Here is a 142,504-nt window from a genome sequence, read left to right as displayed (position 1 = left end):
CTGTTCCAGTATCTAGTGGATACTGGTGCTAGAAGCCTGTATTTTTCTTTTTTTTGCCGCTTCTATACATTGCAGCATGATTTAGTCCTCTCTGCTAATGCTGTTTTTTTTCACTTCTCACATTTAACACAGTTAATAGTCTCAGTGACTCTGGGACTTTTGCTCCAATAAGACAACTTAAGATGCCAGGACAAAAAGTGGGAGGTGCCTGAATTACCCATGGTAGATCAAGTGCACTGTCTTATTTTGCACCCTTAAGAAATCAATTATCGTTATAATAGCTGAGTAGAACAAATGCTTTCTGCCACTTTTAAAATCCCTATGGGTTTCTCTGGCTCATTATTGAAAGGATCCAGCCAGTTAGAAGATAAAGGAAGGCTTAGGCCTGCACATGGAGAAGGCAATGGCAAGCCACTCCAGTACTCTTGCCTAGAAAATCCCATGGACGGAAGAGCCTGGTAGGCTGCAGTCCGTGGGGTCGCTAAGGGTCAGACACGACTGAGCGACTTCACTTTCACTTTTCACTTTCACACATTGGAGAAGGAAATGGCAACCCACTCCAGTGTTCTTGCCTGGAGAATCCCAGGGACGGGGGAACCTGGTGGGCTGCAGTCTATGGGGTCACACAGAGTCGGCCACGACTGAAGTGACTTAGCAGCAGCAGAAGGCCTGCACAAGCATGGTAATAACACCCAGAGCCAGGATCCTGGGAAAAGATTCAACATCGGTTGGTCTGATCAACAGTTGTTAATCAGAATACCAGATTGTTGATCCTGAGCGAACACTGAGTTTCAATCAAAGTGTGGCAGGTATTCTCTATCTGCTTTGGCTTTTCATGGGGTTGTTTAAAAGATTGAACAGTTGCTGCTGCTGCTGCTAAGTCACTTCAGTCGTGTCCGACTCTGTGCGACCCCATAGACGGAAGCCCACCAGGCTCCCCCGTCCCTGGGATTCTCCAGGCAAGAACACTGGAGTGGGTTGCCATTTCCTTCTCCAATGTGTGAAAGTGAAAAGTGAAAGTGAAGTCGCTCAGTCGTGTCCGACCCTTAGCGACCCCACAGACTACAGCCAACCAGGCTCCTCCATCCATGGGATTTTCTAGGCAATAGTACTGGAGTGGTGAACAGTTGCTACTTTGCCTCTAAGAAAAATTTCCAGTCCCTCTGTAATATGTTTTGGTTTCATACCATTTACAGGAATTAATAATTTCCTTGCATTTATTGCCTTCAGGGAAAAAAAGCGGGGGGGCCTTAGATAGAAATTTTCTTTTCTGCTTCCTGTCAAATCCATGGAAACTGCCACCCTCTGTGAGTATACCTGGAGGGTACTAGTCTGCCCCTAAACATCCCCACAGTGAACAAGGCAGTTGCTCTAATTGCACTGAACACCCTGACACTGATTAAACATCAGCACGGTGCCTGGAGAATGTTCTCCCTCCTTCCTTGATTTCCATCCTTAGGAAACAAAGAAACCTACATTCCTTAATATAGCAGATGCTAAGTCACTTCAGTTGTGTCTGACTCTGTGTAACCCCATAGACGGCAGCCCACCAGGCTCTCCCGTCCCCGGCATCCTCCAGGCAAGAACACTGGAATGGGTTGCCATTTCCTTCTCCAATGCATGAAAGTGAAAAGTGAAAGTGAAGTCAGTCAGTTGTATCTGACTGACTGAGTGACCCCATGGATTGCAGCTTACCAGGCTCCTCCATCCATGGGATTTTCAAGAGTATTGGAGTGGGTTGCCACTGCCTTCTCCGAATATAGCAGATCAGTTCAGTTCAGTCGCTCAGTCGTGTCCGACTCTCCGCGACCCCGTGAATCACAGCACTCCAGGCCTCCCTGTCCTATCATTTTGCCCTTTGATACTGTTCATGGGGTTCTCAAGGAAGTATACTGAAGTGGTTTGCCATTCCCTTCTCCAGTGGACCACATTCGGCTGTGGTCCATGTGATCAGATCAACTAGTTTCCTGTGATTATGATTTCAGTGTGTCTGCCCTCTGATGCCCCCTCGCAATACCTACCATCTTATTTGGGTTTCTCTTAGATAGATATTGTCAAAATCAGATTCCAGCCTATGTTTCCAGCTCAGCTTCCCCTCTCAGTCAGCTACTTTTTCATTCTACCCCTTCTTCTACTAGGAGTTTCCTTCCTTCTCTTTTCAAACAAGTAAGTTCTACTCATCTTAGAAGATCCGGCACAAATGTGACTTCCTCCAGGAAGCCTTCCCTGACTTTCTAAGCCAGTCTTTCTCCTCCCAACCCCATGCTACCCACAGTCCCTCACCATATAGATCAGTGCTTCTAAAAACTTTGGGGTTCCTGATAAAATGCAGATGCTGATTCTGAAGCCTGGACTATGCATTTCTAACAAAATCCCAGATAATACTGATGCTGCTGCTCTATGGCAACACTCCAAGTGGTAAGAATACAGAGCTCATAGCACAGGCTTTGGTTCTTTAGTTATCTTTGGCTGTGCTGGGTCTTCATCACTGTGAAGGCTTTTCTCCAGTTGTGGAGAGCAGGGGCTAGTCTCTAGTTGTGGTGTGCAGGCTTCTCACTGCAGCGGTTTCTCCCGATGTGGAGCACAGGCTCTAGGGTACATGGATCAGTACTCCCAAGCTCTAGACTACTGGGTCAAAAGTTGTGGCACATGGGCTTAGTTGTTCCACAGCATGTAGGATGTTCCCACAACAGGGATCAAACCTGTGTCTTCTGCATTGGCAGGTGGATTCTTTACCCCTGAGCCACCAGGAAAAGCCAAGGGTTTGGTTCTTGTTTGTGTATCTCTGGCTCCTCCTGCTTCATCAGGACAGCGACCGCGTGCCCAGCAGTGAGCGAGCGCAGTGCTGACTGTGAAACTCTGAACATTTGCAGAATGAGGATTCCTCCCAGTCACCCTCACTGACATCAGATTCCCCACCTCCGTTTATACAGACACTTCATAGATCTTCATGCTGCTGTCTTTTTCTTTTTGGCATATCTTTCATTGTTGGTATTCTCTTTATTTTTAAGACAGACGCAGGCTGTGGGTTGCTTTTTAACTCAAGAAACAAAACAGATACTTAGAGAAAAAATGCACACACCACCCACCCCCACAGGGTCTGGCCGACTTTATTAAGCTGATGAGGCTGGCAGCTTCTTGACTTTATTAAACTGATGAGGCTGGCAGCTTCTTTCGCTGAAAGCCTTCAAGATCACACTACCACAGTGCCTTGTTTACACACTCAATTCTCACTCCCTATGCTTTGTGTCTTGTGTCGTTGCTTAGTTAGTATGATTCAGATCAAATGGAAGTAGGACTTGCATGTCATCCTCGTCAGATTCCAGTTAACTAATGTACGTCCTTGTTTTAGACGAGGATGATGGAAGAAGTATAAAGTTTGTGAAGTATGAGGGGCCCTCATTCATCCCATCCCAGGACAGTATTGGGTAGTCTTGGCATGATAAGCCTTCAAGAGTGTGAAATGAGATATTTCCTTCTATATCTGGAAACAAGAATATCACAGCCATCAGGGATTCCAGCCTTTCAAATATAAATTTCTGAACCCAATACAATACCAGCCACCTCCCCAATAAGCAGGTGGGGGGAACGAAGAAAGCTTGAGAGGCAGCTATCTGCCACCCTACAGGTAAAGGAGGAATTAAGGGTACACTAGGAATTAGGAATGTGAACATGATTGTTCAAGCAGGATTTGGCCCCAGGCAGCTGAGATGCATATGAAAGGAATGTATTCCGTGAGCCCAGATGCTTGCATCTTCCCATACAAAGAAGAGCACTAGAAGGCCGTGGCAACCCACTCCAGTACTCTTGCCTGGAAAATCCCATGGAAGGAGGAGCCTGGTAGGCTGCAGTCCATGGGGTCACTAAGAGTCGGACACGACTGAGCGACTACACTTTCACTTTTCACTTTCATGCATTGGAGAAGGAAATGGCAACCCACTCCAGTGTTCTTGCCTGGAGAATCCCAGGGACGGGGGAGCCTGGTGGGCTGCCGTCTGTCTATGGGGTTGCACAGAGTCGGACACGACTGAAGCGACTTAACAGCAGCAGCAGCAAACTCCTCAGATACCTGGTTTTCCTTAATTAATTGACTGCCTGCCTGCACCCCTCCTTGTTAGAAACTTCCATATATCCTGACTCCTTTCCCCACCTCCTTGGAGCAATCTCTCTGGGTCACATGAGATGCTGTCTCCCCGGCCTGAAGTCCTCCTGAATTCCCAAAGAATACATCTAACTCTCAACCTCCAGGTTGTGACTATTATTTTAGTCAACAAGAGTTAAAAAGAGTGTCAAACAGAGCCATTCTCTTTTTCTCTTTGGCTTGCCTTATGCACAATGGGTAACAAACAAAACTGAATTACATCACAAAGTGATACAACAACATACAAAGGGAGATGACTTGCAGTGAACATTTGAGGTGATGTAGTTCAGCACCTCTCAAATATCAAGCAGCCATAGATGTCCCACCCTGAAAGATGCTTGCAGAGGTCATCTGTTCTAAACCTAGTTTCAGATAGGGAAACCCGAGTTTCTGAGAAAATAGGCAGATAGCATTCAAGCCAAGACCGGAAACCAGGACTCCTACTCACTCCTCTCTTGCATCTGGAAGCCCTTGCTCCTGACCTGGTAGTAAGGGCCAGTCCCCTGCAAAACATTTCAGGTGTCCAGAGGAGTCTGAGGCCCTTTTTGGCCACTATGAGATAATTTTTCTTTTTTCTTTTTAGGATCCAGGTACTTCACTATTTACTCTAGATTTCCATTGTTCTTCTTCCACTTGACTCACCTTATGGCAGCTCTAACTCCAACGTTAACTTCTGTCTTCTCAGGCCCTGGGCCCAGCACTTACCACTAGACATGCCTTATAAGATGCTCGATCGTAATTTGTTGTTTGCTTCTGCATCTCCACTGTACAGACTGTGAGCCTTTTGAGGTCAGAGATCATGTCATGTTCACTGTCCTTAGCACACTGTCTGGCACACAGCAGAGTCTCAGTGAAGTGAGTGTCTACCCATCAGGAAAACGAGAACATTAGAGCACTCAGAGGGCATTCACATTTTGCATGCAGGTCTCTGACAGTCACTGACTAATGTCTGGCTGCAGGCTTGGCTCTACCCTTTGGATAAGGATGCTGAGAGGAGCTCTTCCATGATGACTCATGTATCTTATAAATTGGTATTAGTGTTCAGACACAGCTAAGCCACAACATTCTGAGAAACAGAAAACCATAATTCATCAAAGCAAAAACCATCATACATCCACCACACATTCATAGCAGAAGTGATCAGATCTTAAAGACTAAAAGTAGTATTTTGTAAGACTACTGCACACCTTTATCCTACTCCCTAGGCAAAACAAATACTTCACACTTGGTTGTTTCATCCACAGTTTATATTCTAGACATTGTGACTAGACCAGGTTGACTCAGTGACAGTTCTGGGACTTAGATTAAGTCCTCAGTCACCTCCTTTATCACAGTTTTTCTCCTGTGATGAATCTGTAAGGCACTGAGGAATTGTGGTAAAGGACCAGGCTCCCAAAAGTTTGGAGGTGATGAGTTTAGTTTACCTTTAACTACCAAGGAACTAAGAGCACAGCTCCTCAGCCTCCCCAGATATTTGTTTCTTTAACCATGCCTTGAACCAGGGAACTATCTACCTCCAATCACAGCTTGGCCCCACTCTCTGAGTTAGGGTCTGGTTCATATTATCATCTTGAAAGGATGAAAAGCCAAAGAAAAGAAACAGAGCCAGCTGTAAATGCTTAACAATAATTAAAATTTTAAAAAATATTTATACTAAAAATATGTAAACTTTCCTAAGGAGACATGGCTGACCTATGAATCACACTCAAGCTAAGCCCTCATTTTATATTCCTGCAGAATTCCAGAAAAGTCATAGTAGAGAACACTCCCCAGCAGCACTTGGGAGAAAAATAACTGCCTTTTGGAAAGAAAAAAAGGAAGATATTCCCAAAGATTGGGATTACTGAACATATAGTCACAATGAAGTTTTTCATCTGTTTAATAATCAAATGTTAAGCCACAGATTCCTGGACAAGATGGCGGAGTAGAATGACCTTGAGCTCACCTCCTCTCATGAATATACTGAAGTCTCAACTAACTGCTGAACAACCAGTGATTAAAAAGACTGCAATCTAAAAAAAAAAAAAAAGATAGTCAACATCCAAAGACATAAAGAAGAAACCACAGCGAGATGGTAGCAGGTGTGTGCTCACAATACAATCACATCCTAGACCCCCCAGGGAGGTGACCACAAACTGGAGAATAATATATTGCAGAAGTTCTCCTACAGGAGTCAGAATTCAGAGCCCCAAGTCAGGCTCCACAGCCTGGGGGATCTGGCAACAAAAGGAAGAGCCCCAGAGCATTTGCCTTTGAAAGCCAGCAGGGCTTGATTGCAAGCACTCCACAGAACTGGGAAAACGGAGACTCCGTACTCGGAGGGCACACTCAGGTCATGTGCACCAGGATCCAGGAAAAAAGCAGTGACTTCATGGGAGCATGGGCCAGACATACCTGCTGGTCTTGTAGGGTCTCTGGAGGGAAGCACAACAGATGGTTGACTCACTCTGAGGACAAGGACCTGTGGGTGGAGATATCAAGTAGTATTCATTAGGATGAGCTCTCTTGGAGGCCACATTTTGACAGCAAGACCTGGCGCCACTCAACAGAATGGTGAAAACGGAGACTCCGTACTCGGAGGGCACACTCAGGTCATGTGCACCAGGCCATGGTGGCTGTGGCTCCAGTGCTGGGATGCATCAGGCCAAACAGCCAGCAGGGAGGGAACACAGTCCGACTCATCAGCAGACAGGCTGCTTAAAGACTTCCTGAGCCCACAGTCGACTCTAGATATAGCACTTGACACAGCCACATGTTCATCTCAATATAAGCAGAAAAAGCTTTTGATAAAATTCAACATCAATTAATGATAAAAACTCTCCAGCAGACATAGAGGGAACATACCTGAACATAATAAAGGCCATGTATGACAAACTCACTGCTAACATCATACTCTGGTAAAAAGCTGAAAGCATTTCCTCAAGATCAGGAACAAGAAAAGGATGTCCACTCTTGCCATTTTTATTCAACATAGTTTGGAAGTTTAGTCATAGCAAGCAGAGAAGAAAAAAATAAAAGGAATCCAAATTGGAAAGGAAGAAGTAAAACTGTCACTGTTGGCCAATGATCTGACACTAAACATAGAAAATCCTAAAGATGTCACCAGAAACCACTAGGTCTCACTGATGAATTCAGGAAAGAGGCGGGATATGAAATTAACACACACAGATCTGTTGCATTTCCGTACACTAACAACAAAAGATAAGAAAGAGAAATTAAGGAACTAATCCCGTTGATCAGTGCATCAAAAGGAATAAAATACCTAGGAATAAACCTACCTAAAGAGGCAAAAACCGGTACTCTGAGAACTGTCTAGTCAAGGCTATGGTTTTTCCTGTAGTCCTGTATGGATGTGAGAGTTGGACTGTGAAGAAAGCTGATCGCCGAAGAATCGATGCTTTTGAACTGTGGTGCTGGAGAAGACTCTTGAGAGTCCCTTGGACTGCAAGGAGATCCAACCAGTCCATTCTAGAGGAGATCAATCCTGGATGTTCATTGGAAGGACTGATGCTTAAGCTGAAACTGCAATACTTTGGCCACCTCAGGCAACAAGTTGACTCACTGGAAAAGACTCTGATGCTGGGAGGGATTGGGGGCAGGAGGAGAAGGGGACGACAGAGAATGAGATGGCTGGATGGCATCACCAAGTCTGTGGACATGAGTTTGAGTGAACTCCGGGAGTTGGTGATGGACAGGAAGGCCTGGCGTGCTGTGATTCATGGGGTCGCGGAGAGTCGGACACGACTGAGCAACTGAACTGAACTGAACTGAGAACTATAAGACATTAATGAAAAAATTTTAAGTGACATAATATGGAAAGATATACTATGTTCTTATACTGGAAGAATTAATTTTGTGAAAATAACTATACTACCCAAGGCAATCCACAGATTCAATGCAATCCCTATAAAATTATCAATAGTATTTTTCACAGAAGTAGAACGTAAAACACTAAGATTTATATGGAAACACAAAAGACCCTGAATACCCAAAGCAATCTTGAAAGAGAGAAATGGGGCTGGAGAAATAAGGCTTCCTGACTTCAGAATATACTACAAAGCTACAGTTATCAAAATACCCTGTACTGGCACAAAAACAGATATATAAATCAATGAAACAGAAAAGCCCAGAATAAATCTATGCATCTGTGGTCAATTAACCCACAACTAATAAGGCAAAAATATACAATGGAGAAAAGACAGTCTCTTCAATAAGTGGTGCTGGTAAAACTGGGCAACTACATAAAAAAGAATGAGATTAGAGCATTCTCTAATACCATACACAAAAATGAACTCAAAATGGATTAAAAACCTAAATGCAAGATTGGATACTATAAAATTCCCAGAGGATAACACAGGCAGAACACTCTTTGACATAAACAGCAACATTTTTCTGGATCCATCTCTTACAGTGATGGAAATAAAACCAAAAATAAGTAAATGGCACTTAATTGAACATAAAAACTTGTGTACATCAAAGGAAACCATAAACAAGATGGAAAAAGACATATGGAATGGGAGAAAATAGCCGCAAAGGGTGCAACCAACAAAGAATTAATTTCCAAAATATACAAACAGTTCTTAAAGCTCAATATCAAAAAAAACAAAGAACCCAATCAAAAAATGGGCAGAAGATCTAAATAGACATTTCTCCAGAGAAGATGTACAGATGGCCAGAAGACACATGAAAAGATGTTCAACATCACTAATTATTAGAGAAATGCAAACCAAAACCACAGTAAAGTATCACCTCACAGCAATCAGAAAGGCCATCATTAAAAAGTCTAAAAATAATAAAGGCTGCAGAGTGTGGAAAAAAGGGAACCCTCTTATGCTGTTGGTGGTAATGTAAGTTGGTGCAGTCACTGTGGAGAACAGTACGGAGGTTCCTTAAAAGACTAAAAACAGATCTACCATATGATCCTGCAATTCTACTCCTGGGCATATATCCATAGAAAACCATAATTTGAAAAGATACATGCACTCTAATGTTCACTGCAGCACTGTTTACAATAGCCAAGACATGGGAGCAACCTAAATGTCCATTAACAGATGAAGGGATAAAGAATATCTGGTATATATATACACAGTGGAATATTAGCCATTGAAGAGAATGAAATAATGCCATCTGCAGCAACATGGATGGACCTAGAGATCATCATACTAAGTGAAGTAAGCTAGACAGAGAAAGACAAATATCATATGACATCACTTATATGTGGACTCTAAAAAAATTATACAAATAAACTTATAAACAAAACAGAAATAGACCCACAGACATAGAAAACACACCCACAGTTACCAAGGGGGAATGGGGCGGTGGGGGAGGGGATTGGGGCGTGATAAATTAGGAGTATGGGATTAATAGACACACACTGCTGCTGCTGCTACTGCTAAGTCGCTTCAGTCATGTCCAACTCTGTGCAACCCCATAGACGGCAGCCCACCAGGCTCTGCCATCCCTGGGATTCTCCAGGCAAGAACACTGGAGTGGGTTGCCATTTCCTTCTCCAATGCATGAAAGCGAAAAGTGAAAGTGAAGTTGCTCAGTCATGTCCAACTCTTAGGGACCCCATGGACTGCAGCCCACCAGGCTCCTCCTTCCATGGGATTTTCCAGGCAAGAGTACTGGAGTGGGGTGCCATTGCCTTCTTCAGTGACAGAAAGCAGTGCTTCTCAAATTGAATATGTGTATCATCTGGGGATTCTTTAAATACGAATTCTGATTAAGTAGATCTGGGTAGGGCCTGCTAACAAGCTCCCAGGTGAAGCCAATGCTTCTGGTTTGTAGACCCCACCCTGAAGAACATGGACAATGACGGAGCCCAATTCCTAGAAGATGTTGAACACTTGTGCTCCTGGGTCTCTGAGCTTAAAACATAAGGCCTGTTCCTAAGGTTTCCTTAAAGGTCAGCGGAGCCCCTCTTTCTAGTTGTGAATAATGACAGATACCTCCTTCCCTCTCCTCGGTCAACCACTGAGAATATGCTGCAAACTTTTTTTTTCCCAGTGGAGTTTAAATAATAAAGTCTGTATCCAACTATGTGTCTATTCATTGGAAGAACTGATGCTGAAGCTCCAATACTTTGGCCACCTAATGCAAAGAGCTAACATTTGAAAAGACCCTGATGCTGGGAAAGATTGAAGGCAAAAGAAGAAGAGGACCACAGAGGATGAGTTGGTTAGATAGCATCACTCAATGGACATGAGTTTGAGCAAACTCCAGGAGATAGTGAAGTACAGGAAAGCCTGGCATGCTGCAGTTCACGGGGTCACAAAGAGACACGACTTAATGACTGAACAACAACAACCGTGTATCATCAGCTCAGTTTCTTATGAAATCAATTTGAATGCAACCAAGAATGGCATCGATTATTCCCTAGGGCCATCATCTCTAAGGCCACACGGTTCATATCGTACAAGGACATTATCCCAATTTTATTAACTAACCTCAGCCCACATTTCATCCTTGCTTTCGCTAGAAGTTAATTATACTGCTGCAGTTTCTAAGTCACGTCACTTAGGGTTGCCTAAATCTTTTTCCAGGAAAAAAAGATTAATGAGAGTTTGGAAGCTAGGTTTCTAAACTTCTGTTATAATGCAAAAGGCAAGTAAACCAAGTGGCACTGCATTCATAATTTGTAGATACACTGGAGTTTAGGGGTCATGGATTAAACTGAATCTGCCAGGCCAAAATTGGGGTGACCTGCTCAACACGGCAACATTTAAGGTGAACTGGGAGAGTCTGTTACATCATGGGAAATGCCTATATTCTTAAGAAGTGACTCTGCAAGTTGTGAAGACAATCTAGCCACGACTGTATTAGAAGTTTGAAAACTACATAAGGAAGATAGAAATACTCTAAATGATAAACTCAACTAAGTGGTTAAGTTTGAGTAAAAGGATAGGATATGAATATTTTTCTTATAATTTTCTGTGCTTTCAAACTTTTCTGTAGAGTATTTATTAACACTGCAATTGAAAAAAAAAACTTCAGTCTAAAAATCAACTCAGTTAAGAGTGCCTGTCTTGTGTCTGATTCGCTAAACACTTCAGTGTTATTTCTTTTTGTCCTGTTCCTTTGGTTTCTGTTTTGCCTTTCCTGCATATACAGGGTTGAGGACTCTATGAGCCTGCTGAGGGCCACCTATGTATTCTGAAACCACCATGAAAGCAGGGACTGCTTGGGTCTCTCCCTCCACTAAGCTCATGTTAGTTTTCCAAGGGTAATGAGGCCTCAAAGAATAGTGTGGCCCCGCCCTGCATGAGGCAGGGCTTCCTAAGAGGCAGTAACCATCTCACAGAGAGACATGAGGGGTCTTGGGGACCCTCCAGGATCCTGGGATGCACACCTGACTCCTTCCTCGGGACTCAATGCCCCAGCCCAGCTGATCCTTCTTGCATAATACTCCATCACGGGTGGCTCTTCCCCAGACCTCACAGATACAACTGCAGTTCACACAGGTTTTTACTCTTCTTTCCTTGACTGGGGTTCTTCCTCCTTGCCTCAGCCTAGTTTCCTCCACCACCTTCCAGAACGACATATTTTTCTAAAACAAAATATGACCATGTCCCCTACTTAAACAAAGCTTTGAGGATGCAAATGTCAGCGTTTTCCTTGGGCCTGTCTGATATCTCCATTCTGACTTCTGCTCTGGAGCGCTAGATGCCCCGCAAGGGAGAACCACCCTCCAACCATCTCCCCAGACCTGCCCGACCCGTGCTTGCACCCCAAGCCTTTGCTCCTTCACTCCACCAGTCTTTCCTCCTTTTCCAGGAAGCCCTCCCTGATACATCTGTACTCATCCCGATTCCCTGAGAGGGCAAGCTTGACGGGCTGTTTGTCTCCGCTGGTGTGAGACCCCCCCATATCTAAGTGCTCACCTGTTGTGTGGGATTTCAAGCTGATTGCCTCCGTTTTACAGGAGACAGGCCCCTCTTGAGAGAGTCACGGCTTTCTCACAGAGTTGGCCGAGTCTCCCCACACCAGAGGTCTGGACTGGATTTCCCGGGATACTCCTTAACAAAGTTCATCAGGAGTGGGTGCAGGCCTGTCTCCCAGGTACCCGTCTCAAAAAAAGGACTGGCTCCTTCCTGTCCCCTTCTCCAAACAGCTTGATGACCTGAGCGTGGAGCGGGGCCGGCTCTAGCAGGAGAGACTTGAGACTGATTAGCCGAGAGTTCGTTGCAACGCCAGGTCCGGGTTCAGAGCCTCCTTAGCGGGGTGTTACCGGCTGAGCGCGTTTGGTTGGGGCAGAGTAAGGGCCGGGAAGAGGCAGACGCGGAAATGAGGAAGGGGTCTTTTTCAGCCCAGACGTCCGGTCTTCTCTGGAGCGCACTGCGAGGCGTCACCCCCAGGGGGAGCCCGAGGCCCGCCCCAAACAGTGCCCCAGCGATCTTGCGGGGCTGTCTCAGATCCTCGCTGCTGGGTTCTTGTGCAGCTTTTTCCTAGGGTCGTGTCTCTCCACACTCGTGGGGGAAGGGATGTCTGGCCCTAACCTGCCATTGCAGCCTCCCCTCCCTTCTCTACAGTCTCCAAAACCCGCGCTCCAGGAAGCAACCCTAAGCAGTCAGGCAAGGTCTCAGCCCAAGCTCTTTCCCTCTTGCTGCTTTCGCTTGCTCGCCAAGTCATCTGTTAAATTCCACCTTCTGTAAAACTCTTCCTCATAGTTCAGGACTCCAGCCCAAAGGCTTTCTTACCTCCCTCCCCACCCCATCCCGAGAGGGACTCCCCGAGCTCCCGGTCCCACCGACTAATATCAACTGGCCCACTCGAGGCCAGCACGCAAGCGGCGCCCATGAACTCATCTGGGAAGACAGTGGTTCACCCGCCGGATACCTACCATCCTGCTGGCGCGGTGGTGGCGATTAATGAGTGGGCTGGGAGATCAGCTGCAAGCACAGGCTGGCCACGCCCTCTGGACCCCTACAATGAATACAGTATACCCATTAAGAAATAGGAGGTGATCCTACGAACTGAAATTAAAGATCTTCAAGACCAGTAGGAAAAGGAAGCAAATGGATGTATCTTATGTTTTTATAAGTGTGTATCCGTACAAGTAGACTTGGATAAATGCATAGACAGTTTTGTAATGATGTTTACCCAGTTGAGGCCATTAATTATCTCCAGAGGGGGACAAAGGTGAAGCTAAGGCAGGTGGAAGGGAGATTTTCACATTTTGCTCTGAATCCTTCTGTATCATTTAAATTCTATAACCAGAATAAATAGAAAACCAGAAAAAATACAACCAGAATATATACCAGAATAAATACAAACTTGCACACAAGTTCTATCAGAAGGGGGAGGGGGAGGTTTCTGTTTCTGAAGATCTTTGCAGAGCCCATAGCCAGGCCTGGGGCCTTCTCAGTCTTCTGAGAATGGCAACCATCCTCCCCGGAGCCTTAATTGCCCCAAATGTTTTCTTTAATCAGTGTAATTAGCAGAGCATCAATTAGGCTGAAAGGCTCCTGCAGCAGCTGCTTCCATCTTTCGGTGACCCTCACAGCCCTTTCAGTGACTCAACTCCCCTCCATGGCTCTGTATTTCCTCTCATGACTCTGAAGATAACTGTGGGTAAATGGGAGCTCTAGAGCCTACTGATTTGCTAGGGTTTGGTTCTTGCCTGCTGTTTCATCTTTTTTTGAAACTTTTTATTTTGTATTGGGGTATGGCCAATCAACAATGTTGTGATGGTTTCAGGTGAACAGAGAAGGGCCTCAGCCATGCATATACACAATACACATACATGTTTCCATTCTCCCCCCAACTCCCCTCCCATCCAGCCTGCCACATAACATTAAGCAGAGTGCCATGTGTGTGCTTGTTAGTTATCCATTTTAAATCTTTTCATCTTTCTTAAGTGGCTCATTGGAGGCTCCAACTTGTATACTGCTCTTTCTCCTGAATCTGTATCTCCTAGTTTGCAGTTCATTGACAGATTCTACTGTCCACCCAGTCACTAAAGCCAGAAAATCTATTGGTTATCTTTGCCCCCAACACTCACACCCAATCAACCATTAAACCCTTTAGAACTGACTCCTAAATGTCTCTCAAATCTATCCCTCTTTCTCTAACTCTACTGCCAGCCAGTGCATTATTGCATCTTACCTGGATTTTTGCTCTCACCTTTTTCTACTCCATTCGCCCTCCAAATGCCACAGAAATCTTTCTAAAAAACAAATCTGACCATGTCCCTCATAGCTTAAAATATTACGGTATCCAGTACCCTACTGAATAGAGTCCAAGCCCCTTAACATGGTAGACAAAATCCAGTGTCACCTGGCCTAGGCCACGAGTTCTCTGCATACATCCAGGCAGTTACCATTCCCCTAGTGCTTCATAACTCTGCTTTTGCATACTGAACTTTCCTGCTGGAAGTCTTCTGTGCACACGTGTTGATTTTTTTTCTTTCCCTGTATCCACTGCTGTTTCTTGTGCTACCTGCAACCCATGAACCATCTGCATGGCTTCTCAATCCAGGTGTATTTCATATGGCTGACTCCAAGTCCCCTCTTCCTCACTTAAGGCAAAGCCAGATCATTTAATATCTCTCTTCTTGGAATATGAATTTTAAACATCATAAGATCCTTGAAGAGTTAGTCCATTTCTGGCTCAGTCCTGCTTCCTGAGACTAATTCTCCAGTTTTCCTGTGATTCTAGTTGTCTTTTAGACAAGTTTCCCATTGGTTCCTTTTTCCTAAGCTAGCCAGATAATTTTCTGGTGCTTTTAATCAAAGAACTCCCAATGAACCCAGCCCTTCTGCGTCAGAGAAACTCTTACTTATCCTTAAGAATCCAAACTCAATATCCATTTATTCACTCAACAAGTATTTACTGAAAATATGCTATGAAGTGGGCACTATGCTAACTGCTGGAGATATAATATTAAACAGATATGGTCCTTGGCCATATGGACCTTATAATATCTCCAACTAAACAACTTTTTTGGAAAAGGAAATTTAGGTGCAGGATAGAGTTAATTATATGACTCCATTCTGGCACCTTACCAGTACTGGTATGGGCAATCGCTTAATTACCTCATATCTGCATCCCTCAATCAGGGAAACTCTACTATGTTGAGATTAAACTCTACTGTGTTGAGATTAAAATTCAGAGGTGCAAGTGTGGAAGCAAGGAGACCAGTTTGGGGGCTGTTGCAAAATCCAGGGGGAAGTTGATGGTGGTTTGAACCACAGATGAATATGTTCCTCTACCAGGAGCTCTTATGTATAAACAAGATCAAAGCCCAAGAGAAGTACAGCAGAAGCTCCCAAAACAAACAAGTCATTGATAATGGGATACAAGTCATTGATAATCAGAGAAAAGTGGATTAAAACAATTATATGACAATATATCTGTTTTTCTGGCAAAAATTATGGCCAGACACTGCCAAGTTTTGGCTGGGATATGCAGCTTTAAAAATTCTCTTGCACTGTTTATGGGAACATAGAATCAAGAAGCAACATAACACTGCCGAATCAAGTTAAGTATAGACATAACCTGGACTTCCCAGGGGGTAGTAGTGCTAAAGAACCCACCTGCCAATGCAGAAGACACAGGAGATGTGGGTTTGATCCCTGTGTTGGGAAGATACCCTGGAGAAGGAAATGGCAACGCACTCCAGTATTGTTGCCTGGTAAATTCCATGAAGAGAGGAGCTTGGTTGGCTACAGTCCATGGGGTCGCAAAGAGTCGGACACGACTGAGCATAGCACAGCTATACACATACTCATGACCCAGCAGTTCAGCACCCTGTTAAATATTCCAGAAAAATTTCCACACAGGTTCTTAAGGGAATGGATAGGAAAGTGTTCACTGAGGCAGCAAGGAGATGAAAGCAGAGTAGGTCTCCATAATTTGGATAGTGGATGGGTAAAATCTATATCAGGTTTTGTGATAAGCACTTAATATGCCTTATCTCATCTTTTCTTCAAAATAACCCTAAGACTGGGACTTTTAACAGTATCCTGTTTTACAAACGATAAAAACGGAAACTATCCTTCCATACGCAAACCGTCGTTTATTTTCTGGTTCACTCTCCTTAGTGTTCGAACGAAGACACTGGGGTTCAGGGGCTCCGCAGAGTGCCAGGTTTCCCAGACAGATGGGATCCTCTCTTCCTGGCCCGGGAGCCTTCCTGCCTGGGCCTTCAGCACCGCGGACAGCGCCAGCGGGGCAGGGCTGGGCGGGGCGTCCTCAAATACGTCAAGACGCGCGGAGTCTCCCAGGCGCTCAGCCCACGTCGCCGCGTCTTGTGACCCAGGTAATTGGTACCTTGAGCTACGCATCATCTGCTCGCAGCCCCCTGACCCGCAGCCTCTGGACCGCGCTGCCGCGCCGACCCCCACCGGCCGGGTGAGCGCGGCGGCCCCTCCCCTCCAGGTCCCTGCGCCTCCTCCCCTCTTGCTGTCTCTCGGGCCTCCCCTCTGCTCCTCTCTCCCGGCTCCTGGGGCGCGCAGCCGGGAGCCGGGGCCCCGTGAGGCGGGAGAAGTGAGCGTGACCTTGGCTCCATCTTTGGCTGGCTGCGGCCTCCCCAAGGACAGCCCCCAGCCCTTCGCTTTCATCCGACCCTGCGAGTGCAGTTCTTGTGAAACGTTTTGCTTAAAGGAGCGAAGCTCTACCGGTGGGGCTTCAGACATCAGCGTGGGGTCTCTAGCCCAAGACTGCAGACTGTCCACGCCTTTCGTGGCCTGGGGAGGGGCTTACTGCCCTTCCCATCCTCAAGGAACCTGGGCTGTGGAGAACAGCGCTGGGGATGGGGATGGTATAGTGTTATGTGCTTGGTGGGACAGGCAGGCAGCTTCGAAGTCTCAGGATCTCGTGGGGGTGGGAGGCGGGAGGTGGGCAGGGCCCTTAAATACGGCTTTAATCACAGTTTCTGGTCACAGATGGGGAAACTGAGGCCCTGAGAGAGGCACGACTGGCCTGAGGTGGCAACCAGCCTGAGAAGTACTTCTCCATCTCTCAGGGAAATGTGGGGGATGAGATGAGGTCCTAGCAGGGTACCATGATGCCCATCCCTGCATCCCCTCCCCACGTATCCTGTAGCATATTAGGACAGGCTCCCTTTACCTTTGTCCTTTCCCCACCTCTGGGCTTTCGCTCAGGCTCTCCATCTTTGCCAAGGAAATAAGCACACCCCCTTTCTACCCTGCTTCCTACTACAGGGTCTGCCTCCTTGACCTTCTCTTGGGTTCAGTAAACTAAGGTTGGGACTTGTTCCTGAGAAAAGCCCACCCAGCTCCCAGAACATGGCACCATAGTAGGCTGACAGGAGCGTGAGTCTAGGCTCTGCTGCTGCCCATCTTCAAGGTCTGGGGAAGGATCTGTTAACTGATCTCTGCTGCTGCTGCTGCTGCTGCTGCTAAGTCACTTCAGTCGTGTCCGACTCTGTGTGACCCCATAGAGGGAAGCCCACCAGGCTCCCCTGTCCCTGGGATTCTCCAGGCAAGAACACTGGAGTGGGTTGCCATTTCCTTCTACAATGGGCATATTGCAGAGCAGTCCTCAGCAGGGCAGCCCAGATAGGGGCTTATGTGAGAGGGGCTTGGTGACCAGGGATTCTACAGTTGTTATGCTCTGGGGTGGGGTGGGGGGATGGGGATGGTACTGACTTTGTCCTTAGGGAGGAGACCACCAAGACCTGCCCAGAGCAACCTGCCTGTTAGTCCACTGGAGGCTAAGCTGGGCTCTTCCCTTTCACCTGAGTAGGCAGGGTAGGCTGGGACTTTGACTGCAGATATTGAGGTTGACTCTGTGCCCAGAACCTCCAGGGCTCCTGCATCCCCAAACCCTGCTGGGATTGGGGCAGGGGTGGTTGGCTGGCTGCCCTCTTATCAAGTTGGGTGAAGGCCACAGCAATGTGCAGTGGCTTCCCCGATTACTCAGTATTTGTAAAATACAATGTTCCTGTGCTGGGCCAGGCAGGACACAGGCAGGCTTATCACTGCCCCCACCCACCCACCCCCCTGCCCCAAGTCATCCCATTTACCAGTGGGAGTGGTTGCCGGCAGGGAGCAGCTCTGTGTTTACATAATGACTGGGCAGTGAGGAGGGCACGGGCTCCAGAACCACAGGGCCCCATCACTCACCAGCTTAGCCTCTCTGTGCCTCTGTTTCTGTACTTGTAAAATGGGACTGATATGAGTGCCCACCTCTTGAGATTGTTGAAAGGGATAGAGGAGCACAGTGCCTGCCCCCAAGTCAGTGGTCACTAACTGTGCTCTTATTTTCATTCCCACAGTGGCTATCTTGGTGTTAGGTTTTCTTGCCTTAGGACAGGGATGTTAGAGTTTCACCATTGGGTTGTTTAGAGTCTTCTGATGTTCCAGGCCAGTAGCACCTAGGCCCTACGGCCGTCTGGGCAAGGGCAGCAACCCTGTATTTGCCCAGGTCTCAGGGGCTATTAGAGATTGAGAAGGGGTTGGCACCCCGACCCTCTGACCACAGATCTCAGACCTTGAGGCCCCACCCAACACCTGGAGGGTGCCACTCCAGGAAGAGCCAGCCCCTGGCAACCCTCACTAAAGCCTAGTGTCACTGGGCTGGTGGGGCTGGACAGGCAGCTGAGTGTGTGGAAAGGAAGCTTCTGGCACTTGGGACTCAGGTTCCAGCTGAACCCATCTCCTTCCTCCCTGCAGTGCAATGCATTTTTGCTTTTTAATTTTCCTTTGTTTGGACTTGCTGCTGGTTGCCCTGAGGAGCCCACTGTCCCTCGCTCAAGGAGACCACCCTCCCCTTCCCTCCGCCTCCTGTAAGTTTGGAGGGAAAAGGGGAGGAGATGGGCTAGGAGGGCTGTGCCCTGCCCTGCCTTGGAACATGACTCCTTGTAAAATAGAAGGTCCAGCCAGTTGTTTCTGGAGACTTGATTGAACTGGTGGGGAGGGGAGTGCCCTGTGGGCTGGGCACAGCTGGCCTCAGGGGTATTGACTTCCAGCCAAGCCTAGGCAGGGAGGTACACTTTCTGGGATTGAGTTATGCAAGGGGAAGCCAGCCCTCTTGCCTGCATGGCCCCTGGTAGGGTGGCTTTGGTGCTACACCCCACTCACAGGCTGGGATTCTCTGGTCAGAAGGGCATTAGCAAGTATTCAGAGGGAGCTGTTCTGTGTTCGGGCAGTGCTGGGGAAGAGAAGGGAGCTCTGCTTACAATTGTTTTGGGGAGTATTATGAAGGAACAGAGGTTCTAAGAGGAGGCTCTTCTCTTAGAATCTCTGTCTTCTGGTGGGGGAAAGGAAGCCCCCCCCTCAAACACATAGATTCCTGAAAGCCCATTGTTCATACGTTTTTCTTGGGGAAGAGCTGATGGCTTAGTGGGGGTAAGATGAGCTCCAGATTCTTGTTCTTTTTCAGACTGAGCTTCCAGCCTATATGTACACCCTGAACTCTTAGCTGTCCCAAGTGATGCTGGTCCTGAGTGTAAGCTCTGGGCAGGGTATGGGAGCCAGAGGCCAGTTACTGCCAGGAGCTCATCTGAACATGGTGCCTGCCTCTGATCTGTCCTCCACTGTCGCCCAGTGTCCTTCTCTGAGCCTCAGTCCTCCCTGGTGTGAAGTAAGGCCATTGAGACCTGTGTCATTGGCCTTCCGGTCTGGGAGAGCATGCTGGGCCGATACTGTGGTCAAGGGAAGTCACTTGTCACTTTTGGTCACAATGACCAGAGATCCAGCAGTGCCATGGGCCTTGAGATAGTACAGCTCTGCCAGACCCCTTTCTTCTGGCATTTTCCTGACCAGGCATGGTGCACCCAGTCCTTGAAGGACTTCCCTGCCTGAGTTCCAGGGTAGCTAGGGGGCCTGGCTGATTGTCTCTCTCACCAGGGACTTGTCTTGTACCACGTAGCCCAGGGTCCCACTAAATGCAATGTGAATGGACAAGTGGCTGCCGGAGCCTCCTTCCATCCTGGTCCTGTGGTTTATGTTTCTCTCTTATTGCCTGTGTCCAGGATGAGTCAGCTGAGGCTGCTGCCATCCCGGCTTGGGACACAGGCCTCAAGGCTCCTGGCCCCACATGGAGTCCAGAGGTTCAGCTGGTGCAGCAGGTCGTCTGGGCCACCAGCTTCCTTCACAAGCAGCAGAGTTAGAGGTGGTTCCAGTTATATGGAGGAGATGTACTTCGCCTGGTTGGAAAACCCTCAGAGTGTCCACAAGGTTGGCACCCCTCTATGTGGGGGAGAAGGTCCTGAGGCTGGGCTGTGGAGGGGGCAGTGGGGAGAAGCAGTTTGCCTGCTGAGTGACCCTGGGTAAGTTTCTTTGCTTCTCAGGTCCACCATTGTCTTTGTTTGTGAAAGAGTTGGTCCTCATATTAGGTGAGGAAGGCTCATTGCTCTGCTGTTGCTGAACCAGCCAATGGTTGGTGATCTGGCTTGAGACGTCCCGATGATGCCCTGCTCAGACACACTGTTTCTGAGACCTGCCCCTCTGTCATGCTGTACTGTGTCCAGGTGGCCCCTTGTTATGTGGTTAGGAGCATGAATGTTTATATATGTATATTGAGCTGGTGAAATAAGTACACACTGATGGTAAAAAATAATAATAATGAAAAAGTAAAATCAGTTGCCAGGGCAAAAGTAAAAAGTGAAGCTGCTCTCTCTCCACTCACAGTCCTCAGAGGAAAGTAATACATACGTTCACATGATTCAAAACAAAAAGTATTAAGTTCTACAGTGAAAAGCCTTCCTCCCATTCCATCTGCTCAACTCCTACCTGTCTGGTCCCCAGTCTATTCTTAATTTCTTCTGTATCTATTCAGATTTTCTTTAGATAAACTTATTGCAAACATAATTCTGGATTTCTCCCACCTTTACACAAAATATAGCATGTAATGTCCACTGTTTTGCTGCAGGCTTTTTTCATTCAGCATGCATCTCTAAGATTTTCAACGTCAGCACCTTAAGAGCCTCGTTTTTTTCCCCCAGCTGTGTAGTATTCCAGTTTAGATGGATGTGCCACATCCATCCCCAAGGACAGGCATCTGGCTCATTTCCAGGCTGTCATGCCTGGTGCTGTACTGCATCATCCTGCACATTCGTCACCTCGAGTGTGTGCAGCTCACTATGAGATAAATTCCACAAAGTGGAGTTGTTGGGTCAGAGGGCATCTGTATGCATAATTTTGATGGATCTTGCCAAATTGCTTTCCACAGGATGTGTACCATCTTATTCTCCCACCAGTACTGTACTGAGAGGATGCCAAGGAAAGCTCTTCTATTGTGTGTTCTGCTGGAACACAGAGGTGGTGGTGCATTCGTCCATCTGCTTTTTGTTTCTGCACAAATAGTAGCAAACCATACATCCTCTTCTGTTTGGTTCCTTTACAACATATCTTGGCAATATTCCACATCCATAATAGTAGATGCATCTTTTTTTAAAACACTACCCAATTTTCCAGAATCTAAATTTGCCATTTGTTTAACTGGTTTCCTATTGATCACCACTTAGATAGTTTTTATGCTGCCATAAATTGTCCTGCGGGGAACATCCTTGTACCTGTAGGCACACCTGTCCAAGTACATCTGTAGAATAAATTGCTGGCAGAGGAATTTCTGGTTCAAAAGATACATGCATTGAAAGTGTTAAGGACCTGCCTGCCAGATTGCCCCTCTACAGAGGCTGCCTCTAACTCCAGTGTGTGAGGGCATGTTTCCCCCAGAGATAGAAGTCTATTTCATACCTAAAGCCCCTTGATCACAACTTATAACTCCCCTGCCAACCCGCTACCAAGCTGGGTCCTGGAGAGATCTGAACTCTGGATGGGAGCCTGGGCTGCTTGAGAGGGATCTCTGTTCAGGGTCTTAGGAAGGTCCCGAGAGCTGTAGTGATGAGGGCAGAAATTCAGAAGAGAGAAGTGAAAGTCACTCAGCTGTGTCCAGGCCAGAATACTGGAGTGGTAGCCTTTCCCTTCTCCAGGGGATCTTCTCAACCCAGGGATCAAACCCAGGTCTTGCACATTGCAGGCAGATACTTTACCAGCTGAGCCACAAGGGAAGCCCTATAGTGATGAAGGAAGACCAGTGTCCCCTGGGGTCCCAGTCTGGGCCACACCCAACTACTCTCAGTCGCTAACTTGGCTGTTTTCTTGTTTCTGCCCCTGTCCAGTCCTGGGACAGCTTCTTCCGGAAAGCCAGTGAGGAAGCCTCTTATAGCCTGGCTCAGCCCCAGCCCCTTTCTGTCATCTCTGAAAGCAGGCCGGCAGTATCCAGCCGGACCAAGACCAGTAAACTGGTGGAAGACCACCTGGCTGTGCAGTCCCTGATCCGGGCCTACCAGGTGAGTGACTGGGAGGGCACAGGCTCCTGGGTGTGGCAGGTGCTAATGACAAGAAGACTGGCTCAGCTCCAGTGTCACCTCAGAGAGCCCTTCTCCGAGCCCTCTGTCGGTGGCTCTGACTCCTCCTGCTCTTTGTCACATTGCCATTCACATCACTTGCCATCTCCCTTCATTTTTGTGCGGACTGGTTGGTTTGTTTGTGGTCTTTCTCACTGTGCCCCAATACCTGGAGGGGTACTTAGTGAGTGATCAGTTTCAGTGAGTGTTGAATGAAAGATGAATACATTGATGCTTGTTAATGTCCATTTTCTCCTCTTGACTGGGCATTCCAAGAGGACAGGGCTGATGTTCAGCAGGTGCTTAACTAGAGTTTGTGGAACGAATGAATAAATGGATAGTTCATTAAGCAGCTCTCCCACCCATCAGTTGCTCTGTCCTGGAGACGTAGGCTCCCTGTGGCTGGGTTCCCGGGCTCGGCCTCCACTGTGTCAGAGTCCTGAAGATATTCCCTATTCTTGGTCTTGACCCAACAGTACTAATTGGAGGGCTGTTCTGGGTGTTCACTCCATAAAAATGTAATCATTTAGGATCTCTCTGGGAATCAGTGGCAGAAGGTATTTCATAAGACAAACTTGTCTTGAAGACATGCAGAAGGAAGGGTAAGGGCATCCTGGCAGAGACTCAGTGGGAGGGTGCCGCACAAGCCGCTGCAGGAACTCGGGGGGAGAGAGAGGCCTTAGCAAATGGAAAGGGCGCCTTGCCTCTGAATGAGGCACTCCGTGTGGGTTGGCAGCTGCCCACCCAGGGCGTGCCAGCTGTGCTGGGGCAGAAGAGGGAAGGTGCACAGGATTGGGTTCCCTTATTGGCCTCAGGACCCATGGATCGTGGGCCACTTGGGAGCAAACAAGTGGTTGTAATGATGTTTGTCTTGGCTGGCTTTAAGAGGCAGGAAGTGATCTAACTGTTGACTTTGAAAAAGAACAAGGAACATAAAACTTTATATGAAATATAAGGTAGCATTCAGAGTGCAGCCTGAGGGCCTTATCTTCCAAGCATAGTCTGAGTTCTGCAGTGGGTCTTTGGTCTTTCGTTGTCCGAGATCACAGCACCAGGGTCCTTTCAACAGATTGGTCTCTGGATTCAGGAAAGTTACTTTGTACTGGCTTGAGAAAAATCTGTCTGATGGTGTACTTACGGGGTGGGCTGCAGCCCCTCACAGGCCAACTCGGGGCTGAGCTCTGGTGTGACTCACCTGCATACAGTACTGAAAAAAACCCCAAGCTGCTGCTTATTTGCAAACATATAGAATGGAGAAGAATTGTGTCTCACACCCTGAAGCCCATCATTAGAGTGCTGCTCTTGATTCATCTTAACCCACTTCCGGCTCCACCCACAGGCCACTGATTATTTTGAAGCAAATCCCAGATGTCATTTCATTTCATTCATTGAACGTTTCAGCATGTATTTCCAGAGATAAAGTCTCCTTTAAAAATTTATAAATATACATAATAACATTATCACTGTTAAAAATAGTAATAATCTTTAATGTCATCAAATACCCAATTGGTATTCATTTGTGCCTGTTTGTCATAGGATTTCTTTTTTCTGCTTATTTGAATCGACTTTCAAATAAAGCCACAGGTTGTGATGTTGACGTGGCTCTTGAGCTCTTGTACTCTACTCTGCAGGTCCTTCTCCATTTCTTTTTGGTGGTCCTTGTTTGTCCTGTAGAGTTTTCTTGAGTCTGGATGTTGCTGATTGCATCCGCATGGTATCACTTTATCTGACCCTTTGTCCCATGTAAATTCTGTAAAGTGGTGGTTATATCTAGGTGCTTGACCCAACATAGATTTGATTTCTTTGCTGCAAAATCAGCTTCCTGGTGGTGATGGCACTTCATTAGTTAGTAGCTAAGTGATTCATGGGGTCGCAAAGAGTCAGACACAACTGAGCGACTGAGCTGAACTGAACTGAAGGATAATTATTTCCTGGATGCATCAAGTCATTAGGAGTGGCAAAAGTGGTGATAGTCTAATTCTGTCTTTGTTTGGTACGTGAAATATTTCTATGGGGAGAAACTTTCCTTTGTTAGCTCCGTTTATCCTCAGGTACAAATTGTATAAGGAAGGTAGGATCAGCGCTTGATTTTTTTCCTTTTATTGATGGATTTTCAAAATTATGATTTGATTCCCTAGCATCTTCCAAATATGGCAAATAAGGATTTTTCTCCTTTTTCTTAGTATGATATGAATGCTTGGATTTAAACACATTTGATGAGTTCAGCCTGCTACAGATATTCTCCTTGTTGTTGCTCACAATGGGTCCTTATTCCCGGCCTCAGTGGTGTTGGTAGGAAAAGATGATCTGAGCTCACCTTGTACATTTCTAATAAGCCAGTTCTCCAGGGAGTGAGGGAGTATTTGCTGTTATTGGTTTGGACATGACTTCTGAGTTCTTTTGATGGTTAGAGACAGGAAATATGTATTTCTTTTAAAGATACCATACTTAATAGGTTTGTACTGATGCTTCTATACGTGTCAAATATAGGACTTAGGGTTTGTCTTTGACCTCATCAATCTTCTATCACCATCTATCTCCTTTTAAAAATATAAAAAATAGAGGTTCTCAAAGACACAAGGCAATGACTTATTTGATTTTTCTCATAATCCATACATGACAAGCTAAGAATACAATTCTAGTACTACCACTGCTGGTTAGTAGTATAAATGAATTTATGATCTTTTTTATTTCTGCAGTCCTGTTTGCCTTTGGGGAGCATTCTGTTAGTTGGAATAGTTCCTCTCTATATAGTTATGCCACAAAATGGATGCATTAATTAATTTATCTTACTTTCAATATTTAAAACTTAATTTTGTTTTCTTTTAATTAATTAATTTTTTAATTGAAGGATAATTGCTTTCCAGAATTCCTAATTTTGTTTTATAGTGATATAAAATATTTGTAAGATTCCAAAGGCAAGATATAATCTTAAAAGTCCAGCTTCTAGCCCTGCCACTCTGCCCTATTTTGTCCTTTCCCTGTAGGTAATAATTTTTCTTATTTTTTGGTTTTATTATTTTACCACATATTCTTCTAATGCGTACATTTATTTGTAGACATTCAAATAGATACAAATATATGCAAATGCATATATTTACTTTTGTCTTTCCTTTCTTAGATAATAGGTAGTTTATCACAAACATTTTTGTATAATTTGCCTTTTTGCTTAAGAATATTTTGTGGAGACAATCTCATAGTAGCAGTTGGGAATTTTCCTCGTTCCTTTGAGCAACTCTGTGCCTGCATGAATTTCCCGTATCCATTTGTCAGTCTCCTGCTGATAGACATTTGGGAAGTTTTTAGAATTTTGCACCTACTAATAGTACCATAGTAATTATTTTTGTGTATGCATTCTTTCCTGTTTCTGAAAGCTGTATGATGTACTTTTAAACAGAGTTGAGCTCCTGCTACCTCAGTTGCTGTGCTGGGGCTTCACAGGTCTGCTAGGGCCTGGGTGCTGGACATGTGGAAACTTGAAATTCTAAAGCTGGAAGTGAGGGACCCAGGCCTGGAATCTCAATCTTGGTGGGGGTCTGCCCAGCTGTGTTCCAACTCTACCTTGACCTTTTCTCCTTCTCCAGATCCGGGGCCACCATGTGGCCCAGCTGGACCCCCTGGGCATTCTGGATGCTGACCTGGACTCCTTTGTGCCCTCAGACTTAATCACCACCATTGATAAACTGGGTGAGAATCAATACCCTTTCCTGTTGCCTTGGCAACGCTAGAGCCAGCGGATGCCTGTGCCTAGTGAAGGGCACTGAACCTGCAGTACCTCTGGGTCTCGGGTTTCAGCCATTAGCCTGAGAGGCTTTCTTCTGACCCTTGCCCATCTATGTGTCAGGTCCCTGCAAGGGAGGGCTCTCCATCCTCCCTAGCTGGTGCACCCACTCAGCAAGTTTGAGACACCTGTCCAGGCCCATCCTTGTGATGGCAACCTCGGTTCTGACTCTCATGCCCTGTGCCCTGTGGACAGAGGACCCTTGACCTTTAGGCTAGACATGGTGGGAGGGTGCTGGGGGCACTATTAGGAGGTCTAGGGATGCAGCTAGGCTCACCTGGGCCATCCCTCCCTCTCTCCTGTCTGCTGCCCGGACTCTGCCCCATGGGCCTCCCAGCCTTCTACGACCTGCGAGAGGCTGACCTGGATAAGGAGTTCCAGCTGCCCACAACCACTTTTATTGGAGGCTCCGAAAATACCCTTTCTCTCCGGGAGATCATAAGGCGCCTGGAGGTGAGCATAGGCAGGTGCGTCGGGCACACCTGGTGAAGCTCTCCAGCATGCGTTCGAGGGAGGGCGGGCACTGCCTTTCCTGTTCCAGACCCCGAGGCTGTCCATCCTCTTCCTGGCTCCTCGTGGAGTGCTCCCCTGTCCCCACAGAGCACTTACTGCCAGCACATTGGTCTGGAGTTCATGTTCATCAACGACGTGGAGCAGTGCCAGTGGATCCGGCAGAAGTTCGAGACCCCGGGCGTGATGCAGTTCTCCAGCGAGGAGAAGCGGACCCTGCTGGCCCGGCTGGTGCGCTCCATGAGGTCAGGCCCCCAGCACCTCCCTGGGAAGCCCGAGTGGCTGGGGGGCCTGCTCCAGGGCTATCTGAGACATCCCAAGCCCTAGCCGATGAGAAGGTACCTGGCGAGTGAAGGCAGGGCTGGGTGGGGCTCCAGGAGATCATGACACCAAACGAGGATGGAAGTGACATAAAGATGTCCGTGCGTGGAGTGAGTGTAGCAGAGACTTCCTGCAGGTAGGGCAGAGCTGAACTTCTGTGAAGCTGGATCTACCCAGGACCATGGGGCTCTGGAGGAGCCCCTGACCCAGCTGCTGGGAATAAAGTGGCTTCCTAAGCAGTGACATGTGGGCTGGAATTTGAATTGAGCCGTGAGGAGGTCTTTGGAACATGATGAGAGAGCTCCAGGGCACATGTGTGCTGGAGGGCAGCAAGCCGAGAACAGTGGAATGGCTAGTTGCAGCAGTTTGACTGGAAGGGGAAGAGAGGGTGGTCACTGGGAACGGATGCAGCCAGAGGCCTCTGGTTAAGCTGGGAGGAGCCTCAGCCTTCCCCAGACCTGTGCTCCTTGCTGGTGGGGCATGGTGTCATCATGGTGTCTGTGCTGGGCCCTGGACCGTGCAGAGAGACGTGACTTCATAGCTTCCTCTGTCCTGGCATCCTACTCCAAGTCCTCAGGAACAGCCCCCATGAGCCCCTGCCTCTCCACCCTTTTCCTCCCCTCCCCAAGCAGGTTTGAAGACTTTCTGGCCAGGAAGTGGTCTTCAGAGAAGCGGTTTGGCCTGGAGGGCTGTGAGGTCATGATTCCGGCCCTGAAGACCATCATCGACAAATCCAGTGAGATGGGGATCGAGAACGTCATCCTGGGGATGCCGCACAGGTGGGCCCTCCCTGCCTCAGCCTCGTGCTTCTCCCCCAGGCCCGGCTAGCTGAGATGGATGTGAGGCTTTGAAAGTCAGAGTAGGGGTGTTGTTGGGATCTGGGGGTTAGAGGCAAAGGGGTCTGGAAAATTCTGAGTCCCTGGGTCCTGGCTTGCTTATCACAGAAAGAGCCAAGCACGTGGCCAAAGCCACTGGAACCAGGTTCTCTTGGACTCAGTTTCTCTCTCACCACGTTGCCACCATCCCCAGCAATACTGAGATGACAGAAGGGGCTGTGTCATACTGCTTGAGATTCCTGTGGAGTAGCACATCCCAGAAAAGTGAGGGCAGAGCCTGGACATGTGGGCCTGGGTTGGCCTCACCTGGTGGGAGGTCTCTGGAGGTCAGTTGAGTGTCTCTTTCCCTGGCTGCTAGCTGACCACTCATTTCCCTGGGACCTTGAGGAAGACTTGGAAGGTTGGCCTGGCCACTGGGCAGTTACCTATGAGCTGGAGCCTGTGGGATAATGAGGAATATAGCCAAGGCGGCCAGGGGTCCTGCTGAATGGGCAGGGATGGGACATGCTCTCTGTCTGAGGGGCAAAGCCTCGGTATTTCCCGTGCCTATTTCCAGCCACTCACAGGGGGGCCAGTCCCCTACTTTTTCAACACTGGGGCGTCAGGATGAAGTGTGAGCAGGGTCAACATCCGTGGGCTGGCCTGCCAGGAGTCCAGGCTCTGTGCCCTGGAGGGAGCAGAGAGAACCCCGTGGTTTCAGGACGGCATGGCTTCAGTAGAACCATGGGAGGGCGGGGAGAGAATGGTGCTGGGCCGTCAGGCGGCTCTGGGACTGTGTGATGGTGCTGCTCAGGCTCCTGGCCTGAGGAAGCTTCTCAGAGCCAAGGACTGCCCTCGGCCAGGCCTCCATAGTTGAGAAGGGGCCTCTGAGGCTTGAGGGCTTTCCCCAAAGGAGCTTAGGGGCTTCATCTGGTTCCTGTGTCCACACAGCCCTCCTTCCACAGAACAAGAGAGAAGCCCACTGGAAGAGGGCTGCCCTTCTGTCACAGGGCCATGTGGGGCTGGAGGGGACTCCAGAGTATGTGCAGGCCTAGAGCTGGTGTCTGCTGCTGGGCTATGGGAAGCGAGTTCTGAGTCACACCTTGTGCCTGCCTCAGGCTGGTGTCCACCCCTGCATATATTGCCCCATGATGGGAAGTTCAGGCTGGACTGGAGAATCCCTGGACCTAGCTGCTTCCCCTCAAAACCCCCAAACCCCCCCATCCCCACCCACCAGACCTAAACTCATCTGGACAGGTCCTCTGGTGACTCCTAAGGGCATAAATGTCACCTCTTCTGAATCCTGCTCCAAGATGCTACTAGGTTGGGCTGGGGAGCCGTGTGGGAACAGTTGCATTGCATTAGCAGGTTGGGATCAAGATTCTGGGTTGGGCTCAGCTTTTGGGTCAGAGAGGGGGTGAGTGGACACTCGGCCATGAGGCTGGGTGGCTCCCTGCTCATGAAGGCCTCCTGAGTCTAAGGGGTGTGGGTGTCTGCTGGCCAGGGAGAGCTGGCCAGCTGGAACTGCTCACATGCCTTGCAGATTAAGACAGGATCAGAGGGCTGGGCTCCCAGTGCCCACACTGTTCCTGCTGGGTCCTAGGTGGGCAGGGAGCATGGTTATGCTGGAGTGTGTTGAGGGAGGTGGCTTTGTGCCAGGTGAGAGCCATGTCCCCTCTGGCCCCAGGGGCAGGCTGAATGTGCTGGCCAACGTTATTCGGAAGGACCTGGAGCAGATCTTCTGCCAGTTTGATCCCAAGCTGGAGGCAGCGGACGAGGTGGGTGCCAAGTGTGGGCACTAGAGCCCCTGGAGAGCTGGGTATTTGGGAGATGGACAGACATGCAGAAGAGTGGGAGAAAGGCAGTGGGTGCTTATGTGAGTCTCCTGAGGTGCTTTGGAGCAAAGTGCTCTGATCTCGGATAACTAGGAGAATCCTTAGATAATCTGGGCTAACCTGCTATCTCCAGCCAGGGAAACTGAGGCCCAGAGAGGTGCAGGGGAGTGCCTGAAGTTACTCAGTTCAACCCATGTGGCTGTATCTTGTGCCCAGAGTCCTGCCTGCCTGCCCGTAAGGACTGCTCACTCGCTTGTTTGCCCAGCACAGTGTTGGGAGGTCAGGACAGTTTCCTGTGCCCACTGATGAGCAGAGGGTACAGTTTTCTACCCTCACCCACTTCTGGGTATGTTTACGTGTCATGTAGGCCTCGTGTCCCGTGCCTTTGTGTGCGCTGGGCCCTCAGCCTGCGTTGCCATCTTCCCTTCCTCTCTGTCTTTTTCACAGTCCCACCCATCACCGCATTTGATGGCTTTCCTGGTCCTCCAGGCAGGAGCTGCCTGTGCTTCCTTTGCCTGAAGAACTGTGTCTAGTCTGGCCTTTTCCATTCTGTGTGTATGTATGTGTCTATCTGTCTGTTTTCCCATCCAGGCTGGTAGCAAAGTGAGGGCAGGGACCTTACCCCCGAAGCCTCAGCACCCAGTACTGGAGGATGGTTTGTTAGAATGAATCACATTAAATGACTGCTCTAGAACCATCCAGCACATTAGACCAGAGCAGGATAGAATCCACATCTGCTGGCTCCCAACTCATTATCTTTCCGTCATCATGTTTATTTTGCTCAAGCACCTTCATTCTCTGAGTCTCAGTTTGCTTTCCTGTAAAATGGGGATAAAAATTCCTGGTCCCAGAATAGGTTGTGAGCAATTACAGATGAAATGAATACACAATAAAACCTGGCCAAAGAGCTCTTTAAACAAATTTACTTTTTTCTTAATTGAAAGAGCAATGTGAGCATCATTTGAAGAAAAGATTTCATAATGAGAGTAAGTTTCCCTTCTGAGACTGCTTTCCTGCTCCCCGGAGGCTCTGCTGTGGTCAGTTTTCATGTCAAGGTGTGTACTTCCAGAAATGTTCCACGCAGTGCAAACACATGTAGGCATCCAGTACAGCTTTACTTATAAGAGGCCAGGGGAGCAGCTCGAGATGCCGCTGGACACCTTGCTGTTTTCACTTAATGAACTGTCACTATTTTAGAGCTGCACACTAAGCTCCCTGGGCTTCTAATGCCCCTCTGGTTTCCACTGTCTCTTGTTGATGAGCAATAGGTGGTGGGATGAGTGGTTTTGCACACATGTGTGTGCATTTTTAGATAGTGTCTGAGAAATGCAGTGTCTGGAGCTGAGGAGGCGGGACTGAATTGCCCTCCAAACAGTTTGCAGACAGCAGCGAGTCTGCCTGCTGTGTGCGAGAGTCCCAGGCCACCCCCGCCTTCCCTTACTCCATCTACCCTTTTCATCTTTGCCAATGTGAGAGGTCCAGAAGTGACTGTGTTTGAACATATTTCTCTGCTATGAATTTGAGTGTCTTCTCACATGTTTTTAAACCATGTATGCCTTTTCCTGTAAATTCTTTTTCCTGGCTTTTGCTTATTTTTCCTTGGGGTCTTGGTAAAAAGTGCTTTATGTAGTGAAGGAGTTAGCCCTTTGCTTGCATTTGTGTGATAAATATTTTCCCAGCTTGATTTTTTTGCCCCCTAATACTGTGCATGGATCTTCTTCCCCCTTGACAAATATATTAGATTTTGGCTGTCTTATCTTTTGTGACTTCTGAGGTTTGTATATTGCTTAGAAAGACTCCTTGCTCTAAGATCATAAGGTGTGTCTTGTTTTCCCCTGGTACTGTGTTTTTGTCTGTTGTGTGCACATTTTTGCTTACTTTGGTATAAAGAATTTAGTAGGGGTTTCCAGTGTTTTCCCAGAGGCCTGGCCCATGGTCTTAACTCCAGTTAAGATCTGTCCTTCATTTCTTGGCCTGCACTGTTGCTGGTTGGACCCTTCCTAAGGGTGCCTTAGGCGTTCCCAACTCTGCCATCATTAACGTGGAGAGTATAGTTGCTGATAATGTGCAGGGGCTCTGAGAAGGGATCACGACCCAGGGAACCCGCCAGCCTTTCTTAGACCAGCTGGAGGACAAGGAGGGCGTGTGCCAGGGTTGGGGGAGGAATGCAGGGCTGAGTCAGGGACAGCACGACTTTCCCAGGGAGCAGACTCCAGGGGATGTGCCAGCCCCACTGTGGACTTGCATGTCTGGGATGGTGGGGACTTCATCACAGGCCACCTCAACCTTCAGGGTTCCGGAGATGTCAAATATCACCTCGGCATGTACCACGAGCGGATCAATCGAGTCACGAACAGGAACATCACTCTGTCGCTCGTGGCCAACCCCTCCCACCTGGAAGCTGTGGATCCCGTGGTGCAGGGGAAGACGAAGGCAGAGCAGTTCTACCGTGGGGACGCCCAGGGAAAGAAGGTGAGCTGTCCTGGGCCCTGCGGACCTGGGTTCCGTGGGCTGGGCTCCTGAGGGGTGAGCTCCAAGGGGTAGGCTCCAAGGTTCATGGCCGGGGCTGGGCTGCCCTGGCTGGAGCATGGGGGCCCCTCCTGACTGATACCCTGTCCTACAGGTCATGTCAATCCTGGTCCATGGGGATGCTGCCTTTGCTGGCCAGGGTGTGGTCTATGAGACCTTCCACCTGAGCGATCTGCCCTCTTACACCACCAACGGTACCGTGCACGTTGTCGTCAACAACCAGGTGAGGGCCAGGACTGCGTGCTGGGTGCTTGTCGGTGTTATCTGTTCCCGGATCCAGGCAGCACTCTGAGGAGAGGGGTGGGGCAGTCCTATTCTGACCCCACTGCTCTGCCGTTCAGCAGAGCGTGGCTTCAGCGAGACGCCTGTTCTCTCAGACTTGGTTTCTCTGGTCTGTGGAGTTGGGAGGAGTACACATCTGTGTGTCTGCCTTTGTGTCTCTGTGTATATCCATCTCTCTGTTCTTCTCTCCCCCATCCCCATGTATGTGTATACACACACACACACACACACACACATATATATATATATGATAAAGCTGTAGGGACAGAGGAAGATGGGTGTAACCAGCACCTATCCCAGAGGCTGCACGTATAAAATTAGATGCTGCCTTTAGCTGCATGTAACCTAGTCCTAGAACACAGCGCTCACAGCTTTTGCTTTTAAGGCAACTGTGGTTAATGACAGCTCTTCTTCTGGGCCTGTAAAGCCCTGGGTTAACGACTTTATTTGCATAGTCATTTAAGTCATTTAATCTTCACAGTATAACCCTGTGAGGTAGGAATTTAATGAGCCCTTTTAATCAATCAGGAAACCGAGGCTTTGGGAATTTAAGTGCCTGGCCCAAGGTTGTATAGTTAGTAATTGGTAAGACTGGGTTTTATCCCAACTTGGGCTCCCTACTCCCACTGTATAAAAATGATTGCAGGAGAAAGAGCAGGTGTGAGTCGCCCGGTGTTGCTGCTGTCCCCATGATTTCAAGGTCATCCACTGCTACCTGGTCATGTCCCCATTACCTCCTGACCACACTTGATAGACCTCAAGGCAAAGACACCCCTTCCCCAGCCCCCAGGCCCCCGATCTCCCAGGAAGCCACAGCTGTCTAGCTCTCAGTGCCTCCTGCTTCTGCAGATTGGCTTCACCACAGACCCCCGGATGGCCCGCTCCTCCCCATACCCCACTGATGTGGCCCGTGTGGTCAATGCACCCATCTTCCACGTGAACGCAGACGACCCAGAGGCTGTGATATACGTGTGCAGCGTGGCAGCCGAGTGGAGAAACACCTTCAATAAAGACGTCGTGGTAGACCTGGTGGGTGTGGGGGGCCCAGGCTAGGTGGGCTTAGCTGTCCCTGCTGTGCCAAGCTCACCAGGTCTGCAGCATCTTCAGCAGTCAGAGCTGGACAGCAAGTTTAGTGCCACTGAGCGCAGTCTCTGCAGAGGCCTGGGGTGGGGCATTTGGTGATGGGTGATCATGAGGGCTGGTGAGGTTGTGAAGTGTGTGGCCTGCCGGGTGTGCCCCAGCGGGCAGTGACTGTGCCAGCCACACTGCCTGGGCATGGGGACCCACCCCTGTCCCTGCAGGTCTGTTACCGCCGGCGTGGTCACAACGAGATGGACGAACCCATGTTCACGCAGCCTCTCATGTATAAGCAGATCCACAGACAGGTGCCTGTGCTGAAGAAGTATGCAGACAAGCTCATCGCCGAGGGCACAGTCACCCTGCAGGAGTTTGAGGTGGGCTCTGTCAGCACCTTGCTGGAGCTGAGACTCTGAGGGGGTTGCTGATGTTCCCAGCACAGGGCTGGGTGCTGGTGATTTAAAGAAGCAGCCGGTATCATCCTTGTCCCCAGCAGCCCCAGTGATTAAGGGGGACAGAGGACTAAAGACACTTACAGCCTGGTGGGATGCAGTAAATGCAGTGATGCATGGAAGCCCATCCTCAGGCAGGAGTCCAGGAAGGCTTCCTGTAGGAGGTGGCCCTGAGCCGGGTTTATCCCCAGTGTTGTCTGTGGATATGCTGGTCCTACTTCTTTCGGGTAGCTCTGAGAGCAAAGACCATGAGTCTTTCTTGGGTTCCCACAAGTCCCTTGCTGAGTGGGATCCTGTGGACTCTTTCCAGGATCCCCTGAACTCTGGGACTTTAAACTCTGGCCATAAGGTCCCTGTGGGTTAGGGGAAGACCATTCCTCTAGAGCATGGTCAGAAGGACCAGTCACTCAGCCTGTGACTGCCCAGGGCATCATTGCCTCAATCCAGGCCTTCACCCTTATCTCAGGAAGAAATCGCCAAATATGATCGGATCTGTGAGGAGGCGTATGGCAGGTCTAAGGATAAAAAAATCCTGCATATAAAGCACTGGCTGGACTCTCCCTGGCCTGGTGAGTGAGTGGCGTGTGGCTGAGAGACCCCTGTGGGAGAGGCAGGCCTCTGAGTCCTAGACAGATGGACTGGTCAGGGGAACTGAGGCCCCACCACCTCCCAAAAGTCACAGAGTCTCTGCCCTCTCAGGCTTCTTCAACGTGGATGGGGAGCCCAAGAGCATGACGTGCCCAGCCACAGGTGTTCCCGAGGACATGCTGACCCACATTGGTGAAGTGGCCAGCTCTGTGCCCCTGGAGGACTTTAAGATCCACGTGGGTGAGGTTGCTGTCTGGCATGGGCCACTGTCCCAGACTTCAGGCCCCAAGGAAGGTGGTGTCAGGAGTCAGGGAGGCCCAGCCTCATTCCTGCTTGGCTGTGGGTAGACCAGCTGAGCTCTCAGTGCCTCTTTCATGCCCGTGAGGGATCTGTGATAACTCTTCAGGTGAACAGATGTGGATGCCATGGTCCCCAGTGAGTGCCGCTGACAGGCTTCCATGGACATCTGGGTTTCCCCAGTGCCTTTATTAAGGGTACCCCTGGATCAGACAGGAGGAGAGCAGGGGAAAAAAGGCTTCTCATAGAGGGGGCAGTTGGGTCTAGAATGTTGGGGGGCAAGTGTGCCAAACTGGACAGGTGATAGAGGGTGACCCTGGTCTAGTAGGTGGCCACTGGCTGTGCTTCTTGGCTGTAACTGTTGTGGCCTCCACTCAGGCAGCCTGAAGAGCCCCCGTGGTTGTAGTGGGGACCCCGTGCACCCTCTGAGCAGGCTGTGGGTGTTCCAAGAGGATTCCACCACTTCTGGGGGAAGCCCAGGAGTCTTGGGGCACCGGCTCTGTGTACTGTCACAACAGGTCTGTGTGGGTGTGGGACCAACGGCAGCCCAGCCTGGGCCAGGTGCCTGGGCTCAGATCCAAGCACCTTCTTCTGTATGAGGGTGAGTGAATGATTTCGCTCTTCTGAGCCTGTCTTCTCATCTGAAAGGCAGTGAAAGTTGGTACCTACATTTCACTGGAGAAATGTCCCCTACTCAGTGTATGTGGCCTGTGCAGGTGGCCGGTGCTCACCTAGTGTCACCGCCTCCGTCCTGCAGGGAGAGAGGCGGTGGGAACACACGCTCAGGCCAGCCTAGTATATTGGCTGGAGTGGTGGGGCTGGAGGAGGGGTCTCCTGTGCCCTGCCAGGCCCCTGGCCTGTGGGGAGGGTGCACAGTGAATATACACACACCTGGCGCAGGGTCCGGGGACCATAGCTGTCCCAGACGAGGTGGCCAAGCTCCTGCACCCCTCAGGCTGGCCCTTCCTGCCCACAGGCCTCTCTCGAATCCTGCGAGGCCGTGCAGACATGATCAGGAAGAGGATGGTGGACTGGGCGCTGGCAGAGTACATTGCCTTCGGTTCCCTGCTCAAGGAGGGCATCCATGTGCGGCTCAGTGGGCAGGACGTGGAGAGGGGCACGTTCAGGTGAGGGTAGGGGGTATAGGAGCCCAGGCCCTGTGGGCATTAGCCTTGCCCCTTGGGAGAGCTGAGAGCTCAGCTGTGCTGGGGTTTTGTCAGTTGGCCCAGAGACTCGGGATGATCATTTCAATGAGGATTAAGAGGAAAGCTTCTTAGAACTGATTTTTTTTTTTTCAATCCCTGGCTGAGTGTTGTGGTCTGGAGGAAAAGCAGCAACCACCGACCAGCATGCAGAAAAGGTCCACGTTTGCTTTCCCAATACCCACTGGCAGGACAGCTGCCTCCACGCGGCTCCACTAACTTGTGGCAAATCAAGGACAGGTTCAGGGCCACTGGAAGTTGGTACACATTGATCTATACATACTCCTGAATGCTGAATTCGCTGGTGTCCTAATCACTGTTTCCTCATCAGCCTCCCAGGCTTAAAGGCTGGATACATTTCAGGAATGACAGGTTAATAACTTGGCAGTTCGAGTGATTGTTAACCCCAGTGTCCACAGATTGATTTGTTCATTGTGTGTTTTGCTGAACTTCCTCAAAGGATTTTCCTTGTCAGACCAGGTGCCACAATGAGCTGCATCCGTGCCTCACTGAGGAGATGCACGTGGTATTTCTAGGCTCTACCCCCACGCTCCACCATTCAAAACTGAGGAAGGAAAATCACAGAGTCAGAAGGGGTTAAAACAATTGATTGGCTGTTTGAGCCCTTCGAATAGATCTGGAACACCTATGATTCAGCAAATAGAGAATAGCTCAAAGAAATATTTATTCAGATAGCCAGGCCATCTGAAAGCTCCCGGGCCTCCTCTCCACCCCCATGGGGCCAGCATGCAGAGCTGACTGCTCTGCATAAGCTCTTGGTTGATGTAAAGTCTTGTGGTCATCAATGGTCCTCAAGATCCTTTGTTTCCCTTTGAACTACTGTCAAGCCAGCTCCCCACCGCCATCTTTCTTGTTTGCAGTTTAGAGTTCAGATGAGGACTTTACACTTGTTGGCTATCCCCATCACATTTCCTCTGTTTGGGACTCCAGATGTTTGGGGCCCCAGATCTCAATTCAGTCTCTGCCATGTTAGTGAGTCCTGGATATGTGGCTTCCAGAATTCAATAGGCTATCTATCCCTCCCTTGTCCCAGTCCCTCATCACTGCTGGCCCTGTTCCAGCCAGGGATCAGGGGGCCACTCCACTGCACCCTGCGTTGCATGTCAGTCCTCATGAGGTTTGGTGTTCAGCCAGGGGTCCCTCCTTATGTGTTGCGGTTCCTGTCTCCTGTGATCCTGGGCAGGGCAGGCAAGTGGTAAGGGGGCTAGCAGGATGGGCAGGGGGACAGTGCCCCTGGGGTATGGCTTCCTAGGGTCTCAGGTTCCACCCAGGACCTGGGAGGTTGGCATGGCAGGTCTCATGGGACCCCTCCTGATGTAAGAAGCTGAGACTCTCATGTCTGTGCTCCAGGACCCTCAGGGGGTGTGAGGCAGGTACCGCTGGGAGGGGAGGCTGCCCAGAGGAGGGACCAGATGGCTCTGGCTTTCCACGGCCGTCACCAGCCTGTGGGACTCTGCGAGGTGTCTTGCTCCGTCCGCCCGCCTTCCATCCTCTCCTGGTCTGTCTCTCTCCAGTCACCGGCACCATGTTCTCCATGATCAGGAAGTTGACCGGAGGACGTGTGTCCCGATGAACCACCTGTGGCCTGATCAGGCCCCCTACACCGTGTGCAACAGCTCCCTCTCGGAGTACGGAGTCCTGGGTGGGTCAGAACTCTGCCTGCAGGTCAGGCAGGCCCTGAGAGGCCTGGGGGCCAGAGAGGGTCTTGTACCTCTGGGCATCTTGTCTTCATTGTTTTGACCATGGTCTGGAACTGGGAGGGGCTAGTGGAGCTCGGAGGCCCCTGAGTGGACCTGGGTCATGGGACAGCCCCGAGGGACAGTGGTTGGGCTGCCTCCACCTGAGGCCACATCAGAGATGTGGTCCTGTCCCATCTGGCCCTCAGAGAGCCAGTCGAGGATCAGTCTTGCCTGGATGGGGGCTCTGGATACCAGAGCCTGTCCCTGGGTGGCATCAGTGGGCCCAGACAAAAGCCCCATTGAACCCACTAGGGGCCACTGCTACTGGCTGGCCCTGAGCCTCCTGGCCTGGCCACCTCCACATTCCCCACCTGCCTCATCTGTGCTGCTGCACCCAGAAGCCCTGTCCTCAGGCTAGGCCCTTCCTAGGCTCTGCTTCCCCAGACTACACCCTGAACTCTCCCTTGGCTCAACCTTTAGCTGTCCTGCTTCCTCTGAACCTGCCTCCTCCCAGAAGCAGGAACCCCCGATACTGGCCACCCCTTCTGGGGAGCAGCCTCTGGGGCTGTTCCTGCACCCCTGCTCATTTTGGGGGGACTCCTTGGCAGGTGGCCCCTGGTGCCTCTGCAGGGTATCTTTGGACTTGGCTCCTGGTCTAGATAAGGCTGAAGCTAGCTGTATGTGAGGTCAGGGCTGAGGTTGGCATCTCTGGGCCTGTTGTCAGCTACCAGAAAGGGAGATCCTGGCTTTTGGGTGCCATGGAGTCCCCGGGCTCTTCTGGCCTCCAGGGAAGGGTGGGCAGAGCAGGGAAAGTGTGTGAGGACGGGCTGGGTCTGACCAGAGCCACCCCCTCTTGGTGCAAGTGTGTGGCAGGCTCTATTTCTCGGTGTCTTCTGTTCAGGTTTTGAGCTGGGCTACGCCATGGCCAGCCCCAATGCCTTGGTGCTCTGGGAGGCTCAGTTTGGTGACTTCCACAACACGGCCCAGTGCATCATCGACCAGTTCATCAGCACTGGCCAGGCCAAGTGGGTTCGACACAATGGCATCGTGCTGCTGCTGCCCCATGGCATGGAGGGCATGGTGAGGGCCACCAAAGGAGGGATGTGGCTGGCCTGGAAGAGGGTGGCTGGACCCTTGGCCACTTGCAGAGTTGAGGGGGTTGTGTGCCTTCCAGCCCCTTGGAACCGCATAGGATGCAGGGTGGGGCCTGCATGGGTCTGTTAGCACTGCTGAAGATGATGACACTACTGTTCTGGGTCACAGATGGAACAGACGTGTCTGAGTGCCTGCTGTGTGCCAGGCTCTGTTTCAGACCTTCTCTGTGTATTAAATCCTCCAATCCTTACAACAACTGAAAGAGGCAGATCCTGTTCCCACTTGCCAGATAAGGAAGCTGAGACACGGAGAGGTAGAATAGCCTGCCTAAGGTCACACAGCTAACCACAGATTTGAACCTCTGTTGTTGGAGGAACCACATGTGGGGGAGAAGGAGGATATGCAGGTCATCAGGGGAGGGGAGGGAGGAGCATCATGAGGTCCCACCCTGGTGGCAGTGTAGACTGACCAGGTAGAGCATGGGCGGGGCTTGGTCACTGCCTGGCTGTAGTGGATGTCCTGCTCAGCTTGGACCGGTCATATGTTCAGGGGTTGATCAGTACTGCTCAGAGCCAGGTCTTGTGGCCCTGGGCATTTCCCATGCCACGCATTATCCTGTGGCATCCTCACCAGAAGATCGGTTCTGTTCCCATTTCACATGCGAGGAGAGAAGTCCTGTGACTGCCCAAAGTCCCCCAGTTGTAGAAATAGCTGGCTTCTCACCTTGAGACAGGCTGGATGAGGAGCTGAGCTGGCCGGACTGGTACCTGTGGCTGTGGGTCCATGGGGCTTTGCCCCTAAGGGAAGGGCAGGCCACCCCTGTCCCATGGGGAGCCAGCTTGGAGGACAGTGTGGGGTGTCCTGCTGCTCTTATGGAGCAGAGCAGCCATGTGGGTGAGGGGAGGAGGCGGAGTCAGATCTGCAGCTGCCCCTTTCTAAGTGAGTAAACTTGAGGTTGCTTCTTAATGTCTTCACCCTTCACCTTCATCTACACACAGAGCTGCTTTCAAGAATAATGTGTGTGAGGTCTGTAGAATGATGTCTGGCACACAGGAAGCACTCAGCAAATGGTCACTGTTGCAGGGTAGAACGTTCTAGAAAAAGAGCATCTTAACTTGGCTTTTTCACGTTTTCCTTCTGCCCTATGTGTTCACATGTGGTGGCTCTGGCTGGACCCTCCTTCCTGCTCTTGTCCCACATTCCTTGCTTTTTCCAGTGGTTCAGATTCTGGAGTGAGGGCTTCTCCTCGAGAACGCTCTATACCCTGCCCTGAGCCCCAGGTCCCTGTCTCGTGTGACAGACCCCCAATCCCCCTGAACTCTGGCCAGCCTGGCCATCTGGCATTTGTTCCAGGGCCCAGAGCACTCTTCAGCCAGGCCTGAGAGGTTCCTGCAGATGAGCAATGATGACTCAGATGCCTACCCTGTAAGTACGGCCCGCTCCCCGCGCTAGCCCCCTCCCCGCTGCCCTGCCAGGACAGGGCCATAGGCTGCTAGGCAAGGCCAGGATATGGGTACCACAGGCAGGTTACCTCCCAGCTGCACCCTGTCCCTCCAGGCATTCACCCAGGACTTTGAGGTGAGACAGCTCTATGATTGCAACTGGATCGTGGTTAACTGCTCCACGCCGGCCAGTTACTTCCACGTGCTGCGCCGGCAGATCCTGCTGCCCTTCCGCAAGCCGGTGAGCCACCCACACTGGTCATCACTGGGATAATGCAGGGGTTGAGTGCAGGGTGCCCTGGCTGAGTGGAGGCAGGCTGGCAGCCAGCCACCATGTTTCCCTTCCAGCTGATCATCTTCACACCCAAATCTCTGCTGAGGCACCCAGAGGCCAAGTCCAGCTTTGACCAAATGGTATCTGGTATGTGCCTGGGCATGTTGGGGAGGTGACTGATGGGGGTCCATGGGGCAGCCTCTGTTTCTGTGGCTCTGTTGGCCCTGCAGCTTCTGACACAGTCCCTGCCAGCAGCTGGATTGGGAGGTTGGTGCAGCAGCCAGATGTCTGGGGCTACCTGGGTCACTTGGGCTGAGAACCAGGGTCAGGAGGGTGCACTATCACCCTGCAGCTGCTCAGGAGGGCTGGCCTGGCTGCACCGGAAGAGCTTAGAGGCTGGAGGCCTGCTGCAGGTCTGCCTAGTTCATGGGAGGCTGAGTGTCAGTCGTTCATCCATTGTTTTCACTCATGAGCCCAACAGGCATCACTGGCTCTGGGAACCTGGCACCCCCTCCAAGAGCTCTCAGCCCTGGTGTTGGAACTGAGATGTGACCCAGTAGAGGGTGAAGGGGGGCACGTTTAGGGCCTGGAAGCTGGGCACAGCAGAGCTGTCTGGGAACTCGGTCCTGGGTTGTAGGGGAAGGGGCAGGAGCTGGTCAGGGGACCCCAGTGGCATGGACAGGTGCTTGTTTTCACTTGCGTGTGTGTAGGCATCTCCTCAGCTGTGGCCAGTGACTGAGCCAGCAGTGCAGAGCTCTGGCATTGGGTTGGACTGCCCGGGCTGAACACTTAGCGCTGGTGGGGCTTGGCAGCCAGTGAACCCTCTGCCTCAGTGTCCTCACCTGGGATGCAATGACCCTACAGTAGCTTCCTCAGAGGCTTTTGTAGTGTGTTTAGTCTGGCACCTGGCATGAGATCAGGAAGGAAAAATGGATGGAACTCAGCTGGGAGCTGGGCTCTGGAGTTGAGGGAGGAAGAACTGTGCCAGGGTTTACTTTCCAGTTTGATGATTGGGGGAATTGAGTGTGCCCGGGAGGTGGGCAAGACTGGATGGAGAGCAGGTTTGGGACAGACAACAGTTCGGTAGATGGGAATGTGATATCACCTTCTCTGTCCCCTCCAGGGGCTCTCCCCATCACCCCCGCATCACTTTAAACTTGGTGTTCCCAGAGCTTTGCCCTTGGCTGCAGCTGTTGTCTCCACTCCTGTACTTGGGACATCTCAGGGTGGCCACTATCTCCTGTTCTGTTGTTTGGCTCAGGAGGTTCATATTGCAGATCTAAATCTGGGGCTTGACTCAGTGGCCAAGGAGAGCCTGGAGGAGCCAGGAGTGTGGACTTGACTCCCAGGCTGCTCTGGCCCCGCTGGGAGCCGATGACCCTTCCATGTCCTGTTGGTCCCCAGGAACCAGTTTCCAGCGGGTGATTCCTGAGGATGGGGCTGCGGCGCGGGCTCCTGGGCAGGTACGGCGGCTCATCTTCTGCACGGGCAAGGTGTACTATGACCTGGTGAAGGAGCGGAGCAGCCAGGGCCTGGACGAGCATGTGGCCATCACACGCCTGGAGCAGGTGCGCCCGAGCCCCTCACCTGCTCAGAGTGGTGGGCAAGTTCAAATCGCCAGCTCCCTGGCTCTGGGCAGTATGCCAGGGCTGGAGCCAGTGAGGGGGGGTGGTGGCTACTCTCTGGGGGGCCTGTCTGTGGGCACGCCCCCCTTTCTCTGGCTGTGCCCTTCATTCTTCCTGCCCTGCCCCAGATCTCTCCATTTCCTTTCGACCTGATCAAGCGAGAGGCAGAGAAGTACCCAGGCGTGGAGCTGGTATGGTGTCAGGAGGAGCACAAGAACATGGGCTACTATGACTACATCAGCCCGCGCTTCCTGACCGTCCTGGGCCGGGCGCGGCCCATATGGTACAAGGCTGGGTGCCGGGGCCGCCCGCCACCCACCCCTCGTGTCTGCTAGGGCTGAGGCTCTGCGGGCTTGAGGCCCCATCCTGGCCTTACCTGCCCCATTTGCTGTGTGACCCGGCACTGGCCACTGCCCTTCTCTGGGCTGTATTGAAAACTGAGGAGTTGGGCCCCCTAGTACCTGCTGGCTCTGTGACTGTCAGGGACAGAGCATCTTCCCCATTAGGGATCCTCTTCATTATGACCTTATGAAGAGCAAACCTTTGTGTTTGTTCTGAGTCCAGAACTGAACTAGAGAACCTCCTGCATGTCTCAGATCTCCTTACTTTTGATCTTAGGCCACTGACTTAGCCCCTTGGAGCCTCAGGCTCTTCATTCCTGCAGCTGGGCAATGATAAGCATAGACCCCATGCAGTCCTATGGTAGCTGCGAAGCCAGCCCAGCCCTTCCCATGAGCTTGTCTTTCCTCCTCCAGGTATGTTGGCCGAGACCCAGCGGCTGCACCAGCCACAGGGAACAGGAACACTCACCTGGTGTCTCTGAAGAAGTTTCTGGATACTGCCTTCAATCTCCAGGCCTTTGAGGGCAAAACATTTTAGAGCCTGTCTGAGTCTTGCTGTGGGGTTGCCTGGGGACATGGGGGATGTTAGGGGTTGGGTGGCTGTGCTGCCCAGGAGAGAGACTGTCAGGAGCCCCAAGATAAAACCTACCTATATGGTGACTGGCTGAAATGTAGGTATCACCAGCTTTGGTATTAAGCCATTTTGGGCCTTTGTGTTTATTTCAGAATCTCTTAGGGCTGAGAAAGCCAGAGGTGTCTGATAGATGGGCTGTAGCTGTGGAGTGTTTCTCCAGCTGCCCTGGTCTCCAGGGTTTTGTGTGACTTCTCTGTCTGTGTCATTCACGTCTCTGCAGACAGACAGCCAGCTACCGAGGAGCCCATGCTTTTGGTCTCTTTCCAGCCCGGCAGACTTGGCTGTTGCTCACCCTGTCCGTGTTCATCTGTAGATTCAAGCACTGTTCTCTGTTGTGCTCTTAGAAATAGAGATTTTAGCAATGACAGCCAGGTGAAGGAAAACCATGCCAGGTGATTTATATGGGCTCTGTTTTATGGGGCGTGTCATAATGAGGTATGTCAGCTTCTGTGTGAAATATGATCGTATTTACCATGTACCAAAGTAGAAAACCAAATAACAGAAAAATTAAACATTGCTTGAGAGACTTCCTGTTGTCACTTCTTGTTGTAAAGTTGGGGTAGGGGCAGATGAATTAGGGAGGGTAGGGAATGGGGAGAAAGAAAAACTAAACACGAAGGGGCAGGTTTACCCCTCCTGTGGGCAGATTTTCCTTTGAGCATCAGGCAATGTTTACAAATCTGTTGGCATCTCCACTCTTTAGCCTTTTGTTGGTTTTGCATCCCTGCTAAGATGCCAAGGAAGAGGCAGTACGGGAAGGATGTTTTGCTTTCTACAAATCATTTATTCCCTTCTCAGAGCACTTCTGTCTAGGCGCTGGGATCCAGGGTGAAACAAACATGTGTCTTGGAGCACAGCAGGAAAGATGTTATAAACAGTTCATAGTTGACTCTCCATACCCATGGGTTCCACAGGCATCCAAGTATGGATCACAAATACTTGGGGGAAAAAATTCCAGAAAGTTCCTAAAAGCAAAATTGGAATTTGTCATGCGCCAGCTACTATGTTGCAGTGCATTTACATTGTATTTACAATGATTTCTTGGCATTTACACCTTATTAGGTATTGTAAGTAATCTAGAGATGATTTAAAGTATATGGGAGGATGTGTGTAAGTTGCATGCAAATACTACACCATTTCGTATGAAGGACTTGAGCATGTGTGAAGTTTGGTACCTTCAGGGAGGTCCTGGAACCAATCCCTCATGAATACTGATGGACAACTGTAATTCATGGACATCTGCTCGAATACAGCTTCTTGGAGTACATACTGAATCACACTGCAGGAGCATTCTAAGTGACACAAAATAAAAATAATTAGAGCTGCCATTGATCACATGTGTGTCCTGGGCCCTCTGCTGGGGGTTCTACATATTTACTAGATATTCTTTAACCTTTACCATGGCTTTGCCTGCTGGGAATGTGCCCATTTTACAGATTAGGAATATTCACGAACCTTGAAGTTGAAGGTCATTCGCCAAGTCTACTTGGCCTCTGTCTGTAAGGCTACACTACTTCCCTTGGAAAATAGCCTCTTTTTCCTGGCCCTATGGAGATCTAGTGGTCTGAGGTCTTTCCCTGCTGTTGGGTTGTGGCAGTGGTTGGGATGTATCCCATGAGGTGCCTGGTCTGGGACAGGAACCCTCATGCTCTGGAGCTGGATCGTTGGCATGTCCTGCCTGGTACAAACTGCTGCTCCTCACTCTCGGTATAGGGAGGCTGCACACAGGCTGGTGGGGACCAATGGCTGAGGTTGCTAAACTGAAGAAATCCAAACACATGAAACGAGGCTCCAGACTTTACAAAGATAATAACTAATGCTAGAAAGTAAAATGGAGCTTATAGAACAAAGGCTTTATAACTTCAGAGAGCAAGGATGATCTTGCTCCTATGAAGCCATAACAGACTATTAAAGAAATAATCAGATGTTTAGAAAAACACAAAACATCAATAGATGGGCTGAGTGATTTCTTTCATTGTAAGCGATGTCAATTTTGTCAATACCCTTCAGAGTTCAATTCCAGGAAAGAATATCTAGTTGGCATTTCTCGGGTCATCTATATCTTTCTTGGAGTAATTTGATTGACAACCTGTCCAAGACTCTGCTCAATAAATGGAAGAGGAGCTAGAAAATAAAATTGGGGTGTGGTTTCTAGAAGAGGGGAATATGGATGTTGAACCAAACAAATGATAGACGTACATCTACTCTCTCTGCCATGAGGTAGATGTGAGAACAATAACAGTTAATATTTATCAAGTACTTTCTCTGCGCCAGTCACTGTTCTCAATCTCTCCCACCTGATATCACCTCTAAATTCTCACTGTGCCCCTTGAGATGTATATTGCTTTCATGCTACCTGTTAAGATGTTGAGGATCAAAGAGGTTGAGTAACTTTCCTTAGGTCACATAGTTGGAGCTCACATCCAGTTGGTTGGGGTCTAGTGTCCTTATCCTGCGCCATTGAGCCACACGGCTGTCCGGACTCAGGGGCTTCTTCATAAGGTTGATTGAGAATTAAATGAGGCAGTATGGGCAAGCACCTGACACAGTGATTCATCCATGATGGTTGGTCAGTGTCTAACCAGGTTGGTCAGAGTGGGTCTAGTTGAGCTTGTTGGGTTTTCTTCCTATGTGGGAAGTAATAGGAAGTTATGTGAGTTATTGTTTCTTTGAATACTCAAGGAAACTTTCATACTAAGATAGAATTCTCAAGACTTGGAGGACAGAGTTGAGTTGTGTGACAAATTATCTGTCTCCCATGCTGTTTATCACCTCTCTTTTCCAGCTGAAGTGCAAAGTGAAAAATACTCATTTCCTTCTCAGAACTGTTGGACCCAAAAGAAAGGCCAAAGAAACAGATGCTCTGCTTTTCTGCAGAGGAACTTAAAAATCAAACTTCATCTTTTTCCTGATGGGAAAAGTAATGTATGTCCTTTGAGTAACAATGAGACACCCCAGATAATAATAAAGCATGATAAGCCTGAACATACATTTCCAGACAGATTCATGATGTGCCAGGATCTGGGCTCCGCTCCTTATTTTCTTTCATTTTGATCCTCATAATAGCAACATGAGGAAGCTGTTATTACCACCCCCATTTTGTAGGTGGAAAAACTGAGAATTGTGGGATTGAGTAATTTCTCAGCCACACGAATCCTAAGGAGGGAGTTAGTGTCCATACCCAGCTCTGGATTTCCACCCTGAACTATGCTTATTGTGTTGGTTACAAAGAAAACAGCCTTTTTTTTTTTTTCTTCTCTGTGTCCCCATTCCATTAAGTGACACATACGTTTCTATCTGGCCAAACTTCAAAGCATTTTCTCAAACATACATGTGCCCAAGTTCATTGTGTTCAGTAAAGGAATTTGGGGGCATTTTTTTGTTGAGATCTTACAGCCTGTAAGAATGTGCTTTGACCATCAAAGACACATTCCAGGCTGCATCTCTGGACACCAGGGTGGGCATCCTTCACTTTACTAGCAAACCAAGCTCCCTGGGAAACAGCACCAATCACTGTGACAAATTGAACAAGTTGGGAGGTGGAGGGATTTCCCCAAACATATCACCATTACAATCGTTTTTCTCAGGCAAAACTCCACAACACATATTCCTGTTTCTTTGCCGAGAGCCCTAATGTGTTCTGACAGCTTTTCTGCGTCTGATGAAGTGAGTCCTGGTGTTCCTGGTCACCTCGGCTGCACAGGTCCCCACCAGTACACGGCTTGGCCATGCTGTTCTCTGAGCTTCTTCTGGGTCACTAAGGCAGACTGGGCTTGAGTCCTGACTGCCCAGCAGCCTTGTGGCCACAGGCAAGTTGCTTTACTCTCTGCAACAGTGTTTTATTTTTTTCAGTGGCTTAGTATAAGATGTTTAACTTAATCTCTCCAGAATCTGTTTTTATTTTAAAATTTATTTTAATTGGAGGATAATCACTTTACAATATTGTGATGGTTTTTGCCATATATCAGTATGAATTGACCATAGGCATACAAATGTCCCTTCCATCCTGAACCCCTCTCCTGCCTCCCTCCCTGCCCTATCCCTCCAGGTGGTCAAAGAGCACCGAGTTTGAGGTCAACAGTGTTTTTAAGTGGAGAAGGCAATGGCAACCCACTCTAGTACTCTTGCCTGGAAAATCCCATAGATGGAGGAGCCTGGTAAGCTGCAGTCCATGGGGTTGCTGAGTCGGACACAACTGAGTGACTTCACTTTCACTTTTCACTTTCACGCATTGGAGAAAGAAATGGCAACCCACTCCAGTGTTCTTGCCTGGAGAATCCCAGGGACGGGCGAGCCTAGTGGGCTGCCGTCTGTGGGGTTTCACAGAGTCGGGCATGACTGAAGTGACTTAGCAGCAGCAGCAGCAGTGTTTTTAAGGCTCCAGCTAGCAGGCTTGGTCTCTAGCAGGTTGTTGAGAACTCATTAACATACATGAAGAGCTAGACAGTTTCCTAGCCGAGAACAGCTAACCCAGGGAAGCCCGGCAGCCTGTAGCCCATTTTTGGCCTGGAATTGAGACAAGGAGGAGGAGTTTGCTGTCTGAGGATAAAACAGGAAAGTGCTTCTGCCAGAAGGGTGGAGGCAGAGACCCTGAGGGGACAGAGAGGTGGTGGGAGGAGGCGGGTTGTTGTTGAGGGCTGTGTAGACAGACATGAAGAAGACTGAAAACCCGAAAACCCTTGCTGGCAGTTACAGAGGCCCTTTCCTCTCTCCCTAAGGAAACTTCCATAAATTTGACTTTGTGCACGGCTCCCTCGAGGCACGTGGTTTATTTGGGGGTGGCTAAGAGGAAGATGGAGAATTCAATGGATAGAAGAGCCTGGTGGACTACAGTTCATGGGGTTGCAAAGAGTCGAACATGACTGAGCAACTCACACACACACACACAAGAGGATGATGAGCTGAATGTCAACAGTCAGCCCCTGTGGGGGTAGGGAGCTGATTCAGGTCTGAGACTGGGGTGGGGGTGCCTAGAGTTTCAGGGAGCTGCTCCAGTTCCCACAGGCCCTCCAGCTGCTCTGAATCACGGCTAGTTTCATCTTGCCCAGCACCGTGTTGTGTTTGGTGGCTGACATTTTGGTTCCAGGTGATAGGAAACCTAACTCACACTGACCTAAGAAAAGCCCATCACTCTCGCCTGAGGGTGTCGTGCTCTGATTAGCTGATATGAGTTTCAGCTGCAACAGAGCAGAGCTTGGGATCCCAGTCAAACCAAGAGGAGGGGAGAGGGAAGCCCTAACAACAGGGCTGTTCCTGGAAGAAGGTGGAGGGGAGGCAGCAGAAGTGGACAGCCACTGCCCACCACAGTGGCCAAAGGGGAGAGCCAGGTCTCCTCGTCTCCATGGCCCCGGAGGTTTTCCAGCTACCGAGAACCCAGGGAGATACTTTTCTCTAGCAGGTCAACTGATTCCCCAAAGGGAGATGCTAAGAAATTGTCAGCAACAGTTTGTACTAAGCACATTTCTCCGAGGCATTTAAATACTTTCCCAACATGCTTTATTAAGCGAGAATGCCACACTGCCCCTTCAGCAAGGGTTGACCGCTGATAGCTGAGCTGTCTGTTGTCAACCAATGTGTTATTGGGAGCTGGCTTCCTGGGTGACACTCACTGTGCCAGGCTTTGGGGCAGGAGGTACAGAGATGTGAAAGATGACAGGGCTGCCGCTTTGAGGAGCTCTATGACCTTCTTAGCGCTAGTAGTAAAGAACCCATCTGTCAGTGCAGGAGACATAAGAGATGCAGGTTTGATCCCTGGGTCTGAAAGATCCCTGGAGTAGAAAGTGGCAACACACTCCAGTATTCTTGCCTGGAGAATCCCATAGAGAGAGGAGCCTGGCAGGCTACAGTCAGTGGAGTCGCGAAGAGTCGGACATGACTGAAGCGACTGAGCATTCACACATACATGACCCTCTCAGGAGTCGGACACACACAGATACAAGGTGCTGGGCATTCGTTCAGAGGCTATGGAGAATGAAGGCTGCAGGAGACCTCAGGAGGGAGTCCACCAGGCTGCTGGGGAGATGCAGTGTGGAAAGATGATGATAAGAGGAGCTGTTTGAGTTGGCAGCATTTACCAGATGAAGTAGGGCACAACAGGTGGGCAAAGGCCTATGGACCTGAAGGGCTGGGTCTGGTCACTGAGCGCTGTGGAGTGGACAGCAGCCAAATGGAGAGGGGAGTGAGACCCACATCATAAAGGACTCTGATGCCCGGCTGAAGAGTTTAGGCTTTATCTTAAAGCCATGCAGGGGTATGTTCCCTCAGTCCTGGTTCCCAGCTGTGAGCCACAGAGCTGACTCTGGCTGAGACAGAGTCAAAAGGAAATGTGGGAGGGGAAGCCAGGGAGCTCACAGAATTGCCAGAAAGGCTGAGAAAGCTGGCTGACTTAAAACAAAAAAAGGAACAAGACTCCAAGTCAGAGGAAGAGCTCAAGTCACACAAAAAAAAACAGACCTGGAAGGACTCTGTGACCATGGCTACTGAAATGGTGGCCTGTACCACTAGCCTCATTGATTGCTGGATCCTGTGGTTGGCATGACTGCCCTGTTGCCAGTGGAAACTGGATGTAACTGCCACAGCTGGGGCCACAGAACACTGTATCCATACTCTCTTTATCCTGATGCCAAGAGGTCTAGAGTCAAGGCATCCAATTGCCCAGGTGTGGGTTCCCTGACCATCAATTCTCAGCTTCCACCAGGGCCCAGAGGTGGAGATCTCCAAGCACAGCCTGATGCTGGGCAGCCCAAACACACCAAAAATGCACAGGGAAGAAACAGGCTCCGATTTATACTTTAGAAAGGTTATTTCGGCAGCAGTGTAGAGAGTAATTTTCAGGAGGAGATAATGGAGATAGAATTACAGAAGAATCTGGTGAAATAGTCTAGGCAAGAGATGTTGAAATTCCAAACTAGGACAGAAGCACTGTTGAGTAAAGGGAAGATCAACAGTGTTTCAGAAGCAGAAACAGAGAAGATGGTGAAAGAGTAATTGGCTGTCCCCACATTTCGAAACTGAGTAAGTAGGTTGTTGATCATAACTTTAATTAAGTGGGGAATCCAGTTGGAGACATAGAGTCAGGGAGCAGTTGTGCTGGGTTTGCCACAGGCGGTCTATGAGTTGCTGGAGATGTTCATGAGATGTGGGACAACTGATGGGATTTTGTTTTGGTTTTCGCTACTCAGCCTCTATGTATTCTGGAAACAGGTCCTCTCTTTTCCTTTTGGGAAACTAACCTCTTTCGCACACACAGTCCCTTGGGTTTTAATAGGCTTGGGTCCCCCTCTTCTCAATTTCAGAAATTTGCATGTCTTCCAGGCCTAATCAATCCAAGTCACTGTGATTAATTCAGAAATGGACACATGACCCAACCTGATCCAATGAGAGGCCCTCAGACTTTCACTGGAACGTTTGGGAAGGTAAAATTTTCTTCTACTAGGGCTGTTATGCTACTGAAAGGTCAGCCTGAAGGAGCTGGTCATCCGGTCACTACTATGGGTCAGCTTACATGAGAATGAAGCCAACATAGAAGAAACCAATTACAAGAGATGCAGACAGGGCCTTCTGTCACTGATTGAGCACTTGTATCCAGCCAGGCTTGAAGCTGCACATGTAGTTTTCAGTTAGATGAACCAATACATTCCTATTTTCTTAAGCCAATTGTACTTGGCTTAAGACATTTGAAGATGAAAATTTCCTGATTAGACCACTGGGATTTGACATCTAGCACTTAGCAAAGAAAAGACTGGGAAAGATATTGGAAAGTTATAGCAGCCACTGTGAATGTGACCTTAGAGAGTGGAGGGAGAGAGGACCACGGACAGAATAATTTTACTGCTGTTGTTCAGTCACTAAGTTGTGTCTGACTCTTTGCAACCCCATGGACTGCAGCATCAGGCTCCCCTGTCCTTCACTATCCCCTGGAATTTGGTCAAATTCATGTCTGTTGAGTCTGTGATGCTATCTAACCATCTCATCCCCTCTGCTCCCTTCTCCTGCCCTCATTCTTTGCCAGCATCAGGGTCTTTTCCAATGAAATGAGTCAACTCTTTTCGTCAGGTAGCCAAAGTATTGGAACTTCAGCTTCAGCATCAGTCCTTCCAATGAATGTTTAGGGTGGACTTCCTTTGGGATTGACTGGTTTGAACTCCTTGCTGTCCAAGGGACTCTTGAGTCAAGAGTCTTCTCCAGCACCACAGTTCAAAAGCGTCAATTCTTTGGGTCCAGCTAGAATAATGGGGTGAGCCAATATGAGGAATGTTGTTGTTGTTCAGTTGTCAAGTTGTGTCTGACCTTTGTGACCCCATGGACTGCAGCACGCCAGGCTTGCCTATCCTTCACCAAACTCCCGGAGTTTGCCCAAGTTCATGTCCATTGAAATGTGGGTACTGGTATAGAAATACATTTAGAAACCCTTCTAAATCCCTTCATAGTTATACACAAACAAATAAGTAATCTTTCTTATAAAGTGCTAATGCTTGTAGCAGATTGAGAAACATTTTATATAACATAGTTAAAAACACCAGACTAGTTTTATTTTGTATTTCTACAGAAAACCACTGAGACACTATTGGATGTTTTGGAAGCATTTTTCAAAACCAGAGGAAATAGATGTCTCTCTGAAGACAGTTTCCAGGAAGACACACACTATTCAAATGCCATTGGGCGCATGGCATTAGTGCCATCCCCCTGCTCACTTCAGACAGTACAGTAATCAACAAGTAGCCCTGGATATTTTTTTCACTGTGAATCATGGTCTTTAGTACATTTAACTCATTTAACCCATTTCCCCAGTGGTTCTGAATTCCTAATGAATATTTAACTGACTGGAACATTTTAAAGACAAGAATCTGTCAAGCCTTGGAGCCTGATCACCAGCTGCTATGAGCTTTCTTTGATGTTATTTAGGCTGTTACTTGATTTTGGTGAACTTTGAAATTTGTTGCCCAAGCCTGATTTATTTTATATGCACACTTTAACAGGATTATTTTTGTCCTCTATTATTGTTGAAGTAGACTCTTAAGAGGTCGGTCTGGGGAAAATTACAAAAATAGCTTGAGTCCTATTCCAGCAATGGGAGGGGGTGAAGCTGGAATGCTTGGGCTGAGGACAGGGGCTCAGCTTCCAGACGTAGCCACCTCTCACCTGTGTGAGAGAGCCTGATTGAGTCCCTTACCTCCTCTGAGACTCAGTCTTCCTACCCAATAGGAGAAAATACTATGTAGGGCTATATAAGGGTCTTTTAAGGGTGGAACCAGAGATCAAATTGCCAACATCCGCTGGATCATGGAAAAAGCAAGAGAGTCCCAGAAAAACATCTATTTCTGCTTCATTGACTATGCCAAAGCCTTTGACTGTATGGATCACAACAAATTGTGGAAAATTCTGAAAGAGATGGGAATACCAGACAACCTGACCTGCCTCTTGAGAAACCTGTATGCAGGTCAGGAAGAAACAGTTAGTATTGGACATGGAACAACGGAGTGGTTCCAAATAGGAAAAGGAGCACGTCAAGTTTGTATATTGTCACCCTGCTTATTTAACTTATATGCAGAGTACATCATGAAGAACGCTGGGCTGAAAGAAACACAAGCTGGAATCAAGATTGCTGGGAGAAATATCAATAACCTCAGATATGCAGATGACACCACCCTTATGGCAGAAAGTGAAGAGGAACTAAAAAGCCTCTTAATGAAACTGAAAGAGGAGAGTGAAAAGTTGGCTTGAAGCTCAACATTCAGAAAACGAAGATCATGGCATCTGGTCCCATCACTTCATGGGAAATAGATGGGGAAACAGTGGAAACAGTGTCAGACTTTATATTTTGGGGCTCCAAAATCACTGCGGATGCTGATTGCAGCCATGAAATTAAAAGATGCTTACTCCCTGGATGGAAAATTATGACCAACCTAGATAGCATATTAAAAAGCAGAGACATTACTTTGCCAACCAAGGTCCGTCTAGTCAAGGCTATGGTTTTTCCCGTGGTCATGTATGGATGTGAGAGTTGGACTGTGAAGAAAGCTGATCGCCGAAGAATCGATGTTTTTGAACTGTGGTGTTGGAGAAGACTCTTGAGAGTCCCTTGGACTGCAAGGAGATCCAACCAGTCCATTCTAAAGGAGATCAATCCTGAGTGTTCATTGGAAGGACTGATGCTAAAGCTGAACTCCAATACTTTGGCCACCTCATGTGAAGAGTTGACTCACTGGAAAAGACTCTGATGCTGGGGGGGATTGGGGGCAGAAGAAGATGGGGACGACAGAGAATGAGATGGCTAGATGGCATCACCGACTCGGTGGAGGTGAGTTTGAGTGCAGTCCGGGAGTTGGTGATGGACAGGGAGGCCTGGCGTGCTGTGATTCATGGGGTCACAAAGAGTCGGACACGACTGAGCGACTGAACTGAACTGAACTTAAGGGTGAGATGAGATCAGGTACAACAGGAGGTTAGATCAGTTGACGGTACTTGGCAAAGGGTCAATAATTGACAGATGTCAGTAAAGAAGCTCAAATTTTGCCTTTTCCTATTTTTTATTTTATACTAATAAAATAGAAGATACTGATTTTTTAAAAAATCAAGCAACATAGAAGTATATAAAGTAAAAATAAAAATTTCCCTCCTATTTATTTGCCTTGATTGCTAGTGACCCTGGGCAAGATTCCTGACATATATTTACTTGTGCAAATCTGTGTACACACACTATATACACACCATGCAATTGGTCACATATATGTGGTACGGACATCTTTACAAAAGCAGCACCTATAGATAGATAGAGATAGTATCTTCTTTTTAAAGTTGTTCAAATGGTTTGGAGCGAGGAGGTAACTGACTGTTTTATGGTAGTGGTTTTATAAACCACAATAGATGTATAATCACATGTCATACAATTAACCCGTTTTAATGTATACGATTCAGGGGTTTTTAGTATATTCATGGACTTGTACAGTCATCACCACGATCAATTATAGGATATTTTCTTCATGTCAAAAAGAAACCTCATAGTTTGTCACCTCCTCAATTCTCTACACCCTCCCTGTCCCTCCAGGGTCTGATGCAGCCACTAATCTGCTTTCTGTCACTATTTGCCTATTTGGATATTTCATACAAATCAAATCATATGTTGTGTGGTATTTTATAACTGGCTTACTTCACTTAACATAAATATTTTCAAGGTCCTTCCGTGTTGTAGCATGTACCAGTATTTTGTTCCTTTTTATGACCAAACAATCTTCCATTGTATGGATATACCACAGTTTGTTTATCTACTTATCAGTTGATGGACATTTGGATTGTTTCCAACCTTTGGCTACTATGAATAAATGCTATGAATAATCATAGGCAATTTTTTGTCAACATGTTTTCGTTTCTCTTGGGAGAGGAATTGCTGAGTACTTCTATGCTTTACTTTTTAAGGCACTATCAGTCTGTTTTTCCAAAGTAGCTGCACCACTTTACTTTTCACCAATAGGGTACGAGGCTTCTGTCTTCTTTATGTCCTCACCACATGTGTTGATGTTTTGATAACTGCTGTCCTGATGTATGTAAATGACATTTCATTGTAGTTTTGATTTTCTGTTTCCCATGATGGCTAATGATGCTGAGCTTTTTTTCATATGCTTGTGTCAGCTGTTTGTTTATCTTCTTTGAAGAAATGTCTATGCAGATCCTTTTTCCATTTTAAAATTGGTTGTTTGGTTTTTTATTATTGAATTGTGAGAATTCTGTATGTATTCTAGTTACGAGTCTTTTAACCGATGTATCATTAAATTTTTTTCCTCCTATTTCTGTAGGTTATCTTTTCACTTTCTTGATGCCATCCTTTGAAGGACAAGTTTCAAGTTTTGATGAAGTGTAGTTTCTTTTTTTTTTTTTCTTCATTGCTTGTGCTTTTGGTGTCATATCTAAGAAACCATTGCCTTATCCAAGAGCCATGAGGATTTACCCTTGTGTTTTCTCCTGAGGGTTTTATAGTTTTGGTTCTTACATATGAGTCTTTCATCCATTTTGAGTTAATTTTTTATGCAGTGTGATGTCAGGATCAAACTTCATTTTGCATGTGTTGTTTACATGTCCTGGCATCATTTCTTGAGGTGATTGATTTTTGGATTTGCCTCCACATACTGAATTCTCTCTTTAGTTCAGAGAGTCTTTTAGCTGATTCTTGTTTGTTGTGTTGTTAACAACCCTCTGCTCTGTTGGGGTCTGGTTTCTCTGTCAATCTAAACCCAGAAGTGTTATTTTTTTTAAAAAATGTTATTTAAGGAAACCAGAATTGAAAGAGACACATGTACTCCAATGTTCATTGCAGCACTGTTTATAATATCCAGGACGTGGAAGCAACCTAGATGTCCATCTGCAGACGAATGGATAAGAAAGCTTTGGTACATGTACACAATGGAGTATTACTCAGCCATTAAAAAGAATGCATTTGAATCAGTTCTAATGAGGTGGATGAAACTAGAACCTATTATACAGAGTGAAGTAAGCCAGAAAGAAAAACACCAATACAATATACTAACGCATATATATGGAATTTAGAAAGATGCAAATGATAACGCTGTATATGAGACAGCAAAAGAGACACAGATGTATAGAACAGTCTTTGGGACTCTGTGGGAGAGGTTGAGGGTGGGATGGTTTGGGAGAATGGCATTGAAACATGTATATTATCATATGTGAAATGAATCGCCAGTTCAGGGTCAATGAATGTTACAGGATGCTCGGGGCTGGTATGTGGGGATGACCCAGAGGGAGGATAAGGGGAGGAGGGGGGTGGGAGGGGGGTTCGGGAGGGGGAACTCATGTACACCCGGGACAGATTCATGTCAATGTATGGCAAAACCAACCAATATAATATTGTAAAATAATTAGCCTCCAATAAAAATAAAAATTAAATAAATAAATAAATAAAATAAGAAAAAAAATAAAAAATGTTATTTATGTTATTTTTACTTAATATTATTACATACAAATTTAAATACAAAAATAAAAAGTAAAAATCATGCCTAGTGAGGCAGTCTTCCTCTCGCTGCTCTCCCTCGGCAACCCCAAGCCTGTTTCTTGGTATTTCATGCAGATTCAGTGTATCTACATATGTTCTTTCTCCTTTTTTCACAAACTGTAACAGTATGTATACTCTTATGAGCCTTGTTTTTCATGTGATTTTTGCCTTAAATAATATGTCTTGGAGATTGTTCCATAACAATGCTCCAAAGATCTCTCTTGGTCTTTTTTGCAGGATGAACAGGCTTCCATTGCTTGAATGAACTGTGGTTTATTTAACTGATCCCTTGTTAGTGGATATGGGGCAGCTGCCAATCTTTTCTTATTACAAGTCATGCCGAAAGGATTTTTTGTACATGTAAAAATTTGTATGTGTATAACTGAAAAAGACACATGTACACCAATGTTCATTGCAGCACTATTTGTAATAGCCAAGACATGGAAGCAACCTAGATGTCTCTCAACAGATGAATGGATAAAGAAAGTGTGGTACATATTAATATATACAATGGAATATTACTCAGCCATAAAAAGGAACACATTTGAGTCAGTTCTAGTGAGGTGGATGAACCAAGAGCCTATTATACAGAGTGAAATAAGTCATAAAGAGAAAAACAAATACCTTATATTAGCACATATATATGGAATCTAGGAAAATGGTACTGATCAACCTATTTTCAGGGCAGGAATAGACACTCAGACATAGCAAACAGTCTTATAGCCACAGCACGGACAGGAGAGGGTGGGACGAATTGAGAGAGTAGCATTGAAATATATATATTACCATATGTAAAACAAATAGCTAGCGGGAAGTTGCTGTATAATGCAGGGAGCTCAACCTGGTGCTCTGTGACAATCTAGAGATGTGGGATGGGGGGGAGGTGGGAGGAATTTCAAGAGGGAGGGAACATATGTATGATTCATGTTGATATATGGCAGAAACCAGCACAACACTGTGAAGCAATTATCCTCCAATTAAAAATAAATAAATTTCTAAAAATAAAAAAATTGTATATGCACATGTATATCTTTAAGATAAGATGAATCTATTGAATCACAAGATGCTTTAAAATTTTTCACGAATATTGCCAGATACCTCTGCAGACATTTTATTGATTTATACTGCTGTGGGACTTCCATTGCTGTCCAGTGTTTAAGACTTCAGGCTTCTAATGTAGTGGGCATTGTTTTGATTCCGGTCAGGAAATAAGGATCCTGCATGCCACACAGCATGGTCAAAAATAAAAAATGTTTATACTGCCGCCAGCAACATACACATGCCTATTTCCTACATCCTTTTCAAAAGGCTATATCATTTTTGATGTACTATCTCAGTTTTGATTTGCATTGATCTTATTGGGAGTGAGGTTAAACATCTTTTCCTATGTTAAGGACCATCTATAATTCCTTTTCTGGGAATTGTCTCTTCATGTCCTTTGCCTTTTTTTCTGTTGGGTTGTTAATCTTTTTCTTATTGATTTGTGGGAGCTCTGTATAGATTAAAGGTATCAATCGAAAATGCTTTTCCCTATCTGTACTTTAACTTTTGATGTTAATTGCATTTTTAAAAATACAAAAAAATTTTATTCTTATCGAGTTAATTATCCATTTGTTTGTCTATGTCTTTGGGTTTTGAGTCATACTTAAAAAGGAATTCTTCACACCAAGTTTATAAAAAATTTCAATTTTGTGATTTTATGTACTATATGTAAATATTTGCTCCATCAGGAATTTATTCTGGGATAAAGTTGAGAGGAATCTAGCGTTCTAAAACATTTTTAGAAGTGCACTTTTTTTTTTTTTTTACTAATTTGAAAAGCCCTTTATCATACCTACATTCCTCTATCAATTTCAACTTTCTATTCTATTTTTGACTACAGTTGCTTGTACATATTTCAATGTAAACTTTATAATCAGTTTTCCTTATTTCCAAAAAATCCTACTGGCAAACATTACATTTCTAGATTAACTTAAGGAGAATTCATTTTTTCTTTCTTGACTGCGATATGCTGCTTGCAAGACCTTAGTTCCTTGACCGGGGATCAAACTTGGGGCTCCAGCAATGAAACTGCCGAGTCCTAACCACTGGACCACCAGGGAATCCCTGAAAATTATTCTGTGATGAGTCTGCTTGGATATCTAGGAGGAGGAAGGAGTTATAAGGATAGGGGCTTTTGAACACAGCATGGGCATTCCAGGAGGTGGAAGGCAGCAAAAAGAGAGATGTGGTTTGTGTTGAGGAATTGTGAGAAGTATGGGGTTTTCCAATCTGGGGTATCCTATACCAGATTGCTCTGTGTGTATGATGAATTCTAGGTCAGTGATAGGACTTAACCATTATATCTACTACTGTGGGCAGGAATCCCTTAGAAGAAATGGAGTAGCCATCATGGTCAACAAAAGAGTCCGAAATGCAGTACTTGGATGCAGTCTTAAAAATGACAGGATGATTTCTGTTCGTTTCCAAGACAAACCATTCAATATTACAGTAATCCAGGCCTATGCCCCAACGAGTAGTGCTGAAGAAGCCGAAGTTAATCGGTTCTATGAAGACCTACAAGACCTTTTAGAACTAACACCCAAAAAAGATGTCCTTTTCATTATAGGGGACTGGAATGCAAAAGTAGGAAGTCAAGAAACACCTGGAGTAACTGGCAAATTTGGCCTTGGAGCACGGAATGAAGCAGGGCAAAGGCTAATAGAGTTTTGTCAAGAGAATGCACTGGTCATAGCAAACACCCTCTTCCAACAACACAAGAGAAGACTCTACACATGGACATCACCAGATGGTCAACACCAAAATCAGATTGATTATATTCTTTGCAACCAAAGATGGAGAAGCTGTATACAGTTAGCGAAAACAAGACCAGGAGCTGACTGTGGCTCAGATCACGAACTCCTTATTGCGAAGTTCAGACTTAAATTGAAGAAAGTAGGGAAAACCACTAGACCATTCAGATATGACCTCAATCAAATCCCTTATGATTATACAGTGGAAGTGAGAAATAGATTTAAGGGACTAGATCTGATTGATAGAGTGCCTGATGAACTCTGGACGGAGGTTCGTGACATTGTACAGGAGACAGGGACCAAGACCATCCCCATGGAAAAGAAATGCAAAAGAGCGAAATGGCTGTCTGAGGAGGCCTTACAAATAGCTGTGAAAAGAAGAGAGGCGAAAAGCAAAGGAGAAAAGGAAAGATACAAGCATCTAAATGCAGAGTTCCAAAGAATAGCAAGGAGAGATAAGAAAGCCTTCCTCAGTGATCAATGCAAAGAAATAGAGGAAAACAACAGAATGGGAAAAACAAGAGACCTCTTCAAGAAAATTAGAGATTCCAAGGGAACATTTCATGCAAAGATGGGCTCAATAAAGGACAGAAATGGTATGGACCTAACAGAAGCAGAAGATATTAAAAAGAGGTGGCAGGAATACACAGAAGAACTGTACAAAAAAGATCTTCACGACCAAGATAGTCACGATAACGTGATCACTGACCTAGAGCCAGACATCTTGGAATGTGAAGTCAAGTGGGCCTTAGAAAGCATCACTACGAACAAAGCTAGTGGAGGTGATGGAATTCCAGTTGAGCTATTTCAAGTCTTGAAAGATGATGCTGTGAAAGTGCTGCACTCAATATGCCAGCAGATTTGGAAAACTCAGCAGTGGCCACAGGACTGGAAGAGGTCAGTCTTCATCCCAATCCCAAAGAAAGGCAATGCCAAAGAATGCTCAAACTACCGCACAATTGCACTCATCTCACACGCTAGTAAAGTCATGCTCAAAATTCTCCAAGCCAGGCTTCAGCAGTATATAAACCGTGAACTCCCAGATGTTCAAGCAGGTTTTAGAAAAGGCAGAGGCACCAGAGATCAAATTGCCAACATCCGCTGGATCATGGAGAAAGCAAGAGAGTTTCAGAAAAACATCTATTTCTGCTTTATTGACTATGCCAAAGCCTTTGACTGTGTCAATCACAATAAACTGTGGAACATTCTGAAAGAGATGGGAATCCCAGACCACCTGACCTGCCTCTTGAGAAACCTGTATGCAGGTCAGGAAGCAACTGTTAGAACTGGCCATGGAACAACAGACTGGTTCCAAATAGGAAAAGGTGTACGTCAAGGTTGTATATTGTCACCTTGCTTATTTAACTTCTATGCAGAGTACATCATGAGGAACGCTGGGCTGGAAGAAGCACAAGCTGGAATCAAGATTGCTGGGAGAAATATCAATAACCTCAGATATGCAGATGACACTACCCTTATGGCAGAAAGTGAAGAGGAACTCAAAAGCCTCTTGATGAAAGTGAAAGAGGAGAGTGAAAAGGTTGGCTTGAAGCTCAACATTCAGAAAACGAAGATCATGGCATCTGGTCCCATCACTTCATGGGAAATAGATGGAAAAACAGTGGAAACAGTGTCAGACTTTGTTTTTTTGGGCTCCAAAATCACTGCAGATGCTGATTGCAGCCATGAAATTAAAAGACGCTTGCTCCTTGGAAGGAAAGTTATGACCAACCTTGATAGTATATTAAAAAGCAGAGACATTACTTTGCCAACCAAGGTCCGTCTAGTCAAGGCAATGGTTTTTCCCGTGGTCATGTATGGATGTGAGAGTTGGACTGTGAAGAAGGCTGACCGCCGAAGAATCGATGCTTTTGAACTGTGGTGTTGGAGAAGACTCTTGAGAGTCCCTTATACTGCAAGGAGATCCAACCAGTCCATTCTAGAGGAGATCAATCCTGGATGTTCATTGGAGGGACTGATGCTGAAGCTGAAACTGCAATACTTTGGCCACCTCATGCGATGAGTTGACTCACTGGAAAAGACTCTGATGCTGGGAAAGGTTGGGGGCGGGAGGAGAAGGGGACGACGGAGAATGAGATGGCTGGATGGCATCACCGACTCTGTGGACATGAGTTTGAGTGAACTCCGGGAGTTGGTGATGGACAGGGAGGCCTGGCGTGCTGTGATTCATGGGGTCGCGGAGAGTCGGACACGACTGAGCGACTGAACTGAACTGAACTGAACTGATAGGACTTAAAAGGCATGAATAAGTATAATGAATTCAGGGGATAACTTGTAGCCCAACAGTTACAGTAGTTCAGAAATGTGCCTCTAAGTTTAAAAGTTAAAAAAGAAACACTTTATAAAAAATCATAGGTGTGGTTCTTAAGCTAGGTTCCCCTGTTCAAAAACACTCATATTAGTGATATTGGTTCAGCTTGCTAGGGCTTGCTCTCCTGGAGAGGGCCAAGTGTGTGTTCCTCTCTGAGTGGCTATACAGAGAGGTCCAGAGCTGAGACCCAGAAGAATGCTAAGTGCCAACACCCTCTTCATGCAAGAGTAACAGATTGGGGAAAGCTTGGCCTGGACTGCGTTTCTGATGCCCTCAATATATGATATTTAAGACCAAAGACCTCTGACTCCAGGAATGCACTGATATTGTGGTCTCTTGCCCGCAGTTTCTGGACTCCACTCCTAAGCTTTGGTTTAATTTGGCAGTAATGGAACCCAGGGATACACATTTTAATATGTGCTTAGGCAAATCCCATCCAGTTAAACCCTCTACACTCTGAGAAGAGGGGCCTTAGGCTTCTATAGCAGAATCCACAGTTTGAACAAGACTGAGATCTGACACGTCCTCTATAAGGTCTGGCTGCCCTCTCCATTCCCCTTCCCTGCCCTCCGCCCTGCCCACTCCTCCCCCCACCCCCCATCTAGAATCAGCTACCTACACAGTCAAGTGAGGATACTTGTACTGGCTTTTACCCAAAGTTTAAAAGACCTAATCATGTGAAAGTAAAGTTGCTCAGTCGTGTCCGACTCTTTGCGACCCTATGGTATGTAGCCTGCCAGGCTCCTCCATCCACGGGATTTTCCAGGCAAGGATACTGGAGTGGGTTACCATTTCCTTCTCCAGGGGAACTTCCTGACCCAGGGATCGAACCTGGGTCTCCTGCACTGCAGGCAGACTCTTTACCATCTGAGCCACCAGAATGAACCAAAGTGAAAGTGAAAGTTGCTCGGTCATGTCTGACTCTCTGCGACACCATGGACTATACAGTCCATGGAATTCTCCAGGCCAGAATACTGGAGTGGGTAGCCTTTCCCTTCTCCAGGGGATCTTCCCAACCCAGGGATCGAACCCAGATCTCCCACATTGCAGGTGGATTCTTTAGGAGCTGAGTCACAAAGGAAGCCCAAAGAAAGGCAATGCTAAAGAATGCTCAGACTACCACACAATTGCACTCATCTCACACTCTAGCAAAGTAATGCTCAAAATTCTCCAAGCCAGGCTTCAACAGCTCATGAACCGTGAACTTCCAGTTGTTCAATCTGGATTTAGAAAAGGCAGAGGAACCAGAGATCAAATTGCCAACATCCTCTGGATCATGGAAAAAGCGAGACAGTTTCAGAAAAACATCTACTTCTGCTTTATTGACTATGCCAAAGCCTTTGACTGTGTGGATCACAACAAACTGTGGAAAATTCTGAAAGAGATGGGAATACCAGACCACCTTACTTGCCTCCTGAGAAATCTGTATGCAGGTCAAGAAGCAACAGTTAGAACTGGACATGGAACAACAGACTGGTTCCAAATCAGGAAAGGAGTATGTCAAGGCTGCATATTGTCACCCTGCTTATTTAATTTGTATGCAGAGTACATCATGAAAAATGATGGGCTGGAGGAAGCACAAGCTGGAATCATGTAAGTGTGAGTTTTTATTCAATGGATATGTGTGGTGTGTGCTAAGTTGCTTCAGTCATGTCCCACTCTTTGTGTGCCTATGGGCCATAGCCCCCCAGGTTCCTCTGTCCACAGGATTCCCCAGATAAGGATCATTTCTTACTCCAGGGGATCTACCCACCCAGGGATCAAACCCATGTCTCATATCTCCTGCACTGGCAGGTAGGTTCGTTATCACTAGTGCCATCTGGGAAGCCCTAAGCCTATACAGGCAAATAATTTTTGTATGTCTAACCCAAGGAATGGAGCCCAGAAACTGCTGACAGGAGACCACAATATCAGAGCATCCTTGGAGTTAGAGTCTTTGGTCTTAAATATTATGCATTGAAGGCATCAATAATGCAGGCTGGACTGAGCTTCCCCTCAACTTGTTACTCCTGCATTAAGAGGAGTTGACACGATTCTTTTGGATCTCAGCTCTTGACCTCTTCTGAACAACTGCTCAAACAGGAACAAGCACTTTCAAAAAGATCCATAGCTATGCAGGCAAAGGTAGTCCAATACCTCACTTAGAGAAGGAACATTTCCTATCAGGAAACGACATGCTCTGCAGTGTCCTGCCCCTCTGCCCCACGGAGGGGAAGCCATGGCAAAGGGTAGTCATTGAGCTCTTTGCCCTGCTATTTCCTTTTACCAGCTTAGTGCCACTCAGCCTGGCCTGCTCTGACTCTGGCCTCTCACAGGGTGACCTCTGGCCCCCACAGAGGAGAACATGGGTTTCCACTCCAGACTCAGAACTTCACATCCAGGACTGACGCCCTCGATCACACTACCATACTGTTGCTGCTGCGTCACTTCAGTTGTGTCTGACTGTGCAGCCCACCAGGCTCCCCCGTCCCTGGGATTCTCCAGACAAGAACACTGGAGTGGGTTGCCATTTCCTTCTCCAATGCATGAAAGTGAAAAGTGAAAGTGAAGTCGCTCAGTCGTGTCTGACTCTTAGTGACCCCATGGGCTGCAGCCCACCAGGCTCCTCCATCCTTGGGATTTTCCAGGCAAGAGTACTGGAGTGGGGTGCCATTGCCATCCCTAATACTACCATACAAGTAACTACAAATAGACACTTTCCCATGACGAGGACATGGAAGCCCGGCGTGCTGCAGTCCATGGGCTCACAAAAAGTTGGACATGACCAAGTGACTGCACAACAACAACATGAACTGTTTAAGAGATTTGGGGAGAAAATTTCTTCATGCCTTATTGCCAGTGACCTGGGCTAGCATTTTCTTATCGTCTTTTGCCTGGATTTGGCCAACTATGTGTTTCTTCTGGAAACCTCGCACCCACAGGGTGTACACACATTGTCATTTGAATTATTCTCCTCCGTGGTGCCGCAAAGCCCACAAGCTGGGGATGAATGTTTGGTGTGGGGAGATTTGAGCATCAAATCCCAGAATATTACCTTGCTTCCAAAGGTGTTCGGGATACTTTGGAGTCTTTCGGAGTCCTTCTCATCTTTTACTGCTAACAGCCCAGCAGCTTACCTTGGAAACTGATCTGTGACACAGTTCTCTTGACAAATTTTGCTTGTCAAGGTTTTAAAGGGTGAACTTACCAAGAGAGCAAGTACAGCCAGGCAGAAGCAGCCCTGGGTGGCTCCTAAAAAATCTCCATTCTTTTAAAGGCTAGATGAAAAAAGCTTAGCAATTCTAAATTTCATTACAAAACTAATAAGATAGTTCTATGCTTCTAACTTTAGTCTGAAAAGACACTTTCTTTACACGTTCCAATAGGAAATTGATTCAATGTCTCACAAAACTTAAATGTGATTTAATTAAGTGGCACTTTAAAAGCATTAAAAGGCAGTCCAAATGTCTAATTTGTTGAAGCATGGAGTACTTTTGCTTCAATTGGGAACAAGCCATGTTTCCTGTGTCACTGCAGGGGGATATCTCTTGAAGACGGGAGGCAGAGGAGAAGGATAAGGGCACGGTTCCTTAGATCAAAAAATGATTCCATTTCCAAAGGAAAAGTTCTTCTTAATCAATGACAGAGCTAGGTTATATAGACAGACCACCTCTATGCCAAATTCTTGATTTCATTTTAAATGTTTATTGGAAAAGTACCCCGCTCCCCAACACACACACACACACACACACACACACACACATACTCATATGCAAAGTAAAAATAAATTCCATCGCTGAAAGCTTTCACATAAAGGAAGAAATGATAGTCCTGCAAGCCTCCTCTCTCCACCCACCCCACCCACCTCTCCAAGCCTACCACCCAGAAGTAACCCTGGGATTCTTCAAGGTAATGCCGATTCATATATCATGTAACTCTGCTCTAACTTGGAGCACAGCGTCCTGGGCACACGTATCTGCAGTTGCTTTTTTTTTTCTTAGACTCTTGTGTAATTTCCCCCTTACCAGTCTTTCTGCTCTGGCCATTGGGAAGGGGAAAGCAGGTTGGGTGTATGGAGGGTGGGGGCTGCTCTGAGGGCAAGGTGACTGCAGAGTGGAGTCCTTGTACCAGTTAACACTGAGGCGCTGAAGCTACCACATCAGATGCAGATGGCGAAGCTTGCAATTTTATTTCCCAGCCTAAGAAGTTTTGGCAGTAAAAGTGGGAATCACTATTCAGGCAGGAAGAAATTTCCCGATTCAAGATAGAATGCTTAGACAGTCAGCAAATGCTTTAGTCACACGGAAGGAAATTCAACATAAAATGTGAAGTTTAAAAAAGAGATATGTAATGGATATGTATGGCATGATCCCAAATTGGTGAAATCTATTTCTATATATGTCTAGCTCTTAATGAACATCCAGACACACACTGGAAGAAACCCAGATTGAAATAAACCAAAATTATCAAGTTTACTTTACCTGTATTGTTTCATGTTACTGTAATGAAAATGTACTTCTCTTGTAGTGAAATGTTTGTATGAAAACAATCACTTAAACGGATGTTTGAGATAAAAGGGACTAAATCCAGAGTTAGAAAAGACGTGTGACAACTGGCACCAGACACCAGGAAGACTTGTTTTCAGTCTCAGGTTCACAGGAAAGATGATTAAATATTTCCAGAGTCCTAAGCGATTCATCATCTCTGAATAAAATCTGATAAGTGAAACTTGGGCTGAAAATGAAAATTCTATCCCCTGTTTCATCACACACGAGAAAGAACTTGTCCAGGTGGTTTCATGGAGCCCCAGATGCCTTTGAAGCTCTGGGGTGCAAGTGGGGGTTGAGGTTCCCTGGAGCAATGGGAAGGACAGCTCTCCAGGTGCAGTGAGGCTGCAGGGAGCAGGGTGGCCGCCTCCCTGTGGGATGTGTGCCCAGAGCCAGCTGCTGCCTACTGCAAGCCCTAAAGCCCTTCTCTTTCAACACAGTGCTCAGAGTCTTCTGGATCCAGCTTTCTTCAGTGATGCTTTCTTACCATGATCTCACATTTAACATCGTTAGATCAATGTCTACATTTCTCCCCTCTCCTTTACTCTACAGCTAAGAATGCATGCTACAGTTGGTACGTAGAGCCTAAAGGAAAATGAACACCATTTTGACATGGCTGAGCTTGGCACGGACTACAGCTAAAACTCTTCTTTAATTTCACCGACTTTGTTTTCCTCCAGAGGGAATGGGGAGCCACTTTCCCCTTCTGTCCTGGCCTCTTTTGGGCCTTCTACAGATCAACCTGTGGGTCTGGCTAATGCAAAAGAAGGCAGAGATCTTTTGCTTGTTTTAAAGGAAAATAACTAAAAATTGGCTGTTAGGTAATTGTATATTAGCATGTTGAATATTATTCCACTGGGAGCAAGCAGTCAACCTGTAGGAATAGGCAGGTTTCCAAATACTGACATTAACTTTTGGTTCAGCTTTTCAAAGCCCAGTATCCTCCCGCCCACCATCCCCCTCCTGCCTGATCTTTAATTTTATCACTTCCTAGCTCTTCACTTACTGTAGAGTGGAGCCTCTGGTGCTTCTGGCAACTTTGCGTTATTAGCAAGGGATGGCGTTTTGTTATTAGATTGCATTTTATTATTTCCTTCAGCTCAATATGTACCTGATATTGGAGGGCTCACTCTCCCTATGGGTTGAGATTGAGAGATGCTGCAAATGGTGAGGTTTTATTACTTTTGTGGGCTCCGTTTCCTTGCAGCCAGGTGAGAAACCTATGCTGTGCAGGCTGAAGGACAGGGGTGGTTGTCTTGTCTGAGCCCAGCGTCCAAGGCCCCGGAATGGCCGCTTTTGTCTGAACTGCAGAATGGCCGGAGGCAGCTGCTCTTCTGTTGACTTGAGATGCCTGTTCCCACGAGGAGATCAGTAGGCATTTAGTACTGCTATCCTGGCCTCTCTGCACAGCGGGTCCAGTTTACCATCACCTCCTAGGGACATAGATATAATTTTCTTTCAGCCAGCTTTAGAGATTGTACAATGTCATGTCATAGAAGACATACATACAGCTTCTACTAGGAGAGCGTTTCTGAAGGTTCCAGGCATGTAAATTGCTAACTAGCCTTTAATAGAGCATTAGTGTATTGGGAAAGCTTTTACCTTGAGCAGAGTGAGGCAGGAACAATGCCAGCCTGCTAAGCCAAAAGTTCTCTGGGGCAAAGAAATCCATAGACTGTGGCTGATGATGCCATGCATATTTGACTCTAATTGTCTTAGCCAGCCTAGATAAAATAATCAAATGGAACGAAAACCATTTTCAAAGCAAGTAATAATAAAATGCACATTATTAAAATGAAAAGCAACAACACAAAACAACCTATTCTCCCTAAATGTGCATAGTCCCATTTGTAGTCTAGAGCTAAAAATTCATTTTCTTTCCAACCCTCTTCTGTTGTCAGTGTCCCATGAAAAAGCCCAGAGCATCAAGCACTTCACTGTGTGTGGTTTAGGATGCACTCATTCATGTGTGACAGAGTAAGAATTTAAAACTCAGAAAGAAACCCAGTTTGAATCTGGGCAGAACAAAATGACTACTAAACTAGAAATGGAAGTGCCCTAGAAAAAGCAAAATGCTGGTGGGAAGGATTTACCAAACTCCAGGTCTTTGATGTTACAGCGGAAGACAACTTCTTCATTAACCATGAGTTCCACCACATTCCAGTCTTCTATCTTCTCTAGGAAGACCTGGTGTCCATCTTCAGCCATCACAGCTGGAAAAGATGGAGAAGGATGTGGGTGCCATGAGGACAGATGAACCTGATATGCAGATGTCTTCACGGATGGAAGCAACTGGCCTGCTCTCCAATTGTTCATGGCTGAAACTCAACATCCCTGGTGGATGCCCACCTGGGACAGCCTGACATGCCCTCCCCTCTGCTGGGAAGCACAGCCAGAGACCTGAGAAATTTTGGTTTGGGTTGTGATTTGTGCCAGAGGCACATGATCAGTGAAAATATGAGCTTTCTCTAGAAAGAGTTTTTGAGTCTTCCTCATAGTAGGTGATACTTAGTGTTGGAGGGGATATAGGAAATTAGGTAAATGCTTATCTTGATAATGGAAATATCAATTGGTCATCTTTCTGGAGAGCAATTTGGAAGTCAATGTCAAAAGTCTCAAATGCCTCAAAAATTAAAATTAAAAAAATGATTCTAATCTCTGACCCAGGAAATTGCACTTACAAAAAAAATCAGAAATACAGGCAGACATTTACAACAATAAACTCCTTCTGTAACAATGTAATATTAATAATGGAATACTGTGAATCACTTACATGCCCAATAATAAGAAGATGGTCAAGTAAATGGTGGTAAATGTCCATAATAAGATTTTATTTTGACATTTTTAAAAAAGTCTATGAATTTTTAATAGCAAGAAAAATATTTGTAATATAAGCAAAAAATCAGGGTTATATTTTAAGATGTATTAAAAACATGTATTCGGTGTAATTAAAGTATGTGCATATATTAGGAAAAAGGAAACTATCTAGTGGTTATCTCTGTGGTGAGATTATGAGAAATTAAAAAAAAATTCTTTTAGCATATACTAGGCTTTTTAATAATAATGAGAAAAAATGTTTTCAAAGTTAATGGACTACATTTTTATTCTCCCCTTTGGAATCTGCATTTTAGTTATTACATTCAACAGCACCTTCCTTAGAGATCAGTGATGAGAAAATTGTTATTTATTTTATAAAAAAATTATTCTTTATTATGTAAATGCAAGGGTATATGGGCTTAGGAGAAATGGCATGCATGGAGCTCTGTTTTCTCCAACACATTTCTCCCCAGGTCCTGATATGTTCACACTATAACCTCCATGTTAGAGTTTGTGCACTAAATTACCACGTTTGGCAGTCTTTGTCGGTGAGAATTTTGGTGAGGATCGAAAGAGAAATCAGATGGGAGGAGGGCATGTTTTTCAAAATTTCAGCATTTCAATCAGGTCTATGTGGAGAAAAGCTAACAGTTATGATAGTTAATTACATTTAATTACAGAGACAATCGCTGTTTCAAAATGTTGGCGTGTCCACTTCTTCATCTTTCAATCAGTTCAAGAACATCCAGCCCCAACTGTGAACATTTTGATTGTGTGATTTTAATTTCACTTCTGGAAAGGAACTTCAGAAAGCAACTCAGCAAGGATCTCCATTAACAAGATAGCGCTTCTTGGGCACCCAGGGGTGGCCCTAATTGTCCTCACGTCTGCTAACATCTCTCTCTACAGAACACCCACATCTTTGGCATATTTGTATTATTGTAATCTATTTCACTGTCTTATTCTTAAACATCTTTGGAGAGAGGCACTCAGTTTGGACCAGGGACTTATTTAAATGAAGCTGTCCGCCCAGTTTGAAATAGCGAGTGGATTTTCTAGGGCATAAAGGCATAAAAACTGTCTATAGACAGTTTTCTGGGGATCCTATGCCCCCTGGCAGTGCCTGCTCAGGTGAGGGGAGGCACAGCCTGAGGCGGAAAAGCTACAAACTGGTAGGTGGGAGGAAATTTGGCTTCCACGACCCTGGCTCTGCATTGTCTGAAGACACCCCTGGGATATGTAGTTCAATTTGATTGCAAAAAATCAGGAATAAAACAGCTTCTGCACTCTCATTTTACACCCACCTCTATCCTAATAACCCCCAACAGCAACTCTCCAAAGCCTGGGGGTTCTTGAGAGAAGGAGCACAGGTTCTGTCTGGGGCTGGCCCCTGTGACCACAGGGTGAGGGACAAGAGGCTCTGTAGGAGATCTGGGAAGATGTGCCCAGCCCCACAATCTGACAAGGTCCTTTCTCTGCAGGGCACATCTGACCGAGCCTCACATGAGCATCTGGATTTGGGGTTTGTTTTATGAGAAAAGCGGCACTCTTTTCATGCAAGGTGTACCTAAGACATAGGGTTTGATCCACCAAATAACCCACCCTATGGAGGTGGAGGTCAATGCTGAAAAATGGGAATCTGCCTCAATATCTGAGCAGAAGAAGTCTCCCAGGAAGAAGTCCTCGTAATAGAGCATGTCCTTCTTCAATTTGCCTTATAAAGTTCTCTGTTTCCTTTACTGACCACAATCCACCCCCCTCTGGGGCAGGGAGGGGCCTGTTAATACAGCTCATTGAATAAACAAACTCATAATGGCACTGGACACCTTCAACAACTCTTTTGACATAAATCTGTGTCTTACTAAAGGGATAAGCCACCTCGGGGTCTACATTGTCTATTCATCCTCAGGATGCCCATCCCCTTCTCACCAGTCCACAGTCCAGGATGTGCTGAGCCTGGCAGTAGGGCAGCGAGTGCAGGCTTAAGGGATCAAACTCAGAGAAGCACCAGAATTCCTGCAGTTCATCCAAATGCCACCTCTCTACGTGGAGGACCCATTTTTTTCCTATGAGCTGCTATGGTTGCCTATTCAAAGAAAGGTCAGATAAATATACTCCGTGCAACAAAGTCTTTGCAAAGGCAGTGGCTAAACTCCAGCATAAATCAACCAGAAGCTGTAAGGCCACCTGCAGATAGCCTGACTCTTTGAAGTGGCACCTCATTCTTCATGGGGGAGCCTGGTGAACTGGAGGGATATGGAAAAGCCTCCCTCTTCTCAATACTGGTGGAAGCGTGTGCCATCTACAAATGATTTAGAAAGTCAAGGCAAACAAACAGGCATCTCCCCCTCTTCTGCTTACCACAGATGCAAAGTCAATGACCATTAACAAGTGCACTTAATGCATAACTAGGGACAGGAGGATGGCACCCAGAGAATCTCAGCTAAATAAGGATGGATTCTATTCTCATGAGTCTCTTCCTCTGTAGCAGGTCATTTGGCAGACTTAAGTACAGCAGGCAAGGGGTAACCGTGGCTATGGAAATTAACACTCTTTGTTAAGTATGAGTTAGTTTAGTTTCATCAGTCTTGAGGCCATAGTCAGGACATTTTTGCTGAGTTTTTACAATTCGTGGTAATAATGAAAGAACTAAACATTTCAGATTGCTTAAGGCAGGGTAAGTTCAGGAGAGATCAGGCATATTTCCAAAGCCAGCAGGATTTCGGGAAATGATAGAGGACTACGATTTTTAAAGAAACACACAGAACTTGGAGGCAGGTTTTACAGACACGGGTCTGCAAACGCACCACGCTGTGCCTGGTGTGATGTTGTGTGTGCCTGGGTGCTCAGTCCTGTCAGACTCTTTGTGTGCCCCATGGACTGTAGCCTGCCAAGGTCCTCTGACCGTGGGTTTTCCAGGCAAGAATACTGGTGTGGGTTGCCATTTCCTCCTCCAGAGGATCTTCCTGACCCAGGGATCAAACTCACATTTCCTGTTTCTCCTGCATTGGCAGGTGGATTCTTTAACCACTATGCCACCATGTTAGTTGGGTCTAAATTGATGGGGGAGTGTTGGACAGAGAAAGGGGAGCAGATGCTCCCTGCTTTGCTTCTGTTAACACCCTGGAATTTGTCACTGGCCCTCAGTAAATATTGGCTGAGAGTATTGTATAAATTACCATTCAGGGATATACAGAGCTAACTTTAAAAATCAACCACCTGCTGACACCTTGCAATACTCAAGTCTCCTTCAACCATAAAAATTCTCCCTTCAATTTTCTCGAAATACTCCTTCCCCTCCCCTACTGTGGGCAAAGCTGCCTGGACTGTTCATTTCCTCATCTTCACCCACTCCCTCACCTCCTGCAGTTGTAGCCTCTGCCCACCTTCTGAACCTAACCTGTCAGGGGCAAAAACCCATCAGTACATTTGATGGCCCACAGTTCTTTCCCCCAACCTTCCAGTAGACCGATGCTCAGACCTACCTCCTTTCTTGCTTCTTAAAATACTTGGGCTGCCAAAGAGTATTTTAAACTCTCAATTTTATCAGATTACAAATGTAATGCAGACTAGTGATTTCTTAAAAATTACAGAAAATAAAGGACAAAAATTTAAAAATCACTTATAATACTTCCTCCCCTCTTGGTCTTTTTCAATGGAAGTGAGCTCACAGTGTAGATAAAATTCAGGAGTATGCTTTATTCTTTTAACACTATGGTGTGGTGATCCAGCCTGTCAGTATACATAGATCTGCCATAGTGGTTTTCACGTGATGGATGAACTGCAATATATCCAGCCGTTCCTTTTTCCGGTTGTTTCCAATTTTTCACAATGACCAAGGAATGCAGAAAATGTTCCTGGGCATGCTTCCATGTGTGTGTATGAGTTTTTATATATCTATGTAACTGAGAAATGGAGCATCTGGATTCCACAGTATATGGCTAAGTTTTAGGACACTGCCAGGTTGCCCTTCAAAGTGACTGTGCCAACTTCCCCTCCCATCACAGGTCTCTGAGAACACTCTTTTTCTATGTTCTTCATCAATCATGAATTCATCTTTTTCTAAAGATAACTCCTGCTAACAGTGTGGTGCCCATTAGCCATTTTCTCTTGAAATTCTTATGCTATCCTATGCCTCCAGGTTCTCTATCTTTGCCCCCCTCAGAGGGACCACTGCCCCATGTCCTGTGGTCTGCCCAGCTCTAACTTTCCTTTGTTTTCTCCACTGTCTCATCTTCTGCGGCTCCAGTGTTTGGCTCTGTGCAGGTTCATTTTAACTAATATTTATCCATCCCTAAGATATTCCAGGCACAGTTTCAGACTCCAGTGGAGAACAGAACACACAAAAATCCCTGCTACCCTGAAATCCTGGTAGGAGAGAAGGGTAACAAGAGAAATAGGTGAAACACAGTTGTGCTGGATACTAATGAGCACTGCTGCTAAGTCACTTCAGTCGTGTCCGACTCTGTGTGACCCCACAGACGGAAGCCCACCAGGCTCCCCCGTCCCTGGGATTCTCCAGGCAAGAACACTGGAGTGGGGTGCCATTTCCTTCTCCAGCACCAGGAAGAAATAAAAGAGGAGGGAAGGGGGATGACGAAGACGGAGGCAGAGGGAAGTGATGACATTGTCAGTGGAGGTGCTCAAGGAACACCTGTCCATGAGGGTGACTTTTGAGAAAGACCTGAAGGCTGGGGGAGTAAAGACCAGGCAGGAATGTGTAGAAAGAGCATCCCAAGTAGAGCACTTCCAAGCTCCAAGGTAAAAGTGGGCTAGGTGTGTTCAAGGTCAGCGAGGAGGCTGATAGAGCTGCAGCAGAGTGAGCAGGAGGAGAGGGTAAGCAGCAAAAGGAGGAAATGAGGTTAGGGAGGTCATGTGGAGCCTGGCTGTCCACTGTAAGCCTTTGGCTTCTTCCCTGAGTGAACTAAGAGCTACCGGAATGTTCTTGCAAGGGCCACACTCTCACTCAGGTTTCATGGCATCGCCTGGCTTTGGGGCTGAGAACAGACTACAGCGGACAAGGTGGTCACAGGGGACTCAGTGAGGAGGCCAGGGCAGTGATCCAGGCAGGAGATGACTGACAGTGGCTTGGACAAAGAGCCAGAGGGTGGTGGGAGGGAAGGTGAGACATGGTTGAATTCTGCAGGATGCTGTGAAGATAGAACCAACAGGATGTGCTGCTACACAAAAGTGGGTGTGAGGGAAAGGGAGGAGAGAAAGATGCCTGCAGGGTTTTTGGTTTAAGTGAAAGAATGGCACTTCTGTGAACTGAGATGGAAAAAATGCAGGAGAGACTGGTGAGTACTAGGGAGGCTGGTTTAGAAATTTTGGGCACATTGGTATGAGATGCCTACTAAGCATTCCAATGACAATGAGAGGTCCTGCTTGCAGATATATGATTTGCAAATCTTTTCTCCCATTCTAGATTTTCTTTTTACTTTCTTAGTATTCTTTGATGCACAAAAGTTTTCAATTGTAATGCAGTTCAATTGTTCTATTTTTTTCTTTTGTTACCTATGCTTTGATGTTTAAGAAATACTTGACAAATCTAAGGTCATTTGGATTTGCCCTTATGTTTTCCTCTAAGGGTTTTTTAGTTTCTAAATTTAGACCTCTGATCCATTTTGAGTTAGTTTTTAAATATGGTATAAGAGAAGAGTCTAATTTTATTCAAAAGATATTCATGTGGACATCCAGTTTTTCCAGTAAAATTTCTTAAAGAATAAAAAACTTGCCCGTTGAATAGTCCTGACACTCAGGACAAAAGTCAATAGAAATGTGATGGTTTACTATTAGATTCTTGGTTCTATTCCATTGTTCTATATGTTTATCCTTATGATATATCACACTATTTTGGTTACTATAATTTTGAGTAAGTTATAAAATCAGCAAGTATGATACCTCCAACTTTGTTCTTTCTCAAGATCATTTAGGCTAGTCTCAATCCCTTGAAATTACCTATGGATTTTTAGAATGACTTTCCATTTCTGCAAAAAAACCATCATCAAGATTTTGATATGAATTGTATTGAATCTGTATACCACTTTGGGAAGTATTGTCATCTTAACACTATTAAGTCTTTCAATCCATGCACATGGTATATTTTCCCATTTACTTTGGTTTTCTCTCATTTCTTTTAGCAATGTTTGTAGTTTTCAGTGTATAAGATTTGCACCTCCTTGGTTAAATCTGTTTATATGTGTTTTGTTCTTCTAGATGCTATTGTAAATAGAGTTGTTAATTTCCTTTTCAGATTGTTCATAGATAGATATAGAATTACAACTGATTTTTGTGTGTTGATTTTGTATACTTAAACCATGCTGATTTTATTAGCTCAAGCAGTGTTTTTGTGAACTCTGGGGTTTTCTAGCCAGACGCTGACTGGATCTGAAGCACACCCTCCTGACCCTCTCCTCCCATCTCCATCCTCTTAGGGAGTACCAATACTTTTACTTTAATCCACCACCTCTTTACGGCCGTTCTGGCCCAAGCTACTGTTCTCTCTCCTTTGGACTGCCCCAACAGTCCCTTATCTCCCTGCTTCCATTCCTGGATCCCTCTAATCTGTCCTACTTGCAGCAGCCATAGTTTCATTCCCCTGCCTAATACAATACAGCCTGCTGGATCTGGCCTCTGTCCTCCTCTCCAGCCTCATCCTCTCATCAGTTCAACAAAGACACAGGTCATTTGTTCATGCTTTCATCTTTTGCAGACATCAGTCCCACTGCCTGGAATGCTCTTTCTTCCTTTTCGCTAGTTAGCTTCTCCTCATTCTTTAAAGCTCAACTCAAATGTAATTCAGGCAAGTAAATCTTTCTAGTTCTCTTTCCTCTTCCCTCCAATTATGGCCAGTGATAGATCCCACTATGATTATGCTCCTCTATCAGAAGCATGGCACAACTGACAATTAGTAGTCAGCAAGGACACACGCACTTCAAGGTCTTGTATCTTGTTCACCAGTGTGTCCTCAGTACCTGGAAGAGTGTCCAACAAATATTAGATGCTCAATAAAGGTTTACTGTATGAATGAAAGATCAAGGAATAGACTCTCTGCCATTTTCCAGCCAGGTGACCTTGGAAAAGTCACTTAATACTCCTGATCCTCAGTTTCCCAATGTGTAAAGCAAGGCATGTAATCTCTCTATTCAGGAAATTTACTACTCAGCACCCAGTGGGCTCACGGTGTATGTCTGTTCTTCCCTTAATACTAGGCAGCAGGGGTTTAGGGAAGATTTCCAGAGAAAGTAGGAAGGAAGGAAATCTAGGCAGAGGGCACAGCCTGTACAGATGCTCAGAGGCTGGGGTGCACCTGAGCATATGCAGTTGGATGGCCCTTTGGCCCTTGGATGGCCCTTTGGTGCTCGGCTGCCTACCTAGCAGGCCCTCCAGGCGATAGGTGCGGTGCTCCACTGACAGACCGATTGAGCTGTATGGCCCATAGCGCATGATGACCTGCGCGTTCTTGAGCATGGCCAGGACTCTTGCTGGGATTACAGCGCAATACACACTGCTAGGCAACTGCTCTTCTGGCCTTTGGTGAGGGTGGGCGTGGTCATGCGTGGGTGGGCGGGGCCACGGAGGTTGTGGGTGGAGCTGGAGGATTTGCACTCCAAATCACCAACCAAGTACCTGGTGTGGGGCCTGGGGATGAGGAGTCTTGAATGCCTGCACCTACTGTGTGCCTACTTCTGAGGTGCAGAAAGAAGTGATGTCGGAAGCCACTTGCTCTTGCAACCCTCACAAGCTGGTAAACACGGTATTTCAACCTGGTGTGGCAAGTGTTAATGATAAATAATAGCAGTTAACAACATATACAGCTAGTTACAGAAAGTTTATGTCAGGCGACAAGCTAAGAACGTTCCACGTTATCTCATTAATCATTTTGCTGTTCCTATGAAGTAGGTTATGTTTTGTATTTACAAAACAGAAGCTTGGAATGACCAAGTAACCTTCCCAGGCAAGTCAGGCATGTGGTATAAATTGGAAACCTTTGTAAGGTATGTATAATGTCTTTTTATTTCTCTAGCCTGGTATTTGCTGGAATTCTTGAAACTGTGAATTTAAGTCTTTCATCTGTTTTTGGAAAATTTTGAGCCATTATCTCTTCACATATTGCTTCTGTCCCATGTACTCACTTTTCAGGGGCTCCAGTTATATGTATGTTACACTTTCTCAATGTATTCTCATTGCATTCCCACTGTATTATTCTCACTGTCTCTTCTTTCCTGTGTTTTTCTTTCTTTCTTCCATGCTTCTTTTGGGATTGCATGTATGTGTGTATACATACATTCATTTTTGCTTGTAATCCAGTTTATTAATTTTCTCTGCAGTTGTGTCTTAAATGCTATGAAACCCATCAATCTGGTTCATTATTTCAGCTGTTTATTTTTCAACTCTAGAATTTTAGTTTAGTTCATTTTCAAATTTGCTGTGCCACTTTTTTATACAGTTGAGTTTCTTGCCAAGTTTTTTAGGTCTGGTATTATCTTCTTGATCATTTTTAAAATACTTGTTTTATACTCTGTGTTTGGGAATTCCACTATCCGGAGACCCTGTGTATCTATTTTCATTGTTATTTCTGCTAGTTTCTGTCGATTTGTCTTGTCTCCTAGAGTGCTTGGTTTACTTTAATTGTGTATTGGACATTGTATTAGAAAAATTATTTGTAGAAATAATTTGAGGCCAAGCATGATGTTATTTTCCTCTATGGAAGACTTTATTTTTCACTTCTTGCCAGGGCCTGCTAGCACCAGCAAGCCAGGATCATCTTAATACAATTTCAGGGTCTGAGATTTGCTTAGCCATCCAGATGGCCTGAAACTGGGCTGCAGTCCATGTGGAGGTTGGTTTATTTGTATTTTTTCCCTCATTTCTATGGTGCAGTCTTTTTGGATCCTGGCCCAATGAGGGTGGTGGCTTACCAAGATTAATTTGGTGGTGTTTAACACTCCAGTTTTTGGAAGCCTAACTCTGCAAACTCAAAATTGCATCTCATCTTTTAGGTTGCCTATTCAAGATCACTAGATAGCTCCAGAGAAAAAGCATCTCAGTGCTATACTTGCTGTCATTCTCTTCATGATCTTAATCCAGTTACTCTTTTATGATTTTCAAGAAGATTCAAAAAATATATATGCCAGGTTTTTAAAGATATCCTATGTAGGAGGTATAGTCTAAATTAAACTACTTTATTGTAACCAGAAACAGAAGTACTCCCATTGAGAATTTTGCTGGAATTGCATCAAATCTAGAGATCAACTTGGGGAAAACTAAATGTTTCTGAGGCCTTCCTATATATCATACTGAAATATCTCTCCTATGGGGCTTCCCAGATGATGCTAGTAAAACACCCACCTGCTAATGTAGGAGACATAAAAGACAGATCCTTGGGTTAGGAAGATACTCTAGAGTAGGAAATGACAACCCACTCCAGTATTCTTGCCTGAGAAATCCCAAGGACAGAGGAACCTGGCGAGCTACAGCATATGGGGTCAAAAAGAGTCAGTCATGACTAAGCACGTGTGCACACACACACACCTCTCCTTTATTTAGATCTTCTTCAATGCCTTTAAGTGTTGTTTATCACTGTCTATGTATGGGTTTGCATGTGTTTTGTTAGATTTATTGCAAGTCATGTATTTCTTTTTTTCTCTTTTTTGGGGGGCCACACCATGTAGCTCGTGGAATCTTAGTTTCCTGACCAGGGATCAAACTCATCCCCATGAGTTTGCCGAGTTCTAACCGCTGGACTGCCAGGGAATTCCCTAAGTCACCTATTTAGCATTGTGATTTTATTGTTGTATAAAATGAAGTTGACTTTTATATATTGATCTTATGTAGCTACCTTAACCATTTCTTATGATTTCTATTAATTTATTTATCCCCTGAGTGGGAAGATTTTAAATCACCACTTCAGTTTAAGATTATAGCACTATCCAGAAATTTTATTTCTTCTTACATCATTCTTATTAATTATATTTTTCTAAGAATTTTACAATCTGAGTTTTCTGACATTTTTGACATAAACTAGTTGATGTATTTTTGCCATCTTTTTATTGTCTACTTTATTGTGGTTATGTCAGTTTTTATTCATAATATTACTTATTTCTGACCTCTTTTTATTTTATTGGTTTTACTTGTGACTTGTCTATTTTGTTAGTCTTTTCAAAGAATCAACTTTTCCATTATTTAGCTTCTCTGTTCTTGTTTTTCCTTTCATTGATAGTTTTCTTTGAGTTTACTGTTCCTTCTATTTTCTTTGAGTCTACTGTTTGGTCTTTTTCTTACCTTTTTAAGCTATCTTAACTCATCAGTCTTAAGTCTTTCCTCTTTTCTGTTGTAAGTATGAATTTCCCTCAAAGCATCACTTTTGCTGTATCTCAGAGGCTTTTTAAAAAAAATATAGTTTCCTGTGCTATACAGTAAATCCTTGTTACTCATCTATTTTATCTTATTTTTTAATAAACCTTTTGGTCACTCCATGAGGTATATGGGATTTTAGTTCCCCGACCAGGGATTGAACCTGGGCCCCTTTTTTCGAAGCACAGTGTCTTAACCACTGGACTGCCAGGGGAGTTCCTATTCCAGAGGTCTTGATATGAGGTATATCTATTTTCTTGCTCTAAATATTTAAAATTTTCCACTATTATTTCTTTTTCGACCATGGGTTTTAGAATAATGTGCTTTTGGATTCTGGAATATTCTTAGCCATTTTCTCTTTAAATAGTGCTTTCCCCCTATTCTTTCCCTTTTTCATAGATTTTATTTGCAATGTTAAATGAATCTATTTCATAGCTTCTCTCAGTCATCTCTTTTCTCTAGCCTTTGCAATGTTGTTCACCTATTTGTCTTATCTGCTGCTTTCCCTCCAATAAGCCATTTCTTGTGCTGTTTGTGTTTTTTGCCCGTGACCTTATTTTTAATAGAGCGTTCTCCCCCATGGGGGTTTGGTGTGTTCAGGGTTGTGGAAAGTGGTTTTGTAATTGATCCTGCTGAGGTCCTTTGGATCTTACTGACCTAGGCAATTTAAATAAATTATTGGTTTGGAATTCCTGCTTTAGAGATAAGATGTATATACTCAGATTCTACATCCACATATAGCATACATTTATAATTAAATTTCTTGTGGATGTCTTTTCTCCATCATCTGCAGCCCTATGTGAATAGCATGGTTCCTCAGTGCTCCCCTGGACTGATGGGAAGAGTGTTTCTAGTTCTTTTCACAGAGTTAGGACACCTCTCTGAGGTTCTGGTTTAGTGTAGGGCATTTAGCTGCATCTCCCACCCTGGCTGGGCTGAGGTTATGTCCTTTCAACTTGCAGGGGTGGAAAAGACCACTGTCGACCACTGGAGTTTGTCAGGTCTGATACACCTTTAGCTCCTGCTCACAGCTCTGTTTTGGATAGCGTTTTTCACCCCCTAGAATGTGGGTTTATTTTCTTTCTTTTGAACTTGACTATGTGTTTAAATTTTTTTCCTCTTTGTGTGTATGTTTTTATAGGTGGAAGGGGCCCTCCTCTATCAGTTCAGCCTGCTGTTCTGTAGTTTCTTAAATATAAGAGATAGAGACCAAGGACAGAAACTTGGGATCCAATGACATTAAATGAACAGAAATAGGAAGTGAAATCCCACGAGGACATGGCAGAAGCAGTAGAAGAGAACAAAGAGAGAGCTGGTCCTTAGGATACAAGGGTGAACAGGGCTTTGAGAAAGGTCCTCTCTTGTGATGTGAGGGCACCTTTCCCTTCAGATGCCACACCGTTCACCCTGCAGACTCAAGAGGCCGCTGTGGAAGGAAAACTCAGAGAAACCTAAAAGCTGAGAGGCTGCCTCAATTTATAAAGGGAAGCCTAGGTACCGGTTCTCCCTCTGTCCCCAAGGGGAATTGCTTAGGTGTAATTTAGAAACTCGTGGTTGCTCTTGTGAACCTGGGAGGGACTCCTCCTTACATTTCTGCCTGAATGTACCAGTGTCCACCTCCCAGGACTTTCAGAAGAACAGGAGAGGGGTGGCATTATTTTGCTCATTGGGGGTTGGCTTGCCTGTTGATGTCACCTATATCTGGTTATTTGGGGGCCAACAAGAGCAAAGCCACATTACTTTCATCCTGTTCCTTTGTATCCCCTTCATTGCTCCTGGAATATTCTAGGCCATTGTCTTTTTGGATAATGCCTCCTTTGCATCCCAATCACACAAATTCATACACTTGAAGGTTCCTGTTGGGCTTTGAACAGAAAGCATTTGGCCTTCTGTTTGGAGGGACCGTGGTTCTGGTTCAGGCTTCCCAGGTAAAGAATCTTCCTGCCAATTCAGGAGACTCAGGTTCAATCCCGGGGTTGGGGATCAAAGGAAATGGACAGAGAAGTCTGGTGGGCTACAGTCCATGGGGTTGCAAAAAAGTTAAAGTTGGACATGACTGAGCAACTGAACAATAATGACGACAGTTCAGGTTCTGTGGATTCTTGGGGTTGTGGAGGGGGTTTTGCAGTTTGGAATATGTCTGTGCTGGGTGCAGGGCCATGCAGGGTTCAGGAAGTGTGTGCACATGTACTTGTGAGCCTGCAATAAGAATATCAAATTTTTATAACACTTCTAAATTTTCGAACAATGACCAGCTTATATCATTTTGCCACAACCCTGGAAATGGGTAGTGCTGATATCAATATTCCCATTTTACAGATGAGGAAACTGAGGGCTAGAGAGGTGAAAGTGACATTCCCCAAAGTCACTCTATCTTGCTATTAGAGCTAGAGCTGTGTCTATAGTTTAGGCATCCCACCTCCAAACTTGATGCTTTCCCCTCCACTTCATTCTGCTTATACATGTTCTTACAGACTTAAGTGGAGACACCCATCTCTATACCCAGCCTGATCACAAATACCCCCATGAAACCTCTCTGTCCCTCACCCTATACATGCCACACACTAGGAGAAACTAAGTTCTTTCCTGCTCTTTCTCTCCCAGCTCCTGTTTTTTAGACATCCACTGCTGCTGTTGTCAGATCTCAGACAAAGGCGAATGAATTGTTGACCCAGCTGACAGAATTTACTACACAATTTTTTATAGCATTTCTGGGTAGCAACAGCAGCCAATGCTATGTTTCTTGGCATTACTTTTTATTGAATATAGACTTACAGTCTTTAAATAATTTGAATATAGTGCTTTCAATATACAGTTCTTTAGTCACACATATATTTCTTTAAAGCACAAAACTATAACTTAAAATTAAAAGGCTATAAATACACATGTACATATTGCCATAAATCTAGAACTGTTTTATAAAAATAGAACTCAAATATCAACTTTATATATTTTGGCAACTTAGCAGTATTGTAAGGTGGCCACATACATTTTTATTATGCATCATTGTCCCCTCCCAAATCTGAGTCTCCAAATTTCATTTTCCATCTCTCTGAGGATTCTTGGGACAGTCTCCTTTACCAGGGTCCCCACAGAGAAGGCCATGGCCATGGCTCAGCATTTCCTTTACATAAAGGCTCAGTATACCCACCTGAACTTGGAGGGGAAGACCAGCTTCCAGCCCCTCCCTCAGAGGGAGGGAGGAGCTGTTCCCTCCTGCCAAACATCTGCCATCCACACATGGTCGATATTGGAATACACAGTCAGTTTCTTTTCCCTAAGCTCAGAAAATGGCAAATGTGAGTTTGGTTCTGACAAATGGGTGTTTGAGAGAAAGTGTGAAACAAACATCACCTGAACAGTGCCTGCTGGGGTAACATCATCCTGACAGCGGGCACCAGTGCCCACCTGCTCATGCAAGGCCCTTTACACATGTGACCTACCATCCTGACAACCTCACAAGGCTGGGACTCTCTTGTCCCCATCTGATGATGGAAGAACTTGAGTCTCTGGGCTTTTTAAGTTTCTTGGCCAAGACCAGTGAGGCTGCCTGATCCCCAAACCAGAGCTGTCTACCTGCCCAGAAATTTTTGGAGAGAAACCAGAAGAGAACTTGGATCTTCACTGTGGTCATTTTCTGGAAACAAGTAGGTAGCTCTGAGTCAGCTTACAGCAGGTGGACAGCAGTTCCCCAAACATTCCTGGGACTCTTGGGCTGTACTTTTCCAGGGAGAGCAGAAAGGTGGATGTGTGAGGGAAGCAGCACGGACCCTGCGGACCAATGGTTTTGAAGGGGCAGTGCCAGAATCTCCCAGATCATACAATAGAAATTCTCAACCTAAAACCAGGGGCTCAAGGAATTTACAGCTTAGGATTGCCTGTGTTATCAAAGGTCCCAGCAAAGGTCAAAATATTCCCCCCATCTCAGCCCTGCCTGCTTCTATGTTAGTCAAAGGGCAGAGAGCTTGCACAGTGCTCCAAAGAAGAGACACGTTAAGGGTCCCTGGGCTACAGTGGCGGGTGATACAGAGCAGGATGGGCAGGTTATTGCCTCATGTCTTTGCAGGAGGAGTAGAGGGCTTTTCTTTTTTGAGGAAAAACCACAGGAAGCATGTCAGAACTCAGTGTGATAGGAGCCCAGTTCTGCACCTCCTCTGGACAGAAGCAGGCTGCCTTGGCTATTTGCAGTTTTGATTTTCCTGGTTGCTTTCCCATAAAAATATGCCCTAGCAGAAAGTGCCTCTCACATCTCCTGTGTGATCACTGGCTCCCCGGACATTCTCAGCTCAGTTCTGTGGACTGTTGGCCCCTCCATCAGGGCTGGCTCTGCACAGCCGTTCCCTCCTCCCAACCACTCTCTTCACCAGCTGTGCCCTCAGCCCCCAGGCCGGTGAAGAGCTCTGATTTGGGCTCCTCCACATGCATTTTAGTCCCAGCTGTCCAAGGATGTCCAGCTTAGGCCACTGATATTGTATTCTGAAATTAATATCCCAGTGCTTTTCTTAAAAGCCTCTCTTAAGAATGAACTAAACAAAACAAGTAAACAACAGCAGGAGAAAACCCCTGAAGCATCCTGCTCTCCTCCTAAAGGCAGATCACCTATCAGGGCATGTTTCTTGTGAAGGCGAGTGGGAACGCAACCAGAAAAAAATGCAAGCGGCAGGATCCCTGGGGAGGTGGACTGGTCCCTGCCAGGCCCCCAGGGAAAGCAGGGAGCAGCAGCTACTCCAGGGCAATGGCAGACCATTTTCTTCCCCTTTCAGAATAGCCAGACCAGATTTTCTGAACTCAGTGGAAGGCTGCTTCCGGGAGGCAAAAGGAGAAATGTGTTTGCAGGCCCAGTTCACTGTATTTTAAATTAACTTGGGCTGTGTGTGTGTGTTTCGGGGGTGGGTACTGCTTACAGGACCACGTGTCTCAGGGCCCATCGCTCTGAATGCCATGACCAGACTGCTTTGAACCTGAAAACAAAGCCCTCTACTCCTCCCCAAGAGACATAAGGCAATGACCTGGGGCTAGCCTCTTCCTTCATGGTTCATTTGGGTACATTGTACATAATAAGGTGACTCATTCTTTCATTGGACATGCTAGGTCCTGCTGGGAAGCACACACCAATACTGAGTTTCTGTGGCTATGGAGGGAAATCAGTGGTGGCTTCCCCATCTCACCCAGGCCACCTCAGGGCCAGGCTGGTCTTATTTCCAAGCACACAGGCTCGAGGACACCTTGATAAATAATGATGATTCCCATGCCTCGTGAGGGATGGGTATCTCCTACCAGTCCAGCTTTGTGTGATGCCTTGGTGTGGTCTGTGTTGGGTCTGGAGTTATAGGGAAGCTACAGAAAGCTGGGGTGAAGGTTGGGAGCAAGGGGTTTGGCGGGGTCTGGCAACCGCAGAATGCTGGGTTGAGGAGTTGAAACCTGGTGGCAGCCATCAAGGTTGGTGCACCTGACTGGGCCTTGTTACTTTTTCCTTTGTTGCTGGTGGCTTGCCTGTGGCAGACAGTGGCAGACTGCAGAGGCGTCTCATTTCAAGCAGGCTTTCTTCCACAGCTTTTGCAAACTTTGTTGACGATGTCTCCTTGCAGTTGTGGAAACTGGAGACGCAGAAAAGGATGCTCTCTGGCTGGGGGTTGTAGCAGGCACCATACCCATTGGGTACCACGGGACCATAGCAGCAAAACATCTCCATGGTGGTGGGTACCTGGAGGAGAGGACAGGTCAGAAGTTGCTTGTTCTGAAAGTCTGCTCATAGCATGATGTTCCAACAGCCCAGGGGCCTCGATGAGACATTTGCTTCTCTTTGACTATTTCCCACCTGGGTGCGTGACTGAATTAACCACATCAACTGATTGCTTCATCATGGATGGTCACAGCCAGAGTCATCAAAACAAACCCATCTAACTGCATGAATCAGAAGAGAGGCCATAAGCCCCTCCCTGGTGTGAAAGCTGCTCTACTCGTGGAGTCGGAAGCTCCCAGAGTGACCCGGTGCTGGGCCGAATCTCTTCTTCACCTGGGGGCTGTTTGAATCACCCAGGCAATCACAGCAATTTACTAAATGGCACCCTGGTGGCACCCAACAGTTAGATGGCTTCCCAGAGGGAGTAATTTATGAACTGGAGGAAATCTGGCTCCTCTTCTCTGTCGATTTTTTCCCACATCCTTAATTACTGTCAGTATTGCCTGGCTGGTCTGCTTTTCTCCCCACAGCCTGGTCACGCACAATTACCCAGCATCGAGTGTTTCAGAGATTGCCATCAACTGGAGTTTTTAGTTATGTACCTGATACATTTTGAATTCAGAGGGCTGTGATTTTGTAATCCGGATCACAAACCAAGAAAAAGTGCTTCTGAAGGCATTAAAGCCATCAATGTTCATTCCAGTTGGAGAAAAAAATATACTACCACACCCTGAATTAATTGTATTAGCTGGTTTTACAGGGGAAAATGGAGCACGTTCTTGAGCAGGTTCAGGATGGTGTGTGTTTTAAACCCACAGGCTCGGTGTGCTCAGGCCTTCAGAAATGACGCTGGCCGTTTTAATGGGGCAGAACAGACCATTAGTCTTGCTAATAGAGTCACCTCATTGTCAGATAAATTTGCCGTGCAACAGCCGAAGGCCATAAAGCCATTCCGAAGCACTTTTTGCCCATGGATGGTTTCCTGAAGAATTTATGTTGTTGTGTTCTGTTCTCGTTTATTCATGTCTGAAAGCTCACTGCCGTAATAACAAAATGAAATTACTGAGTGGGCTTTTAGCCTCACACACAACTTTATCAGCCCTTTTTATTGCCCACGTTCTGCTTTTCACAGATGAGGTGGAGTTTTAGTAAACTGACATTTGCGGGGCGGGGTAGGGGGAGAGGGGGTAGGTGTTTTCTCTTCTAAATGGCTGCCTTTCTCTCACGGATCATGTTCTGTTTTGGTGCAGCTGTCCTCCAACAGAACAAGGCTGTAGCACTGGTTTAGGAGATGCTGGGCCTGCAGTGGTCCCTTACGATGAGGTCTGTGACCTGCTTGGAGGACCCTGTCTGTGCCAAGCACTGGGGGTCTGGACTTTCCACTTACATCATCGCATCTGATTGAGCCAGGACTTGGCTCTGGGCTCATGGTCACCACGGTAGGACACCACCTCTTGGGCAACATTGGAAGAAGTAGGCGTAATGGTTAGGGCAACCGAGTGGGTATTCTCCCATCCTGCCCACCTCTGCTAAGGAGGCATTTGCAATTATGCACAGTTAGAAGACGGGGAAAACAGCATTCTGAGCATTTCGGTCCTTCTGCTGAATGGCATGCAGTTCACTGGAAGCAGAGCCAGGACCGGGCTGACTCCAAGCAGTGGGCTGTAATCACCCAGCTTGTGAGCAAGCCCACTGCTTCCACTGAGTGCTCTCGGGTGCTGGCTGCACTGGGGCAGTACCTGGCTGGTGGAGAGGACAAACCGGTTGCTCATCAGGTATGTTTCATCCGTGAACATCTCGGGCAGTTCCTCGCACATTTCTCGGGCCAGCTCCCGCAGCCCCAGTAGGTGGTTGTCGATGGCCATCCCTGTTATGGCCTGAGACAGAGAACAGGACTTGAGACACGGGCTTCCCCTCGTTCCCTCCTCTCTAGTCTGCAAAGCTCATGGGGACTCTAATGGCTCTTGCACACCCAGCACTTGCTGTGGACCACGTCCGTGTGTGGTGGCTGCCCAGGACTGAGCATTGTCCTACATGGCCTCTGCTCCTTGTATATTTTGTCACACACAGGATGAGCCAGAGCAGGTTGGGTTCTAGATGAGGATGCCTGAGTTAAAAGCTGGTGAGTCTGACTCCCTGCCCCCCAACAGTATGGTCCCTGCTGATGATGTTCAGCGTGTATAACCCCTTGCTTCAAGTGGAAACAGCAGGGCTGGCTTGGCCCTCCTGGGCACCTCTTCAGGGGCAGAAGCTGGGCAGGAGCACAGGTGCTGGCTGGAACCCATCCACGCATGGGTAGTGGTACCCCAGGCTGTCACTGGATGGGCTTTCACCATAACCAACACTTTATCCTCCAGCAAGAGCCCAAGGAATGAGGGGCAGAGGGTGCTGAGGTGTACTTGAATCTTGGCTGCTGTTTCACAGGCTCAGAATCAGTTCAACTAAACTGGACTCATAATCTAAGAGTAATTTTGAGACAGGAGCTAGACAGCTTAGCAGAAGCTCAGCTCACATTTTCAAGGGTTGTTGGATGTAGAAAGGGTCTTTCTTTTTGTCACTGATATTTGAAATCTTATCAAAGGATAAGAGAATAGCAGCGGAGACTCCTATGTAGGAGGAGCTCAGGGGTGGTGGTATGACTGGAAGGGGACAGTGGAGCCAGGGCAGTCTTTTCTGTCTTCCCCACAGGAGGCTGTGTGCAGCAGGGACAGAGGTTTTGCACGGATTACATGTTTGATTGGGGCAATTTGTGGGGCTGATGGAGATATGGAGGCCTCTTTCTTTTAAAATAATTTTTAAAAATTTATTTATTTTTGGCCATGCTGCATCTTTGTTGCTTTCTGTGGGTTTTCTGTGGTTGCAGTGAGTGGGGGCTACTCTTTCTTTGTGTTGTGTGGGCTTCTCATTGTGGTGGCTTCTTTTGCTGCAGAGCACAGGGCTCTAGGGCTCACCGGCTTCAGTAGTGGCAGCATGTGGGCTCAGAGTTGTGGCTCACGGGCTCTAGAGCACAGGCTCAGTAGTTGTGGCGCATTAGCTTAGTTGCTCCACAGCATGTGGAATCCTCCCGGACCAGGGACTGAACTCGTGTCCTCTGCATTGGCAGGTGGATTCCTACCACTGTGCTCCCAGGGAAGCACAGCTCCTCTGGCCTCTTGTAATAACCTCTGGATCAACATAAGGGTAACTGTGAGTAATTCTTGGGGGTTTCACGGTTACATAAGATGGCCAGTTAGCTGTTAATGCCCCACATAGGCGGAAATCTACCACAGTGAACTTTGTTCGGGTTTACAAGGTACATTTTGGAATTTGACAGCTATTCTCTTTCAGTTGAGAATGGATGCATAAAGATGACTCAGGGGCCCCAGTCTCTCCAAACACACCTAATTATAGGCTGAAAAGACATGTTATACAATCACCACTCACTTTGGACATGCCCCGTTAGGACAGAGGCGAAGAACTGTGAGACAGACCAGCTATGAAGTAGATGCACTTTTAATTTCTCAGGTTGCCTCTGTTTAATGACTGCTTTGTGTGGATCTATCAAAGCAGCTACACTGTACAACAGCCAACCCACCCCCGTTTTCACCATCTCTGAAGTTACTGTAGCAACTGGGGTTGATTCAACAGACTCTTTGGATCAGAGCCATGAGTAGTAATGAGCAAAATGACTCAACATCCAGTCTTTTGTTCATTCAAGAACCTTAATTGAGTGCCTACTATGTGCCTGAGAAGCTGCTAGAGAACAAAGCAGTCACAGACTCAGCCTCATGGAGTCCTGGGTTGGGTGGGAGACATATTAACCAATCATACAAATAAACTTGTGATCATAAAGTGAGTGAATACTAGGAAGGAGAAGCAGACAGTGCTATGAGAGGATGTGACAGTGTGTTTGGACCACATTTGCTCCTTTCCTTGGAGTTTCCTTTCTCCACAACCTCTACCAAATATACTTGCCAGATGCATGGAGGTTTCCTGGTTTCCTCCTCCGTCCCTTACCCCGCATAGCCAACCAGGGACCTACAAAACATCTGTATGGCTCTCCTCTCCCCATCCCTGATCTCTTTCAATTAATTGTTTTCACCAGCTTAAAATAGTTAACACAGCAGAACCCTGTGGCAATGCTTTGGAGAATATTTTCCTAAATTTTTCATAAAATTTTAAATTATTATCAAAGTTATATATTTATAGTTTAAAAAAAAAACCAAATAAGCCAAAGACTTATTTCACTTTGCCAGCACTGAGTCCCACTGCATAGAAGCAATCACTTGGAACCCTTTTAGCAACTGACTTTCTTAGTTCTGAATAACATGCTTAGACTGCTGCTACTGCATTTTTCAATTTCCTTATTATAGAAGATGAAACTTTGGCTCTTTGATACCCTCCTTCCCAAATATACTTCCACTCCCCTATGCTTCCAACAGAGTTAGATTTGAACTCCTTGTCACTTGATCAACATTCAGTGTTTACACGGCTATAATTATGCAAGTATTCACAGCTGAGTCCTGAGTCTTGCGTGTGTTAGGATTAGATTTCCTTTCTTAATCAGTTTTTCGTGATCCCTGGAATCGACAGTTTGTAAATGATTAAGTTATGATTTTCCCACTTGCTTACCTTTCTATGTATCTACAATTTATTGATTTGTAAATCCTCAGCCAGAACTGTAAAACTTCCCTTAATGCATAAAAATGTATCAGATAATTTATCAGTTTAATTTCTCCTTTCATGTCTTGCTTCTCTGTGGTCTGATTGTTCCTGGGTCTGCTGAACAGCTGTCAACTTGGGACCTTCCTTTGCTCTCATCTTTTTTCTCAACCTCTTTCAGGTGTTGAATCTTCTGATGTTTAAGTCTATGATTTTCTTTTTTGTGTTTTATTCTCTTATGTTAGTGGTCTACATCCTCCAATAGTTTTACTAGAAAGAGAGCTTAATAAGTAAAAATTGTAAGCCCTTGCCTTTGCACGTGCTGTTCCCTTTTAGGGCCACCCTTCCCTTCTACAGCTACCTGACAAACACTTCCTGCTTTAAGTCTCATATGAAGCACTACTTCCTCTGGGGAGTTTGCCTGGCTTTCCTAAGCAGAAGGAACTTATTCCTCCATGTTCTCTGCTCCTTCCTTAAATATTTAAGGCCTTTTTTCCCTACTACATAGTGAACTCCCCAGGGATAGGACTTCATTTTTTTATTTGCCATCACCTAATGCCTTGCCTTGGCTCAGATGGTAAAGCGTCTGCCTACAATGCAGGAAACCCGGGTTCGATCCCTGGGTTGGGAAGAGCTCCTGGAGAAGGAAATGGCAACCCACTCCAGTACTCTTGCCTAGAGACTCCCACGGACGTAGGAGCCTTGTAAGCTACAGTCCATGTGGTCGCAAAGAGTCGGACACGACTGAGTGACTTAAGCTAAGTTAAGCTAATGCCTTGCCTGACATAGAGCAGAAAAACAAAGGATACCCACGGAAGACATGAGCGCAAGCTTGATTTTCCCCAAACAGAACAAACACCTAATCAGATGAATTCAGGGACCTGAATTGGAGAAAAGCCTATACTGGCTAGTTCTAAAACCCAGATCTATGTTGCACTTGCTTTCAAATATATAGATAGTAAACAAAGTAAATACAAAGTAAACTCCTTTTCATAGATTGTATGATCCTTCAAAGACTGTATCAGAATGATTCATAATTAATATATTGAACACCAGTCCAAGCAGTAGCTTATTTTTGGTTTGTATGCAAATGACGGCTTTGCAGTGCCAGAAAATATATTATTTTCCTAACCCAGGAAAGCATTTCCCTTACCATTTCAATTTCACCATTAACTTTCAGCAAAAAAAATCTTTTTATTCACAAGCAGTATAAATAAATAAATACATGGAAAATAAGAAGGCAGAAACAGCCCTGGGTAGGAATAAACACTGTCTCCTCTGAGATTGGGCGAACCACATACATCTGCCTTCTCTTATATAAACTGTAAGGTGCTTTACATGTTGGTGCTATTATTACTGGTGTTGTTTCAAAGGCCATTCATTGTATTCCTGTAAAATCCATGTAAAAAGCAGGAGTGCTGTGTTACCCAGCTTTTAAAAATAAGAAAGAGGAGGCTCTGAGAGGCAAGGTGGCCTCACCAAGTTGCTGCATAGGAGGTGGCTCAGCTGTCACCCAGAGTCTGTGCTGAGGCCCCGGCTCTGGGCACAGCCGGGGTCCTGAGTTCAGGCGAGGTCACTCACCATGACTGTGTACTCCGTCTGGGCTCGGATGGCATCCTTCAGAAGCAGCAGCTTCTCCGAATCCTGTAAATGGACAGAGACACAGCACACAGGGCTTTAAGAGGCTGCTCAGGTACAGACCAGCCAAAGGAGTTTGGGTGCCCCGAGGCTGAGCCACACAGGCGGTCCACAGCTGCCCCACTGACCTCCCTGAGACCCTTCAGGCCAGCAAGACTTACCGACACGGTGGCTGTATCATGGTCAGCGATGACTTTCACAAAACGCAGCGCCTCCGGAGTGGCCGATCGAATGTTGTCCACACGTCCCTCGTGGAACCGGCGGATGGACGCACTCTCATAGGTGGGCACGAGTTTCCCGTGGAGTCTGCACAGGATGAAGGGGGAATGGCAGACAGTGCTGCCTTCTCAGGGAGTCATAAATGCTGAAGGAAAAATAGCCTAGCCTGCCTTTATTTTTACAGTCCTGCCTTCACTCGGCACAGTCTTTCATTTTAATGCTAATAGAATTCTGGAGGAGATTCCCCAAAGATGAATGTTGGGGAGCCTCTGAGATGAAGAGCTGAGCATACTTTCCTGTGTGGGTGATCCCGTGTGGATATAAAATATAAGGAAGACATGACTGGTAGTTGTTTTTTTGTTTTTTTTTTAAGTCCCAATCTGGTGGGAAACCTAGAATTTTCTGCAAGACCCAATGAATGAGTGATTAATAGCACAGCATGGAATAATTCATCATTCCCACTCTTGAGGGAATCCTGTTTTATTTAAAAACAATTCAAGCATGACCTATGGGTCGAGGCAAGGAGGGGGCCTTAGTGGCCATGGGTACCAGCTGCTGCACAGGCCCACAGTCCAGGGTCAGCGTTGCTTCCAAAATGACCCGTGGGTACCAGGACTATGTCTCTCCTTCCTCACGTCTGTGACCGCTGGCCCCACCAGTCAGAACAAGTCTCTTCCTCAGGTATGTGAACTGAGCAAGCGCCCTTAGGCTTGCACACCAGGCTGGCAAACACCTTTCTCACCAGTCAGTAAAACTGTTGGTGTTAAGGGGTCAGGGAGGGGAAAGACACAGAACTCAGAGAGGGGCAGTGATAGCCCAAAGTCACACAGCATGTTGTGGCCTTGTATCTTGGCCTCCTCCAGGCAAGTCTCCCTTGCCCTGGATGAGTTCCAAGAGTGGGGAATAGAGAGTCTGATTGGGTACGTGCTTGACACTGTATGACTTGCCAAGAAAGTGGCACTTCCTGTACTCATGTCTCATTTTCCCCCAAGACCCTGGCAGGGAGCTCATTTCCTGTATCTCTACAGCCCCTCGGAGCAAACACCATGCTGAGCACAAAAATAGATGCCATCACTGGCTGGTAGCTGATCAGCCCTAATTTAGGCAGCTTCCAGGTTTCTGCTGAATCTAGAAGCAGATTAAAACAATTTTTGTTGTTACAGTTGAAACTCCGAAGCATTCATTCCATAGGCAGCAGGTGGTATTTTTATTTTGCCTATTCAATGAGCCTGGGAACCTCTGGCCTCATCTATTCCTGGCCATGTCCAGTGACCGCAAGGATCCCTAGAGGATAAAGTAAGGGGGCTTTGTCCCCATCCCCTCTGGGATTTGGATCTAAAGCTCTGAAGTGCTTGAGCACCAGGGCAGCAGTGTCCCCAGCCATGGCACTAGCAGGACACTGACCTCATGGCCCGTTTTAGCCACATGCCATCTGAGTATCAGAACGGCACTGACTGCAGTTCCAGAGGCTGCGTCTGTCCACAGCCCAATGCCAGCGAGGGCTCCACATCCTGGCGGTGAGCACAGTCCTTGTGTGGGTGATGTCAACCTGACAGATGACACTCAGAGCGGCTGCACTCCCTTCCCCGTGAGTCACACCCCCTGTGAGGGACACTGGAGTCTGGGATGCCACCCGCTCATTAGTGATACCTGCTTGCCAGGGCCTTCTCCAAGTCACTTTATGCCTATCCTGATTGCAGACCAAAAGCGGGTTCTGGTGGGGGTGAGGTGCTATTTACTACATAGTACCTGTGCTAGTTTATGAGCTGCTGCTTCTGGAATGCTGGGACCAACAGGAACCCACCCTATCTTGAGGAAGATCTATTTTGCATTATTTTCCACCTCTCACAAAAGGCCAATTTGGCTCCCTACCCTGCCTTCAACACTTACTCCCAACTCTGCATCTCTTCCCCAGGACAGAGCTACTATTTAAGGGATTTTTCTAAACCACACAGTGACCATGCCACCCCCAGGCTAAAACTCCTGCAGCATCTTCTCAGGGCTCTGACAGTCCCTGGTGCCTACTCTGTCCTGGGCATGCAAGATAACCGAGAACATCACGCCTAGGGGAGACAGTTTAGAAAACAAAGTCAGTGAATCCCTGAACAGGGAGCCCACATACATAGCAACTGCCATGAATGAAAAAAGAACGCAGCATGCTGTGACAGAGAACTGGTGGCAAGAGGCTCCGAGGTGGCCTCTGAGGGCTGGCGCCTGAGCTGAGACTTGAGCTGTAGGAAGGAGCTGGCATGTGAAGAGTGGCATGGTGGGGGAGCAGAGGCAATGGCAAAAAGCAAAGGTCTGGAGGCAGAGAGACCTTGGGGACAGGGCCCTGGGAAGGCTGGTTCACAAAGAGCCTTTCTAAGCCTGGACTTTGTTCTAAGCATGACGGGAAACCACGGGGAGGGTTCGAGGTGTTAGGTGATGGAATCTGATTTGCATATTTCAAAGTTCATGCTTCACGAAGACAGGATTACTGGGGACAAGAGTGGAAGCAGAGACCTACAAAGTCAGGCTATGGTTGACCAAACATCGGATGGTGGGGGCTTGGAGGTGGAGGGCAGAGGATGGAGGAGAACTGCTGTGGGGTGAGGGGAATGAGCAACGGAAACCAGTTAAGCCCCAAATGTTTGACTTGACCCACCAGGGGGTGGGCAGGGATGCTAGTTCCATCTCCTTGTCAAGACCAGGAAAACTGGGTGGAACAGGTCACAACTCCAGCGCCCCAGGTGGGCTGGCTGAGATCAGGAGGAAACCACCTGATGTTCTCACCACCTGCCTGGCCCTTGTTAGTTCTGCATCGCTCCACCCCCCATGAACTCTGTGCCTCTGGGTCATTGCTTGCCAGCTTTAGGTGACAGGGTCCTTCCATGAAGCCTGCCCTGGTCATACCCCCATCCTCTAGGCTCACAGAGAGTCATCCCTCCCTCCAAGATGCTTCTAAACCCTAGAGTAGCTTGTCAGTCAGTCCCCCTGGGCAGGCTGTGCTTACCTGTAGAAGGCCAGCTGGAGGGCCACCTGAATAAAGGCATCAGGGCTGCATTTCTGCTGCTTAATGAATGTTTTCCCATAGTCGTCAAACTTATAAACGGTGAAGTCGAGATTCTTTACTATTCTGTGGAAGAAAAAGGAAAGAAGCCTTCACTGCATGCAAAATAGAATGCACTCACCACAGAGTCTAATGAAGTTTCTTGAGCCTGGTCCATTTCAAAGCAGTAAGGTGTCCAGGACACAGTCAGAGACAGGCCTTGATGTATGGAAGTGGCAGAGGGCATGCCAACTAGGAGGACTCTGAACTGAGGGTGAGGCTTGGCTGGATAGGGCAGTGGTTCTGTACTGGGGGTGGGGGAGGTGGGCCTGGCTGCAGGGAGGGACACAGAAGCACAGGGTCATTTGCATGGGCAAGGAGAACACAGCCCACAAACAAAGTCCTAGAAATTCACTGCCCTCAGAAGTAGGCCTCATAGAGGCCATGCATTTTGACCTGTTTGTGAAGGTATTTCCAGCATCCCCATGGACTCTGGGCATTCTGGCCATCTTGCCAGACCTGCCAATCCCCCATGTTCAGGGAAAAGCTTGTTTCTCTGATGGCTGCAAGCAGCATCTCTCACTGAGACTCGTCCCTGTTGTCCTGTGGGAAGAAAGGTTTGGAGCCTGGCTGCTGGTCACAGTCACCACAGCTAAAGCTGCTCATCCGGGCTTTATTGGTGACTGAAAATCCATTTTACCCAGAAATTGATGCTGAGCCTCCCATGATATGCCCAGAACTTTGCTGCCCACAAATCACTGTCAAGTAGAAGGAAGATTCCCTGAGTCCACACTGAGACCGACCTTCAGCACTGGTCTCCCCACTCCCTTCCCCTCACTATATTGACCAGTATCCTTCATAATGAGTTTGGGGTCCAGGCTGATGGCTTGCAGGAGCAACATGAAGCAAGGTCCCCATATCTGGCCACCAGCCATGTGTGTGTGTGTGTGTGTGCAGAGCCCTGGGTGGGCAGTCCTGATCCCTGCTTCCACCCTCCCTCAGGAGTCGGTGTTCCCTGACTGCCTTGCCTTGAATTATTCCTCCAGTCATGTGAGCTCAGCTCTCGGTTGGTCCATGCCAGGTTCTGAGGACCCAGCAGGACTCGGAGAGGGCCCAGTTCTCATGGGAACTAACCCTTCAGTCTGTCCTGTTGACCCACTGTCCCTGGACAGGCTGAGCTCCCAGTCATCCCAACCACCTGGAAAACTTGGCCAAGCCCTAGCCCCTCAAACCCTACCTTCCATGGCAGCTCAGGACCCCATGGCTTCTCCTGCTTCCCCACCCACAGGCCTCTCTTGGCTCTTCCGGTCCTCTAGAAAGGAAAGCTGGGCGCTTGGGATCACATGCCAGCTGCCTGAAGCCCTGAAATAAGCCAGCTCTTTCTTCTGCCCAGGGCTCACCAACTCACTCACCTTCGTGTCCCAAGAGCAGCCCCATAGGGTTGAGATACGAGCACTTACAGATGAACACCTGAGGCCTCTCTTCTTCCCCTGGAAAGTCAGTCAACACCTCCAGCAGCTGGCTGTGGACTCACCCTCCCCATCCCTCGGCTTCTGAGCCCAGCCACGCTCTGTCCTGCTCACCCGTGCTATTCCCACAGTCTCCTCACTGGTTCCCTGAAACCCCATTCCCTAAATCCTTCAGGGGTTCCTCACCCCTGCAGCACAGCTTCCAGTCCCCATAATGTAAGGACACGAAGCTCTTTGCAGTGTGACCCCAGCTTCCCTTTATTGCCCCAGCTCTGGTCACTCTCTCACCTGCTGGCCTCCAAACAACCTGATCTTATAAACCTGTCTCCTTCCCAGCTGCTGGCACCACGGACTCCTATTATCCTTCAAGCCCATCTCTGCAAAGCCCTCGCTCCACCTCCTGGCAGAACTCAGCTCCAGTGTCCTCTATGGGTTCAGAACCAAATACCTCTCTCTGGTTTGGGCACTTATTGCATCTGACATTTTTGCTTTGGGGATCCAGTTCTTCCACCAAACTATGGAGGGCGGGACTCGTGGCACATTGATTTCTGTGTCCCCAGAGCCCTATCAGAGGCCTGGAACACACCGGAGCTCTGCACATGTATGATGAACAGATGAGTGAAAGAGTGAGAGAATGCACTCCTGCTCATTTATTGAATGAGGGAATGAACAGCCAAAGTCCATCTCTAGTTGCCAGACCGTGGCTCCCAGCACACCTTGTGACTGCTAGCAAGGGCTCATATCCTCCCCTGGGGCCTCCTGCTGGGTCCCGTTAGGGCTCCCCTTGGGGAAAAAAAAAAGGCCCCTTGTCAAGTTGCAGTGTAAATTCAAACAAATTGAAATCGCCTGGATTCAAATAACTTATTCAAACCAGTGGGCAATGACCCCCCTCCCCCGGAAGCTGGAGATGATTTCCCCGCCTTGACTCTGCTCAGTCAGGTGAAACCTGTGGAAGAAAATAGATGCACGTTTGCATTTTATGGAAATGAAGGATACTTCGGCAAGGTTATTTCCCCAAGAGGTACAACTCCCCTTTAGTTTGACTGCATTTCCATGGGGGGGTGGGCGGGGGCGGGTGAGAGGAGGCAGAGGAGCTGGGGTCTTTGGAAGATTCTAGGACACCTTGGCAGCTGGTGGGGTGGGGGAGTGGTATGGTGATCCCCCCTGGAGCATCACCCCCAAAGACCTGGGAATCTCCTTACTGTTGAAGTTTTTCTGCTGAGGAGGCTAAGAGGCCTTGAATTTCCGGGGAGCATTTCCACCTCAGCCTCCTGGGTGCTGGGAGCTCACTGACCGAGTCAGCTCGGACCATCTTCTTGCTGGTCTTCACCCTGCAGGACAATGGGGTGACCTCCTGTGGCCCTGCAAGCTGGGGGGCTGTGGGCAGCTTATTTCTTTGCCCTGCAGTCATCTTAGCTGTTGGAGTTTGGTGTGCCCCCCAAACCATGACACAGATGAATGGACTGAAGCTCTGAGAGGACACCTAAATTAGTGAGTGGCCGAGCTAGGATTCCATCCAGTTCCACCTGACTGCAAAGCCTAGGATTTCTTTTCATGTTTTCCTGTTTGACCATGCTACATCAGTAACTCTTAACAACAACACTTGGGGACAACTGGAACAAGCAAATTGTGTTTTCCTGTTGACGAGGGCTGGTTTGGGTTTTCAGTGATGGACAGGGAGGCCTGGCGTGCTGTGATTCATGGGGTCGCAAAGAGTCGGACACGACTGAGTGACTGAACTGAACTGAAAGAGCCCCTTTAGGGAAGCCCAGGTGGCGCTACTGGTAAAGAACCTGCCTGTCAATACAAGAGACATAAGAGTCTCAGGTTCAATCCCTGAGTGGGAAAGATCCCTTGGAGGAGGGCATGGCAACCCACTCCAGTATTCTTGCCTGGAGAATCTCATGGACAGTGGAACCTGGTGGGCTACAGTCCATGGGGTCACAAAGAGTTGGACATGACTGAAGTCATGCTGAGTCATGACTTAGCATGCACGCACAGAGTCCCTAAATCATGGAAGAGATTCAGAACTTACAGATTCAGGGAGAAGATTCTAGGAGGAGAGAATGAGAAAAATCATGAACGGAGGAAGGGACCCAGTGTATCCAAGGGACAGAGAACTCAGTCCGGCGACCTTGGAAGGTAGGGAGAGAGGCCCAGGCTGAGGGGAAAGAAACAGGTGCAGTTCCCCTCTGTGCTGGGGCAATAGTGGCCCCACACCTGACTCCGGAAAAGCAGTAGACATCGACCTGGGCTTCCCTGGACTAGATCAAATGTTCCCTCAAAGCTGAGAATTCTTGCCCAAATATTGCCCTAACTGCCTAAACTTGTTGCTCAGCCTGCCCCTTCTGTCCAAGATCGATAAAGCACATGATGTCTCATTCAAGCTGGTTTTCAAATTCCTCTTTTGCTAGGACACATGCCAGACTAATGCAGCTCCGCAGTGGCCGCCCACATTTTTCTTGGCCTAGCTTGGCCACTGCTGGGCAGTCTGGCTTTGCCTCCCATGCCTCCCAGTGACTCAGGAGTGGTCCTGCCCCCAGACTCACATGTGCTTGAGCAGATGCTCCGTGCACTGCACCAAGACGATGCCGTCAAAAGGGGAGTGTTCACACACCACGCCACAGGTGCCGTCTCGGCCCACCACGAACTGCAATAGCAGAGAGAAGTGAGCAGGCCTTGGGGTCAATATTCCAAATCAGCTGCTTGGCTCCACGTCAGGACCCCTGTATCCCTCCCACCTCCCCCACCTCTCAGGGACACCTTTTCTCCAGGAACCCCAAAGCACATCACCTCCTGAAAAGAACATAATCGCCATGGCCTGAGAATAGAGGAGCCCCAAGACAGCTCTAAACTGTGTGACATCCTCCCAGAAATGCCCTGGGTGGTGAAGGTAGAGCCCACAGCTGCCTGGCTCAGGTAGCCCAGCAATTCCTCAGAGCTCACGGCGAGGCTGCACACGCTCTCCTCATGTCCTGGGCAAGCCCCTTTGGCTCCTGTTCGCCCTGCTTCCCCTCACAGTGCACATCAGGGCCACCGTCCGGGTCTGCTTTGCGTGACTGTGTTCTGATGGACACTGTGTGGTTGGCCACCACTGATACTATCCCCAGGATCTAGTGTCCACCCCATAGTAGGTGCTTAATGACTTCTCTAAATGAGTAATAAAGGATAATGACCCAATTTGGGTGGCATGCAGATTCCCAGGGAGAAATAAAATATCTCATGACAGGAGTGAAAGGAAGGTGTACCAAGGATGCCCCATTCACTGCTGCCTGGGCTTCAAGTCAGGATCCCTGATTCCAGTTCTGTGGTTACCACCTACCAGCCGGGAGAGCTTTGACAAGTTGCATCAACTCCCTGGCTTCAGTTTGCTCTCATTTAAAATGGATCCAATAAGGCTCAGTTCACAGGATCGATACAAGGATTAGAGAGACAGTATATGTAAGACCCATGGGAACTATAAAGATTACTCATGATTTTTCTAAGTATACAAAGGCTGGATTTAGCTGACTTCGGAAAGGGAGATGCTCAGGTACTAGCAGGAAATCATGAAAAGAATGAGATCTTGATTCTAAAAGCATAACCTGAATACAGTCGAGTTGCCTTGAGGTCCACCTCAGCACAGCATTACACTCCAGAGGTACTAACCCATCATCCATAAGCAAAAAACCAACAAGCGAACAAATATACAAGCTACTGAAATCTGTATGAGAACTTCCAGGGAACTGTGGCATGCCACACCTCTGAGCGGACTCCCAATCTCCCTCAGTGTCATAGTATGCCAGCTCCCAGAACTGTTACTCCTTTTCTTCAAACAAGCACACTTCCCACAGAGTTTTTCTCCAGGCCCATCCATGCAGGCTTTTTTCTCTCTCTCCCCCATGCCCTCTGCCTTTCTGTCCTGAGACTTGCTCTCAAACCTTTCCATTCAGGTTCACGTAACTTGTTGGGCTTCTCCAGGTCCCCTGATAATCTGTCCTGCCTGCAAAAATGAGCCCAGAAGTGGGCACACATAAGGTAGGAGGGGAGGGCTGTGCCCACTCACACATTAGTGCTTTTCTGTTCCTGTCACTAAAAGTAAGGGTGGAAAACAGTGCCTTTTAAAAACCACTACCAAAGCTTACTATGTTTCAGGCCCTGTACATCCATTATATCATTTCATTCCCACAGCTGCTCCATGAAAGATTGCAAGCCATTAACACCACTGGTGGAGGCTAAATAGCCAGCGCAGCAGGGAGAGAACTCATCAGAAATAGCAGAATCAATATGCAAACCAATAAAAAGGATAACCTGCAGAATGTAGGGGACAGAGAGAGAGAAAAATGAGGCAGTCTAGAGAAGCTTACCAGTGGGAGCTAAACCAAAACCAGAGCGATGCTAAACCAAAACATAAACATGGTTGGGTGCCACTTAATACAGTCATTGTGAAAGTGTTGAAGCTTTACAAATAAGATTAGGTTCAGGATCAGCGTGCTGGAGAAAAAGGATGGGGGATGGGAATGAATGGCCCGAACTTCATCCCCGTCTGTGTATTTTTCTCTAGGCCAAAGTGAATGTCTTATTTCTGGGCTGACGTCATGTGAATGAGAAATCTGTGAATGGCTTTGTTTCATTTTATGACTCTTCCGTGGAGATGCTGGGCTGCCGTACTCCTCAGGGATGAAGTGAGGTGTGTTGAAATGTCGGGGCCAGGGTGATGGAAATTCAGAAACACTGTTGTCTTCGGGCATCAGACATGATTTTTGATGAATGTGTTGAGGGTTTGTTTGATGGGAGTCCCTGGCATGCCCCCGCCTGACAGTGTGTGATGGAAGATGGGGAATGAGTGGGCCCCAGGTCTGACCCAGAGGCCCCCCAGGCTGAGCACAGGCTTCAGGAAAGTTAGGGAGTTAGCACTAGGTTTGGCCACTTGCTCCTGAGAAGAGTTCTGGCCAGTCCAGGGGCCAACACGAATAGCACATCTCGGTTTCCCTGGCCCCATATGCAGCATCCTGGGTGGGCAGCAGAGGCCATTGAGTGAGCCTGCTGGACGTGAGCACGAGGTGGCTCAGGCCACTGGCCGTGCCATGGGGAGGCTTACCTGCAGGGATTTGTCGTACCAGCGGTTGGCCCCGTTCCTGCTGCAGCCTCCGCCGTGGAGGAGCTGGACTGCCCGGTTGGTGTCACTGAGCTCCATGCCTCCAGGGGCGTCCAGGCACACCAGGCAGATGCAGCGCTCGATCATATCCAGAGAGTCCCGGTTGGTGGAGTCTGCAGGGTGGGCCAGCACGGCCTGACTTAGCGCCTGCCCAGCCCTGGGCCTGGGGTCCCTTCTGCAGAACCCACACCGTAGGCAGATACACATATGGACACCCAGACCTTGAGCGAATCCTGAACCCCCTCCCCTGTACTCCAGGAGGTGGACTGGTAAGTCCAGGTTACTGACCTGAGCTTCTGTGCTAACCCTAGGGGCTGGCACACCCCCAGGGTCCCTGTAAGAGTCCTGCCCTCCAGCTTTAGCCAGTTCCGCCCCAAGATGTGCAGTCACTAGTCCTGCCCGCCAAGATGAAGGGGGTGGTATGGGGTCTTCCCCAGATGCATTAGACTCTCAGGCCAGCTTGTGTCAGAGGAGCCCCAATTCCCCCATCCAATGGCCCCCTTAGAGGAGTCCCAATTTCCCCATCCAGTGTCCCCCTTACTCACACCTGCCAGCCACATCTGGCACATAGGCAAGTTCATTTGTCCTGAATTGTGATTAGTTGCCAAAAAGTTTTAATTAGTCAATTTCACATGAAAATTGGAAGTAAGGAAGTGAGGGTGTTGCTCTCCCAGGTCACCCCTCACCCCAGCTGTTGTTTCTATGCAAAGGGAAGGTAGGAAGGGCCAGTCTGCCCCTGAATCTGTAGCCAGATGGGCCCACTGGGGCAGTTTCAGGCACGTAGAGTTCATCAGGACAAACAGACTAAAGATCATGGAGTTGTACAAAAGACATGTCACTAAGAGAACTTGACTTCTCCACAGGGGGCAGTGGGCATGGAGTTCCCTTCAAAGTAGAGCTGGGCCAGCCAGATGGGCTGCCCCATGCAGCTTCCTCTCCTGAGCTCTAGAAGGTTCGCAAAGCTTGCCCAGCGGGACCTGATTATGGCCACAGCTGCCATGACTGTGGGCCATATACCTTTTCTCCCAACCGGGAGTCTTTATTGTGGTGACTGTGTTACTTCTGCACCATCCCACACAGGTGGTGGGGCGTCAGGACCCGATGGTGAGGGCTGCCATCACCCAGGCATCCTGACCTCTAGGCTATATGGGGTGCAGGGTTACACCCCTCCCCCAGTCCCAGTGTGTTCCATGCCTGAGAAGATGGGGTGCATGTTATTTGGAGGCAAAGGAGCATTACACGGCATATTGCAATACCCACACCCACTTCAGTCATAGAACACCTGGTTTGTAGCTTGGCACACAGATGAGCAGAACTAAAGCTACATTTCCCAGCTTCTCTTACAGCTGGGGGAAATCATGTCTCAGTTCTGCCAACAAAAATCCAGAAACACTATCTGACAGCTTTCAAGAAACCTCCTTAAATACAGCTAGCACATTCTCTTTGCTCTTTTTTCCACCTTCCTCTATCCTGCTGCCTGGATCACAGGTGTGATGGCCAGAGCCCTAGCCTCCATTTTGGGCCAGGAGGATGCAGGCCACACCCTCAGAGTGAGATGGAAGAATTCTAACCATCTATCAACTCTGGAGGGCTTGGTTTTGGTATATATGAGAGAGACGAAGAGAAAGAGAAACCTTTATTTTCTTTAAGATACTAATATTTTGGGTTTTCGGTCACATGTGACCAATCCTAATACTAATCTTATACCATCTAGTTATGCTGAATTCACATCCTCACACTGCAGGAATGAGCTGGAGTTGAGAAGCTGTGCCCTTGGTTCACCACAGTCTTCTCATTTATTTAACTCTGTGTCTCTGCAGATATTTAAGATCCCTGCCCAGAATGCTATTCTCTGTGTCAGACAGAAACATTCTGGGGCTGAAGATCCTTCCAAGAAGGCAGTTGGTTGAGTCACCTCCCAGCTCCCTCCTGTCCTAGCATGAAGGCAGACCTTTGGGCGGCCCTGGTCCTGGGTACTGGCTCTCCTGTGCTCCCCGATTCTGAGCCCGGGAATGCAGCTCTCTGCTTCTGCAGCCACTTGCTCCTCTCCACTCAGGCTCTTCCCCCTCCCTTTGGAACCCCAGAGACTGCTAAGTCTGAACTCCTCTTTTCAGAGCCTATCCCCCCATCCCACCCCAGCCCCCAGATCTGGAGCCTTCTTTCTTCCCAGACCCTTAAGCTAAGAAATATATCCATCGTGTGTCACAGTCATCTGGAAAATGCCTTCCTGAAGTCCAGGGAACGTGTGGGAGCAGGTGTGACTTCCACACCCTGAGGCTCAGATCTCCTCACAGCCTTTGTTCACCAGCCAGGTCCTGCCCGCGGTTGAGCCAGGCACAGCAGCACCTTCCCCAGTCAGGGGGCAGCTGAATCCACAGCTAACACTGCTGGTGAGGGCCATGTCTGGAACCTGCCCGTACTTTCCCCTGTCTAGCTAAGGGCCTGGAGGGGCCATCGAGGAAGTCTGTCTGCTCCTCCCTCCTCTTGGCCTCATCCTGGGCTCTCTCAGCTGCTCCCCGCTCCTGGCACAGGCAGCCTCGAGTGAGGCAACACTTGAGACCCTCCCCTGGGGCTCCTCAGCACCTCCTGGGCATACAGATGCTAAGGCCACTTGAGAAGTCCCTGCTCTGCCGGGATGAATTCTCCAGGTTCACGAGAGGTGTCCACAGATGTCCTCCAGTGAAAGGAGACTGTGGTCCTTATCATCTCCTTCCTCCATCCTCTTGCACATCCTGGGGGAAGAAGAAGTCTCTCCTGCTGGCCTTCCCCTCTGGAATGAGGCTGGCCAGCAAGCCAGCCCCTCCTTGGGTCTTCCTCCCTCTCACACCCGTCTGGAATATGGATTAGGGGAGCCCTCTGTGTTCAGGATTCTTCTTGATCCCTATGTGTCCAGAGTGACTCATCACCTTCCACTTGGCCTCTTGGACTTTCCTGCCTCCTCTGATCAACTTCCAGGCTTTGGGCCAAGCCCTGGGGATTGAACGTTCAATGAGACTCCGTTGTGGTGGACAGTGTGGGTGCGGGGAGGTGGGAAACTCCCGTTCCTCCTCCCTTAAGTGTGGTATAGTCACCACTTCACCCTATTCAACCTGAGTCAACTTCTATTGCCCACAAGATAGACTCCAAAGTTCTCAACACTGCCCTCTGGACGCCATGGCTCGCCTACGCTGCCCCACCGGGTCACCTCCTTGGAATCCTGGCATGGACTTCACAGGAGCTCCTGCCACTCCTGGATACCTGCGCACATCCATCCCTTTAGATCATGCAGGCTGCCCCGTGGGTGGGAGCCCTTCTCCTTCTCTGCCTATCAAAGCTCTACTCATCAAATACTCTTGAGATCCCAAACTCTATCACAGTGTGGGCTCTGCATCCCATGTGGGTGAGACCAACCCAGAGGGCTCCTGCCCGGCCTCAAACGCCCCACCCCGGTAACATGCTGGCTTGGGCGCCTGCTCAGGGCAGACAAGGACCCTCTGCTTGCTCCACCAGGCTGGCCTCATATAGAACCTGAGCCAGTGCCAGACCAGTTACCTCTACACCCACTGCCTCCTACCACACAATGCGTGACCTTACAGTGTGGGACCCTGTAGCTGCCCCAGACCCCAGCCACTGACCATCCAGCCCTAAAATCCTGATCTGGCCACCTCCTCTCAAGCTTTGAGCTCACAGAGAGCAGGGCCTGGTTCCCTGGCTTAGGTGGGCACAGGAAGTGTCTGTGTCTGGCAATGGACTTGAGTGTGCATGGACAGGTGAGGCTGAGATCTGTGGGCATAGCTCAGAGAGGGTGCTCCAAGGAGAACTTCCAGGCCCTTTGGAAGACAGGAAACTACTACCTTTGGGGCAGGGAGTTTCACAGGATGAAAGGGGTGGAGGAGAGATGGAGACAGGAAAGGGATTCCTTACCCTCTGCAAGACTCTCCCACCCTGGCTCCTATTGCAGCCCTTGCCAACAGCCATGCTGCCCGGCCCTGTACTATGTGTTCTTCTGGGGGTCCTTGGGCTCAGGGTGGCTGGTGACTTCAGAGCATAGAGAGGGCTTGGCCAGCCCTGGGTCTGATTCAAAATAGGTGGAGAGGAAGGAAGGAACATATCAGGAAGGAAGTAACAGTGCTGGAAGAGGCTCTGAGGCTGGGCAGCAGACACCCAGGCTGCTGAATGGAGCTTGTCAGTGATGCCTGGCTGCTTGGGGAGGGCCTGGGCCTGGGGACCATGGGCAGCCCCAATGCTATACATGTTGGCCTGTGTCTCAGTGAGCTCTGAGAGCCCAGGCTTGGTATCTGCCTATGAAACAGCCCCAAGGGCAGTGTGGAGTAGGCAGGCTTCAGCTCCCAGGGAAGCCCAAGGCAGGCCTGTCCAGCTCAGAGCCTGGGGAGCAGGCCTGATGCAGCCACTGGGCAGAAGAGTGAGGGTTGGGCACCCTCCTTTTCAGCTGGGTGAGTTGAAGCTGTTGGCATAAAAGGACAGATCCCTGGGCATCAGTGCCCCAGCCACCTCCAGGCAAGACAGAGAGACCCCTGAGGAGGGGCTGAACCATCACCACTCCATGCAGGTTGAGCAGGACCCCGGAGCTTAGCATCACTCAACAGGAACCAGGTCCTGGCTCATTAAACAGAGTGAAATGGGAGCAGGAGAGCAGAGCCAGGATGCCAGGTGGCCTTGGAAATGAACTCCCTGCATACAAGCAGCTGATCGGTCAGATGCTGACAAGTTTATCGTGTAAGGCAGAAAATGAACTACATCCAAACTCATCCACCATGACTCTGGCCCAAATGTAATGGAAACATGGGGCGGTGGGCCGGAGGCACACGGCAGGAGCCGTTTGTCTTGTGACATCTTCATTGAGCACATGGAGGCTCGTTTAATGTGGTAAATCAATCTTCCTCAAGGAGCCCCTGCTTAATAGGTAGAAGTCAGAATTGAGTAATAGGAGGAGCTTGCTCTGCCACCCACGCCTGGGGAGTTGACAGCTTTGGTGATGCAGAAATTCCAGTGGCCATGAGGCCTTGGAGGACCCTAGAGCTTCTACTAGAGGTTGAAAGTTTCCAGTCTGTGACTAAGGGGAGCGAAGAGAAAATGAGCACAGCACCTCTGCCTTGGGAGGCCTGCAGACCGCTCAGGTGCTGCTCCCCAACATGCCCACCCACGCACACGCATACACACATACACAGCCCTCTCTGGGACACCTGCCCTCTCTGATCTATTCCCTGGGAAAATGGCCCATATCAGACTTCTACTGTCCTGCCTCAAGTGATCTGGGGAGAGGAGGCACTGGCTTCCTTTTCAGATACTTAAGAGCTTCTAAACACTTGTCATTCGCATCTGAGCATCTTTAATCTGCAGACAAAGGAATCATAGCCCCTTTGGGGAAGAAAATCTGTCATCACACCTCTCAAATCTTTCTTTACTCTATGGCTTAGGGGTGATCTTTACACTCCCAGCCCCTAGAGGCTATGAGGATGCCAACAAATATATATCCAAGCTATATTCTGTCTACAAGAAACTCACATCAAATATAATGATAGAAGTTGGCTGAAAGGAAAAGGAAAAAGACGTATCAAGCAAATATTAATGAAAATAAAGCAGGAGTGGACAAATTAATATCCAGATTTGAGTAAACTTCAGAGATAGGTATTGATACAAGAGATACTGAGGAATATTACATAAAACAAATGGGTCAGTCTTGATGTCAAGATGACATAGTAATTCTAAATGTGTATCAACCAAACATACCTCTGTTATTTTTTGAAACTAAAGTTAACAGAACTGAAGGAAGAAATAGACAAATCCATAATTTGGAGACTCTGATACCCCTCTCTTGATACTTAACACAACAACCGCAGAATGTCAGCAAGGATATCAAAGAACTTAACAACACCATCAATCAATAGAATCTAATTGATATGTACGAAACACTTCACCATCAGCAGCAGAATGCTTCTCTTCAAGTGCCCCTGTAACATATGCCACAGCAGACCATATCTTAGGCCATGAAACACCCTCAACAAATTGAAAATGTGTTCCCTGACCACTGGAATCAAGCTTTTCTTTTAAACAACAGAAAAATAAAAGAACAATTTTCAAACATTTGGAAAGTAAACAACACTATTCCAGATAATCTATGGGTCAAGGAGGAAATTTAAAGAAATTAAAAAGCAAACACTGAAATGAATGAAAACAAAAATATACCATATCAAAATTTATGAGACACAACTAAAGCTTTGTTAAGAAGGAAATGTATAACACAAATGCTGACATTAGAAAAAGGGAAAAGACTTAAATGAGTAATATAAGCTCTCACCTTAAAATATTAGTGGAAAAAAGCAAAATAAACCCAAAGCAAGTAGGAAGAAGGGAATAACAAAGAGTAGAAATCAGTGAAATTGAAAATAGGAAAAAAATAAAATAATGGAAAGAAAACTAGTTCCTTTAAAAATTCAATCAAATCTCTGGCAAGACTAACAAAGAAAAATTAAAGAAAAGATGTAATACTAGGAATTAAACAGAGACATCACTATGGATCTTGCAGACATCAAAAGGATATTAAGAAAATACTATGAACCACTCTATAGACAACTTGGATGAAATGATACCAATCACTTAAAAAGTATAAACTACCACAATGCACAAAATTTAAAAAAATAATTTGGAGAGCCCCGTAATTATTAAGGAAATTAAATTGGTAAGTTTAAAGTTTCCCCTCCCCACTAAAATCTCCAAGCCCCAGTGGTTTCACTAGAGAATTCTACTAAACATTTAGGGAAGAATTAACCACAATCTACACAATTTCTTCCAGACAATGTAAGAAAAACGAACACTTTGCAATTCATTTTAGGAACCCAGTGTTACCATGACACCAAAACCAGACAAAACGGTACACCACCACCACCACCCATAAACACACACATACACACAACACGCACACGAAAAAAATACCCCAACCAACTGCAGACAAATAACCCTCATTAATACAGAAACAAAGATAGCTAACAATATATCAGCAAATAGAATTAAGCAACATGTAAAAAGAAGTATATACTGTGACTAAGTGGGGCTTGTTCCGGGGATGCAAACCTGGTTCAGTATTTGAAAATCAATTGACATAATCCACAGTATTAACACACTATTTAAAAATCACATGGTTAGATCAATTGATGAAGTACAAGTTACAAAATTCAACATCTTGTTATGATAAAATCTCAGAAAATTAGGAATAGAGTGGAACTTCCTCAACTTCATGAAAAGAATCTACCCAAAACAAAAATGCATACAGCTAATATCATACTTAAGGGTGAAAAGATTGTATGCCTTGCCCGTAAGATAAGGAATAAGAAAGGATATCCGTTCTTACCACTGCTGTTCAACTAGTACTGGAAGTTCTGGCCACACAAAAAGGCAAGAAAAGGGAATTAAAAAGAAAAATATCAATAAGAAAAAACTGCTTATTTTCATATGACAAGATCTGTCTGTGTAGAAAATCATAAGCAATCTACGCCCAGAAAACTCCACCTGGAACTATTAGATGAGTTAGAAGTTTACAGGATATAAAATAAACATACAAAAATCCAATACCAGTGACAAAGATATGAACACCAAAAGTAAAAATGCAATGTCATTTAGATCATGCAAAATGAATGAAATTCTCCACTGTAAATTTAACAAAAGCGTGCAGGACTTATATAAAGAAACAAAACACCTAACGCAAAAAATCAAAGATCTAACTAAATGGAAAGATATATCATGTTCATGCATGGGAAAACTCAGCGTAGTGAAGATGCCAGTTCTCCCCAGGTTGGTACACAGGCTTAAACCAGCTCCCATCAAAATCCCAGCAAGACTTTTTGTAGCTGTAGACAAGATTATTCTAAAATCTGTGTGAAAAGGCAAAGGAACTAGAATAGCTAAAACAATTTTTAGAAAGAATAAAGGTGGAGGAACCAGTGTATCCAATTTAAAGATATATCACATAGCCACGAACGTGCAGGATGGGCAGACAGATGAACACACAGATCCATGGCAGAGAATAGAAAACCCCAAAATAGACTAACACAAATATGCCCAGTTGATTCTGACAAAGGTGCAAAAGTAATTGAATGGAGGAAGGACAGCTTTTTAAGCAAATGTTACTGGAGCATCTGTACATCCGCAGGTACCCCTCCCTGAAAACCTTGGACAAAAATCTGACACCTTATGAAAAATTAGCACAAGATAGATTGTCAGCATAAATGTACAATGCTATAAAACTTTTAGGAGAAATTCATCTTTGGGATATTAGCACTAGACATATAATTCTTAGGCTTGTTGCCAAATGTACGATCCACAAAAGAAAAAAAACTGATAAACTGGACTTCATCAAAACTAAAAACATTTCTTCAGTGAAACACTCTGTTAAGAAGATGAAAAGATAAGCTCAGATTGGGAGAAAATATAAAGCCAATACCCAATAAAAGGTTAGTAAAGACTCAGAACTCACAGTAAAAAAAAAAAAATCCAAAACCCAAAACCTCAGCCCCAAACAATCCAATTAGAAAATGAGCAGAAGACATAAAATGATATTTCCCCAAAGATGAGATATAGAGGGAAAATTAGCACATGAAAAAATATTCAACATCATTAGTCATTAGAGAAATGTAAATTATAACCGCAATAAGATCACTGCACACCTATCAGAAGGCTATACTAAAAATAAAAAATAATGACAATGAAGAGAAACTGGATCATTCATGCATTGCCGATGGGAAAGTAAAATGGTACAGTCACTCTAAAAAACACTTTAGTGGTTTCCTGTAGAATGAAGCATGCAAATATCATATGACCTAGCAATTTCATTCCTGGACATTTTCTTTGAAATGAAAACTTACGATCACACAAAAACCTATGCATATATTCACAGTAGCTTTATTTGTAGTAGCCAAAGAGTAGAGATAACTCAGATGTCCTTCAATGGGTGGATGGTTATGTCACTTATGTTGAAACATCCAAATTGTGGAATGCAGAATGAACTATTCACACATACAAAAACCGGGATGGATTTCTCCAGAGTATTATACTGAGTAAAAAAGCCAGTCTCAGAAAGTTACATGCTGCATGATTCCATTTATATGACATTCTTGAAACAACATCGTAGAAATGAAGGATGGATTCGTGGTTGCTAGGGATTAAGGAGGGGTGGAGTTGGAGGGAAAGTGGGTGCAGCTGTAAAGGGAACACCAGGGTTCCTTGTGGGGATGGTAATGTTCTTTATCTTGACTGTATCAACGTCAGTGTCCTGGTTGTGATACTGTAAGATTTGCAAGATGTTACCATTCCCTGCGGGGTGGGGATGGGGGAGGCGGAACGGTACAAGCATGTTTATTTCATACAAGTGCATGTGCGTCTATAATTATCTCCAAAGAAGTTTAATTTAATTTTTTTAAAAAAGAAGTCAGTAGCCAAGAACTGTTCTTCCCTTTGGGTTCCAGCTACCCTTCTCACAAAGACAGATTTAAAGAGCTATCATACTTTCAGAATTTCAGAATTAGGGGAGGGGTGGTAAGTGGCGAAAGGCAGGAGATATGAACAAACAAACCAAAAGCCCACAACCTCTCAGCTGCCTTGAAACCAAATATCACAGTGCTGCCCGTGAAATGGAAAGTGAGGGCCAGAAAGGTGACACAGAGGGAGAAATGAAAGAGTAGAGGAGTCTGGAGTGTGTCCATGCAGGGCATGTGGCATTTGGGGAGCCTGGGGGAGGCAGAAGAGCTCCCCAGAGTCAGTAAGAGTCAGGGCTCCACACCAGGACTATAGCCATTCAGTCTGAGGCCACGGGCCACTGTCACTGGCGGCAACAGCATTGCCCATGCACACAAGTCCATTTTCAGCTCACTGGATTTGTTCAGGGTGGTTTCGGGCTTGGGAGAACATCCCCAGAGTATTTCCCTGAATCTAATAAGAGGTATCCTTAATGCTCGGCCCCTGTGCAGCAGGCATGGGAACACCAGCTTTGCATCCCTTAGATGGGCTGCCATCTCCCCATCCCGGCCTAAGGAGCCAGACTCCAGAACAGCAACGAGGGGCCGGTCAAGCCCAGACCTCTCGCCCTGGACCACAGGCCTCTCCCTGTCTGGTTGCTTTCAACCAGGAAAGCCTTCACGCTTCCACTGTGAGAGGGAGGGGTTGGCCCAAAGAAAGAAAACAGCATTCAGCCTCAAGAGCCAGGAGATATTTCTGGGGCAATTAAATCAGAGAGGCTGTTATTGCTAATGTGTAATTGGTTTTAAAATCAGCAGGCTTGCCTATCTCTGGATGACAATATTTAAAGAGCAAGACGCCCCATCCCGAGTGGGTCTTGTAAACCATGACCGACGAGGCCCTCTGCAGACACAGCAACGTTCTGTCAGTTCCCTCCTTGAAAGCTGTGGCTCAGCTCTAATTGGCTGCTGGGAATAAATATTTACGGGACTGTGCAAACGGAGGCATCTGCTTCCAAAGTCTGTTCACAGGATCTCCACTGCACCCGGGTAGGCGAGCCAACAGAGGGGCGGATCTCCTAGCTGGCGATCCTTTTCCTACAAATTGACAAGTGCTGTAGTCTTCCAGACTCAGGGCTGGATGTCTAATTAAATTTCTAGACCAGGATAACAGTGTTGGCTCCTCCTGGGCTCAGGAAGGCCAGAGCTTCACTTTGGGTGGGGAGGGAGGTCCTGAGAGGATGCACACAGCCCTCCTGAGGCCTGAATCTTATCCCTGAGGGCCAGGCCCTGAAGATGTCAGGTTGGGGAGACAGATATTCCCTGGTCACTCCCAGCTCCACCACCCTCCACCTAAGAGGGGGAACTACCACAACCTGCGGGAGACGTAGCCTCCTCTGCTCCGTGGGGGTGCGAGTCTCACCTCATAGGCTATTATGAAGACTTCCAGCAACAAGGGACAGAAAGCACCCAGGACAGGGCCCAGCAATAATGGGAACCTCCATGCACAGTGGCTGCTAATATCTAAATAAGTGGGTTCCAACCTGGACTGTACCTGAGGGTGCTTTAATAATATAAATTCCTTAGTCTCACTCCAGTGCCACTGGAAAATCACCAGAACCCAAGAATCTGGTTTGGTTTTCCTGATTTTTTTTTTTTTTTTTGAGCTCTCTAGATGACCTTCATATTGTCAACTAGCCCCAGCCACGCTGTCCTCAACCCACCTTGGTTTAGCCTCAAGTCTCACTTGGCACAGGAAATCCTCGTGAACTATGAGATGCAGAGGGGTGAGGCCCCCAAATTCCCACAGGACTCCTAAGGGAGACCTTCCCTTTGGTTTTATCCTGTCTACTCTTGTCCTGATGATTCTGTTTACTCTAGTCTCCCCAGCAAGATGGCAAATCCCAGGGGCAGAGACAGTCCCCGCAGGTCTTGTAGCCCTCAGCCCCCCAGGAGGGCCCTTGATATGGACTGTGCCCCACTGGTGGTTCCTGGACCTCCATGAGCTCTACCCTTTCAATGTCCTGGGCAGAGGGTTGGGCTGGGCAGCCTGGGAGCTTAAAGAGGGGGCCAAGTTGGTTGGGGGATCAGGGATCATCATTGGAAGGAGAGCGGGTTGATGCAATCAACCACCCCGTGGGTCTCAGCTGACCCTGTGGAAATTCAAGGGGGAATTTTGTCTGAGCTCAGGTTTCCTGGCCTAGGCATCCACCAGGACAAGTGGAGCTCAGTGAAACTTTCTACTGCACAATGCCAGCCTGGGTCCAGTGCCCATGGACACTGGTCTCTGCTGGGGTCTCTGGAAGGGAGGTAGAGACCTTGGGACTTCAGGAAAGTTCAACCCATTTTCCAGAGTTAGCAGTGGTTCTCCTATGTACCAGAAAGAACCCCAGCCTCACCACAGTCAGCAGCTGCTCCTGGAACCAGGAGAGAGAGGGGCTTCCCAGAGGTTAGTGCTCTGGGAGCATCGTTTGCAATGATGGCCACCTTCCCCAGCACTTCCACCCCCTGCTGCTCCAGTGTCCCCTGGGCAGACCTGGTCCTCCCCTGCTCTCCTCTCCTCCTTCCTGGACTCTTCACAGTGCTTGACTGGCCCTCCCCTTGCCCTGTTAACCTTCTTTGGAAGTGTTCTGTTCACCTTTTGCCTCAACTGAAGGGTGCCCCCTCTGAGGGCCCACTTCCTTGCACCCCCTCCGAGGGGACTCCCTTCCCTCACACTCATCCCTGCACCAGATGGGTAGGGGGGATCCCCTCCCAGCTCCTAAATGACTCCCCCTCACCTCCGGCTTTCTCTTTGAAGCTGCAGCCATTGGGCTTTCATCCTCCCCCCACGCGTTATCCTCCTTATTGCTGTGCTCCACTGACCTCCTCAATGCCCAACCAGCAGGACCTGGCTCAAGCTCTTCCTCCACATCACCACTCCTATCTTCCTTTCGGTAACTTGAATATCCCTGTGCGTGACCCAGCTGGCATCCCCCTCTCTCAGCCCCTTGACCGCTCACCTTTGATAGTCTAACCTCAGCACCCACTCCTACCACCACATCTGGAGGCATATCAAGACCAGGACCCAGCCCCCTCTGGAGCATCAGCTCAAGCTTCCCACACCTTGACCATACTCTGACTTCTGCTTCACACACTCTATTACCTCCCACTGCAGCATGTCTCACTGACATCTCCAGGACCCTTCAGCCCCACTGCCTATTTCCACTCTCCACCACCCACCTCCATCTTTCACTTCCCTCCTGTGATGGGCTAAACTGTGTCCCCCCCAAAGTCCCTAAGTTGAAATCTAACCCCTGTTCCAGGGACTGTATCTGGAGACGGGGATCTTTATACAGGTAATTAAAATGAGGTCACTGGGGTGGGACCCTAATCCAACATGACTGGTGTCCTTATAAGAAAAAGAGATGAGAACACAGACGTCCTTGCACATAGAAGGAAGACAAATGTAAAGATACAGGGAGGAGACAGCCATCCTGGTCAAGGAGAAAGGCCTCAGAAGAAACCCCTCTGTTGACACCTTGACCTTGGACTTCTAGGCTCTGGAGATGGGAGAAGATAAACGGCTGTTGTCGAAGCCCCACAAGGGTGCGGTAGGTTGTTGTGGCAGCCTGAGCTGCTTACTCAGTTCAGATTCCAGCATTCTAAACATTCCCCTCCACACACGCCTTCTCTCCCTCAGTTATCCTCACTGACCTTGGCTGAACTCAGCAACACACCTTCTCCTTGCCTGAATCTCAGCACCTCAATGTTGTGTGTGGGGGAGAGGGAGGGATTGCAGAACAATGCTAAAGTGTATTATTTCTTCTAAAGTGTATGGCCCTCAAATATGAGCTCGATACAGTCCATGAATCTTAGCAAGTTTCCTGAGTAGGCTGTCTTTCTCACTTCCCATGAGGCTATATCATACATTCTCTTCTGTCTCCAGAATCCCGCCCTAACCACGGCTCTGCTGACCTGAAGCCAGGTTCAGGTTTCCTTGTATCAGTCAAAGGTCTCTGATTCTCTGTGCTCCATCTCCTTTTGCCTTTGCAAGAATTCCACCCCTCCATTTGTCTCCTCTCTCCTCACTAACAATTTCCCTTATTGGATTATTTCCACACACTTGCCTCTCGTACTAAAAACACTTCCCTTGACCCCCATCCTCTTCCAACCACTCCCATTTTTCTGCTCCTTCTAGTACCAAAATGTCTGAAAAGAACCATCCACCCTTAACTGATTCTACTCAGGGACTGTCTCATTAACAGTTTCTTCCATCACCATACACCTTCTGCCTGTCTTGTACTCTGGCCTGACTTTGGTGAAGGTCACGGCTGACATAGGGTTGCAAGCCCAGAGTCCCCTCTCTGTCCCATTCTCCCGAGAGTTCTCAGCAGCGTCTGACATAGTTGGCGGCTCTCTCCTTCCCTCTTGGATCTTTGTGACTCATCTCCTGGTTTCATCTTGACTTCACAGGCTGCACTTTCTCCATCTCCTTTGCATCTTTTCCTACCTGACCTCCAAGGCCCCATCTTCCGTTTCTAGATGATCTCATCAAGGTCCATGACTTTAAATATCGCTTCTGTGCTGATGGCTCTCAAATTTATATCTCTGTACCGACCTCTCCCTTGAGCTCCAGACACATAGATCTAACTTGACGTCTCTACTTGGATGACTCAAGGCGTCTCATCCCTGATACGCTGGGAAAGGACTTCTCCCTGCTGCATCACTTCCCTCACCTGGTTCTCATCCCAGTGAATGGTACCGCCGCTACTCAGTTGCTCACATCAAAAACCTAGGACTCCCCTGGGTCCACAAGTCCATTCTCTACATCTGTGTCTCTATTCTTGCCCTGCAGATAGGTTCATCAGTACCATTTTTCTAAGGGAGGGTGGAACGAATTAAGAGAGTAGCACTGACATACACACACTATGATGTGTGAAACAGACAGCTGGTGGGAAGCTGCTGAAGGACACAGGGAGCTCAGCTGGGCACTCTGTGATGACCTAGAGGGGTGGGATGGAAAGGGTGGGCCCAAGAGGGAGCAGATGTATACATACATATAGCTGACTCACTTTTGTTATACAGCAGAAACATAATATTGCAAATTATACTCCAATAAAATAAATAAATTTCTAATAAGCTTATTTTATACAAAAAAAAGCTCATTCCTTTTTTCCTTATTGTTGCTTCTACTTTGAAATTTCTCTAGACCCCACCCATGTCTTCCCATCTTTCCATCTTCACTCTCAACTCTAGACCAAGCTGCCTTCATCTTTCACTTTGACACCCAAATCATTTCCTAAGTGGTTTCCCCGTTTTCCTTCCGTGGGAAGGGGCGCTCCAGAGAGGAGAGCTCAGTGAAGGATCAGATTCCCGCTGTGCAGATGACACAGTCAGTGCTAACTGGATTAATTAGATTTCCAGAGTGAAGCCGTGTGTGCACCCCCCTCCTTTCTGTCATGCTTCCTTTAGAAACAGCACTTCCATTCAGAAAGCCAGATCAAGTGCCATTAACAAATTAATTCCGATTAGCACACCCAGGCGCTCAGACCCCAAGGCGATCCTGGTCAGTCGTGCAGGGCGATGGCTTGGGCCTGGCCTGCTAATAAAGTGGGAAGCCTATTGGAAGCAGAGGCAATTCTTTTGATGCCTGTCTCTGTCCCTGGAGGGGAGAAGAGTAGGATTTGATTATACCATGGTCTCCTGAGGGAATTAACTCACTTTCAAATTATAAGTTATTAATTCTCCCACATGGCCATTAGGTTGGTAAGAACAGGGTCACCTCTGGCAGCTACCTGTGATCCACACAGCCTCCAATTTAAGATCAAGCACTTGAAGGTGCCCAAGAATTGAATGAAAGAAAATTAATTGGTAAGTGGGAAATAAGTCTGGGGCCCAGTATCCTTAGCAGTCCTTCATTCCTTTATTTAACAAGGATGATTGGGGATTAACTGTGTTTGGGACAGCCGATTCAGAAGTTAAGCCCCTGTCCTCTTGGATTTTACAGACTTGGGGGGTGGTGTGGGAAAGGGACAAATAATCAGCATGAATCAGACAAGAAACTGACTTCAGAGAGTAAGAAATGCAACTAAGATGAAAAACAGGACAAGAGGCAGAGTGTGCTGGGGAGAGGTGGGGGATACTCCACGAGAGTCTGGGGGTGGAACATCTAAGCTGGCTCCTTGGAACAGTGCAAGGAGCCAGCCAGCCCTGGAAGAAGAGCTTTCTAGGGAGAAGGGTGTGCCTGCTGCTGGACAGTCAAGCCCCACCACCTTCTCATTCTCAGTATGTCCAGCACAGCCATCTTTGCTGGCCAGACTGCTTTCCTCACAGTAGTGGGCAGGTCAGATATGGCCCTGCTGGGCGGTCAACTTTGCCTCCAGTTGGGCTGCCTGCCTGGACACTGTCCCTCCCTCCTGTCCCTCTCACTCGTGTCACAGGGTTTTGTTCAATTCCCACCTCTTCCCCCAAAGCCTTTCAAAATCCTCCCAATTAGAAGGGCTCCCTCCCCTCTCTGAAGTCCTGGAACATTTATTTGGTACCTACTGGCTCTACTGCCTTACATGGGTAGACACTGCATTACTATGTACTTGAATCCATCCCTGATTCCTATCGAGGGGGCTGCTCAGGGCCAAGGGCTCCATCCTTTTTGTCCCTTACACACCCCAGGCCTAGCCCAAGTCCTCAGCTTACAGACACTCAAGAACTCTGAATGGTCACCTGGCTGGCACAAAAGCCCAAGTGGCAGACAGAGGCTCAAAGAAGTCCCACCCTTCATCTGGGAATGTGGGCAAGAAAGCAAGGCTCTCCACCCAGTTCCTGAGAATAGGGCTCACTTTGGGTTTGAAAAGTAGTTTTCAGAAGGACAATTTGAAAAATGTAAGGCTGTTGCTGGATTTCTTATGGGAAATCTTAGAAACTTTCTTCAGAGCAGCAGCCAGAAGGATAAGATCAGCCTGAAGATGAAGAATTCTGGGACCAAGAAATCATATGAAGGAGGCAGCCAACCACCCTTCCAGAGGTGGGTCCGTCCCAAACCCCCACCTGACAGCTCTCCTAGCAACTCAGATCCCCGAAATGAGCACCTTCCTTGCCCACCAGTAAAACACCACTGCTTCTCTGCAGCTGGCCTTCCTTCAACTCAAAACTTTGCTCCCCACCATGCTCCCAGACATCCTCGGATTCCAGGGCTAGTCAGTCTCACCCAGAAAGTCAGCATGCTGTCAGATGAATTACAAGGGTACAAAAGGCGCCTTCAGCTGACCACAGGCCAACTGCAGGATATGCCATTGGGTCCTGGGCTGGAAGGAGGCCTGAGCGTCCCATGCTATGGCAAATGGGGATGAGGTACACCCCTGGAGGGAGGGAGGCCAATGGGTGTGAGGATGAGATGAGCATGGAGACGTGCTGGGCGCTGCTGCTAACCTTTCATGAGGACCGTCCTGGCCTCAGTCCACTCGCTCCTCCCGTCTGACGTCAGCAGGCCGATTGGAGGCAAGCGTTCATCCTCGTTGGAAGCCATTCTGACTATCTTTCTCAACTGAGTGAACAGATCCCCCTCACTGAGACGGCGGAAATTAATCACAACATCCAAGACAAAGAACTGTGGGGGAAACAGGTCAAAGACGTCACTTAGGGCAGCCCGCCCTAGACGTCAGGCCTTCCCTGAGCCTCCACATGGGAGCAGGACGGGGGGACACTCAGGCCCCTGGTTTCCAAGGTACTTGATGGTTCAGAAGAGCCACAATGTGGGGACCAGCCCGACACTGTCACCTGTGCTGGACTCCAAGCTCTCCCAGATCAAAGAAGGCCAGATTAAACTTAACTAAAGAAAGTTTTTTTTCCTGTAATTCCTATTTGACATAAAACCATTATATTTGTTGTAAACTGAGTGGAAATTGATACATTTGCTTGCTGTTGGAGGGCTGTGTCAATCAAAACTGAAAATGTGCATGCCCTATGATTCAGTAACTGCTCTTATAAATACATACTTTAGTCTAAGGCTTAGAGAAACATATACTTGTGCCCTGGGAGACAAATAAAGGAATGTGCATATCAACCTTGTTTGCAATAGAAAAGTGGTAGAGAGAGCCCAGATGTTCTGCAGTAAGGGAATGGTTAAGTAAAACGTGGAGCACCTGTCCAATGCATGTCTATCCAGCAGTTCAAAAGAATGAACTAGCTCAGATACAGCTACAGGGATAGATTTCAAACACACTGGTGAGTGGAGAAAAAAATGGCAGCAAATAATATGCAGAGAAAGATTAAAATGGAAGAACACACAAAATGCTCTATGCATGCATGTGTACCCAAACATGTGTGCCTGCGTGTGCTCTGCAGGTGAGGCCTGTGAACTGGCACTCAGTAATTTAGAAGCTAGAGCCTCAGCATTGTAAAGGGTTCTATTCATAGTCCCAGGTCAAGATCCCTCCTCTGCTGATTGACGTGTGCCTGGCCCTACGCCCTGAGCAGCATACAGGTGGTGTGGTTCAGAGCGGGAGTCTTGAGAGCATTTCTGGGAGGATTGGATACTATGGTGTGTGTGTGTGTGGTGGGGTGGGGGGAGCTGGAATATTCTGGGTTTGACTTTTGAATGAAGGTGGAGAAAGCTTCTTGTCTTGTGGCCAGCCAGGTGTCAGGTGGCCTTCCAACCTGGCAACAGCCATCTTTTGATGGCAAACTTAGGGCTCCCAATTTAGACTGAAAATGTCAAATGAGGCTAAGAAGAAAACACTGTAGAAAAAAAATACCAGGGGAGACCCCAGGTGGGTGTCAAAATTAGGTTTTAATGAAAACAAACAGCTTTTCATCAGATAAAATATTTATGTGGAGCCTCTGGTGTCCCCTGGGCCCCCACAGGCTCTTTTGTGTTCCCTGGAGCCCAGTCTGAGGACCTGAGCCACAGGGGATAGAGCGTGAGCTTGTGACACTGGCAGACCGAGGAGTCCGTCTCACCCTTGGACAAGCCACTTAACCTAAGTCTCGTCTCCTCATGTGTCAAATGGAGATCCAATGCCTCCTCTGCAAGGTCATCCTAAGATCAGATGGGATGAGTATAGATACCAGGCCCACCTTGACGTGGATGCCCAGACAGTCGGTCTGTAAGCTGTCCATCTGTGTGTGGTCTCCAGGAAGGCCATGACCTGGGTGACTGCATGTGGAAGGGCTGAAGACATGCTGGGTCTCATTGACGACCCTCAGTCCATCCAGGCAGTTCACTGGACCTGACTCGGCTGGACAGGACTGAAATGGGAACCTACCAAAGGCATTTTGACTGACGACGCTCCTCGTTCTTAAAATCCAACCAGTGGAGAGAAATGGGACTGACAGAAATCTAGAGACCCCATTTCGGGGCCAGCCCACCCCAGCTCACCGTATGACTCTGGGAGGGGGCTGAACACCCTGGAGAAGCAGGAAGGGATGAACACACGTGCACCCCTCCCCAGGCCCGAGAGGCTGCAGGAGCAAGGGGACACTTACCTGGCCACAGCAGGCCACAATGACGTGCTCCGGCTCGGGCATGACACTGCTCTTCTGGGCCACCAGCGTGTCTTGGGTGCGGCCGGGGAGCCGGTAGGAGGAGAAGAGCCCGTAGTATTGCTTCATACAGAGCGGCTGCCCTGATAGCTGGCCCTTGGCACAGTCGGTGGGGATGGAGTGGCTGGAGGGGGAGGGAGGGAAGAGAGGCTGGGAATCAAAATTGGTTCGACTCTAACTTGATGCCAGAACTGCATGATGATGGTCGTTTCAGAGCTAGATTCCCACTTTCTGAAGTAGTGGGGCGCCCCAGGGAGACCCTCATGTTCTCTGGCCTCCGTTAGTCTCTCTCACGCCAGCCTCATGCACGACACATGCAGGTGCAGATCTGGCCACTCTGGGCCTTTGCTACTGCTGCTCTGCTTGGCACGCCTTCACCCTCAGCCCTGCACTCAACTAATCTGTTTAGAGAACTCCCTTCACTCTTGAGAGCTTACTCCTTCATCACCTCTTCCAGAAGCCTCCTTTGAGTTCACAGAGGAAAGCTCCTTTCTCCTAGGATCTCAGCAGGTCTCAGGTGCGTCCTTCCTTCCTCCTCCTCCCCCATTTCCTCTCCTTCCTCCTTCTCTCTGTCCCTCTGATTTCCTCCTCCTGTTTCACCCTCCCCTCCACATTCCACCTCCCTTTCCTCTTCCTCCTTTTCTCTCTCTCTCTCTTTCCGCCTCTTTTTCCCTCCCTCCCTCCCTCCCTCCCTCCCTTCTTCCTTCCTTTCAGCAGACAAATGTGACTGAGCACTCTCCTGGACCAGGCACCATTCGAGGATCTGGGGAGGCAGGCGCAAACAAGAGCTGACTTTCCTGTTCTAATGGGGCACAGGTCGGGGATATGTAAGGGGGCAAAGGCAACAGGCAGGCAGTAAGATGGGGTGATGAGAGTGACTGGCAGGGCAGGAGGAGTGACCAGGGATGGTCTCACTGAGGATGAGACTCGAGAGCTGAGCCCTGGGGTTAAGAGGCAGCCACGAGGTGAGCTGGGGCAGAGTGAGGCCAAGGTGGGCTGGGTGGAGCATCCCACTGTCCTGCTGCTCCAAGTGTGGGTGTCAGATTGAACTGGAAGGACCAGCTGATGACAGGGTGGTTGTGGGACTCCAGGGGGAGCTTTCAGAAACTTGTAACAACTTGACAGAGGACGTTTATATGTGCTGAATCTAACAATAAAACAAGGGGTCTTGTGTTTTGTATCTATATGCCGTTTTTCTGCTAATTCAGTTGGTGGCTCAGATAGAAAAAAGTGAAAGTTGCTCAGTCATGTCCAACTCTTTGTGACCCCAAGGACTGTATCCATGGAATTCTCCAGGCCAGAATGCAATTCGGGAGACTTGGATTCGATCCCTGGGTCAGAAAGGTCCCCTGGAGTAGGAAATGGCAACCTACTCCTGTATTCTTCCCTGGAAAATTCCATGGACAGAGGAGCCTGGTGGGTTACAGTCCATGGGGTTGCAAAGAGTCCGGCATGACTGAGCAACTAACTCTTTCACTTTCAAAAACATTTTACTAAATTAAAAAATATATTGGTCTTTCACCATAGATTGTTTGAGGAACACTGGTCAAAGATGAAAGGAAGCCAGTTAAAGCTGAGTAAAGAGCTGGACAGAGAAGTGGGGAGGCCTGTGGCCTCTTTGCAGCAGAAGTCAGTGCCATTTCATTCTTGGGGCAGTGAAAGCCCTGGGAATGTGAGAGCGCTCGGGGGCATGGCATGGGGGCATGATCTGATGCGCTTTGTTGTCATAACGGCCCTGGCTCTGGGTGGAGAATAGGTGGAAGCCGGTCACAGGAAGGAGGCTGTGGGCTGATGGGAAGGTGATGGGCCTGGGGAGGGTGATGGGAGTAAGAGGAGGGTGTGAGTATGGGTTCTGGAGGGAGCATGATATCCCTGAGCTTGGACTAGTTGAGCAGGCGGGGGAGAAAGCTACCATGGGTGACTTACAGGATCCTGGATTCACCACCGGGGCTGTGTGGCACGCTTACTGAGATGGCAGGACAAGGTAAAGGGCCTGCTGGGGCATGGGGAGGGGGCCCAAGGGCCCACTGGGGATGACTCAGTTTGCAATGACTAGGAGCACCCCAGTGGGGATGTCAGGGGGTCAGATACTGGAGGGAGAGGCTCGGAGAGGATGGACACAGTTGTATTTGGCGCTGTTTATGTGTCTGTTTCACTAGATAGTCTGAGAACCTTTTGAAGACAGGGATGGGGCCTTATTCCCTTCATCTTTCCAGCATCAATTTGAAAAGTGAAAAAAATCTGCAAACAATAAATGCTGGAGGGGATGTGGGAAAAAAGGGAACCCTCTTGCACTGCTGGTGGGAATGTAAATTGGTATATAGCCACTATGGAGAACAGTATGGGGATTTCTTTAAAAACTAGGGATAAAAAGCTACCATATGACCCAGCAATACCACTATTGGGCATATACTCTGAGAAAATTATAATTGAAAAAGACACGTGTACTCCAAAGTTCATGAGTGAGTGAGTGAAGTCGCTCAGTTGTGTCCAACTCTCAGTGACCCCATGGATTGTAGCCCACCAGGCTCCTCCGTCCATGGGATTTTCCAGGCAAGAATACTAGAGTGGGTTGCCATTTCCTTCTCCTGGAGATCTTCCTGACCCAGGGGTTGAACCCAGGTCTCCCACATTGTAGGCAGATGTTTTACCATCTGAGCCACCGGGGAAGTCCGACCAAAGTTCATAGTAGCCCTATGTATAGTAGCTTGGACATGGAAGCAACCTAGATGTCCATCGACAGATGAATGGATAAAGAAGATGTGACACATAAACAATGGAATATTACCAGGCATAAAAAAGAATGAATTTGAGTCAGTTCTAGTGAGGTGGATGAAGTTAGAGCCTGTTATACAGCGTGAAGTTAGTCAGGAAACGGAAACAAATATAGTATATTAACACATATACACAGAATCTAGAAAGATGGTATTGATGAACCTATTTGCAGGGAAGGAACAGAGATGCAGATGTAGAGAACGAACTTATAGACACAGTGGGGGAAGGAGAGAGGGGGACGAATCGAGAGAGTAGCGTCGACATGTATACACTGCCATGTGTAAAATAGACAACTGGGGAGAAGCCGCTGTACGACACAGGGAGCCCAGCCAGGCGCTCCACGACGACCGAGAGAGGTGCGGTGTGAGTGGGAGGGAGGTGATGTGTGTACAATTATGGCTGACTTGCACTGTTGCATAGGAGAAACCAACACAATACTGTAAAGCACTGTTCCTCCAATTAAAAAAAACATTGCTTTAAAAAGGAAAAGTGAGCAAGTAAATAAATGAGTGGATGAAGGAAGGGTCCGAGACAGGCCCCTGAGCAATGGACAAAGTTCTAGCTTTATGACCCTTACAATGATTAGGTGTGGGAGCTTACATATGGACATGCATGGGTATGCGTGTCCGTGTGCGTGTGCACACACACACAGTCGAGTCTGGGGTCTAGGCTGTCAGTGACGGACAGGTACAAAGTTGTGGGTGGGGCCTAGGCCATTCTTGCTCTGCGGCTCAGCAGGACAAGGTAAAGGATGAGATTCTCTGAAATCAGTCGGCGGGTCATCAGGACTGAGTTCTGGGGGATGGCAGAGAGCTCCTGGTGAGGAGGAGAGACACCAAGAAAACACCACGGGGAGACAGCAGCTGGAAGCCCTGGAGACCCAGCAAGGGACTGCACTGTGAGAGTGAGCAGGCAGAAGCACAGAAATGCATAGAGAGCTGCTGTGCCTGGCTTAGGGCTGAAAGCCACACAGGCATCATCTCATAGGCGGCCACCATTATCATTTCCGTTTGACACCCAGGAGTCTATAGTAATCCGAGTGATTACTCACTCAAGGTTGACACATCATGTGTTGTAGGTGTCAGAATTCAAAAGGTCATTCTGATGCTTGAGATGTGCAGGGGGTCATTTGCTCAGTGACAGAAACCCGGAACACAGAGCTGAAAAAAGACAAGGTCCCTGCCTCCGTGAGCTCCTTGGCTAGTGTGGCAGGGAGACAGATGACCAGGGCACTACCCTTCCCAGGTGGGGCTCAGTCCTACCTGTCCAGCAGGGCCTTGTAGCTGAGCACACCAGAGATGAGGTTGGCTGCGAACCTGCAGAGAGATGAGGCCTTAGTTTCTCCTCTCTGGGGCCCAGATTTCCTTCCTCCCTCACTCCCTTCTTATTTCATTCCTTCTTCCTCTTTCTCTCCCCCCTCCCCCTCCCTCCCACCTCCTCTAGTCTCTCCCATACTCATGGACCACCCACCAGATGACTGGCCTTAACCATGCAATAATCAGATAGGGTTCCTGCTGCCCCATCCCTACCCCAAGGCTGTCAGCTTCCTTCACAAACCTGAGACTAAAAATGGTCCTGAGGAGAGACCTTGGGGGAGGAGAGGAAATTGGAAGGTAAATGAGAGGAGGAGGAGGAGGGAGAGGAAGCCAGGAGAGGCCACAGAGCAGGCAGGAGGGGGCTAGACCATCAGGGGCAGTGTTCTTCTAGGAGAACGCCTGTGCTGGGACTGGACTGGGCCAAAACCCCAGGGTTCTGGGAAATCCAATCTCCCAAGAAAAATCAGTAATTTGGTTTCCTTAGTGCTAATGTAAAAGAAAGCCAGGTGCTGTTGGCTGGAAAAAAGGCACCAGAAAACCTTACCACAGGACCCTGTCATCTTAACTGCCCATGGACGATGAGCCTGGCTTAACTGCATCAGGAGGAAAACACCCTCCCCCCTGCCAATGCAATTTTGAGAACTGTATCCAGAAGTCATTCATCTGTCCACATACTTCCTCTGCCCAGGGAATGCCCAGCTGTAGGGGAAGGGGGAAGGCTGCCCAACCTCCTCCCCCTCCAGCCAGCAGGTTGATTGGGCCACGTGAAGAAGGAGGGCGCGGGGGTCTTCCAGCCTGGATCGGAGCCCAAGGTTGACCCTGCCACATGTTTTTATTTCCTCCCTCTGAACTGTCCCCACACTGTGCCACATTTTGCTCTTGAGGCCAGAGACCTGGGTTTGGCTGAGAGACCCTTCCGCCCTGCCCCACTGCTGCATAAATGGCCCCTCTGCCGTCGTCATCAGCACATCCAGAGGCTGTTCCAGCGGCTCAGTGAGCTCTGAAATTGCAGCAGATGGCAGAGACTCTGGTGGTGGCTGGAGGAAAGGAACCATTTCCACTCCCTGGGAGCCTCTGCTCAGAGCTGGGGGGCTGCAGGGAGCAGAGGCCCTCTGAAACAGCCTGGGGCTGTGCATCCCAGTGACAAGGCCCAGCTTCAAGCACTGGCAGGATCAGAGGCTACAGGTTTCCTCCCAGGACCTCAACCAGGCCAGACTGCCGTGGAGACACCTGGGGCCCATGACCTCCCCACCCCACTCCACTCAACCCCAAATAGATATACCTGAGGAAGACCCTGAGTGTGTTACCCACGTGCTCCTCCCTACCCTTCCTCTGACCCCTTGGCCTGGATGGCCACTGTCTCAGGGCCATTTGGCCTCAGAGAGCTCAGCCAAGGCATGAGCTTCAGCCTCTCCTTCCTGGGGGTGGGGTCAGGCCCCCTCCTCCAAGCAGACTCCCAAGCTATGAGCCCGGGAGCCTGGTGTCCTCACCTTAACTGGTCATTGGTGTCTTGGAAGTGCTGCCGGGCAAAGATCACAGCTGGGCTGGAGTTGACAGGCAGGGCCAGGCGATTATTGAGATACATGTCGTTCAGCCAGTACTCGGACACCTGCCAAGGAGGGTGCCATTACCCACTGTGGCCACACACACCCTGCCTGGGGAACACATCACTCCCACCTTGGCACCCCGGAAGTGAAATGGGGACCCTTCACTAGATCATGTACTTTTTTTCATTCATTCATTCCACAAACATACACTAAGCCCCAGTTATGGGCTAGAGCTTGAGGCTCCCTGAGCCATCCTGCCTGTCCTTCAGCTTCATCCAACGCTGTCTCCTTTCTTCCATCTGTGTGCATCCTGCTGTGTGCATCCTGCTGTGTGCTGCTTTATCCGTGTCCCCCGTGCAATTTTCTGTCTCATTCCTGCCTTTCATCCCTCTCTTCTTCCATGACTTCATGCTATCCTCTGCTGCTCCAACCCTATTACTCATCTGCCCCCATCTGTCCGCCATCTCTGTACCCTGTCTCTCCCCATAACCCCGTCTCTATCCGCATCTGTCCCCTCTCAGCCCCTCACCCTTGCCCCTTACTATCCTTCTGTGTCTCCCCCATGCCTGTCCCTCCCTCTGCCCCATCTTTGTCACCTCAGTTCAGTTCATTTCAGTCGCTCAGTCGTGTCCGACTCTTTGCGACCCCATGAATCACAGCATGCCAGGCCTCCCTGTCCATCACCAACTCCCGGAGTTCACTCAAACTCATGTCCATCGAGTTGGTGATGCCATCCAGCCATCTCATTCTCTGTCGCCCCCGTCTCCTCCCACCCCAAATCCCTCCCAGCATCAGAGTCTTTTCCATTGAGTCAATTCGTGGCATGAGGTGGCCAAAGTATTGGAGTTTCAGCTTTAGCATCAGTCCTTCCAATGAACACCCAGGATTGATCTCCTCTAGAATGGACTGGTTGGATCTCCTTGCAGTCCAAGGGACTCTCAAGAGTCTTCTCCAGCGCCACAGTTCAAACGCATCAATTCTTCAGCGATCAGCTTTCTTCACAATCCAACTCTCACATCCATACATGACCACGGGAAAAACCATAGCCTTGACTAGACGGAACTTGGTTGGCAAAGTAATGTCTCTGCTTTTGAATATGCTATCTAGGTTGGTCATAACTTTCCTTCCAAGGAGTAAGCGTCTTTTAATTTCATGGCTGCAATCAGCATCTGCAGTGATTTTGGAGCCCAAAAAAATAAAGTCTGACACTGTTTCCACTGTTTCCCCATCTATTTCCCATGAAGTGATGGACCAGATGCCATGATCTTCGTTTTCTGAATGTTGAGCTTTAAGCCAAACTTTTCACTCTCCTCTTTCACTTTCATCAAGAGGCCTTTGAGTTCCTCTTCACTTTCTGCCATAAGAGTGGTGTCATCTGCATATCTGAGGTTATTGATATTTCTCCCGGCAATCTTGATTCCAGCCTGTGCTTCTTCCAGCCCAGTGTTCCTCATGATGTACTCTGTATATAAGTTAAATAAGCAGGGTGACAATATACAACCTTGACGTACACCTTTTCCTATTTGGAACCAGTCTGTTGTTCCATGTCCAGTTCTAACTGTTGCTTCCTGACCTGCATACAGGTTTCTCAAGAGGCAGGTCAGGTGGTCTGGGATTCCCATCTCTTTCAGAATGTTCCACAGTTTATTGTGATCCACACAGTCAAAGGCTTTGGCATAGTCAATGAAGCAGAAATAGATGTTTTTCTGGAACTCTCTTGCTTTCTCCATGATCCAGCGGATGTTGGCAATTTGATCTCTGGTGCCTCTGCCTTTTCTGCCCCTTATCCAAATCCCTCTATCTTCTTATCTAACGTCTGCCCCTTGCTCCATGGGTTCCTTGTCTGCGGCCCCAGCAGCTCTTACCCAGTTGGCAGTCTTCTCCTGCCGTTCTAGGAGCTTCTGCTGCAGGGTCTCGCCAAGGCCACCAGGGGCCCCAAACTGCTGCACGATGGCCTGGCTCCTCCTGAATTGCTCCTGGGGCACCAGATGCTGCATGCACCGCAGGTAGGTGGCCAGGGTCTGCTGCAGTGGGGGCACAGGGAGTTTAGGCAGCCCCTGGAAGACAAGGTTCACAGGTTCTTGTGCCTGTCCTTATAATGTGTGGCCCCTGTCTGTCCCCAGATTGATCCCCTATGTCTATCTCCATCTGCCCCATCCCTGTTCCCTATCTTGGGACTTGTCTGTTTCCAGAGCTCAGCTCAGCAGAGCTGTGAACTGAGGAGGCACCTTTTTGCTTTCTCCCACACCTCAGCCCTGCCCCTAGCAGGGGACGACAGAACACACTACTGACCATCTGTGTGATCTTGGGCAAATTACCCATACCTCTGTGCCTCAGTTTCCTCCCCTGTAAAATGGAAGTAAGAAATTCTACTTCTTATAAGATCAAAATGATCATGGATGTGAAAGTGCTTATAAACCATTAAGAATGAGTCTAAGATGAAATAGCCCTGTTATTGATATTGACGCTGGCCACTCTTAATTTAGGAGCTGTTCCCAGCTGGGGCTCCACAATCCTATTGATCTCTGGACCCAAAGGATGTGACTCTAATGGAGGGGTTTGGACAGGTGAAAGATGGAGAGATGAATAGTTCACTGCCTGCCCTAATGACCAGAATTCTGCATGATACTCTGATATTCATGATATGGTAGGGTGACTCGTGCACTGGACTCCTTATTAAATCCCTCCCGGAGGGGCATTTAGCTCCATGTGGGTATGGGACAGGGATGGGGGACAATTAAGTTCTTCCACTCTTAATCTCTCCAAGCTTCAGCTTCCTTATTCATAGGACTTAAACAACAATCCCTGCCTGAGAGGAGCACAGAGAGAATTAAATAAGAGAAACAACTGGCCCCAAATAGGCACATCATAAAATGTTATGATATGACTATCCTTATACCTCCAAAGGGATTGCTAAGAGAAAACCCATAATTCCTGGGGTCCCAAAGTATCTCAAGAATCTAAGTAGAACTCCCCACCCATGTCTTCCTGATGTGGGTTTCCCAGTTAACAAGCTCTATCACTGCGCGATCTTGTGTGTTCAACAGGACTATGGCTTAGCCTGGGCAGGAATTTTTGTCCAGTTTCAGGTGAGGAAACTGAGGGCCTAAGAGTGAAGAGACTACTCTAAAGTCATCCAGCCATTCAGTGGCAGAGTCAGAACCTGAAATAATCCACCCCTCCTCCACCGACCGCCCTCCCGCTCCTTCCTCCTTGGTCTTTCTCGTTCTTGCTTCCTTTTCCATCCATCCTTCTCCTTCTTCCTCACTTAGCTGGTCACAATGAGAAGCCAGGAGTTTTCATATTGTTGACTAAACTTTACGAAGCTGGCAAATAGTGGATAGCCTTCTTTCAGGGGTTTCTCTTCTGTGGGGTGGTAAAAGGAGTGAATTTCTACCCCAGCCGGGCTGTGGAGTGAAGGGGGTCCATTGAGTACTTACCTGTGCTCTGCTCCTGCTGCTACAGGGACTGAAATGAACCCCCCCACCCCTGGAGGCTCTGGGCTGGTGGTCCCGAGTGTGAGTGAGCTGGAGCACACGCGCAGATGAGAGAGGGGGATCCGCCTGTCTGAGCCTGTTCCTCTAGAGCTCACTGCCCTAGCGGGAGGGAGAAGGGTGTCACTGCCAACTATGGGCTGCTCCTGCTGCCCTGGGGAACACTCTGGGCAGCATTCTAGGTGGCCCAGCCCACTCCCAGAGAGCCAGGTCCAGCCTCCCCACCCTCTTCTTTCTCCTGGGGTCTTGGGGATCTGTGTGGTGGGTGAGTGGGGAAACATGCACAGAAAGCCCAGTCCAGGTGGTGACTTGTCCAAAAGTGATAGCAGGTCTGGTTGGAGCCACCTTTCTTCAGGGCTGTGACAGTGACTCGGCCTGGGTCATGGGGAATCAGTGATGGGAAAGAAGGAACGAAGCAGGAACTCTCTGCTGAAATGTCTCAGCCCCTCAGAGCTCTTCCCAGACTCTCATGGACTTCTGACTTTGCCTGGGTACAGAGACAGGGGCTTGTACAAAGCAGGGGCTTTGGGTCCTGGGATCTTAGGTCAATAAACATTTTTGGGCAATTTATATGAACCAGGTCCTGGGCCAAACTCAGGGGCAATGGAGAGACAGAGCCTGTTCTCAAGGCAGTCACAGTCCAAAGGGAGAGACTACGACAGAAGTATTTGTCAGACTGTTTGTCCAGACAACGTGGTGAGCAACTTCAAGAGAGAAGCCAGAAAGTTCTGATCAAGTTTCCACGTGGAGCCCTGGGGTGCAGGTTGCGGTAAGGAGGGGTCAAGAAGACAGCTGTGGCACACTCACTTTGGAAGGTATGATAGGGAGGGAGGGTGCCTGCCCAGGGAAGGATGGCATTGTCTCAAACTAGTGGGGAAGTTGGAGCCTTCAGGCTCCAGGGGCTGTGATGTGACAAGGCTTAGAGTAAGGAATTCAGCCTCATCCTCAGGCAATTCCACTGGGCTCAAAGCCATTGGAAGTGGAACTTGGAGAGGCGGAGGCACTGGGAGAAAAGAGAGTACCTGGCCCAGATCAAGGACTCTCCCTGGCTTTGGGGGTTAGAAAGTGTAGCTGTCAGCATTCCTTCGGTATTCCCTGAAGACACTCCCAGCTCCCCCAGGCCCTCCCAGGCTCCTCAGCAAACTAGCGGCAGGGTTACAGCTGGTGTTCATGCCCAGGAGAGCACAGGGCTAGGGGTCAGGCAAGATTCGGAGGCCAGTCCCACTTAGTACTGTTCTGGAAGCAAGGGCTTGTCAATGGGGAGAGCAGGGATGAGACAGGGGGCTCTAAACATCACTTACAGGCTCCTCTTCACTGCCCGGACTTTTTGCCGCCGTCTTAGGGGGAGATTTTTCACAGATGGGCATCTTGGTGACTTCTGATGGTGGAAGCAGAGGTGTGGACCTGGGGACCAAGAAGCAGAGAGGCATCAACGCAACAGCCACCTAGACCTGCCACAGGACCCTTCACCTCCCACAGCCTGACACCCTGCCCTGTTCTGACCAGTGGTGTTCCCTGGGCCTGGGAAGACCAGCACCCCTGACCACAGCATCCTCTCTGCAGCCCCAAATAGGAGAGGGAGGGACCTGAAGTGAGTCTCTGGCTGGGCCCTGCTCCACAAGACTGTTGTCATCCAGCCTCTACCTACCAGCCCAGAGCAGCATGGAAGCGAGTAGGGCTGGGCTTACTGATTCCAAATGCACAAGGGGTCGTTGGCAGAGCCCTTGTGTTGTTTCTGTCCGTGCTTTGCAGGTTAAAGTTTCTCTTTCCCACTAGACTGCGAGCTTCTCCAGGGTAAGACTACACCTGTCATGTTCAGTTCTTCACCTCTGGGCCCTAGCCCTGAGCCTGGCATGAAGTAAAATCAGTGTTGGGTGGCTGAGTACAACGAAGGCACATGCCCATGAATGAATGCAAGGTCCTCTAAGTCTCTGGGATCCAGGAGGCACTGGGCTGATTGGAGACTGGCCTGTGGCCAAGGCAGGGAGGACCCTGCTGGATGGGTTGTGACAGGCAGTCTCGAGTCTGCTGGCTCCCAGTGTAGGTGGCATGAGAATGCTGTGGGAGATGGTACAGGGAAGCTGGGAAGCCCAGGCCCTAGGGGCTACCTGACTAGGCCTAGGAAGAGGTGGATTGATTCTGAAGGTGCAGTAGAAGTGAGCCAGGCCAAGAGGGGCAAAAGCTAGTTTTTAAGGCTAGTGGGGCCCAACGTCTGTCCTCAGGGCCCAACCTCTACCTTATTCATAAGCTTGAAGAAGCATAAGCTCCCACCCATGGTTTCCACTCATCCATCCCCTGTTATCTCCCAAGAGCCTAAATCTAAAGCTTAGCCCATTCTACCCTCAGGCAGGCAAGGTGGCAGAGGGGGTGTTGGGTGCAAGAAACAGTTAATTCAAAGACAGCCTGGCAGCACTGGGCAGAGAATGTAGAGTCCTTGTGGGTCCCATGCCACAACACTTGGGACTAGGAGGTCCTTAGACCGGTGAGTGCCCTGAAACATAGGCCTGTGGCTACCCACTGCAAAGCAGAAGCAGCAGCATTCAAGGGAGAGTCAACCCTAGTGCCATGGGAGTTTTGAGAGGATGAGGAGGGCAAGGTCAAATTGGTAAGGGCCCTATAGACAGTGAAGCCAATGCTTCTTGCAGCAAAAGCATACTGTCTTAGTATGTGTCTTTGTCTTTGGATAATATTGCTGGAGTTAATTTGTAATGAGCTCTCAGTTAGCTGGCCCAAAGAAGAGTGCTGCTGCTGCTAAGTCACTTCAGTCATGTCCGACTCTGTGTGACCCCATAGACGGCAGCCCACCAGGCTCCCCTGTCCCTGGGATTCTCCAGGCAGTGCTTACAAATCAAACAGTTCTGAATATAAGAAAAATTACATGAATTTCAGGTTCATGTGAACTGGGAAATATTCAGTATTAAATTAGTACCTAGAATTCATGCTTCAGTTAGTTGATCTAACTAATATAAACATGTCTTGAGTCATCAATATAATAATCAGCATAATACCTTCATTGTGCCTAGATTTAATATAAGCTAAATAAGATCTTATTATATCTGTTACAAATTTGTCAGCAAGGAAAATAACTCAATGTGAAGAAACTTTTAAGACAAGATAATGTAAATTAGATAAGAGCTTTTGATAAACTCTCTTAAGAATAATTATGCTTTAGGAATGTCTGTCTATTTTAGTTCCTCCAGATAGTCAACAACTTGAAATTTTAGAATTGTGCTAAATTAAGTGATGGAAGTTTATTGAACAGCTAGTTCACTCCCAAATAAAATAAGACACTAAAACATTAAGGACTGAATACTGACTTCCTCTTACAGAGAAACTAAAGATGTTTGGACTAATAATGAATATGTTTGGTGCCATCCTGAGATTGTCTCTATAAGAACGTAAATATTTTCAGAAATTATAACTAGTATTTATGTTCACCAACCTATAGAATGCTAATATAAAGGACAGTGCATGGTTGCTTAAGAAAAGTAGGACATTAGTTTTCAGTGAAGAAGGCAGGAGAAATGGAATTGCATTTCATTAAGGGAAAAGGAATTAGGTCTGACTTACAGGTCTGGGAGGAGCAAATTAAGTGATGGCTACATAAAATTAGGAAAGTTTGTGGCAAGTAGACCCTGAGAAAATTCAGGGCTGACTCTCCCCTGAATTTTGTGTATGGAACAATTTTTCTTAAGATGTTGAACTGCCTTTAATAACAGATTTTAAGTTTCTTTACCTCTTAAGTGATCTGTTGTATTTGCCTTTGAAGTCTTCTATTGTAACTTTAGCTAAGTGAGTAATGATTGTTTCTCAAGTGACCTATGATCCCATTTGCCTGAGTGTTCTAAACTCTTTTGATATTTATTGACCAAACTTCCTAAATCAAATCCTAGTGAAGTCTTTTTGACCTCTCACTAACTTTGGGATGCTTCAAAGGGCCCCTGAAACATCCCAAAGAGAGATACTAAACTAACTTATGTTCATTTGGTATGTCAAATTACATGGGAAGCATTGTCAGATGACTAATAAACATTCTTAGGTTACATTGTATGGTGAAGTGAAGTGAAGTCGCTCAGTCGTGTCCGACTCTTTGCGACCCCACGGACTGTAGCCTACCAGGCTTCTCAGTCCATGGGATTTTCCAGGCAAGAGTACTGGATGGGTTGACATTTCCTTCTCCAGGGGATCTTCCCGACCCAGGAATCGAACCTGGGTCTCCCGCATTGTAGGCAGACGCTTTACCCTCTGAGCCACCAGGGAAGCCCCATATTGTATGGTAAATGTTACTAATAAAAATATTCTAAAAATTAAATAACTTTCCTAAAATCTGATATGTTCTGATAAAATGTTATCAGTCATAATTCTAGTTATTATCTTAAAGTGTTGTATGTCAGAGCAGTAACCAAGTTTCTGTGTCAATTGTATTGTAATCAGATTTTAAATGTGCCTTCTTAAGTCTTCTGTCATTATTGACAGTTATGATTTCATTCTGGTGCCTTGGCAAAATGCTTCCTGTCTTCAAAAAGATTAACAGAAAGAACTTTGGAATAAATACAAGTTTCTGACTTTCAGACTATAATTGAACTAGGTAAGAAACTGAAAAATCCTAAAGAGAAACCTGATAGCTTCACAAACTGTTGAAAGCTACCTCACCAACAGGTCCAGAAATCTCAAGGTATTTGGGGGACCTTGCTAAGGGAGAAGTTCACCTAGATCTGTAATGAGAAACATGTGATAAGTCTTTGCCATGACTTTCCTAGCCTTGAGAGGTTTTTTTTTTTAAAGTTCAATCTGTGACTCCTTATAAAAGTATCAACAATGCAAAAACTTTTGGTCAATTATAGTTATTTAAATATCAGGCCAAGTTTTTTTGAGATCAGACTTATTTTGCAACAGATTAGTCTTAATTTGAATATATGTGGTAGAAATGAGGGTAATTTTAGAGATTAAAAGATTATATTGAATCTTTTATAATTATAATCTTTTATATTTATAATAAATTCCAGTTGTTTTAATGGAGGTCTGTATTTACTGACTCACATCCCACATAGTCCCTTGCCTTTACACCATACTAATGTAAGGTTTAGCTGAATTATTAAAAGAAGACTCTAAGTTTTGTTTCTGAAGCTTATCTCAGTAATTTTTGGATGAAGATCAGATGCTCCATGATATGATCTTGGGGATTATATAAACTGGACATTTTATATATACATATATAATACATATTATATATATACTGGACAAGACATACTTTAAAGTATCTTCTCCAGCCTGGATGAAAGGACTTTTTATCAGGTACGCTTTAAGTAGATCATGTATGGTGAATCTGAAGGTAAACTGACCCTTGGATTACTTCCCACTTCCAAAGGCCACTACACCAGACTGGTCTATAGAGAGGACTGCTGACCTCAAACTCACCTTAAAATGATGTTCAAACGTTCAAATACTTATACCAGGATGAGAAGAAGACAACATCAAAAGTAGACAGCTTACCCAAGATCCAGGACCTGATTTGTATGATCATTTATAATGTTTTCTTGACTTCTTGGACCTTTGCATATGGACCAAATGTTTTCTCTCATGGATACAATCCTACGCTAGTTTTTAAAAAAATCAGTCCAATTGTTGGGTTGGGGCCAATTATCTGTGTCTAGTACTTTCAGATTACCTAGGTGGATTTCTCCAGTCCAAAGTTCTAATTGAATGAGGCTTAAAAATTTTTATTTTAGAGAAAGTTCAGTCCCGTTCAGGCTACTCTTGATATTACTAGGTGGGATCCTCTTACCTAGTCAATTAATAATACTTGCTCTGGTACTGGCCATAAATATGAATTTTACTCTAAGTTACTCAAGATCAATCAGAGAAACAAGCACAAATTCAGCCAAGGAATAAAACCTCCCACAATTATGGGATGGATTTATGTGGTTAACACCAGGCTGTGGTCATTTAAGATTTAAGGTGCCCCTTTATCTTGGGAACAATTAAATTATACTAAGGATAACCAGCCTAGTAACTATAAAATCAGCTAAGAGCCTTATGGATAGTGCCAATATATAATGCCCTTGAAAGATAAAGATTGGAATAGAATAGACTAAGTTAAATGACCTGAGGATATACTGGACTGCACTTAATGGAAGTTCTTGGTTTAATTCTTACTTATGACTTCAATAATACTGCTAGCTGTGTTATTTGTACTTTGCCTGTATTACAAGATTATTGTTTCTTGCGTTACCAAATGTGTGACTGAACCTCCAATAAATATAATGATGACTAGGTGATTTGAAGCAGTTGATCAAATATATAGTTCTATATGCAATCAATGGTTGTAATAACATAACTCCAGATATGGGAAGATATAACAAGAGGGAATTTTTCCTCGACCATAACATATTGAGTAAGACAGGTTGGTCCAGAGCCCTTTGATTACTGTTGATAAACCTAGTCCAGTAGCTACACATTAAGTGGCTTATAAGAGAAATCTTCGCCAGACTTAGGAATGAGCCTTCCTAGCACTGTGGGACAAAATGGTCTTGCAAGGTCTCCCAAAGTATTGTTGAACTTATAATCATGAGGCGGTCCTGTTAACTTCAAACTGGCACTTGCCATAGGCATTTGCCATCTACCTCCACAAGGATTAAATCAAGTGCAGCTGCAGCTGCTGACCTTCAACACCCCCTGAAAAGAGTTCAGGGTGAAGAACAGAAATAGGGGTGGGGGGGACTGGCACCACAGGTCTTCAGATAAAATATTTTCAGGAGCTGATTTTATGGGTCTGCTACAATCCTTCACGGTGAAGACTGATCCTGGTGACTGGCAGGAAGCTTCACCAGACTAGCAGAAATCCTCTGGAAAAATATGTGCTTGATTGCATGTATTCTCCCTTCACCAAAATCACGTATACACTGGCCTTCCCCACCGCCTCTTTGGAACAGCGTCTCAGAGCTTTCTGAGGCGCTGTCTTACGGACTGCAGCCTTCATTTTACCTCAAATAAAACTTAACTTGCAACTCTCACTTGCTCAACATTTTAAGTTCGACATCATCATCTAGCTCCCTGTCCCCTCCCTGAGTGGGGAAACACCAGAGCCAGGGAGTCCCGCATCCTCCTGGCTTTCCCCGACGGCGGCTGCCCTGGGGACTGCGGGAACTCCGCAGGTTCCGGGGGTCTCTCCCCCGGGCACAGTCCCTGGACCGAGCCTCCCTCCGATCCCAAGCTCAGCTCCCCGCTCCCGCTCCCCGCTCCGCGCTCCCGGAGCCCAGCCCTACTCACCTGCTCTCCTCCTGCTCTCCTCTCCGCCGCCGCCTCACCGCACCCAGCAGGACTAGGGGCTAGAATGTGAGCCGGAAGGGATTCCGGGACGCGTCAGCCGTGCGGGGGTGGGGGCTGTCGCCTGGGTCCGTGGTAGAGCCTCCGACGTCGCCGGGTCCCCAGGCCTCGCGACTGGCTGCGAGCTAGCCGGCCGCGCCAGTTCCCTCCCCTCTGTCATCCTGTTCCTCCTCCCTCCCCTTTCTCCCTTTTCCTCCCTCCTCCAGCCCCACCCCTCCCTCCCTCCCTCTCCATCTTCCGTCCTCCCCCCTTCTCCCGCCTTCCGGGATCCCACCTCCCCGACCCCAATCCCGTGCTCTGACGGCTTCCCGGATAGAGCTTTCAGAAAGGCACCAGAATCCAGGCCCCAGAAGAGAGGGGTCAAAAGCCCTCAGCTCAGCCTTCCCTAGTCCCCGCGCTCCCCCATCCCCTTTATCCTAGCAGTGGCTGGCTGGCTCTGCAGAACTCTGGGGAGGGTTGAGTCTGGGTAAATCTGTGCCCTCCCCACCGTCTAGGGCAGGTTCAAACCTTATTACAACTCCTTTTAGAGTATAATAATGATAATAACATTAGTAGTACTACTAATAAATCTGTTTGTCCATCACTGCAGGTCCTCCTTTCCTATTCCCACTTATCCCGGCTGGTACTAGAAGGAATATTCGGGATACATACCTGGGGATGCTTAGAGACACGTAGTCAGAGGCAGACGTTTCTCCTAGACAAAGCACGCCCCCCTCCCCTATAGATCTTTACACCACAGACCCACAAAGACAGACCCTGCTCAAACACACACAGAGCTGGACACGCAGACTCAGAACAGACGTGGACACACCAGCAGTGCAGACCCCCACAGACGTCTAACACACAGGCATACCCCCAACGCGGCAGCCTCTCCATGGCGGAATCCGGGGACTCTGTGGCCTTTAGCAGGCAGCGGGGCTGGGACTGCTGCACAAATGCTAGTCTGGGACTCTAGGGACCCACACTCAAGGTGGGGAGACTTCTTTGACAGCCCAGGGGGGCTTGCTTCTTCTACTCAGGGCCAGGGAGGGTGGAGGTTGGTATCAGCTCACACACTCGCATCCTCTTTCCAGCCCTGACTCAAGTCTGCACAGCCAGGACCAGTTGACACATGGATAACTGTTCCCCGTATTCTTCGTAGGATGGAGTCTAGCTCTCTAGGGAACACGCTCACACACACACACACACACACACACACACACACACACACACCCCACGCGCAGTTTCCAGATACCGAGCCCTTAAAGACACGGCTGGTTTTTCTTCCGCTGCCCCGTAACGGTTCGGACCCATTCCCTCTTGGAGCATGGACGGGACAGGCTGCCAGTCTCGAAGGGAAGACCAGCTTGGGCGCCTTAGTGTAGAGCTCTGTGGCTGATTCAGGGTGTGTCCTTAAGGGGCGGGACCAGTGCACCCGGAGGGAGCGGCTCCTCTGGCTCCCCGGGGCGGCGCCCTGGAGCGCAGCGCTGGGCTTGGGTCGGGGAGGGGCTGCTGCGGGCTGAGGGCGGCGTGTGCACCAGAGTGTTCCTGCGTGAGAGCCCTTGTTGGGTTCGCTTCTTCCGTATCTCCTTTTCCGGGTTGCAAAAGAGCCACGGGCTTCCTGCGTGCCCGCTGAACTGAGACCGGGATTGGGGCTAGAGGCACAGCTCACCCTCCCGTTCTTCCCTGGTCCCTTGCCCGGCCGCCCACCCGCATCAGTAAAGAGACTCGGCCTCGCACAGATATAGTTTATTGAATCGGCCCGGAGGCACCGCGGTGCAGCGGGCCCAGATGGCACTGGAAGGAACGCAAGGAAGGACAGGCAGAGGCGCGGCTCTACATCTGGGAGCCCCGAGGTGGCGGCCAGCGCGCCTCTTCATCTTTTCCCGAAGCACGTCAGTTTTCACGTGCCTAGGTGCTCCACGCCCGGTTGGAGGAAAGAAAGGACACAGAAAGGTTTCTAGAGAGGGGACTCGGGCCGGGGAAATAAAGACAGCGGAGGGGCTGGGTACTCGCTGGAGGTGGCAAGCCCTGACTGAGCCTGAGCTGCCACAGAGGAGCCCCTTGACCTGCGGGGGTGGGCGGGGAGTAGGTGGGTGGCCTAGAGGAGGAGCAGGGCCGCTAGCTGCGGGTGTAGTAGTCGTAGTCGTCCTCCTCGCAGGCTTCAAAGGGGCCGGGCGGGCTGCGAGGTGCGCCGTCCCGGTCGGACATGGGGCGCTCCCGCAGGCGCACAGCGTCATACAGACCCTGCGGTGGCTCATCCAGCAGCACGTCCCTCTCCGAGCGCGAGCGCTTCAGGAGGCCCACGTTGCGCAGCAGCAGCAGGACGGGCGCGTAGAGCAGGTTGGCCAGGCCCATGCCAAGGCTAAGCTGTGCAAAGCCAAGCGAGTGCACGATGTGGCCCGCCACGATGGGCCCAAGCGCATAGGCCACGCAATAGGAGATGTCGGCAATGGCGTAGACGCTGCCATAAACCGAGACGTGGCGCACGTCCACAAGAAAGGCGAGCGTGGGCAGCAGCGCGGTGTCCACCAGCGCAATGCCGAAGCACAGGCCGCAGAGCGAGATCACTAGCGGTGCGAAGGAGCGGCAGGCAGGCACCAAGCACGAGCTGGCGCCGATCACTGCCAGCCCAAAGGCGCCATACAGCCACTGCAGGTGGGGGTAGCGCGCCGCCAGTCGCACGGTGAGGTAGACGCCTAGCACGTGCGGCACGAAGGCCGGCAGCCAGGCTATGCCTGCCTCCCACTCGGATGCTGCCATCGTACGTTCCATCCACGTGGCGATGGTGGGCTCCAGAAAGGCGAGGGGGATGTTGCAGGTGGTGAGCGCGCCTGCCACCACTGCGATGTAGGGGTCCAGCATGAGGCGGTGGATGGGCGTGCCCACTGGCAGGTTGGCTCGCGCCCGCGCCGCGGCCGAAAAGGGCTTGGCCACCACCAGCAGCAATAGGGCGTCGAACAGCGAAACGGCGGCGAGCACCAGAAAGGGCGCAGCCTTTCCGGCGAACTCGTGGAGGAACCCTCCGAAGGGCGGCGCCACTAGGCTTCCGAAGCTGATGAAGGCCAGCGCCAAGCCCAGGGCGCGGCTGCGCTCTGGCTCCTCCGGATACTTGTCTGCAATCATGGCAATGCCAGACGTATCCGCGAAAGCCGAGCCAAGACCCTGCAGGCTGCGTGCGGCGAAAAGCGTCGCGTAGTCCTCCGCGAAGGCAAACATCACAGTAGAGGCGAACAGTACGCCCAGGCCCAGAAGCAGTGGCAAGTCATAGCTCATGCGGTCGATGAAGGTCCCACTCAGGGGGTTCACCAGCAGCTGCAGGATGGCCTTGGAGGCAAACAGCACCCCGATCTTCACGTCCTCGTTGTCCCTGGGGTGTTGGGGCTTCACAATAGACTTGGCCGGCATAGCAGCCGTCGGGGACTCTGAAGTGTTGACCGTGACGGCACTGGCATTGGTCGGAGTGGGCGGCGTTGGGCTGGAGGTCAGGGTGGGCTTCTCGCTGGCCGCGTGCACGTAGTAGGGCACGATGGGCACGATGACCATATACAACATGTTGTCCAGGAACAGCGCCACGCATACGATGACCAGCACCAAACGCCGCTGCCGCCGAGGATCTTGCAGCGCCGCGCCCACCGCCTCCGACAGCTTGCTGGCTGCCGCCTGGGCCTGACCCGCCGGGGCCTCCGGTTCCATCACCCCCACCCTGCCGCTCTTCCGAGGACGCTGCCGCCGGGGACGGGCGCGGGCGCCCTGCAGTGCAGAGACGAAGGCGCGGAACTTCGGGGGACCCTGCGCGCCAGAAAAGGCAAGGACCCTACGCGGCGAGGCGCCGCCGCTGTCCGGAACCAAGCCCCGAACCCGCCGCCGCTGGGCTCAGGGTTAGTCAGGAAAGGAGGGCTGGCCCAGGGGCCGGGACCGGAGACTGAGCGCGCTGTGCCTCGCGCGCGCCGGGAGCCGCCCCCGCAGCGCTGAGAGGCCGCCAGTGCCGGCCGAGGGGCATACTGCTGCCGCCAGCCCGCCGGTTTGCTCGCCCCGCCGCTCTCCCCTCCCCTCGCGTCGGCTCTTGCCTCCTCCTCCGCTGCCTACTCTTTTTTTTTTCCTTTACACTCGGGGCTGTGACGCGGCGAGTCTCGGCCCCCGAGTGGTGCCCGGGCCACTTGCGTCGCTCATGCTAATGCGGCGTCGGTGGGGCGGGGGCGGGGGGCGGGGCGCTGCCCGGAGGGGGTTCCCTCCCCAGATGCACCAAGGCTGGAAACCCCAGGAAGGGGTCTCGGTGTGGAAAGAGTCCTGGCCAAGCCCCTGAGGGTGGGTGCGCCGCGCGACAAGCGGGCTTTCGGCCCCAGCAGTTCTAGGACTCGTGGGGTCCGCGTCCGGTCTTCTCCTCGCGGAAAGGGGCACGCAGCTACCGCTTCCCCCCGGCCCGGGGGGAGAGGGGAGAGCTAGGGGCTCCAGATCTCTGCCTCAGTCTGCATCTCGGCGCACAGCGGGTAAGGAGTCCCCGAGGTGAGCCGCGGCTGCATCCATCTGTTCTCTCAGCTGGACTGCGGGGCGGGAACTGGAGGGGCGCCGACGACAGATTCCCCCAACCATTTCCCTGGCTCCGCCCCCCGGCCCCTTCCAAGCCGGGGAAGGGAGGCTCAGAGATTGCTGGACCGGGTTCAGACCGACCGGCCCTTCGGGAGAATGCCACAGCAGGGAATTCCTGACCATGAACATCTGGGAACGGAGGGGAGAAGTCGCCTCGTCCCCACCCAAGGTCCTCAATATCAGCTCTGCCCCGCCCACCCTCCCGCTTCCCTCACCACCCTATCCTCACCAGTGCTCCCCCTTTCCGTTTTAACTGTCTGGGTCCCCCAGCTCCGCCTCTTCTCCCTTCCCTCCGCACGCCCTCCTTGTTCTAACTCCTCCCAGGATGCCCCCGCACTACACCAAGGCCTCCCTCCGCTCCAGCGAGGTCCCGCCCCCTTTCCAACCCCAGCCCCACCTCCAATCTCTAGAGCTACCTCCAAGTCCCGGGTGGGCTCAGGAAGTGATGTAGCCATGGTCTACCCTTGGAACTGTAAGAGACCCCGCGTGGGCGCCGCAACCACTTTTCAGGCAGGAACCATCAGTTTTGCTCTCAGCAGAGGCTCAAGCGGGGAGCTCATTTTCAGAGGGCCACACCCACTGAGACACCCAGTTCTCAGCACACAAGGTGAGCAGCCCTGAATGTGCGCTGGGCCTAGTGCGTCCCCAGCGTTGACCGCGGATGGCACAGCGAGTCCATGTTCTGGTCCGCGGACTGCGCGGGAGAGAGGCTCTGAGGCAGTGGAGGCAGGGAGATTTGTGCTGTTGAGATTACGGTTTGTCTCTTTCTTCCAGAGTCAGAGAGAATTCTTCCCATCCTTCTGGCCTCAAAAACAAACTACAATTAGGTTTAGCTTCTTCCCTAACGGTGCTCCCCACCCCAAGGAGACATCAGGATGCAGTGGAAAGAACTTGAGGCAGAGGCCTGAGATGGCTTTTGGCTCTGCCACATACTAGTTAGGGTGTCTAGAGGGAAAGGGGGAAACCACTTCCCCTCTCTGTCCCTCAGTTTCTTTATCTGTAAAATGGGTGATACTGCTTAAGATGCTTGGGACATAGTAATGTAAGTGCTTGCTGTGGTTATTATTACCATCTGTAAAATGTGATGTTTTATCTTCATTTTACAGATGTGGGTCTTGTGAAGAGCAGATAAAAGTTTCAGGGGGTATCCCTGGCTTCCTAGCTAGTCCCTCTGGTTAAGTTATCCTGGTGGGTGGGAGGCGCAGAAGGCACTGGAAAGCTAACTTCTCTTCCTGAGACAGGGATGGAGAGAGGTGATGGGACCAGCACACCAGGGTGAGGGGCGACAGCCTTGCCACCTGTCACCCAATCTCTTCATTCGCCCCAGGGAAGGAGAAGAAATTCTTCCACTTAAGGAGCTGCTCCAGGACACTGGCTCTGAAGTGTCCAAACTGTCCTTGGTCTGAGGCAGGGAGAAAGTTCCAGTATGGATACAGACCTGCCTCTGGATGATTTTGGGCAAGTCACAGCCTCTCTCTGGGCCCCAGCTTTGGTTTCTGTTAAGTAAGGGGTTTGGGGACTCCTAACTTGCCACAGCCTTCAGGGTCAAATGGGTGCTATAGAAGGGCCCTGTTGGATGATATAATTATTTTACATTTTATTTGAAGGCCA

The 142,504-nt window shown here is 48.0% G+C and overlaps 4 protein-coding genes across 4 annotated transcripts; 1 reads left to right on the top strand and 3 right to left on the bottom strand.

Annotated features, from left to right (window-relative positions):
• Window positions 1–20,082: 20,082 nt before the first annotated feature.
• Window positions 20,083–43,240, top strand: OGDHL (oxoglutarate dehydrogenase L). Its single transcript, XM_055425956.2, has 22 exons — window positions 20,083–20,286; window positions 22,233–22,403; window positions 26,045–26,147; window positions 26,579–26,694; window positions 26,842–26,996; window positions 27,705–27,851; window positions 29,575–29,665; window positions 32,015–32,194; window positions 32,346–32,474; window positions 33,383–33,562; window positions 33,835–33,987; window positions 34,529–34,631; window positions 34,762–34,890; window positions 35,924–36,074; window positions 37,685–37,812; window positions 38,751–38,929; window positions 40,298–40,369; window positions 40,502–40,627; window positions 40,735–40,807; window positions 42,065–42,228; window positions 42,414–42,568; window positions 43,041–43,240. The coding sequence occupies exons 1-22, from the start codon at window positions 20,083–20,085 to the stop codon at window positions 43,162–43,164; spliced, it is 3,033 nt and encodes a 1,010-aa protein (XP_055281931.1). The 3' UTR covers window positions 43,165–43,240.
• A 24,041-nt stretch (window positions 43,241–67,281) lies between these two features.
• Window positions 67,282–76,200, bottom strand: C12H10orf53 (chromosome 12 C10orf53 homolog). The gene is made up of 3 exons (XM_055424282.2): window positions 76,104–76,200; window positions 68,007–68,126; window positions 67,282–67,346 (listed from the first exon to the last, which is right to left on the bottom strand). The coding sequence occupies exons 1-3, from the start codon at window positions 76,198–76,200 to the stop codon at window positions 67,282–67,284; spliced, it is 282 nt and encodes a 93-aa protein (XP_055280257.1).
• Window positions 76,201–81,834: 5,634 nt separating this feature from the next.
• On the bottom strand, window positions 81,835–136,291 carry CHAT (choline O-acetyltransferase). Its single transcript, XM_055425958.2, has 15 exons — window positions 136,268–136,291; window positions 130,300–130,402; window positions 127,370–127,561; window positions 125,448–125,566; window positions 123,904–123,957; window positions 119,810–119,990; window positions 117,755–117,932; window positions 100,845–101,014; window positions 98,314–98,414; window positions 96,967–97,095; window positions 94,260–94,382; window positions 91,210–91,354; window positions 90,992–91,054; window positions 86,509–86,646; window positions 81,835–84,790 (listed from the first exon to the last, which is right to left on the bottom strand). The coding sequence occupies exons 2-15, from the start codon at window positions 130,363–130,365 to the stop codon at window positions 84,521–84,523; spliced, it is 1,929 nt and encodes a 642-aa protein (XP_055281933.1). The 5' UTR covers window positions 130,366–130,402; window positions 136,268–136,291; the 3' UTR covers window positions 81,835–84,520.
• A 2,133-nt stretch (window positions 136,292–138,424) lies between these two features.
• On the bottom strand, window positions 138,425–139,999 carry SLC18A3 (solute carrier family 18 member A3). Its single transcript, XM_055425959.2, has one exon. It carries the CDS (start codon window positions 139,997–139,999, stop codon window positions 138,425–138,427), a length of 1,575 nt encoding a protein of 524 aa, XP_055281934.1.
• Window positions 140,000–142,504: the final 2,505 nt, after the last annotated feature.

The sequence above is a fragment of the Moschus berezovskii genome, chromosome 12 (genome assembly GCF_049115385.1).
Source record: "Moschus berezovskii isolate FMDL1 chromosome 12, NW_MosBer_1.0, whole genome shotgun sequence".
NCBI classification, from domain to species: domain Eukaryota; kingdom Metazoa; phylum Chordata; class Mammalia; order Artiodactyla; family Moschidae; genus Moschus; species Moschus berezovskii.
This window is presented reverse-complemented; position numbering and strand designations above follow the sequence as displayed.

Coding starts and splice junctions, on each gene's coding strand:
- OGDHL (XM_055425956.2), top strand. CDS start 20,083: ATGAGTCAGCTGAGGCTGCTGCCATCCCGGCTTGGGACACAGGCCTCA. Junction 20,287..22,232: donor ACCCTCAGAGTGTCCACAAG/GTTGGCACCCCT, acceptor GCCCCTGTCCAG/TCCTGGGACAGCTTCTTCCG. Junction 33,563..33,834: donor AAGACGTCGTGGTAGACCTG/GTGGGTGTGGGG, acceptor CTGTCCCTGCAG/GTCTGTTACCGCCGGCGTGG.
- C12H10orf53 (XM_055424282.2), bottom strand. CDS start 76,200: ATGCTCAAGAACGCGCAGGTCATCATGCGCTATGGGCCATACAGCTCA. Junction 68,127..76,103: donor TCGCCTGGAGGGCCTGCTAG/GTAGGCAGCCGA, acceptor CATCTTTTCCAG/CTGTGATGGCTGAAGATGGA. Junction 67,347..68,006: donor CATCAAAGACCTGGAGTTTG/GTAAATCCTTCC, acceptor CTATGTCCCTAG/GAGGTGATGGTAAACTGGAC.
- CHAT (XM_055425958.2), bottom strand. CDS start 130,365: ATGCCCATCTGTGAAAAATCTCCCCCTAAGACGGCGGCAAAAAGTCCG. Junction 123,958..125,447: donor GACACCAATGACCAGTTAAG/GTGAGGACACCA, acceptor ATCTCTCTGCAG/GTTCGCAGCCAACCTCATCT. Junction 97,096..98,313: donor GAGCATCTGCTCAAGCACAT/GTGAGTCTGGGG, acceptor ATTGTCCTGCAG/GGTGAAGACCAGCAAGAAGA.
- SLC18A3 (XM_055425959.2), bottom strand. CDS start 139,999: ATGGAACCGGAGGCCCCGGCGGGTCAGGCCCAGGCGGCAGCCAGCAAG.